Here is a 120553-nt window from a genome sequence, read left to right on the forward strand (position 1 = left end):
CTGGGGGGGGTGGCCATGGGGCTGTCCCGGGACAAACAAAAGGACATTCATGAAAACTACAGGACAGGATCCAACCTTGGTCTACATGCCCCTTCTCCCGGCTGCAGCCTGTTAACTGCCCTCCATGCCCAGTGACTCCCTCCCTGGGTCCTGGGACACCCCGGAGCCTGTCCCCTTACGATGTTCAGCTGTCAAGGGGGAGAGACGGGGGAGGAGGATGGGAGCCCTGGGGCTGAGTCCCTGAGCACAGGTTCTCGGGGCGATGCCAGACAGCGAGGGGCATGGCCGTCACCCCAGGAGAGCAGCCGGCAAAGGGTCTCAGCTGGTGCTCTGGGTGCACAGCTCCCCCCTCCCCCTTGGGTTGCCGGCAGGATGGGGGGCACAAGAGGGGCACAGCACTGGCATTTGGGTGCAGTAGGATGATGTCATGCTGTGGGGTGATGTCACTGGAACAAGTAGAGGCTTACTCAAGCGTGGCCTCGTTTTGTCCCAGCATGATGTCACATGGTGTTGTGATGTTATATCAGCACCCCAGGCTGAGGGCAGGTGGGCACCAGGCTGGGCAAAGCCAGGGCTGGACCCCAGCTTGGGTTGCCAACTTTCTGATTGCAGAAAACGGAAAAACCCTGGCCCTGCTCCAGAACTCCCACCCCTTCTTAGAGGCCCTGCCCCCCACCCCACCCCACCCCTCTCCTTCCATCACTTACTCTTCTCCACCCTTGCTCATGTTGCTGGCTGGGACAGCAGGGGGCAAGGACAGCGGGGCTGTCCGGGAGATATTGGGGGGGGGCGCGGCTGGCAGGAAGCTGGGTTGGTCGGGGAGGTTGGGGTGGAGGGCCGGTGGGAAGCAGGGCTGGTCGGGGGGGAGAGGTCGGGGGCAGCAGGGCTGGCTGGGGGAGATTGGGAGGAGGAAAACTGGCTGTCAGGAAGCAGGGCTGGTCGGCAGGGGTTGGGGGGATTGGGGCTGGCCGGGGGGGAGAGAATCGGCCGGCGGGGAGTGGGATACATGCAGGCACATGCAGATCCCAGGGCACTGCCCGTCCCATGCAGGGTCCCGGCAAAGCGCGAGCGAGTCCGGCTACGGCTCCACCACGCGCTTGACCAGCGCTCAGGAGCACGGACAGGGCTTCGCCTCCTCCCCAAGGCGTCACGCCTACGTCAGATGCAACCAGAGGCTCCCAGTGCCGATCGCACCCCCTCCCAGCCACTCCCCAGCCAGGCTCTGGCAAGCGCCCAGCTGGAAAACCAGAAAATACCAGACATTGCACATATCCGGTATTTTCTGAATTATTTTTACTGGACAGAGGACCCAAAAACTGGAGTGTCTGGTTGAATAGTGGACAGCTGGCAACCTCATCCCTAGGGGTCCAATGTGACCTTCCCAGCATGGTGGTCCAGGGCACACATCCGCGGTGACCTTCCCAATATGGAGACATAGCAACATCTTATGTGACCTTCTCAAAATGGCCGCGGTGGCCGGCTCTGTTTGACCTTCCCAATATGGCCGATATGTACGGGCTAACCATGTCTGCTCCCTCCGCATTACTCCGGCTGCCCAGCCTCTGACACTACTTATGACCTTTCCTACGTGGCCGTCGCTCCTCGTTCTCTGCGTCTCTTTCCTCATATTGCCTCTCTCCGAGACGCGCCAGTGAATGACCTTCCCAACATGGCGCCCGCAAGCTCCCCCGCGCGTTGAGCGTCCCGTCGCGCTACGATCGCTTGCGAAGGGAGGGGGGGCGAGGGGGCGTGTCGTCTTCCGCACATGCGCACAGGAGTCACCGGCCGCCATTTTGTTTGGCCGCCGCGGCTGGGGGCCGGGGAGGTTCGCTCAGTTCCGGGTTGGCGGAGGCAGGAGGCCCCGGCACGGAGCGAGCGGCGGCGGCGGCGGCGGCGGCTCCGGGTGAGGAGGGGCCCCTCCCCCGCCGCTGGGGCTGCGACGTGCCGGAGCCCAAAGGGCGCCTGGCGGCGCGCGGGCCGGAGAGATCCGGCGGGGGGAGGGGCGCTGGCCTGGGGGCTCTCGCAGCTCCGCTTCCCTGGGGGCCCCTCCCCCCGAGCCGGCCCTTCCTGTGAACGGCCCCGGCTCGGGGGGGCTCTTGAGCTCTGCCCCCCCCGTTCCCGGGCCACGGGCCCAGCGCCCCCGGGGTCCCTTTGCGGGGGGGGGCTGGTCCCTCTAGGCCCGCGGTGTCCTGGGACGGTGCCTCCTCCCAAAGCCCCTGAGACCCCCCCCGGGCCTGGCTGCCCTGAGACCCCCCCCCAGCCTGGCCGCCCTGAGACCCCCCCCCCCCAGCCTGGCTTCCCTGGCGCCCTGAGCGCATCCCCCCAGCCTGGCTGCCCTGAGCGCATCCCCCCAGCCTGGCTGCCCTGAGAGCATCCCCCCAGCCTGGCTGCCCTGAGAGCATCCCCCCAGCCTGGCTGCCCTGAGCGCATCCCCCCAGCCTGGCTGCCCTGAGCGCATCCCCCCAGCCTGGCTGCCCTGAGAGCATCCCCCCAGCCTGGCTGCCCTGAGAGCATCCCCCCAGCCTGGCTGCCCTGAGAGCATCCCCCCAGCCTGGCTGCCCTGAGAGCATCCCCCCAGCCTGGCTGCCCTGAGAGCATCCCTCCAGCCAGGCTTCCCTGGTGCCCTGAGAGCATCCCTCCAGCCAGGCTTCCCTGGTGCCCTGAGAGCATCCCCCCAGCCTGGCATCCCTGGCTGCCCTGAGAGCATCCCTCCAGCCAGGCTTCCCTGGCGCCCTGAGAGCATCCCCCCAGCCTGGCTGCCCTGAGAGCATCCCCCAAGCCTGGCCTCCCTGGCTGCCCTGAGAGCATCCCCCCAGCCTGGCCTCCCTGGCTGCCCTGAGAGCATCCCCCCAGCCTGGCTTCCCTGGCGCCCTGAGAGCATCCCCCCAGCCTGGCTTCCCTGGCGCCCTGAGAGCATCCCCCCAGCCATCTCCCACCCTGGACCTTCTGTGCCTGCAATGGGCCTGGCCCCTCGCCCAGGAATGATACGGACAGTGAGTCGGGGGGCACCGGATTTCCCTGCTCTTCATCCGCTCTCACAAGGCCCCCTGCCCAGCCTTTCATCTTTACCCAGGCCAGGTGTGCGTGCGGATGCGGAAGAATAGGTGGACACATCTCCAGGCTCACTTGCCTACCTGCCCTGGGTTTGTCTGTGCGGCTGGATTTTAAGGACTGGGCTTCGTGGGAACACCCCGGTGTCATCCCTAGCCTGGGAGCCAGTCCGGTTGCAGCCAGGGAGCGGTTGTGGTGCATGCCGGGCCTTCTCCCTTTTCTCACAAGCGTCAGCTCTTGGCTGCAGTTAGAGGCCAGGTAACGGCTGGGGGTGGACCGATATTATCTGATCCGATCTGGTAAATTGTGCATTGCTGTGGTTCTAACTGATCATGTGATAGCCTGGTCCCTGCAAGGAAATGCTCAGTATTGATCTTTAATGTATGCTCCCCCCCCCCCCCCAGCTTCCTGCTCTGTGAGCTCAGGGGCTCTGCGCCTCCATTGCCAATCAATGGGGTGTCCAGTGCAAAGTCCTTGTTTTAAGCCAACCAAATAGAAGGCAGCCGATTATTTGCCATTTTTCTTTCATGGCTTGTAAGAAGCAGTTGTCCGGCTGTGGGGTAAGCCCTGTCCTCTCCAGTATCCTTGCTCTGCAGAATTATTCCTGTCCTCTGTTCTGTTTTTCCCCGAGCAGAGACTGTGGCTCTTACCGGGCGTTTGTCCACCTGGTGTCTTGATGCCCCCAGATAATCTGCAGGGGTCCAAAACAGGAGGAGGGGCTATGAAAGGGCTGCAGGTTGGGGGCCGTGTTTGGGAAAAATCTCTCTCCCCGGCCTGAGGGTCTGCCAGGTGCTTTGGCTTTGAGCTTTCCCTTTTCACTGCATTTTGTTGGCATGCTCCTCTGTTGGCAGCTGATTGGTGGGCATGCTCTCCCTCACTTGGCACTGCAGGCTAGGTGTGAGAAGCAGCCGTGGTGGGGAGTGGTCAGGGCTGAATGGGGGGGGGGGATGCTGTCAGTTGGGGTGCGGAGCAATCAGTGTATTGCAGGCAGTGTGGCCTGGTGGGTAAAGCACTGGGCTGGGATTCAGGAGACGTGGTTCTACTCTGGCCTTCTGTGTGACAGAGGGCAAGTCCCTGCCTCTCTTTGGGCCTATTTCCCCCTCCAGGGAATGGGGCAACGATATCGCTGTGCTTCGTAGAGTGCTGGCGGGTGGGATAAGGTGGGATTCCTGGTGCTCCGGAGGCTGTAGTGAGTATGTTCCAAATTGCGGCTTGAGCTCGCTTCCAAACTGACGCATCTGGAGCGCCTCTCTCACAAATCCCTTTACTGTTGTTAAGCTGGGAATAATCCATCTCCGCCTCAGTAGCTGTGAGGAGCGGATTCCTTTCGGGAGAGACTACGGCCCCCTTTGCAGCTGTTCGGGAGCCTTGGCAAGCCCTTACTTCAGGGCTGCCCAATGGGACGGGATGGAAACAGATGTGAATCGCTTGTCATGATCAGCGGATAAATGGATGCACCATCCCTGGCACCTGGAGCGCCCTTCACAGGCATTGCCAACAGCGCCTTGCAGACAGCTGGCCTGTGCATGCAATAATTCCTTGCTGAAATGCAGGTGTTGGACATGGAGGGGGAGGAAGAGGCACCCTCCAGGCCAAGACCGAAACGGTCGCACGCAGCTGGCATGAGCGAGAATGGGGATGTTACAGCTTCCTCCCTGGATTGTCCAGGTGTGCTAGAATGGTGCTGAGATGAGGAAAGAAGCATCACAAGGGTGAGTCCCTGAAAGGAGCCACTGCGAGAGCAGATTGCATGGCCGTATGTGGCTGGGCATGTTTGGAAAGATGCTGGGAACCCCAACGGCTTTATCTGGGGCCCCTTGTTGAGCCGTCAGCCGTCTTGGCTCCTGCTTTGCCTGTGATGGGCTGCTCCTGATCGCTTTGATGTGGCCCAGGGCAGCCCTGCTAGAGAAGGCCATGGGTGCTCGGCAGAGGGGATTCCCCTTCCCGAGAGCGCCTTGGCTGCTGCTGGAGAAGCCATGGCAGGTTCAGTGGCAGGTGCGAATTTGTCCGGGAGGATTGAGTTGGGTGCTGTCAGAGGCAGGCCCGCCTGAAGAGTGTCGCCTGCAATAGCGTTGTGGTGCCGTGCCTTATTGTGCGTGTCACAGCGCTGTGCGCCTCTGCTCGCTCATGGAGAGTTTAACGGGAACACTGTTGTGACGGCTTGGAGCACTTAACGTTTAACCGGTTAATTAAACGGGATTTTACATCCCTACTGGGTGCGCCACTGAGCCTGCCAACTTGGCCTCAGGGCGCCCCACCCCTCTGTCCTGCTGAGCCAGAAGCTCTGGTCTCCCCCAGCCAAGGTACAGAGCTGGGGTAACAGCCCCCCAGAAGAGCAACACAGAACTCCACTATAAGGCTGTTTCAGCATCTGTGCTGCTCTGCTGGTGGGGAGGGGGCTGTTACCCCAACTCTGTGTTTGGACTGGGGGAGACCAGAGCTTCTGGCCCAGCAGGGTGGGGTGATGGGTGTGCCTGAGGGCAGGGCTCAGTGGCACGGCCAGCACACCAGGGAACAATCCCAAAGTGACCCCTGTGATCCAACCTGTCAATACCAGTCAGCTGGGCTTTTGCTGCCAACTATTGAATGACTTCATAGGAGTTCGCCTAATTCCTGCCGTGTGTGGAGTAGCTGGGGTGCTCCAGATGTGCTCAGCTGTATTGCCTCTCTGCTTCAGGGGGCTGATGGAGCCTGAACCCCTGTGGCAGTGAGCTGTGCCCTGGGCCAGGAGCAGCCGGACTGGTTGCTTCCTAAACAGAGTGTCGACACCAGGCTGGCTTGATTGACTGTCTTCCCCTGTCACTGGAGCTGTTTTACTTGTTCGCAACTTGGTGCTAAATCAAGGCCCTGCCTTACGTTGCAGACTGTCAAGTAATGCAGTGTGTGAATTTTGGAGCTCTCAGCAGTGTGCTGTCTCTGCTGCACTGGCTGCAGGGTATTGGAGCCTGCTCCGGAGTTCAGCTGTTACTCGCCATGTCTACACTGCAGCTGTTCTTGTGCAAAAATTTGCCAGGTGTCTACACTGCATGCTCATTCTTGCACAAGTAAATTTACAGTACAGTGTCGGAAAACAGGGCTTCTTCCGGAAGAATTATTCCTCTCCCCACGAGGAATAAGCCCTCTTGAACAAGAGCTCTTCCACAAGAAGGCAGTATAGACAGGCAACATGATTTTCTTGCGCAAGAAACCCCTATGGCTACAATGGCCATCAGAGCTTTCTTGCACAAGCGCAAGAGCGTCCATGGCAGTGTGGACGCGCTCTTGTGGAAGACCTTTTGCACAAGAACTCTTGCGCAAAACAGTTCTTCCGCAGTGTAGATGTAGCCACTGGGTTTTCTGTTCTAACTGGATTGGGTCTTTGTGCCTTGTCTTGGAAGTGACAGTCGGGAGGAGAGGTGAGGCTGCATGCTCCAGAGGAGGGCTCTCACTTCCTGGCGCTCTCTGCTTTCAAGCGGTTTTGTCAGGGCTTGGGGAAAATGGGCCGAAGTTCGATATCCCACAAAAGCAAACTCCTCTTCCCTCTCCTGACTTCCCAGCAGCAGTTCCTGCATCACTTCCCCCTCGCTGCTCCTGGGGCGCAGAAACAACGCTCCGGGGATGTCTATTCTACACAGCTTTTAGCCTCAAGGCTGTGGCGACACAACCCTGCCGCTACAAGTCAGCCGGTGTGAACGTTGTTGGCACGTTTGCTTACAACATACTTCTTCCTCCTACGGGGGCTGCTGCCGACAAAGCTGCTTTCACACTTCGCACACTTGTTGCGGCAAAACTTAGTCGTTCATGGCTGGGGGGCAGGGAGTGAGCGTTTCAGCACCCGTGAACGAGCAGAGTTTTGTTGATCGAGTGCAAGTGTAGCCATGCCCTTAGTATTGGAGCCTTTCACAGAAGTGAGTCCGTTGCCCTCCCTTTTCCATAAAGATCTTAGAGTGTAATTGAATAGTCGTATAACGTTAGCAGTTACATGACTATACAATAGTTCCCAGGGGCGGGGCCGGCAGCCCGTGCGCTCCCAATCCCACTTATGGGGAACCCCCTGGCACCCCACACTGTTGCCTCTCTATTAGAGGCAACCACGTGGGGTGGCAGGTGGGAGCCAGTCTGCGAAGGGAGCCAGTTTAAAAACCGGCTCCCCACGCATATTGGTTGCCTGTCGCTCCAGGCGGCTGTCTCTGATAGAGGCAGCAGGGCGGAAGGGTGGGAGAAAGGTGGCACCAGCTCCTGCCTGCCCGCCCCCCTACCCCGCCTTTCTAGGAGGCAGCCGGGGGAGGGGAGAGGTGGGTCCCCGGAGCCGGCACACACAAGGAGCCACTTAACAGCTGGCTCCCCGCCTGTATCAGCCTGCCCCCTCACCTGTGCTCTGCTGCCTCTCTATCAGATGTTCCCATCTTCCCCCCTCTTGCTGCCTCTGATTCAGTGACAGCAGGGGAGGACTGTGTGTATTCGACAGGCTTATCAGTTAATTGTGTAGTTGTCTACACACTGACATCCCTAGTTTCCAAATGGGGAAACTGAGGTACTTAGTGTGAGCCTGGGCAAGTCACAGACCCTGACAGTGGTGGAACCGGGCAGGTGATTTGGTCAGGATGAGTGAGAAGCTGCCGTTGTCCCTGATGAGCAGTGTTGCCATGTCACCTTGGATTAGCCCTGCTCCCGTTTCTCCAGAGTGATGCTCAGACACCAGAACAGCAGCAGCTCCCTGGGAAACGCTTCCAGCTCTGGGCAGCTGTTACATGTCTCGATGCACAAGGCAGAACAGGACTCGGCTCAGTCCCAAGTGCAGACTCTTGTGGCCAGAACGGACCCAGGGTGGCTCCCGGGTCCCCTGAGCGTCCGCGTGGGAAGCCCTCCAGCCGCATGCAGCTGCTCGACCGTAGTGTTGTGTAGATACTCGCGATAGTAACGGGAGGGGCTTTTTGGTCTCTGGAATAATCCACCTCTCTGAGATGTGGTAGCCAGGTTTCCACCTGGTGGTGTCCACACTGAGGTATCGGTGAGCTTAATGACGCCACAGAGAGTGTGACGTTTTCCACACCCCAGAGCAGTGTAGGGAAGCCAGCCTGCCTGTAGTGCAGGTCCCCTACCACCCTCCTCCAAGGGCTCGTGAGCAGAGCAGCACTCAAATGGAAGCCGTTGGGAGAATCAGCGGTTGGTGTAGCGTGACCCCTTTCCATCTGCACAGGAGTGAAAAAGGTGACTCTGAAACTCTAGGGCAGGGGGTGAACACTAGTCAACACTGGGTCTGTGTCCCTGGGGGTCGATCCAGTCCTGCCCAGCTTGGGTGGTGTGACGTCCTTGCTGAACGTGACCGGTGTGGAGGGTGCTCCTGCAGTGTGCGGTTACACCCAGTGCTTGTCTGTGCTTCCGCCCCAGAGATCCCTACCGAGGCTTGGGGTGTGGGTGCAGAGGAGCAAGGGCCCTTGGCCAGCCTGCCTTGGGTGAGGGTTTGAGATTCCAAGTCTGTCCTCCTTGCAGTGGCTTGGCTTTGTAACAGCTGGAATGACACGGAGGATCTGCGTGCGTGATGGGCATCTGCGGCTCCTATTGACTTCCGGGGGTGTGGGCCCTCTGAAAATCAGGGCAAAATTCTGTCCCGCCCACGCTCTAGGGACACACACCTTTACCTAGTTCCTAAAGCTCAAAGTGTAACCCTGTTAATTTAAATACCCCCCTTACCCAATTCCTAGGGCTCAGGGCGTAACTTCCTGCGGGGCTGCAGGATCTTTCACCTGTGCAAGAGCCTTACACAGTAATAGCCTTGCTGTATATACTAGCAAATACCAAGCAACCAGCATACACATGCTCGGCACACAGGGCCTCGCAAATTCCCCCTGCTGGCCAGGCCGGGGCAGTCTCTCTGGATTCTGGTTATTGCACCTCACGGTCATGCAGAAAACTCTTGGCAGCTCTGATTTCAGTCTGTCTTTGAGGTGAATTCTCCCAGGTCTTTCCTCCTCCTTTCTGGTCCTTTCTTTCTGATCTCCTTGGATCCCAGCTGATAGTGAAACGTGAGGCCTGCTTAGCTAAACCATAACCAGTTATTTTACTAAAATGTTACCAACCAATCTTAACCTATTGTAACATAATTCTCTACCCAGTTATAGCCCACCACTGTAATTGATTTACACCTAGAAAAATTAATTAGACAGCAGACAGAAACAATTAAAACCAGACAGATCATACAGACAAACGAGGACCGTGGGGACCATGATAACAGAATGAGGGTTTCACAGCCACAGCTATTGATAAAGACTTTTCTTGCCTGACTAAATCCTATTAAACAACGTTTTCTTTGCCCATCTTGAGATGTTTCTTTATCTGGAGACAGTGGGGGCCATTAGCTCAGGGTTTCCTTCTAAACAGCGTGGTGTGACACTGTTTTAATACAGTTTAGATGGAATGTTGGGTGTGTAACTCCCTGCTTTTCAGTTCACGGCTGCTGCTCTTCCAGTCGGGTTGCAAATGAAGTACTTCCAATGTGGAGAAAAAAGGCCTTATCTTTACATGGTATGGGCCTAAGTAGACACCTGAACTCTCCCCCCCCCCCCGCCCCCCAAGATTGAACAGCGTAGCCCTGGTCCTCTACCTTGAGAAACTGAACTTGGTCTTAGCAACTTCCGTTGGTGCTGTTAAAATCATGTTTTGCTGACACTGTGGTGCTAGACTCGAGTCTGGTGCCCTGCCATCCGGGGAAGATTTTCTCTCTGAAGAAGGAGTCTAAACTGCTCTAAAGGTTTAATAGAAATTTAACTCCTAGCGAGGAAAATATTTTTTCTTGCTTGCTTGCATGAAGAAACTATATGTCCAGTTACCAGCCTAGTGCAGGCTGGTACAAGTCATGAACAAAAAATTAATTGCTAGTCAGTAAGCAATAAATCATTCACCATTTTGGAACATTTTACAAATTAATTAAACAAGATAGTGGCTTAAAATGAACCTGCATAGTTATAGATAGCAGATCCTCCTAAGCAGCAAAGTGATGGACCAGATCTGGTGTAGAAATGCTACTGAGTTGTAAATCAACACGTGTTAATAGTTAGAACAGATCAGCCAATTAGGATGTACTTTTGTTTAGAAGAGAGCCAAAGTCCCAGTGGCAAAGACAAGTTAAACCTGTCTGAGACAAACTTAAACAATAACAAATGGTCTGGTAGCACTTTATAGACTAACAAAACATGTAGATGGGATCATGAGCTTTCATGGGCACAGCCAGTCTTCATAGTCTATAAAGTGCTACCAGACCATTTGTTATTTTTTAAGTTTATCCTGTACAGACTAACTTGGCTACCCCCTGAAGCCTGTCTGTGACAGGCAGGTTTTGCATTGAGTGATTGAAATCAGTAGAGCTCTGCGTGGATACAAAAGTTGTATCCACAGCGGCAAAAATGAGCTGCGGGTATCTGCCTCCATGTCCACGGATTTGCAGGGCTCTATACATCAGTCCACGGGGCTGGGTATTATCTCTAGGCCGGGAAGGGCTGAAGTGTCACTTTCACCCTGTGTTAACACAAGACCTTTCTTTACACTTACTCAGCCCTTGCAAAACGCTCGCCTCTGCAACTGCAGTTGTGGCCCTATGACCTGCTCCTTCAACTCTGTTAGCTTCACTTTGCCTGAGTAAAGGCTGCAAGATTGTCTTAATGTATTGGTCCCTTGTTATGCGCAAAGGCCTATGGCTAAGACAGATTATGAATAAAATGATTTGGGAGTCCATGTGGATTATCTGCCACAGGTGGCAGGCAGGTGCTTCCATATTGCGCCTTTCCTGGAGCGCATAGATAGTGGTGGGGATAACAAAATGCTCTGCAGGCTGGATTGCAGGGGATGGGGGGGCTTTGCTGTCGTGCCATAGGTATAGAATTGCACATTTGTGCCGTAGAGCAGCCATGTTGATCTTCCAGCATAAAACTGGGCCAAGCATAATGCTTCTGTGGCTTCAGAACTGACAAACCCTGAGCATTTGTGTGAATGGCTCCGTGCAACTCATAAGTGCTGAATCGATGAGCATCGCTCTTGCAAACCTGCTCCTAATTGCCTGCGGGCTGTGGAACTGGTTTAGAAGCAGCTGCGTTTGTAGCCATTTAGATTTAAGAAAACACACAGCCAACTGTTTCCTGCCTGCATCGCTTCTCTCTTGTGAGACCATCTCACCGGGTGGAATGCCATTAAACAGTTCCCATAATGTTACTGTTGTAGTTACACAAAATGAGTTGCGCTGCACGCCTGCTCCTTGCCCTGCGTCGTCTGGATTATAAACTGGTCCATCTCTGCTTGGCCCCTGCCTAGGAAAGCCCTACAGATATTGACTGTGTCCAGTATTGACAGGAGCCTGGTTTTGTGAGGTTGCATGAAAGGATGAGACCGAACTCTCCCCCTTGTGAAAGAGAAGGATGCGAGGGACTGTAGAGGCCAGCACTGCCTTCCAGCCGGTGAATCACTACTAGAAAGTGCAGGTACAGGGAGGCAGGCAAACCAGCATGTCCAGTCCCTTGTGGCCTATGGGATAAAAACCAAAGGCTAGCAAATGGAACGAGCTAAAGGCCAAGGAGCTCCCTGGAACAAGAAGGACTGTGAAGGGATCTTGAGACATGCTCCAGAGACAGCTCGTCCTTACTGGAGAAAGCTGGGTGGGAATGACTCAAACCAATGAGAATAGAACGCATGGGAATGAGGAAGAGCAGTCTACAAACCAGTGCACAAGTGTCTACACTGTGATGTCATAGCCTGCAGCAGGGTCAGCTGACGTGAACTGGCCTTGGTGTTCATTACAGTGTGGACATGTGCTGAGAGCGAGTGGCAGCAGCACTGGCTGGGACTGGCCATCATGGGGCCGAAGAAAAGATCACCAGCGAGGGGGCAGGAGGTGAAGTTCCCTGCAGCACCGTGCCCAGGCAGGAGGGGGATCCCTAGAGGAGATGATGTTCTCATACAGACCCGTAGCACCAGAGCTCTGGAAATCCGCGGGTATGTGCTTTATGTTCGTGAATGCAGCTGTGGCTGTCCGCTGCTCATTTTTGTGGCTACAGATACAAATTTTGTAGATAGAACCCTGTAAATTTGTAGGTATCCACCTTATATCTGCAGGTATCCACATCCACGTATGTGGATGAATCTGATATTCACGGATCACTTTTGCATATACGGATGCAGATACAGTTTTTGTCTCCACGTAGGGCTCTGCTTAGCACCTTTTGAAAATCCTGTCAGCCTAGCCAGTAGCATCTCTTGTTTCTGCATTGCTCAGTGCGGATTCTGATTTTATTTGACATTCTCTTTGCCTGGTAGATTCGCCTCTTGCACCTAACTTCTGCTCTGAAACAGTTTTCCTTTCCTGTACCACTAGATGGACTACACAATAGCTCTTTTCTCTTTCTGATTGTGAGAGTTTAATTTATTCAAAACGTACAAGTAACTATTAAAGCTCTTAGTGGCAGGGGAAGTTAGATCATCAGCATTTGCTAAAGAAATGTCACTTTTAATTGAATTATAAGCTACGAACTTGAATCAAACATAAGGCTCTGGGGTCCTTTTTCCTCTTGTAGCATATTGTTTGGTTGGCGGCGTGGGTGGTGCCATCAAATGCATCTCCCTTTCCCCTCCCCAGATGCCTTTATGGGGTCACACAGTCTAACCCTCAGCTCTCGATTCTGCCTCCATTTCCTGTTGTCAGTGAAACAATCAGGAGAGAATTTTTAAAAAATAAAATGTAGTTAAGAAAAGTCCTCTTGTTAGTTTCCGTCACATGCATTCCCATCCCTCTCTGTGCCTCAGGGGTTGTTCTGTGGGATGGGGGGAGGGAAATCCCTAAGCCTTTATGGGAGGGGTGTTTCCTGCCTTCGGGTTTGCTGTTTCCTTTGCTTCTGTTTGATATGATGACCGGATTCCTTGATCCTGCTGACATGTTTCCTTTGTGAAATGAAGAAAGTTAAGATTTCTGGAAAGCTGTTAACACACTGCTCAACTCGGCAGTCCTCCAGTGGGCCAAAGCTCCTGCTCAGGTGCAGAGTGGTTTTTAACAAACCTTGAACTAATAAATGCACCATCAGTGTGTCTGGGTTGTTAATAATTCATGGTGAGTGTCTGAGTCCTGTCGGGTTGAAGCAGGTATGTCTGCACTCAGAGATGGGGCCCACGTGTCTGAGAAGCTCTGAATTTTAAAGGATTTATGATCCATTTTTAAAAGCCCAGCTGACCCTATATTCTGAGACGTTGTGCAGAGTAAATGAATTATGTAGCAGCCATGGTGCTCTTCAGAAACAGAATTGGGAATGTTGAACTTCCAGATTGGGTCGGGGATCTGGAATACTTTGGGGAGGTGGAAGAAGGAAAGTATGGAAGTGGTTTAATCTTGTGAATGGTCCAAAAGCTACTGTAGCTATCTCCGGCAATCAGCCTGACATCAGAAGGGTTGGAAATTTCCACTCTGATCTGCAGTTCAAAGCCACTGCCCTCCCTGAGGATGAAATGTTTGCTTCATCTTAGTTTGCAAATGCAAACAAGCCGCAGAAGCATTGTAGCTATAACACGTGCATCTGGCCCAGTACCCAAATCCCTTTGAAAATGAGGAACTGTGCATAGGACACATGAAAGGCACTGCTGCATCTCCAGTGAACAGTCCTGAGTGGCTTATAAAGGATCAGTACTGAATTCTGTAGAAAACTAGTTATTTCTCTTTGCAGCACATCTGGATCCACAGATATCTGGAAAATGCAGGCTTCTTCCTGCATGGGTTTGAACTGCGCAGGTTCTCCAGGGCTAAGCACAGTTGATCACTAAAATCCTATGGGCTTTTGAAGTTTGGACTCGTTATTCTTCACAAGGGTGAGGGAAATGACTTGTTCTTTAGAAGTGCTTGCAAATAGACCACTTCTGATTTGGGTTTATTGGGCAGATGAATGAGTGTATCAGCTTTTCGGTGCGTTCTGACTGGCTACCATAAAGCATCTCTGTCAAAGGATGCCGGGTTGCTTTTGCCATCCGAAAAACACTTCCCCATTCTGAGCTCTTGATTTTGTAGGTGGCAGCTGAAGAAAATGGGAAGATGCTACTTTTGCTTGTATATATAAAAGACAAACACGGCACATTTGTCTTTTTCTCTGGCTTACCTGGAGAGCATGGCGGTATTCTGTGTTACAGTCTATTCGGTGCCTTTGCATGGTGTCCTGCTTTGGGGGTCTCAGTTGCTTCCACCACAAATCAGAGGCTGAACTGTATGAAACCCTTAACCAAGTTTTTTGTTTGGAAACTGATCTTCATGTTTAATAAAGAACACGGGAAAAGAAATGCTGGAAATCAGCTATCTAAACTACTTTGTGTTAGAAGGGTGCGTTTTCCATAAGGCATAGTCTTAACATTAAGGATCCGTAAGCATTGCTCTGAGAAATTCCGTTTTGTAACAGCTGTGTTGACTGTCTTCGTGAATGTAACACAAGATGTCTGCTTTTCGTATGACTCCAAGATCTACATTACTTCAGCATTCCTTCTTGGAGTTCTCTCCTTGTTGCTCTTGGCATAAAGTAACCATGCTCCAACAGGTGGTTTTTGAGCTCAGTTGAATTCAGTGGTTCTTAATTTTAAAATTGACCTTTGCCGAGGTGTTTGCGGTGGTGGTGTTGTAGCTGTGTTGGTTGCGGGATGTTAGAGACACTTTTCCCAGACCTGAGGAAAGAGCTGTGTAGCTTCAAAGCTTATGTCTTCCATCTGCAGAAGTTGGTCCAATAAAAGATGTTAATTCGCCTACCTTGCCAAGTAGTTAATTCATAATGTAGATTAGGCCACACTGTAAAATGAAGTAACTTGTCCGCTAGCAATTGAGCTTCCTTTTCTCCCCCAGTTGCTTTAGCTTCGACTCTCTGCCTTTTTTTTTTTTCTTCTAGCACAGAACCTTTATTTAAAAGTCTGTTTTTGTATCCTGGGGCTTCTGCTCTGGCATGTGCCGTGCAAAGCGTTCAGAGATTAAAGTGCATCTGTAAGAACTGTTTGTCACTCTTTCCCCACTCAGCCCCACAGTTGCTAGGTTAATTCTGCATCGGGATCTTTCCTCTGTTTCGATTGCACATCCCACTGGTGAAATTGAGTAATGATCTCAGAGGCACAATGAGATCCAAGGGGTCTGAGAGAGGATGTGGAGGCAAGAGTGCCCTCATTTTATCCTGGGCTTTGCCGGTGATGTGCTTTTGTGACCTTAAATCATACGCTGTGTTGCTGTGCAGTGATGGTAGCAGCTCTTTATCTAGGGTGCTGATTGCAGTAGTGTTGGCTGCTTCAGTCACATCTGAGCGCGGCTTGTGTTTGCAAGGCCATGCAGGATCGGTGTGTGTAATGTTCAGACTCTATGGGAAGTGTTGTGTTAGTCGAGAACTAGATAGCAACACCTTTCCTTGCATGTTCTACGCTGGTGATTCCATCAGGCTTGGTCATGCTTGTGGCAAGGTGCCGAACTCATTGGAGATCCATTCCATTGCTGATAAACTCCTCTCTAATGATCTGAATGTTCCTACAGGCCATGCATTGAGATGATGGGGTGCAGTCAGCCCCTCGTGGATTGGCTGTCTGAAAGAGGAGGTGGTGTGCTGAGATACTTCAGACTGAATCATAAATCTCTTTACCTGGTGCGTGTTTCTCAATTGCTACTATTGGCTAATTAGCCCCAAGCTATTTACGTCTTCTCCTCCAAGCTATGAAATCACAATCCTGGGCTTGTGACATCACACACACACAAAAGCATGAGTTCATTTCAGGAAGGAGTGGGAACAGAAGTGATGCTAAGGGAGCTTCTGTTTAGAGACATCGGCAGGAGTGAAGGCAGCACAGACAACCCCGGCCAAGTATGTTACATTATTTCTCCTGTCAAAGCTTGTTCTTGTTCAGATCTGCTCTTGTGTCTGGGTTCCTGTCTGAATGGATTTGATGTTTTACTCCAATCCCCTTGCCTCCTAGATTGTTGAGGACAAGGTGGGTGAGGTTAGGGTCTCTTACTGAGCCAACCTCTGTTGGTGAAAGAAACAAGCTTTTGAGCTTATTTAGGACTTTTCTTTGGGTCTTGGATTAGAGTCTGAAAAGTTCAGAGAGTGTAATAGCTCCGGCTGAGAGAGCGTTGCCTGAAAGGGCGTTAGAGTAGCTGAATTGTGGCACTCACTTGGTGTGCTGTGTTCAAACAAGAAATCTCAGTATTTAAAGAGACACTTCTATCTGCTTTTTTTGCATAGTAATGATTCAGTGACCACTTAGTATTGCTGTAAAAGAAAGACTTAGCGGAAAAGTATTTGTCTCGTCTCTTTATTTTTTATGCTTTTAACAGTGGCGGTAGGGTCAGTTTCACTCTTTCCCGTTTTCTGTGTGGATCTTTCACGCAGCCAGCACAGCATGAATGGGAGATCTTTTGAGAAGTGGTTGTAAAGCCACAAATATTGGCATGTGGGCTCTCGGGCAGGGAAAATCCTTTAAATTATGAACGCTGGTGTTTGAAATTGACTCTTTCAGTCTGTTGGGGCCACTTTAAAGGCAGGACGTGTAAATAGTCGGTCTAGAACCGCCCCGATTTGCTCTGATGGCTTGGAAGGGAAGGGGTATTGTGGGTATGACGGGATTCTGTGAATTAGTATGAAAAGAAATGAACACAGCTTAGCTATCAACACAAGACCTCATTTATTTAGACAGTACAGTTTGCCTGACTTGTAAATTGTACTGTAGCTCATCTCCTAGAAACAGCGCAGTCTTGTTACAAGTTTTCCTTGCAAGGTAGGAAGTTAGCAACAGATACTGCAAGGTTGGCCAAGGTTAATTTTCTGTGTTATGAAGTATGTGAACTCTTGTTGTGTCATGTAAATGCCTGTTAAACCCTTTGGTTCGCTTATGTTGGGATGTGGACCAGGGATCTGTGGTCTACATGCTTTCAAATGTAAATACAAAATATTGAATGACCGGGTATTAATACCAGACCTGTTTTTTATATTGGAGGCTCTCTGCCGATGAGTATTTTTGTGCTTTTCTGCGCTGGTTCTGCTGTGTAAAGTTTTCCTCCTCCCAATTTTTGGCTGGCGCACGGGTGACTCCCGGTTTGACAAGCGAGTCCTGGCATTTGTCACATTCCAATTCCATTAGCCGCCACTGTTGGAGTGTTTTAATTTTGTAATGTTATGTAGTCAGACTAATGGCTCTGGCAGGTATCGGTGTCTTGTAGTCACCTGGTGACTCACCATCTTGTGCCTTGATCTACTTCCTGAGGTAAATGTTTCATTGTAGGCGGTGGATGGTTTGTGCAGGCTGTGAAAAGCCAAGGTTATATAAAGGCCTAAGAGGTGCTGATTTGCATTGTGCTAGGCAAGCTAGCTCTGAAGACAGTGTGCCACTTAAGCATTGCTGTCAGCTGTTTTAAATGAGGAGATTGCTCTATGCACAGTTAGGCTGTGAAATACGCTCCCATTGGGCACTTTGGGATCATAACCTCGACACTACATCAGCTTTTCAGGCACTTGGCTGGCCCGTTGGGACCTGAGCCCTTCTGGAAATCTGGCATTAATGCTTGTCTCAGGGAGTGGCTCAGGAAGAAGAGATTTACCCGGCTGTGACCGAGGGGTGCGGACGCCAGGTCGCGTCCCTCTCCCGTGCTTCCAGATGACGATTTACACTGTAAAAGATGTTGATACGTGCGTGGCTTGCAGCTCCCAGCCGGGAATTCTGCAGCGTTCGCTCTTGATCAGTCCCGATGAGCTGTAGGTGTCCCAAGCCTGTTGCATCCCTGTGCGAGTTGCCTCCTGCTGAGGAGGAAGCCGTGTAGATGGCCTGGGAGGAGGATCAAGGCAGCTGGTTTTTTCCTTTCTGAATTGAGACGATCAGGTTAAAAATGAATTGAAGTCTGGTGCACTCGCCTGTTGATGCTTCCTGTCAGGGATGCGAGTGGTTAACCGGTAAACATCACCCTTAATAGGAGATGTTTACCACTTGCAGTTAACCAGTGGGGGGCTCCAGCCTGGGGTCCCTCCAGCCCCACTCCTCCCCCCCTTTAATCAGGAAGTAAGTGTTGATCCTTCTTTGCTAGGGACCTAAGAGCAGGCCCAGAGAGAGAGTCTGGGGGATACCCCGGATTCCTGCAGATGGCAGTTGCTTCTCCAGGAATCTTGGCACCGATCTCACATCTTACGCTGGCCAGGAGGAGGCGCTCGAAGCTCTCAGGTGTCGCTGTCCTGTGGCCAAGCCCTCGGAGAAGCGTCTGCTGGGCCAGAGCTGCAGGGGGACGTCGGTGTGGCACCGTGCCTTACAGCTCTGTGCTTGGCATCTGCCCGCGGGTCGGTCCCAGGGTGCCGCGTTGTCATGGCAGCTCAAGTGCGGGAGTGGGGTGCCCTGGAGTATGTGGCCCGCTTGTGCCAGTTGCCCTGGCTGGGCCCACCACTCCTGCTGCGGTGGTGCTGACAGGGCCTGGGGCCCCTAACTGGTTCTGTCTGAATTCCAGGTACATGAGGGATCAAACGCTCCACGGACACTACGCAGACTGAGCCGGCCAGGAGAAGGGGAAAGATGCCGATCCCTCCCCCCCCTCCACCGCCTCCCGGCCCCCCTCCACCACCAACTTTTAATCAGGTGAGCGCCCCCCCATCCTCCCTTCCCGGGGCTAGTTCTATTCTGCCTGACTCCTTCCTTTCTCCAAGGGCGATGGGGTCGCTCCCCTTTGGGCTCAGCCAATGCCCGTGTACCACGAATGATGCTCTGCAGAGGGATGTGTCAGTTAAGCGATGCCGGGGATGGCTCCCGGCCTGGTGATTCTGTCTGTCTGCCCACAACAGTGTCCTCTTGGGGCTCAGCAGGGCGGCCGGGTAGTGTGTGGGCATGGCCGGATTTCCCGATGTTCATTGGCAGAACTCCTGGAGCGAGGCGGGGCCCTGCGAGGGCGAGGAACATTTTGGGACCATGGGGGAGGAGACGAGGGATGAGAGGTGGCCAGTGGGCCAGCGGTTCCCTCGCCTGCCAGTTGGGAGTGGCCCTGCTTCTTCCAAAGCCAGGTGTAGCTGGGCAGCGGGTGATGTGTGAGCTGCTTCTGCAGGGCTGCTGCCTCTTTACTCCCCCTCTGGTCCCAAGTGGCCCCGAGGGAGAGCAGAGAATCTCGGGGTGGTTGAGAGGCCCCTGGCGGAAACAGGGACACTCTCGTGCCTGGGGTAAGGAGGAGGGCGACTGGAGCAACGTTCCTCTTGTGGGCTTTGGGGGGATGTGCCCGCTTGTGCCTGATGCTGAGCGGGAGGGCTTGAAGCAGGAAAGGACGGCGCAGCCCCTGGGGCTGCCATCCGGGCCGGAATGGGAGGCTCAGTCCGCCGTCGGGCTCCCGTCACTGACGCGCTTTCTCTCCGCAATGCTCCTCCCATCTCCAGGCCAACATTGAGCCCCCCAAGCTGAACCGAGACGAGCAGCGAGGCCGAGGCGCCCTGCTCCAAGACATCTGCAAAGGGACCAGACTGAAAAAGGTGACGCAGATCAATGACCGGAGCGCGCCCGTCCTGGAGAGTGAGTACGCCGGGGGGGTGGGCCCAACCGGCACTGGGGCTCCCTCCAGCTGCACTTCCAGCCCCTCCCTCAGGCGCTTCTCTGGGCTGCTGCTGGGAAGGGCGTGCGGTTGTGAAACTGCAGCCGCCTGGCCCAGTTGGTCTCCCCCCACCTCTTTGCTTAGAGGCTTTCGGCGCTTCCCAGCCTCTCGGAGCCCCCATTCTGTAAACACGCTCCTGAGCCCCGCCCCCGGCCCCGCCCCCTGGCTGGGGCCAAGCTGGTGCCCAGCTGTCGACGTGCCAGTGATCCGCAGCTCCGGGACAGCCCCGGGAGGGGTCCGTTTCTAAGAGGAGAGGCGGGGGAGTGTGCAGAGCTGCTAGGGGCCCTGCATGTCTGCCTGGTGCATCGTTGCTGGGGCCCGGCCCGTCTGGAGCTGGGATGCTCCACCTCAAAGCAGCAGGAAGAAGAGGGACCCCATGGGCAGGGGCTGCATTAGGGACTGAGCGTGGGCCCCTCTCATTTCAGAACCCAAGGGAGGTGGTGGCAGCAGCTCCGGTTCAGCAGCGATCCAGCCCAAAGGGGGCCTCTTTCAAGGGGGCGTCCCCAAGCTCAGACCCGTGGGAGGAAAGGAAAACTCAGGTACCCAGTCGGTAACGTGCTGGAGAGCGAAATGCAGCCGGCGCTGCTGGGGGGCCGGGGCGCGTCGCAGCACATTGCAATGCACCCATCCCTGCGTATGGGGCAACGTGGAGGCGTGGTTTGATGTGCTCCTTCCCAATGCCCCACCCTCACTAAACTCTGAGGCCTGACTGTTCTCAGAAGGGTTGGGGGGGTCTCTCACCATGGAGGAAGGGTTACTGGGCCTGGCCAGATGAACACAGGCCCGAGAGCCAAGCGCTTCGGGGTGTAACTCCCAGGTTTGACAGCCGTTCCGTCTGGGACTTTGGGCAAGCGATTGCTTGCCCTGTGCCTCCGTTTCCCCATCTGTCCCATGAAGGGCAGTGTGTCCCCTAGGCTGGGGTGAGGCTTGTCAGCATCCGTCGTGCCTCGGGAATGGCCGGAGGAGCACAAAGCATAAACAGGAGAACGTTACTTTGCCTTTCTTCGGTGTGTGCACTTGGCCTTCAGGACCCGCGAGGGGTAGTAAGTGCTGCCTGCACTTCCCGTTCTCCTGGGCCTGCTGCTGGCATGAGCTGAGCGCTAGCCCTGCCGTGCTGTGTCCCCTTCCCACCAAGTGGAGCCCGTGGATTTTTACTTAATTCCAGCCCTAGGCCAGGATGGGCCCCAGCTCGGACTCTTTCCCTCCTTTGGCAAGTAACCCAGCTTTCTGTCCGCTGCAGACAGCTCCTCCGGCAAGCAATCGCTGCAGGTGCCTGGCTCCCGATCTGCAGCCCCGAGGCCCCCGGTGCCCGTGAACAACAGCCGACCTCATGATGACTCCGACAACAACCGGGCTTCCCCTCCCGAGCTTCCCCGGATGCAGAGACCTTCCTTGCCTGACCTTTCCCGGCCCAACAGCACCAGCAGTACCGGCATGAAACACAGCTCGTCTGCCCCTCCGCCCCCGCCTCCAGGCCGCCGAGCCAACGCCCCTCCTGCACCCCCTGTGATGCATAGCAGCAAGGGGCCTTCCTACAACCGGGAGAAGCCGTTACCACCAACTCCAGGACAGCGGCTCCCCATGAGCCGGGATGGGCCCCCAGCACCACCCCCCATCAAGCCCCCCCCTTCCCCAGTGAATGTCCGAACAGGGTCCAGTTCTCAGAACCAGTCTCTAGCGCCCCCTCCGCCCCCCTACCGGCAGCCCCCAGGCGTCCACAATGGCCCTTGCAGCCCCACCAACGAGCTGGCGCCGGAGCTGCCTCAGAGACACAACTCTTTGCATAGGAAGACCCCAGGCCCTGTGAGGGGCCTGGCCCCTCCTCCACCCTCTTCAGCCTCCCCCTCGCTCCAGAGCAATCGGCCCCCTCCACCGGCCCGGGACCCTCCTAGCAGGGGAGCAGGTAAGAAGCCCTGCAACGCCCCCTGCTGAGCAGCCCTGGAGTTAGCGTGGGGAGAGGCTGCGGCTGGCTGCATCTCTGTGCGAGGCGAGAGGTGGGGGATGTGGAACCCAGCACCTGCTGCGGCTAAGGGGGGCGCTTGCTTGTCAGGCTCCGTGTGTCGGATCCCTGAGGGGGCCTGGCCTGCTCCCGGAACTTGTGGCTGGCGTGAGCACCCTCATTCGCAGGAGCTGCCTGGGAGAGAGTCAGAGCTTCAGGGGCTGACGTCAGCCTTTCGGACGGTGGCTTAAGGCAACTGCACTTCAGGCTGCTAGCGTCTGCCCCTGGCGCTCTTGACTTCCCCCTCCTGCTCAGCTCTGCAGCCGGAAAGCGCAGCCCTCCGACTTGATCGTCCTCTTCAGTGCGCCGTCCCAGGCTGCGCCACAAGGCTGCAGTTCCTCCTTGCCCAGTCACCAGCTCGGACCCCCTCGGTTGAGGCCCAGCTCCGGAGCTGGTGCATTATTCTGGGTAATTAACCTAATTACCCACGAGCTGCAAATGTGTCCCGGCAGGGCGATAAGCAGCAGAAAGGGTTCTAGTAGGTACTTAGCCAGTTCTCATCTGGCTGAATGGAGTCTCAGCTAGTGATGGGGAGGAGGCCGTTCAGAGCCTGACAGGTGACCTGCATGCTGGGATTTTGAGAGGGTGACCGCTGGGTTTGAACATGGACTCCCCCGCTGGCCGGAGGAGGGTTGGGCCTGGCGTGCTGGGTGCCCGCTGGAGAGCTGGCAGTGCCCTCTGAGCAGGCGAGGAAGCCAGTGCTGGGGGTGTTTCAGACGGCATGACGCACTAGAGCGCTGCCCACTCTGTGGCTGGACTAGCTGAGCCAGGGTTTGCGGGAAGCTGGGAGTGAGCGAGGGGCAGGATCGCTCCGTGGTGATGCTGTTCTGTTCATTCCCGCCGTGGCTGCTGCTGGGCCATCGGCCTGGCTGTTCCCGTGTCCTTATCTGGCCTGACCCCGGGGTTTCTATTGCAGCCCCCCCACCCCCACCCCCGCTGATTCGGAACGGTGGTCGAGACGCGCCCCCGCCCCCACCCCCATACAGAATGCACGGGTCATCGGAGCCGCTAAGTCGAGGGAAACCTCCGCCCCCCCCTACCAGGACGCCGGCTGGGCCGCCGCCTCCGCCTCCACCAGTGAGAAATGGGCACAGAGATTCCATCGCCACCGTGCGATCTTTCTTGGGTGAGTGGATGACGTGAGACCCCCCGAGAGAACCTGCCTCCAAACCGGCGTTGGCCTGCTTAGGCAAAGCAGGCCAGGTTCCAAACGGCCCCTACCCACGCTGCGTGTGCTGTTCTTGTAGGTCCTACCTAAACAATGTGTGAGCACCCCCTGCTGACTCTGCAGCAGTTCAACAATCATTTTGGCTGGGCACAGGGCAGTGCTGGCAGGTCGAGCCTTCCTGGCCTGTCTCCGGTGTAGGGATGTAACAGGAGTCAGTTAACGACAAGCAAAAGCTTATTGTCTAATGCTATAGAATATCTGCATTTCCCTCTCCCTGCCAGTACATTTGTTAGCAGGTTGGCCAGCAGCCTGGCCCAGTCCTGGCTTGCAACGGGTCTGGGACCTGCCCCTGCTGTGGCTCTGCGTTTCAAGTGTATTAAGAGCCGGGTGGGCAGGCAGCCCAGCTCAGTTCTGGCTTGCGCTGGGTCCGAGAGCTCAGACCCTCCCCTCCCCCCTGACGGGCCACTGCCACCCCGCATGGCTGCCTCTTTCTCAGAAGGAGCTGCATAAGGCGACAGACAGCTGGTCCACGAAGGGAGCTGATTTTTAAACTGGCTCCCCTTGCGGACCAGCTCCAGCCCCGGGGACTATAAAATAGTCGACTAACCGATACAATTTCATGAGGTTACTCGACTATTCAATTAACCGATGTTTGACATCCCTGCTCCAGTACAGTGCTGCCCAGAGAGACAGCAGCCCTGCTGTTAACCGTCAGGCGCTTTCTTCCCAAGGGTCTTCTTATGGGGCTGAACCCCCCCTCCCCCTGCTCTGGGGTGGGACCCTACTAGTTCTGCTCCTCCCTTAGGGTTCTGACCCCCCCAGGGCCTCCGGTCTCTAGCTGCAGGTGGTCTGGCTTCTGAGAGTTGTTCTGGTAGGATTCTTGCTCCGTTAGAGACAAGGGAGGGTAAAATGGATGAATTTTCGGGAGTGGCGGGAAGCCCTGTGTTCCCTAGATGTGATGTCTATGCTAGCTAGAGGGATGGGAAACCTTCAGGAATCCCCACTCCTGCAGGGCACTGGGCTTAGCTATTGAATGAAAACCTGCCAGCCTTAAGCGGTGCCAGGCAGGGACACGCGGGAGCGGGGCAAACTCCTCGTGCCTCACTCTGGTACCTGAGTAGACTGGATCGAGGTCGGAGTGGTCAGTTCCTGGATTCACCCCGGCTGATTGTCCTGGGTTCCGTTCCGAAAATCCAGCGAGCGGCTTTGCAGCTAGCTCGCTGAATGGAAGGGCCCCAGTCGCGTCCCAGCGGAAATTCAGCCCCGTGTAGGGACTCGTCTGCCTTCGTAGGCCCACGGCTAGTCACATGGCCCAGGGAGACGTGGGAAGTTACCGGTGAAGGGAAAAATTCTCTGGTCCATTTGTACTGTCTTGCTTTAGCCACTTCTGTTCAGCTGTGCTCCCCCCGCAAAGCCCGGGGTCTCCATCTCCAGCTGTGCGGGAGGGAGAGCTTCTCTGGGGCTGTCCCATAGCACTCCCACTTGCAGCCCGCGATGCAGAACTCAGGGGCCCATTGACCTTTTCCCCCCTCATGCTGCCATAGTTGATTCACCCTTTTCCCTCTTCTCAGATGACTTTGAGTCCAAATATTCCTTTCACCCCGTCGAAGACTTCCCCGCTCCAGAGGAGTATAAACACTTCCAGAGAATCTACCCCAGCAAAACGAACCGAGGTAGGTGACAGACTAGCCGATGCCGCTAAAATATCCGCGTCTGCTTGGTGGAGGACTCCCCGGCACCTGCCCCGCTAAACCGCCTGGCCGTATGGCCTCAGAGGGGAAGGGTAAAGCGCTGCTGAGCGTTGCTTCCCCCGCCTGGCCCTTGTCTTTCTATCAGCTCGGCTTCTCCCAGCCCAGGGGCAGGGTCTCTGCCCCTCCCCCTCCCCCCCATTCAAACCTGGGCTCTAAACCCAAAGGTGCCTCGATTTAAGCTCTTGGCTTGGGACCGTATTGTCCCTTCTACTCGCCCCCAGAGACCTGTCTCCATCAGTGTGGAGCTTCCAGGGCTCTGGCCTCCTGATCTCACCTGCTCCTGCAAAAGCCCGGGCTTCACGCTGGGCTCCTCCATTGCTCATTTGGGGCCAAGTGGCTCTTCGCATCCCCTGGGTGGTGGGACCTGGGTAGGCTCCGTGGAGCCGCCTGAGCAGTGCTGGGCCTGGGAGGAGCCCTAAGGGGCTTGTTCTGCTCCCTTGTGTGCCAGAGCTGGGGCAAAAGGGCCTTGGCGGGGGAGCCACAGGCCTGTGTCTGGCATTCTGCCCCGGGGGAAGGGGAGTGAACCTCCCCCACACAAGCAGCCCGAGACTCGGAGCTGGTGATCATTGAAGTCTGGAGCAGAAGTAGCTGCCTAAGACTAATTCCGGAGGCCCTTGGACTCTCCATACCAGGGGCTGTTGAAATATATTAGACTCTCCTGCCACCCCCCAAAAATAGCCTCATTCTCCAGCAGGTGCTGCTGTATCCTGCCCAGCCACTCCCCTGGCAGATGCTCCAAAGCGCAATCGGAGGCCAGTGCTTGGAGTGGTCATGGTGGCTCTGGGTTTGCCTGTGCGGCAGTGGCTGGGTCTGTGGTCGCTGGACACAGAGCTCAGGCTCCAGATGTGTCACACTTTGGGAATTCCCTGGGCACCTGGGGGGTGTGGCCTGGGAATGCACAGACCTGGCAGGCGTTGGTGGCTGGGGAACGAAACTCAATGCGGCGGCCCGTGAGGAGACCTCCTAGCTGGGTGATCTGGCCACAAAGCTCTCCTGAGCGGCCTGCTGCGTTAAACTAACCAGGCTTCCTTGCCTTGCAGCGACCCGGGGGGCCCCGCCGCTGCCTCCCATCCCCAGGTGAAGTCCAGCTGCACAGTCTGGTTGTTCCTTGGTGAGGAGATGGACCTTCTCTCCTTCCCTTGAATGGACTTTCCCCGGCCTCCCTGCCCCTAGGTACCTGCATGAGCCGCTCCCAGTGTTTTGTTTTGTTTTTTCCAACTGTTGCAAGGAACAAACAAACCCGGATGAATCCACTCGCACCTCCATCTATGCATTTCATACCTGGACACAGTGACTTGGCAGCAGGCACCTGGGTGAGTCCCTTCCTCCGCTGCTTAGCTGCAGATCCGCAGGCCGGGCCGGAAGGAGGCTTCCTGCTCCACTCTGAAGATCTGGGCAAAAAGACTCTTCTGGTCCATAAAGTTAATATAACGTAGGGCGACCTCTAAGTAAAGCAGACTAGCGTGTGACGGCTTTGGGGCCAGACCCCAGCGTGGTGCCCCATGCTAGGGCAGGGCGAGGGGGGTCAGAGCTGGAGAAAGAAGTGCAGGGAAAGGGGCAGGGTTTTAAATCGAAATGTCTTGAACACTATTGGCTGTGAACACGATACACTGATCAGGTCGGCTAACACGGCAGGGTGAGTAATGTTCTTTTCCCAAACACCCCCGGGGGTACAGCGAAGGGGACCATCCTGTCCCACAGGAACTCAGACCCCTGGGCAGAGCAAATCCTAGCCCAAGGTGTGCCGGAAGAGCCATTCCAGCAGGGATTGAACTGTGGCTGTAACGGGGAGGCTGCAGCAGCTGTGTGGGTGGGAGCTGAAAGTTTTCTTTGCAGTTCCAGGGCCGTGTTCTGCCTACGGTTGCTGTGCATGGCTGCACAGCTCTTCCTCAGTACATCATTGTAACAAATAGAGCGCTGCTAGCTCCCCCACCCCCCCAGCGGAGAATTTGACTAGACTAATCATTCCTGGATTTTTAACTTGGTCACAGCAGCTGCAAGTGTCTCCGGCTCACCCCCTGGTTAGGAGATGGATGGTAGCTAGTGGCCCATGGTGCGCCAGCTTGCCGTATTGGGAATGGTCAACTTAATCACGCTGATGGGATCCTGTGAAACACTGCCCCCCTCCCAGCGGGTGGCACAGCCCTTCCTGGCCTGCTGGGCGCTCTCGTTTTAATGCTAAATGACCAAATTCATAATTTTAACAGGAAGAAGATAATTGTTATAATGTTAATAAGCAAAAAAAATATGGACACCCTGGTAAATAGGTTTTAATCGGTGGGGGTGGAGGGAGATTGGGGTCCTCGTGTTCTGTGGGTTGTGTGGTTAGAGGGGATGTTTTCACACTATTTCTCACGAGGAGATTGCCTCGTTTGGCCAGACTAGCTAACGACTGTTCATCTTCCACGGAAGGATTTCTAATAATAATCATCCAGTATCTAGCTGCTGTTTTTGCCTTATACACTACTCTGTCCTGTTGGTACCAGATTGATGATTCTGTATATTGACTCTCTAACCTGGAGGGGGGTTACATTAATCATAGTTACTGATCTATTTTGTATGTTGTAAAAAGCTTGTAATATAGGATAAAGGTGGGCCTGTTGCAAGTATACTAAAATCCTCACCTTTAAACTGCTCTTTTTCTATGATGATGGAAATGTATCCTTTTTACGTTAGAACTAGGCAGCACTCATGTTGAGGACCGCTGCCCAGTTAAAGGAAATTTGGGGAAAGGGGTTGGGGTGTGTTTTTGTTTTGTGTTCTGGAGGGAAAAATATCTGCCCAGCTTAGCTGGCGGGAAGAGAAGTTAATGCACTGTGCATTTTTGTTTAAATTTTTTTTTTTAAAAGGAGGGAGAAAAAAAAAGCCTTTCCCTGTAACGTTTGCTCCCTGTAAGTCTTGTTTTGGAAGCAGAGGGGGTTCTTTTCAAGGGAAAAAATAAAAACCAATAAGCTTGAAATTGCATTTAAATAAAAACAATAAAGATGCCCCCGTCTGTTCAGATTGCTACTTCTGGGCCAAAGCACTTTGCTGTTAGGTGTTTCCGATGTTGCTGCGTGGCATTGTACTTCCATTGCTCCTCTGAGACCCGCCTGCGTTTCCTGCATCGCCCTGCTGTGCTGTCTGTCCATCTTGGCCCTTATCAGTCCATTTCTCCCCACTGACGGAACCAGCTTCGTAGCGGTTCGGGGAGTAGCTGACAGTTCTGCCCAACTGGTCTGTGACTCAGCCAAGGGTGCTGCTCATGGCAGCTCACTGGGAGCCCGGAAGGGAGGCATGGAATTGCTAGGGTGGAGGAGAGAGGCAGAAGGAAGTGCAGAGGATGTCGTCGTATGCCAACGTGATGCTTCCTCAACTAGCCTGACCCACTTCACACCAGAAAAGACTGTTGACAAGAATTGGACCAAAACTTTGCTTAGCATGACGTGGGGTTTGCTTGATTTTCCCGATCGCTTGAAATGGAGCCCTTGAGCCTGGGGGCTTCTCTAATAATAGACTGCAACAAAGAGGAGGGGAGTCTGCCCCTCAAGAGGTGCACGATCGCTTTGGATTCCCCAGCCAGCAAGACTGTGCTGTGTCCTCTTTGGCATCCGCTGGGAACAGAATTCCAAACAGTCCTGTTTCTTGGAGTCTTGCGCTGCCCCGGGAGCAGCTCCGAAGGGCTGCAGGAGGGAGGGGCTCGCTGAGGCTGCCGAAAGACACCCACCCGCTGGACGTAAACAAAAGGTAAAACTTTCTCCGTTCATGCTCACAGTGCCTTATCTGTGTCCAAAGCATTGCGGACTCCTCTCCATGTGTTTTGTGGAGTGAAGCAACTCGGCGTGCATCTTCCCACCTCTGCTGTTTGCTTTTCCTTCCATGGGCCTATTTCCAATCCCCACTTCTTCTTGACGGCAGCACCCTGAGCAGAAAGCTTCCAGTTTCTTGTCTCTTTCATTGCAGCCACTCCTCAGCATGGAAAAGCCCGAGTATCCGATGGCCCATTTGGAGAAATGCACCTGGCCTGACCTGTGGAGGCCGCATGGTTGCTGGATTTGTATAATTTATTGTGTGATTTGGGGTTGGTTTTTTTTTTCTGGTTACATTTTGCTTCAAGATTGTAGCCATCTCTCAAGGTGCGACTTCTCCCTGAGCGGATGAGCACTGTAGCTCGGACGTGGGCTGCCTCCTGTATGCTGCTTCCCGTCTCTCCTACATGCAATTCTTTAAAACCTCACTATTAAAACAGTAATCCCCGTGCTCTGCAGTGTGTTGGGTTCTTTCCGGGTGGTGCGTCTTGAGGGCCTGAGGATCCAGTGGCCAGGTTGTGAATCCCCCCTCTCCCAGCTGAAGTGAAACCTAGATGGAGCAATCACGTGCAGGCAGGTTTTCACCGGCCTGGGTTTTCACAGCCCACGGGGGGTGACCCAGACCTGCCTTTCCTGACATGCTCTGAGCCATTTCCTCATAGCGTGCTAAGAGCACCAAGCAGCGGCGAATATAGGGCAGGGCAAGCGGGGTGGCTGTCGCAGGCCCCGCACTTCAATAGGCCCCGTGCACGCACTCCTACCTGTCAGCTGTGGCCGTGGCGCATGCACGAAATTGTGCTGCCCTGGGCCCCGCAAAACTCTCATCTGCCCCTGGTGCCAAGTATCATGCCCTGTTCTGTGTGGCTCCTCAGCTGCCATCCTTACTTTCCCCCAGACAGGCAACAGTGACCTCTGACTTGGAGTGCCTGGGCTGAGGGGATTATTTTTCAGAGGTGCCGACTGTGATGGGGTGAGGTCACAGAAGACCCCGGTGGATTGTTCCCGGATGTGCTGATCATGCCACTACCGCCCGCCGCCTTGTTCTCCCCACCACCCTGTCCTGCTGGGGCAGATCCTCTGGTCTCCCCCAGACAAAGCACAGAGTTGGAGCTACTGCTCCCCTGAAGCGCAACACAGACGCTGGACCAGTTGAGCTCTGGGAGGATGCCATTCTAGGGCTAAGCACCCAGAAACCAACCCCCCAAAAGTGCTCAAATTCCCAAATAAATCCATCTTTCTCGTTCAGGCAGGCCCCCTTTATCAATGAAAGAGAGATGCATCCCTGGTTGCTCCCCCCCCCAGGTGGTAATTATTTATGCTGGGTTTGATAGTAAAACAAGTGCTTTTTATTAAGCACAATAGGGTTTAAGTGGTTGCAAGTAAAAACAGATCAAAGTTAGATACAAAATTGAAATGAAAACACAGAGCTCATTCTAACAGACTAAAACTTACTGCAACCATATTTTTACTTAAAGAGCTATTCTTGTTTTAGCCTTAATCTTCCGCTCAGAGACTCTTGTACCCTGATCCAGGTATCCAGCCCTCTTTTTGTGTATGCCACCATGCCAGCCAAAGCCCTGGTAACTTCCCCTTGCTTAAATAGTCTTTCCAATGGGGCTAGAATCCTTTGTTCTCTATTCCACCTTTCATGGAAAATTACCTGGTCAAAATGGAATCCCAGTGTCAGGTGATATGATCACGTCTTGTCTAATCACCTTTGGACTTACAGAACAACAAGGCTGTTTACAAGTTACAGTAAAACTCCAATAGTCCGGCATCCAATTGTACGGCACTCCTGATAGTCCGTCATCAAAATGGCAAGAGCCTAGTGAGTGAGCTTCGGCAAAAAACGAGTCACAAGGCAGTAGCGGCAGCAGCTGAACTGAGCAAAAAGGGTTAAAAAAACTAAAACATCACAGTATACTGTATACAGTATGTACAATAAAAAGGGTTAAGAACACTTTATATACAGTATATAATGTATACAGTGTATATATATAAAACCATCTTATAGTACCTCCTGATAGTCCGGCATATCCGATAATCCAGCACCACCTAGGTCCCAAAGGTTCTGGATTATCGGAAGTCTACTGTAAATTGATCACCCAGTTGTTAAGGCTTGGGGGTGGGGAGGACAGTAATAGCTCTCATTAGCACACTGGAAACTTTGAACAGTCCCATACTTCATATTTCTAACTTTACATACAAGACTGATATATGTACCAAAATAGGATATACAGATCCAGCAGCCTAACATTAAAATTGATAGGTTACGTGAGCTACATTGTCCAAAGCATCTCTTGAGTTGTGCATATTTGTATTCAGAAGCCAATTTCATAGAGCAGGAAGGGGAACCGTCATACTGAGTGTCCCGGCCCCGTGGATTTGGATGGGAAATGCAGCGGCTCAACCCTTCTGAAAATGGGGGTGCCTATAGATGTTTGAAAGGCTGCTTTAGAGTTTCTTGGTTTTCCCCATTTCTCTGCTGGGGGATTTCTCCCTTTGTTGGTATTCTGGGCCTGCGAGGTGCTGTGGGCTTCTCAGGTGGGAGGGAATGAGGGCAAAACCCGAGGCTGCAGCAGGCCTGAAGTTTGCAGTCAAGCTGCCTGCAAGGCAGAGAATGTCAAGAGCCTGCCATGTATGCAACAGAATGGACAGCTGACCTGCAACTGGCTGGTAGCCCTCATTTGTAAATGTTGTCCCTGTCTGGTTTTGCCCTGCATCGCTGTGGGAGCTCTGTTGTAGAACCCTCTAAGAGCTGAGCCCCATCCGAGGACTCCCAACTTGTACAGCTTCTGGGCCTAGTGGCTGAATGCATACAAATGCCACTTATTCTGCGGAGAGGAATTCTGACCCAGCGTGGCCCTGAACCTTGCTGGGTGGCAGCTCTGAGAGCTTGTGTCATAATCCTCCTAGAACTAGAGCTTCCTTAAGGGTAAAGAATGTGAGCGTGGCTGCTGCATCACAAGTATCATGGGGATGCAAGGAAGGCACATGTTCTGGGGGATGCTAATCATTAGAGCACTATCACTTCCTGCCCAGTTTGCTGTACTGCCTTTAGATTTTAATCACCTCATTTCTGTCCCTGATAGCACCTCTGCTTGTGGCTGGCTGCAGCCGGTTGGATTCTCCAGTGGTAGGTGGCTTTCTCAGGTGGGTGAGCAGCCCTGCCCTGTAGTAAGTATGGGACTCCCTTTCAATCCAGGAGACTTTGGGTCTCATCTCAGCTCTGGGACCTATGCAAGTCTCTGTCCCTGCCCGGCATCTGTTTAGATTGTAAACCCAGCTGGACAGGAACTGTTTCATGCATTGTGTTTTGTAAGGTACCTAGCACACTGAGCTGTGTTCTCAGTTGGCGCCTTGCTACTGTCGCTCCTAAGGGAAAGGTGTAATTTGTGCACTTATCAGTTCTCTTGATTTGTCTGGCCTGTCGTGCAAGGTAGAGGAGTGGAGGTGAGGAAAAGATAAAACTTTCTATTAATATTAACGCTTATCATGGGCAGCTTGCCCCACTTTGCACTTTAGCAGGATTCTTTAATAATACACCCAGGGCTGTTGCCACCCTGCCAGTCAGCCTTGGGAAGAGACTTTCTTTTTTTAGAAGGGGGGGGGGGGGGAGAGTAGCTAAAACACATGACAACAGCCCCTCTGTCCTGGACCAACATTCCTGGCTGCAGTGGTATAACCTCTCTGCCTAAGGGGTCTCAGCCATGAGGCTTCAGTCCTTGTCTTTGCTGTGATGTTGCCCCTGCTGGGCTCTCATGGCTAATCTAGTTAAAAGCAGGGACTGTCCGTTTTAGCAGCAGTGACTGCAAATGTTCTCTCACTCTAGTGGGGTTAGGTTGATGTGGTTTGTGGGGGAAAGCTGGGGTGCGTGCATTGCCCATGGTAGGCCCTGCTCTGTCTCTGAAGAGAAGAGCAGGACCAGTTCCAGTGGTAGCTGGAGAGTCAAGCCCCGTCTGTGCCTTGGTACCCTGCTACCTCCTCTGGGCCAGAGCTGCAGCAGCTGTGGCCCTTGGTGGGGGTCTCCACCCCCAGCCCTGCTGCAGGATGCGATATCACTGGCTGATGCACCTCCCATTGGGACACAGCAGACCGGTGGCGGGGGGGAGCTAATCAGGGACAGTTCGTACCTTCCCCCTCCCCTTAACAGAGGCCCCGAAGCTGCTGAGTGTCGCTCAAGGGCCCCCCTGCTCCATCCTTCCCCTCCAGCGCAGGACTAGGAGCTCCCGCCACTGGCTCGGGTCCCAACACGTGTCTTTCCACGGGGACTCCATCTCCCAGCATGCGCTACGCCCCATGAGCGCGCGACGCGGCCCCGGCCCTACCGCATGGGCTGCTGGGAGCCGTAGTCCTTTGCGGGGTCCTCAGTTTCCGAGTTGAGAACAGCTGCCGCCGCGGCGCCCCGTGCAGTGATTGGTTGCTGGGCCGCTCGGGCTTGGCGCGGAGCCACGCGATTGGCGGAGCCATCGGGCGGAGGAGCCAATGGGGGCGCGTGGGCGGGGCTGGTTCGGGCGGGTGGCGCGAAATGAGCGAGAGCGAGAGCGCTGCGGCTGAGAGCGCGGTGCGGGGTGAGAGGCGCTCGGTACGGGACGGGCTTGGGGTGCCTGGTTTCAGGGGTGTGGGTGGGGCTGGGTTTGGGGTGCCTGGTTTCAAGGGTGCGGATAGGGCTGGGTTTGGGGTGTGGTTGGGTTGGATTTGGGGTGCCTGGTTTCAAGGGTGCGGGTGGGGCTGGGTTTGGGGTGCCTGGTTTCAAGGGTGCGGATAGGGCTGGGTTTGGGGGTGTGGGTGGGTTGGGTTTGGGGTGCCTGGTTTCAAGGGTGCGGGTGGGGCTGGGTTTGGGGTGCCTGGTTTCAGGGGTGTGGATGGGGCTGGGTTTGGGGGTGCCGGTTTTGAGGGGCACAGGGCAGGGAGGCTAATCACGGGGAGCGCAGCTCTTGGCCAAGTCTCCCGGCTGCAGCCCGCTACTGTCCCAGGTGTGGGGGAGCAGTTACAGCGCCCGGGGAGGCTCGGGGCGTTCTTGTCTAGCTCCCCCCTTGCTGGCCCTGCATTGTGAAGGGGCCCAGAGCTCACCCTGGGGAAGTGATCATCCTGAAGCTGCGCACTTCTGCACCTGACTTGTGTCCGTCTCCAGAGGCATCTACGTGGCAGCCATGCCCAGCACCAGATCCCAGACCCAGGCTGCGATTGACTTCCCCCGGAGGAAACATCCCAGGACGCCTGGCGGACCCCCTGGGGATTGCAAAGATGCCCCATCGATCTCATCCCAGGAGAAGGTCCTGCCACTGAGCCCCCGCAAGCGCCTAGGTGAGATACTGCTGGGGTACTTACTCCTTCCCCCCCCCCCATCTCTGGTGGGACTGAACCCTAATAAGAGTTCAGGGTTCCTGGCTCCCAGCTCTACATTTGGCGCTCTCAGTTCCTACAGGCATTACCAGGCTGTGTTACCCCTGCACCTGCGACAGCAGGCCTTTCTTTTCCATCTGAAAAAAGGACGGATTGTGATTGCCAAATGCCTGAGAACTTGGTTCTTGGGTAGCAAATAGCTACCTGGGTAGTCAAGGGTGGACCCATGGGCTAGGCCCAGTTCTCTGGGGATAGAAATGTTACATCTCCTCCTGTCCAGAATCCAAAGACTTGTCAGCACTAGAAAGTTTTGCCCCTTTTACCTATGCCGGTATCGTTTCAGAGGGGTAGCCATGTGAGTCTGTAACTGGAAAAAAAAACAATGAATAGTTCTACAGCACCTTCGAGACTAACAAAAAACGTAGACGGGATCATGAGCTTTCGTGGGCACAACCCATTTCTTCACATGAATAGAGTTAAGGGATCCAAGGTACAAATAAATAGCAGACACAGAGGGGATGGGGAGGGAAAGAGATGAAAACAATGGGGGGGAAATATTGTCAATTAGAGTGTTGGTATATGTTGGTTTAACTGGAATGATGTAAGCCTTCTAATGTGGATGCAGCTATCCTGGTACAACTGCATCTTCACGTAGGCTGTAAGAGCTTAGACCTGTATAACTATGACTGTAAAATAGCAGTATCTTAACATAAGAACGGCCGTACTGGGTCAGACCAAAGGTCCATCTAGCCCAGTGTCCTGTCTGCTGACAGTGGCCAGCACCAGGTGCCCCAGAGAGGGTGGACCGAAGACAATGATCAAGCGATTTGTCTCCTGCCATCCCTCTCCAGCCTCTGACAAACAAAGGCCAAGGACACCATTTTATCCCCTAATAGCCTTCTTTAATGCATAATTGTGTTGAGGAAACTTTTATTTCCAGCTCCCTCTCTCCTCCACATCCCTAAAAGTCTGTCAGTTGGAAACTGAGTGTAAATAAGGCAGTCCTGACCTGAATTTCTAGACAGCCTGGACCAATGGTCCACTCCGCTCATCACTGAAATTTTCTCTCTAGACTCCTAAGATTATTTTAGTGGGCGGATTAGGGGAGTGGGAATAGAACCCACAGGTACGGAGGTGGGACCTAGTAGTTGCTGCAGGGCAAAGAGATCAGAGAAGGGGAAGAGGAGGCCGTTCAGTGATGATTGTGACAAGTCACTGAAAGTTTAGTCACCGAATAAATGCTGTTACACTTTTGATCTGTGTCAGAATCCTGCTGAAGTTGGTCCTAAATGGAAACTTCTGCCCAGGGATTGCAATGAAAGAGTTAACACCTCCGTTAGAGCCAGCAGGCTTCTGTTGAGCTCTGAACACTATGGGAGGTTCCCCCTTCCTGAGGTCAGTGCAGGATTGTTTTATTGTCTTGCTTAGTCTAGTATGAAGGACCCCAACCAACAGATGAAACTGCTCCCCCAGGGAGGCTGGCCCACGGGTGGATAGGTCTGTTACAGGGAGATTTTGCTAATATTGGGCCTAAATTTCCCCTTTGGCCCATTAGTTGTGCTTAGCATCCCTGGGTGCCATTCTAAAATTCTTCTTTAGGGTTGACATCCTAACCTGGCTTCCAAAGTGTACCCTGACTCTGGAATAGATAGTTGGTCCCTTGGCAAGGCATCCGGTGGCCATTCCTTCCTCCAACCATTCATCTGGCCACTGGTGCCCATTGAAATAGGCGCTTCTCTCTTCTGCAGGTGGTGACAACCTGTGCAACGTTCCACAGTCACTGCCCTGCTCCCCGACGAAACAGAGCAAGAAGGAGAACGAGCTCCCGTCTGCCTCTCACAGGGGGCGATGCTTGTTCTTCAGCGAGCGGCCAGCTGCAGGGTCTCCGGGCAAGAGGAACGATGTGGTGCCGTTCCCACTCCACAAGTGGCAGGAAACCCCAAGAAGTTCCGAGCGTTCTCGTCTCAGCAAGAAAACTGGGTGCATGCAGCTGTTCAAGCAGGAAGGTAGGTATTGATGCAATGTGTGGAGATGAACAGGACCCCAAGGCAGCTCCGCAGCCTTCCTCTGATACCTCTCCCTCTCTGGTATAGGCACTTGTTACCAGCAGGCAAAGAGCGTTCTGCACACGGCTGTCCCCGACCAGCTTCTTGCCCGGGAGAAGGAGGCGGACACCATCCGGCAGTTCCTGAAAAAGCACGTCTGTCAGGAGAAACCTGGCAGTCTTTACGTCTCTGGTGCTCCGGGCACTGGAAAAACTGCTTGTCTGAGCAGAATCCTGCAGGACCTCCAGGTATGGCTGTGCTTGGAGGTTCAGATGCCTGTCTCACATGCTCTGTCCCGGATGCCAACGTCTCTGCTCTAGCTACAGCAGGGACATGCCTTCCTGCTATAAGCCCAGTGTACCCCCTGCCTTTGACAACATCTGATCCCCCTGAAATCTTTCTTGGGTGATGTTCTGTGTGATGGATTTTCCTGGGAAGCTTGAGGTGGCTTGGTGTATGCAAGGAAGAGAGAAAATCCTGGGGTGACCTTGCTTCTTAGCCCCTCTGCTTTTCTGGCTCATCACAAACACTTTGGCCTTAACACTTCATGTTTGGTTTAATCTGCCATCTCCGCTCAGCATTAGCACCTCTGATTACTGCACTGCAGTTTGAGCATAGTCTAGCTCCACGTAGGTGCAGAACAATCTGTGAACGCTCATTCTGCTCCCTGTCCTGTGGTGGTTCGTCAGGTTCAGGCTGTTCTGTGCAGTGCCTGTGGAGGGGGAATAATGGGAGGGCGCCTGGTGGGGAGTCTAGAAGCATGTGAAGAACGGGGTTTGAGAGCATTTCCTCAAGAGGAGGGGAAGATGCCATTGTGAGAATCAGAGTAGGAGAATGTCTGCACTAGATACGCGTCAGCTGCGCCGCTGTGCATCGACTTTTCCTACAGCAGTGGAAAGCTTTTGTCCATTCACATCTCCGAGAGGCAGTGGCAAGGTTGAGGGAAGAATTTTTCCCTTGACCTAGGACTGTTCTACAGACTGCTTGGTGCTGTCTTGAATTTCTCCTACCAGAGTGTGGCTAGCTTGAACTGAAGCTGTGGTTGCCCTAGAGCTTAAAGCAGTGCTAGTGGAAATGCTCTCAGCTAATGGGGAGAGCTCTCTTGTCATCTTAATTACTCCCACCCTTGAGAGCCACGGTAGCTGTGTTGGTGAGAGAGGCTCTCTCGTCGACCTAGTGCTGCCCTCACTGGCGTTTGGGTCAGTGTGACTTACGTTGCTGTGGGGGAGGGGTTGGTGGCTCACACCCCTGAGTGATGTGACCTGTACGAGTCTAAGTTCTGGCGTGTGCGTAGCCTGAGGTTTAGGTGTAGCCTAGGCCTGAGGCTAAGGGACATAAGGGAGAGCAGAAAAGAGACAGATGCGACACCTTGCAAGTGAAGGAGGGAGGTATGAATTTGCTGTACTAATGCAGGGGTTCAGTAGGGGGGACTGGTACACTGGGAAAGGGAGATGGCTGCTAGGCCAGTCTCCGCTCTGGACAGCCTAGCAAAGCCTGGATCAGCTGTGTTGCATTGTCCTGTGCTCCAGAGCGCTGATCTGCGTAGCTCACCCGAGCCTTGCTCTGGTGCAGGAGAGGGGGTGCGGTGGGATCTGAGCTGTGGCTCGCTGGCTCTAACTCTCCCTGTTTTTCCTGTGTCAGAATGATCTCCCTGGCAGTAAAACCATTGTCCTGAACTGCATGTCCCTCAGCAGCTCTCAGGCCGTATTCCCAGCCATAGCGGAGCAGTTGGGCCAGCAGGGGGCATCCAAGGTAGCTGGGAGAGACTTGGTGAGGAAGCTGGAGAAGCAGCTGACGGCTGAGGAGACCCCCATGACGTGAGTACCTGCCCTGTGTGCCGGGGGCACTGAAATTCTCCCCAAGTGTTGAGTTGCTCAGTGCTTCGGGGCAGAGGCTGGGCCCAGGGAGTAGCTGTGTTTCCAGCCAGGAATCTCCTAGTAATTGCAGCGCGTTAACGGCCAGAAGGGGGAGCTAGTCTGTGCCTCTTCCCACCCAGGTGCTGAAGGCTTGATTTTTCCAGAGGCACAGAGCCCCCCCAGCTGCAGTGAAAATCTGGGTGCACTGTAGTTGCTTGGCACCTTGGGAAAAGCAGGCCCTGATGCCGTTACTAAGCACAGGCTGTGTCGGGAAGGGGTGAGACCCACCTCTGCTAGATACTGGCACAGACAGGGGAGTGCCCTGCCATGCCGGCTGATGAGCCCCCATGCCTGCAGGGCAAAGTCGGAGTACTGAGCGGGGCCCTTTTTCCTGCCTTTACGTAGCGTGCTGATGCTGGATGAGATGGACCAGCTGGACAGCAAAGGACAGGATGTGCTCTACACCGTGTTTGAGTGGCCCTGGCTTGCTGGCTCCAGGCTTATCCTCATCGGTGAGTCTCGATGTAGGGACCACGCTTTGGCCTGGAGCTGCTGAAATGCCCTGTGGCTGCTGTAGCTCCAGGGGAGCTCTATGAGTGGGTGGCATAGATCCACCCTCCCTCGGGGTGCCCTGGCGTTTTCCTCTTGGAGAAAGCAGGGGATGATTCTAAAGCTGTGTGCAGATGTGGTCTCCTCACCTCTAAAAAGATATTTTGGCCTTGGAAACGGTTCAGAAAAGGGCAACTAAAATGATGAGGGGTTTGGAACGGGTCCCATACAAGGAGAGGTTAAAGCGACTGGGACTTTTCAGTTTAGAAAAGAGGAGACTGAGGGGGGATATGATAGAGGTCTATAAAATCATGAGTGGCGTGGAGAGGGCCGATAAAGAAAAGTTATTTATTAGTTCCCATAATAGAAGAACTAGAGGACACCAAATGAAATTAATGGGTAGCAGGTTTAAAACTAATAAAAGAAAGTTCTTCACATAGCGTGTAGTCAACCTGTGGAACTCCTTGCCAGAGGAGGCGGTGAAGGCTAGGACTACAACAGAGTTTAAAGAGAAGCTAGATAATTTCATGGAGGTTAGGTCCATAAAAGGCTACTAGCCAGGGGATAAAATAGTGTCCTTGGCCTCTGTTTGTCAGAGGCTGGAGAGGGATGGCAGGAGACAAATCGCTTGATCGTTGTCTTCGGTCCACCCTCTCTGGGGCACCTGGTGCTGGCCACTGTCGGTAGACAGGCTACTGGGCTGGATGGACCTTTGGTCTGACCCAGTACAGCCGTTCTTATGTTCTTATGTAAAGCTGGCTTCTGCCCACAGAAATCAGCCCAGTTACTGCAGTGCACCTGTCACCTGCTGGGTGCCTTAAGAACTGCCCTTGCTTACGCCAGGTTGCATGATGGATGCGCTGCCCCCTCACCCTGCAGCGGAGCCTTGCACATGATGCTCTGACCTGGGCTTTGGAAGATCCCTCCCCTGCTTCCCGGTTAGCCCCGTCTGCCATTTTCAGCCTCAATGTGCTTTGCAGGAGTGGCCAACGCCCTGGACCTCACAGATCGGATCCTGGCCAGGCTACAGGCCCGACCCAAGTGCAAACCCCAGCTGCTAAACTTCCCGCCGTACACAAAGGAGCAGATTGCTGCCATCCTGCAAGAGCGGCTGAAGCAGGTGAGAAGCCAGGGGCCGAGTCCAAGGTCTCTGTGAGCCAGACAGCTGAGATCTGGAACCGCGCGAGCTTCTTTCTGGGGCTGTCTTGAAGAAACTTGATAGTTGCAGCAGGCTGATATTGCTTATTCACTGCTGCACAGCGCTTTTCTGCCATGGGCAAGATGGCTCTGCTCTGTCTGCCACGCCCCACTGAGCTGGTGGCAGAAGGAACTGCTGGTGACTTTCCACAAGCAGGTCAGCCAGCGGCCCTGGCTCCTGCCCTGTTGTGGCCACCCCATGGCCTTGGGAGGGAGCAAAGTCCAGGCTGTTGAGAATCCCATTTTCAGTGATAGAAATGTAGCCGTGTTAGTCTGGGGTAGTTGAAGCAAAATGCAGGACAATGTAGCACTTTAAAGACTAACAAGATGGTTTATTAGATGATGAGCTTTCGTGGGCCAGACCCACTTCCTCAGATGCCATTTTCAGTGGCATCCCTGTATCCTCCCAGACAGACTCTAGGGGGTGGAGGTGAGAACACACTGCACCATTCTCAGTTATGTGCTTTGCCTTCCCAAGACAGGTGGGAGAACTTCTCAGCTACAGTGGGGTGTGAGACAACCCACATGCATCCAGATGGGCTATTTTCTCTCTGAACCATCTGAGGCTTCTGCAGCGGAGACCTGCCCATAACTGCCCTGTGCTCCGTTTCCTCGGCAGGTGTCTGGCAACCAGGTCCTGGACAGCACTGCTATCCAGTTCTGTGCACGGAAAGTCTCTGCCGTTTCGGGAGACGCTCGCAAGGCCCTGGACGTATGCAGGTAAATGCTGCGGCCTCGCCCCGTCGCCTCCTGAGGCAGGCTTCTTACCCGATGTCATTGAAGCGAGCGTGACTTAAGGCTCCATTATGCCACTGCTTCCCCGGCCTCGGAAGGAAGGCTTGAATCGCTGCGGGAGCGCTGCCTCCTGACCACGTTAATGTCTGAGACGTTCGCAGTCCATTACCTATGGAGGGTGAAGCAACAGTGCTGCTGCCAGCCCTCCCTGCTGTGACTAGAGATTGGTTAATTACATTTATATTGCAGAAGGCCCCATTAGCAGCATTCAAGCAGGTTTCTTTATGAAGCTGAACCAGTTTCTTTCAGATTTTTTTTTTTTCTCCCCTTTCTTCTTTCCTGGGGCTGTCTTCCTCCTCCGGTTTCATTACAGGCGGAACTTTGCGTTTTGGGGACACTTCCTTTGCCGGAGTACGTCCCTTTCAGAAACGGGTGCTTGTCAAGCCCATGCTAGAGACTGTCCTGCTGGCTGGGGCGTCTGTGCTAGCACAGGGACACGTGCCATCCTGAGCTGGGAGTGTAACAGGAGCAGGGCCGGAGGCTGTATTCAGGAAGACACCAACCACCCATTTGGGCCCTGGAAGTTGGGCTGGGAAGGACTTAAGGAAAATGTGCCCTGGAAACATCTTGTGAATGCTGTAAAAGTCCGGCTGCTCCCCCTGCCCAGATCTGGACCTTCCCGTGCTATGCTAGGCACCCAGACGCCGCCACCTTTTGCCAGTCATGCAAGGTTCTCTTGCTTCCTGTTATGGCCCACTTCTTAACATCGAATGATTTCCTGATTGCTGCCTCGTCCATCAGTTACCCTGCAGCAACTAGGGGACTTCGTCTCATTAGGGCCATGTTTAGAGATGAAAACGAGCTCCTGTTAATGGGCTGTGTGCTGCTGTTTGCATCCCACCACTTCTGTACTCATGCTGGTTTAGCGCCGCTCCCTGGGCGCAGGGCTTATTACATACTGGCTGTGATACTGTCTGCCCAGGAGTTTGGGTCCAGCTTGGGGCAGGGATGCCTTAACAAGTGATCACAGCTGAAGGAGGGACACAGCAATCCCATATCTGTGTGAGCTAAACTGCTGCTCACAGGGAGCATCCCTGCATGGAGTCGAATGGTTCCTTAATAACAAGGCATCTGCTCTTCAGTGGGGCAGTCAGGGGGTCCAGGTGTGGGATGTGCCTAGGGGATAAGGACTTGACCTGAGTGCATGCAAACCCTTCATGTTCCAAGCTGCTGTGTTTTGGTGCAGCGGGCAAGGGCGCTGGTGTCAGGTCTGGGATGTTTAAGTGTTGGCAAGCCCCAGTCTAAAGTAACTTGCATAAATCTGTGTCCTAGGCGAGCCATTGAGATTGTGGAGTTGGACGTGAGAAGCCAGACTGTCCTCAAACCACTGCCTGGCTGTAAGTAGCTGCCGCCAGCCTGAGTCAGGAAGCTCTGCGCTCTTGGCTTTTATTTTTCTGTCAGTCTCCTCGACCTTAATTGTAGTCTTCCTTGCCAATGGCGTGTTTTGCGCATTACTGGAATGGAGCTCCCCAAGAGATTGCACAAATGCCTGGCACGCAAGGAGCCTTCCTTCCAGCTCTCTGGAAGCAGAAGCCCTGGATGTGAAGGTCACACCTGCTCTTGTCTCTGGGGCTGGCTTCCACTAGAATGCGAGCACTTACGAGTAGGTGCGAAATAGCAGCTTGCAAAAGGAGGAGGGGGGCGGAGTGGGCCGGAGTTCAGCTCAGGATAATTGCAAAGGAACCTTTCCAAGTGCAAGTTGTGCATGGGGGGAGGGGAGGGGTATTGGCATTAGCTTGTCCCTCCGCCTGTTCTCCAAAGGACTTCAGTCCTTCGATTCTTGGCTGCCACATGCAGGATGTGCTGTTCTTAGAGGCTAAAACAACCCCCGCTCTTGGGTCTTCGTCAGTATAGACAATATACCCCTCTCTCCTCCTGGTGCTTCAGACTATCATAAGATAAAGTCTGACTTAACAATCTGCTTTTCTTTGCAGCATTTTATGCCGCTGGCATTTTGCCTTGCACTGCCCTGACAGCGAAACTAGATGGATCAGTTTCACTTCCTGGTTCCCACGCACTGGCCAGGGCTGTAGGATTTGGGTTCCCAATGAGATGTGGGGCAGGAGGGATGGCTACATCCCACTCAAACCTGTGGTTCTGACAGCTCAGACTGGCTGCCTTTAGCCAGTAGCCAATACACTGTTTGCTGCCCTTTGTGTCATATGGTTTCCATATGGATCAACCCCCAGTTCCTCTGACTCCGCTTTGTCTGGCCTACAGGTAAATCACCCGCGACAGCTGCCTTGGTCTCCCCAGTTCCTAAGAAAGTGGAGCTCCTGCATATATCGCGGGTGATCTCAGAGGTGTATGGTGACAGGATGGCCCTGGGAAGCGGTGGAGCCAGTGACCAATTCCCTCTGCAACAGAAAATCCTGGTCTGCTCCCTGCTCCTGCTAGCCAGACAGCTGAAAGCCAAGGAGGTGACCCTGGGGAAGGTGAGTCCAGCTGTTGGCTTGTATGGCGCGACGGAAGCTGAGCTCTCTGCCTGTGCGCTTCCCTAATCCAGCAGCAGTAGGTTGGGGTCACGAATCCCTGTCCTTCCCCACCTCGCTGGGGGGGTGAAGTGGGCCAGTCTTGCCTGCTTTCTATCCACTCCGCAGGCAGATGCTTCGAGCAATGTTGACTCCCTCTAGAGGGGGAACTGGCTCGAACCGCAGGCCTGGAGATGTCAGTCCAGGGAGGGGAAGGATGCTGGAGGTTTGCTGGCACCTGTGCATAGCCCTCACCAGTGGCGTGTGGATAATGAGCGGTCCCTCTCTCCCTCCCAGCTGCACGAAGCCTACAGCAGAGTCTGCCGGCAGCAGCAGATGGCAGCAGTAGCCCAGTCCGAATGCCTCTCCCTTGCCACCCTCTTGGAATCCAGGGGCATCCTGACCCTGAAGAAGGCCAAGGAAGCCAGGCTCACAAAGGTATCCCCACAGCCCACACTGCTTTCTCCTCATGCACGGACTCCAAAAGGAGCTGAGGTGGGGGTGGCTGTGGCACGCTGCCTTGGAGAAGAGCACTGGAAAAGGCAGGGTTAGCTGGGGAGCCAGCAGGCTCAAGGAGAACCCGAAGGAGCTGTGGACAGCAGGGGAGGGCTGCCCTGACTTTTCCAGTGGGCTCCAGAACTAGAAGGGCTCCCCGTGCCAGTGGCTCTGTGGTTGGGACCTTTTTAATTCCTGGAGAATCTGACGCTGGCCACGCTCCATCTGCAGCCTGCCTCTGAAAGCACCAGTGCTTTGCTCCGGTAGCAAGCCAGGTGCCCCAGTACGTGAGGGGCGTGCAGGTGAACAGGTATTATTGGCCAGCCACATGGGTCGTTCCTAGGTCTTTGCTCCTGCGTCAGTGGACCCTGTAATATCCTGTGAGGGTTTCGGTGGCCTGGGCTGTGCTCATGGGCTACTCCTCACGTTGGGCTGGGCTGTGTCATAAGGGGCCTCGTGTCTCCTCCAGGTTTCACTGAAGATAGAGGAGAGGGATGTGGAACATGCCCTTAAGGACGGCGTCTTGGTTGGAAACATCCTGGCCGGGGGGCGGCTCTAGCCTCCTCTACCTGGATGCCTCTCTTCAAAAGGACGTGGCTGTCTCTGTAGCTCAGCGAAACAACGGCCTGGGCTCCGTTGTCCGCGGTAACCACCTTCGCTGAAGGTCACGCTGAGCCAGGCAGCGGAGCGTTGAAAAGGATGAATTTGATCTGCCCTCACGTCTCGGCATCTTCGAAAGCGGCCTCGTCTTTGTTTTTAGCTGTATATTTGTTTTTAAACGTGCCGCCGGCTGCGGTGGCTAACGCCCTGTGCCTGGGCCATAGCCCGCTTCACCCTCCTTGTGGTGGATTGCGAGTGGTTTGCGAACGGCTGCGGGCCCTATCCTGCTCTTCGTGCAGGGCTCCGGTCCTTCCTGGAGGCTGGCTGGCCGGCCTGCCCTCCTTTCCTCGCAACCTGCACGTACGCTGTCATGTTGCCGTTTTTAAACAGCTGGAGATCAAAGAGATGGTGCTCAGGCAGCAAGAGGCTGGAGAAACGAAACCATTAGCAGCATGAGCGGCTGCAGGAGGAAATGAGATGGCAGGCGCTGCACTCCCAGCCTGAGCGCCTTTGAAGTCTGGTTATTTCCGCGGAGCAGATGTCGCTCTTAGTGAGGCTTATTGTCTCTGGGGCTCGATCAGGGGTTCACATGAAGCCCTAAGATCTGTGTCTCTTACCTTGCAAGCAGTGGATCTATTTATTCCTATTTGTCGGTGGCATTCTGGAGGAGTTAGGCCTCCTCCGAAAGGCTGGGCTTCCTCTCCCCGTTCCTGCACGCTAGAACTGAACAGGACATCTGCCCTATGATGCCGCCTGGCCTGCGGTTCCTCACCTCCCTCTGCTTTGGGTTTCAATTGGATTCTACTCTTTGATTCTACCCTGCTTTTTATCCGGGAGGAGTAACCCTCTTGAGAGATGAGGATGCAGCTGCCCTTGAAGCAAGCTTCCTCCAGCAGGGGGCGCTCCTGTAGCACCGTGAACCCTGCGGCTCTTGCAGGGACCAAGTTTGCGGAAGTTGGAGGAAGCCGCCTTGCGTGTGTGAGGCCAGCCAGTGTGGGGATCCAGGGCCACCCCTTCTTCAATCTATTTTTAAATGAAAAAGTTGCCTTTCCGGGTTGAAAACGACTTGGGGGTCTGCACCAAGTGTGATCAGTTTTAATGACCCTTCTGTGAGAATGTAGCAAAGACTAAGATGTGGGCCAATGCAGTGAATGCTTGGCATCTGTTATGTCCTTAACTTCTCTCTCCTCCCATGGCTCCTAGGTTAGAGCTGCCCTTGGACGGCAGGAGGTCTGTTCCGAAAGGCAAGTGCAAGGACATACCTCCACTGCGAGGCAGACTCAGCTGTATTTACAGGTTGGGAACCTATGATGTAAATAGATATTAAAGTCCTCTCTCTCTCTGACGTGTGGTGCTCTCTGACCAGCTTGACAGGTCCTTCCGCCTATCTTCCCCTGCTGCAGAGACATGATTACATTCTCTGCAGCTCATGTAACAACGTTCAAATATCTAAAAGGTACTACAAGGGGTGGGCTTAAAATCGTGCAAGGGGGGTTGAGTTCGGACATTAGGAAGTTTTTCCTACCTGGCAGAGAGGTTAAGCCCTGGAATAAATTGCCTAGGGAGGTTATGGAATCTCCATCATTGATTTATAACGGCAGGTTGTCACAAGCCAGGGGGTGAACTCGGATTCTCCACACCCACCACCGAGAGGGGTGAGCTCCTGCCCCTTGCGTGGCCAATGCGGCATGTGGAATAATCTCTAAATAACGTCTCTAAAGCCTGCTATCTGTGCAGCTGCACAAGCAACCCAGCTTCCTGGCTATGGGAACTCATCTCGCCACGTGCTACAGCGCATGCGTGGCACGGCTGACTTAGTCTAGGCATTAGCCTTCGCTGTCCCAGGTGAACGCAGAGAGGGCAGGGGCCCAGAAGTTGAGTAAATGCAGGAGCCCTGTTCACCTGGCTCTGCTGTACTCCCCGCTCAGATTGCTGGGGGGGAGGGGCATACAGACAGCTACTTTCTCTTGTGGGGCTGGGCCCACCTAGCTGTCACCCCTGTGCACAAAGCCAGTGGTCAAAGAGTTAACGGGCTGCTGGGGAAGATGAGCTGTGACCTAATACGAGGCAGGCTCAAGAACAGATGGGAGCCTTGATTTAAATTCCATTTTGCTGGCTGCTGAACCCTTGAGAGAGTTGTTCCTCCAGCTACCGCCCGGGCTGGGTCCAGTGCCAGCCGGGCTGAACTATTAGCACATTTTCCAAGATGCTAGCAGGGAGAAGGGGTCAGCCAGAGCCTCTATCACGGATACAGCCTTGTGGGCTGCTATTTCCTTGCCCTCCACAGCGCCCAGGGCTGCTTTGCTGCGCTGGCAAGCTGAAAGCAGATTTATTTTTAACCACCCCTGCTGCAGCCTCCCAGTAGGATCAGAGACTCACTCCGCATCCTCTGCTGTCACGGCTGGTTGCTACCCAGGGCTAGAGAAGGCTCCAGCGCGCTTTCCCCTAGCGGGAAGGGTGCTTGCGGGACTCTGGGGCATGACTGCTCTCAGAAGAGGCAACAGCGCCTTACCACCTCCGATAGTTCCTGTCAGGCTGCACAGGGGGTGGTGCCCAGGTGCCATCAGATCTGTGTTGGCCTCATGGAGGGAATGGGGCCAGGATCAAACCCTTTGCATGGCGATTAAAGCCCAGTGTGATCTGGCCTTCAACAGGCAGGCTGCGATCCCCTTGAGCAAGGACTTTGCTGCTGTTATGCTTCAAGGCTAGAGCTAGGCTCTTCCAGAGCAGGCCTGCACCTGTCAGCTGCCCCTGGGAGCAAGACGCCACGCCTCCACTACCACCAACACAGCTGCCTCTTTGCTTGCTCGCTCTCCCCAGGGAAGGGCAGAGGCCTGGCACTCATAGGGGCTGGCCCCACAGTCCAGGGGCCAGGCTGCAAGGCCCTGTGCTGGGTTTGAAGCTACTCAGGGGAAAGGAACTGGGAGGCAGAGACTGTCTGGGGAGGAATACGGGGCTGCTCACCTGCTGCTTGCCCCCTGCCTTGGGCTGGCAAAGTGCAGAGGCAGGAATCCAGACTGGATCTAGGGCCCAGCCTCAGTCATGCCTCTCAGCAGGCCCTGCTGCTGCCTGTCTGGGTGCAAAGTGGTCCCAGCCATTTGAATCAATTGTCCTCAGGGGGCTCACATCCCTCTGCCAGCCAGAATCTGAGCTGTCCTGCTATGTGGCTGTGACGGTGCGCTGGGGTCCCCGTCTCCTGCACCCCCAAATGGCACGAACAGACTCCCCCAGCCAGTAGAATGGAGGTAGTTTATTGCTTCTCCAGGATATAGCACAGCACAGATGTCATCTGGTTACAGGAACTGGGGCTAAGAGGCCTCAGTGCCCCCCCCTTGAGATGGGGGAGTCCCAGCCCCCTCCCCAGCTCCTTCTCCCCTGCTTTCCAGACCTCTCGTCCAGCCCTGCCCCCAGCCAGGGCAGCCTTCCCCCTTCCTTTGTTTCTCCCCATGGGGGGGGGCTGGTCAGACCAGTTTGGAGCCACCTTTGCATAATGACTCCCCCCTTCCCTGCTGGGTCTTGCTACAGACAGCAGAGGTCGCCCCAGCAAGTTACCCCCACTACCTCACAGTGGCATAGCCCCTGTACTGCCGCTGGCTCGTGGAGAGGGGAGGCTCTGGCTGGGCAGGGCAGTGTGGGTTGGCCCTGCCACAGGAGGGATGCTCTAGAAAAGCAGCGAGTCTGGCCCTGTGGTTGGACTTGGTCCCGCCTTGGCCTGGAGCACAGAGCTGCTGGCCCCTTTTCTCCCAGACAATGGCTGGCTGTAGGCAAAGGCCAGATCTGCGGTGCCTACGCAGGGCCCTGGGCCTAGCTTCACACAGCAGCGGGCTGCGCCCTGGCACTAGACCTCCCTTTGTGTTTTACAGGCGCTAATTGGGTCTGAATCAGGCGAGGCTGCTTTGATCTCTCAGCCATTTCCCACAAAACCCTCATCAGCGATTTCTAATGAGGGGGCCCCACCATCTCCTCTAGGCCTCTTCCACCCCCCATCCCTGCTTGTTAGGCACCGGCCCTGCTTGGCAATGCCGCTGGGGGACAGGCACTCCAGCGTGACACCAGGCTGGGTGCCAGGGAGTGTCGAGGGGTGCCCCCTTCCGGCCTGGCCGCAGAGCACCCCTCTCCAGTGGGACTAGAACCCAGGCCCCTCGCAGGGTGCGGGCACAGCCTGTGCTACCTGCTGCCCTTTGGCCAGGGTTGGAATCCTGCTAACAATGCCCCTGAACCGGTTCAACCTGTCCGGTTGCGTCTGGAGAGTCCCAGGAGTCAGGGTGTTACTGCTGAGGCCTGGGGCCCAGTCCCATTTGGGTCATGACACTCTGAGTCCCACGCACCCTTCCTGCCCGCCTGGCGGCCGCACGCTGACTCTGTTCCGCCCCAGAGGTGGCTGCAGTACAGCAGCTGGCCCAAGATCCTTGTGCTTAGGGTGGAGCTGTGCAGCTTAGCAGCCTGGGCACCGGGAGCTGGCCTGCAGCAGTTTGCGGGATCGGTGGCGTGGTTGGCAGCGCGCTTTGGGCAGCGGAAGGAGCGAGAACCGCCCCCCCTCCCAGTGATGCCTTTGTCTGAGCAGGGCCACGGCCCCAAGCCGGGATGCGTGGCCTGCAGCTCCAGGGGATTCTCACCACCCTTTGGGCTGTCCTGTCCTTTCCGGCGGGTTTGATTCCTGGCAGCAGCATCCGCGGTGCTCCAGGACAATCGCCGGGCCAGTGAAGTGAGGGAAAGCACCGGGCCCCAGCCCAAGGGGAGGCCTTTGCTCCGTCCCTCCCAAGCACCTTGCCGCGCAGGGTCCAGGGTGGGGCGGCCGGGGGCTGGCTCGGAGCAGAAGCGTTTTAGGGAAACTTCCCTGCGAGTAGTTGTGGCATGAAACCCGCTGAAGGGCCAGTAAAACCCACCTCCCCCCTGCCCCCCCACACTTGGGGCAGCCAGCTTGGGAACATGCTGGGCCCCCAGGAGCCACCGCACGGGCGGAGAGGGGGCGGGAACGGGCTGGAAACAGGGGAAGAAGGGGGGGGGGTTGGTTTGGCTTCTTTAGCACCCAAAAGGCCCCGAGCCGGGTGGGGCCCAGGACTGCACGGGAGCCCCCCCCCCCCCCCCCGGTCCGCATGCACCGAGCGCGCTTGGCCGCAAGGCCCCCGCTGTGCTAGGGCGGCGCGGAGCCGGGCGGGCGCTAGGACCGGGCGCGGCCGGGCTCCTGTTGCAGCTGCAGACGGTGCTCACCCTCCCCCGGCAGCAGGGGAATCCTGGCTGCCGCTTTGCAGGGCTTCCCCCGGCCCCCGGCCCGGCCCCGCGCTCCGCCAGGTAAGAGCGGCCCCTGCCCCCTCCCGTGCAAATGCGCCACCAGATCCGCGCGGGCGGGGCGCCCTGCTGCGCCCCCCGGGGCACCCCCAGCCTGGCCGCGCTGGGGCAGCTGCTGCGGCGCCCCTGAGCCGTGCACGGGGGGGTTCGGACAGTGCCCCCCCAGGCTGGGTTTGTCCCTGGGGGGGCCTTGTCCCTGCCCCCCCCCCCCCCGGCGCGGTGCAGACTCCCTGGCGTGCAGCGAGTTGCAAAGTGCAGCCGCGGGGAAGGGGAAGTGGGCGAGGCTGGGGCGAGCCGGCGGCCGGGCTGGGAGGCGGCCCTGGCTCCCCGTGGGGAAGGGCTTCGGGGGGGAGCGGACCCGCCGAGGGCCCGGGCAGAGCGGGGCCTGGCTGCCGAGCCGGAGCACGAGCTGCTGGGAACTTTCCCCAAGTCCTGGGTCTCTCCAGGCCTGTGCCCAGCCCTGCGTGGGGCTGCGGGGGAGACATGAAAGGCAGGGACAGAGCCCTGGAGCCGAGGGATGTTAGTCACAGCTGGATCTGCCCCCCCCCCGGCCCCCCCCCATGCCCTGTCTGGGCAGCTGAGCTTCCTGCTCCGAGCTGAGCCCAGCGCTGGGGCCACTTGCATCAGTCTCGCCAATGCGTGTAAAGACCCGCCTGCCCCCACTCCCAGAGGTGGCTGCATTTCGGCCAGTGACTCCTTGTGTGAGCTGGGGGAGGGGGGTTTCTCTCTGTGCCTCAGTTTCCCCAGTTTAATGGAGGATGTTTGCTGCAAAATCTGGAAGGCTTGACCTGGGAAGTGGGTAGTTCTACGGGGGGGGGGGGGGGAATTTTCCCATTCGTTCAAAGAGCCCAAATAGGTTTTTCTGGGCAAGAAAAGGGATCAAACCCGCCTGGAAGAAAACTGCCCCGATCTGTGTGCCAAGGCCTCAGTGCGCTGCCCCCGGCCGGGGAGCCAGGCCGGCCCCGATCCTGCCGGGGTGGTGCCCGCGCAGGCCTGGTGTGCAGCAGGGAGCAGCTCCGTGCCTTGCTCGCTGTCGGGTGTTGTGGAATCCAGCGCTGGGCCGGGAAGCTGGCAGATTCCGATGGCGGCGGCCGGGCTCTGACCATGGAGCAAGTAGAAGGGGGCTGGTGAGACGCGGCCAGGGCCAGTTTTCGGGGTCCCCGGCACAGACGCCCAGCGGGGGGGAGTCGGGCCGCAGGCTCTGGTCTGTGTCAGAGGACGTCTGGCCAGGGAACGAGACTGACTGACTGTTTGCTAGTTGCATGGCTGCTGCTCCCAGGGCTGGGGGTCTGCTTGTGGCCCAAGCCCTTGGCAAGGGGCGGATGAGTTTGTCCCCTGCCAGGTTTTACAAAGGGAGGGGGCATTGCTTCTGTGTTCCGCATGGGGAAACTGAGGCAGGGGGCAGCGTGGACTTGCCTCAGATTACGCAGCCAGTCCCTGAAGGGACTGGAAACAGCCCAGGAGTCCTGACTCCAGTTGCATCCTGTCCAGCAGCCACCGGTGTGTTTCTCTGGCCCATGTCTACCCGCCGCAGCCCCCCGGCCTGCCGACAGGACTGGGGATCCGCTAGCACCTGCTCTGAAGGGATCTGTGCCCTGGGCGCCCTGCCAGGAGTTACCAGCTGCTGTGCGCGCACCTGGGGCTGGGTCTCAGAGAGGCCTGGGCTGGGCTGGGCAGCCAGCTGAGGCAGGTGGGGGGCTGTGCCCGGAGGTGGGGGGGCTGGGTGCCTGCTGCCATCTCTGCCCTGTGATGCCCACCTGAGGACAGACTTCTCACGCCCCAGGGACCAGGCCTCGGGTCGGGGTGCAGCACTGGGTGCGGCTGGGGAGCACCTGGAGGTCCCCCCCATTTGGTGGGGGGAGGTTGCTGTGCTTGACGTGCAGCCTCCCAGCTCCCTGGCTGTCAGTTGTGGGATCTCCCCCCCCCCCCCCCGCTCCCGTGTAATTATCTCGCGGCTCCGCAGGCTGCCGAGCGAATGTAGGTCATGCAGATGGGTGAGTCCTGCATTTCCATCAATTAGAGCGTGCAGGGGGACGGGGAGGCGTGCCACAGCCGCCCGGTGCGCCGAGGGGGGCTCAGGGCTGGCACCGGCCAATGCTTCTCGCCCACCCAAGGCTCCGACCCCATCTCTCCCTCCTGCGGCAGGGCTGGCTGGCTGGGGAGCCTGGGGGTAGCACGCAATGCGGGGGACCCCACCCAGCCATCTGGGGGCTAGCACCCTCCATGGGCTGACAGGACTGGGGTGGGGGTGCTGGCCACAGCTCAACAGCCCCCTCCTGGCTGGGCTAAGTACGAAGGGGGGGTTTGATCAGTTTTCGGGGTGGGGCAGGAGCATCTTCTGCCAAGACTTTAATTTGATCAGAGCTGGGAATGAGGATGCCAGCCAGTTTCAGGGGAGGAGGGCAGTGGGGGTCTAGTGGTTAGAGGGGGCTGGGAGCCAGGACTCTTCAGCCAGTGGCTCCTTGTGTGAGCTGGGGGTTCTCTTTTTGCCCCTTTCTGTGCCTCAGTTTCCCCAGCTGTTTAATGGGCAATTGGGAGAACGGCTTTGAGATCCTTGGCGAGGCTGCTAGAGGGAGTGCCATCTGTCTGGCAGGGTCGATCTGCCTGGCTGCCACCCCTCCCCATAGCAGCATAGGGGCCTGGTCTGGAAGCACAAACCTGCCAACAGCCTGCAAGGGGGGTCTCCTGAAAGTGCCCCCTGGCTCTGTCCCAGCATACCCAGTCCTGGTGCCCCTCGGTCCCGACCTGCAACCCCTGCTTCTCTTTCTTCCCCCTCAACCCTCTGGTACGATCTGCAGCAGTCAGGGTGGGGGCAGGAGGACTCGATTAGATTTGTGGGGGCTGGGGGGTGGGGCCTGTTAAAGCGGGGGGTGGGAGCTGGGAGTCAGGATGCCTGGGTTCTATTCCCAGCTCTGCCCTGGACTCGCTGCATGGTGCTGGGCGAATCGCTGTTCTGTGCCTCAGTTTCCCCACATGTAAGGAGGGAAATAACCTTGCTGTCATGGGGGTGGAGGCTTTGCTGTGGTTCCCCCATTGGCCGTGTCCCCACAGCACAGAGAAATGAGGTTACCTCCCCCCCGCCTGTCCTCCCTCCCAAAGCTGGGCCAGCCCCTGCCGAGCTGCCTCTCTTCTCAGGGAGAGGGGGTGCCCCCCCCCGACCCCACAGTGAGTCTCCCAGGCCCATTGCCCCTGAGCACGTCCTCCCCCACCCCCGTTCTCATTTCTCGTTCTCTGGCTGCACGGCCCATCGGGCGCCCGAGGGAGCTAATCGGATCTGACAGCTGAGAAATACCACGTTGGCTTTCAGGCCGAGAGTCGGGGAAGAGGGGGGTGCCAGCCGATCTTAAAGGGGCAGACAGGGTACATCTGGCTGCTGCTCACAGTAAAACCCTCCCCCTGCATCGGGGTGTGCTGAGGTAGGCAGGCGTTCGGAGCTGAGCACAGCAAGGCCTCTGCCATTCCTGCTGTCCAGCAGCAAGGAGTTCCACAGGCCACAGTGAGGCCCCATCCCTGTGGGGGCCCTGCACTAGGCTGGTAGCACTACGGTCCCAGAGTCCTATGGGAGGAGGCACCAATCCAAGGGAAATGGGTATTAGCTGCTCTGCCCAGCACCAGCGCCACTTCCCTGGCGCCTGTCTCACCCCCGAGCAGCAGGGAGTAGAATCCAGGAGTCTGAGCTACTCTGAGGTGCCCAAACCTGCCTGCTCTGCTCCCCAGGGGCCCTGCCAGGGGCCAGGTTTGGCAGGGGGTCGGGAGTGAGGGGTGCCGGCAGAGCTGGGGGGCAGGGCTGGGCTGGCGGGGGCTGCAGGTCGGGAGTGAGGGGCCCTGGCAGGGCTGGGGGGCAGGGCTGGGCTGGCAGGGAAAGAGGGTTGGGAGTGAGGGGCACTGGCAGAGCTGGGGGGCAGAGCTGGGCTGGCAGGGGCTGCAGGTCGGGAGTGAGGGGCACTGGCAGAGCTGGGGGGCAGGGCTGGGCTGGCAGGGGCTGCAGGTTGGGAGTGAGGGGCACTGGCAGGGCTGGGGGGCAGGGCTGGGCTGGCAGGGGAAGAGGGTTGGGAGTGAGGGGCACTGGCAGAGCTGGGGGGCAGGGCTGGGCTGGCAGGGGAAGAGGGTTGGGAGTGAGGGGCACTGGCAGAGCTGGGGGGCAGGGCTGGGGGGCAGGGGCTGCAGGTCGGGAGTGAGGGGCACTGGCAGAGCTGGGGGGCAGGGCTGGGCTGGCAGGGGCTGCAGGTCGGGAGTGAGGGGCCCTGGCAGAGCTGGGGGGGGGCAGGGCTGGGGGGCAGGTGCTGCAGGTCGGGAGTGAGGGGCACTGGCAGAGCTGGGGGGCAGGGCTGGGCTGGCAGGGGCTGCAGGTCGGGAGTGAGGGGCCCTGGCAGAGCTGGGGGGCAGGGCTGGGCTGGTGGGGGCTGCAGGTCGGGAGTGAGGGGCCCTGGCAGAGCTGGGGGGGCAGGGCTGGGCTGGCAGGGGCTGCAGGTCGGGAGTGAGGGGCCCTGGCAGGGCTGGGGGGCAGGGCTGGGCTGGCGGGGGCTGCAGGTCGGGAGTGAGGGGCCCTGGCAGGGCTGGGGGGCAGGGCTGGGCTGGCGGGGGCTGCAGGTCGGGAGTGAGGGGCACTGGCAGAGCTGGGGGGGGATTAAATAACTTTGCCATTTATCCAGCTGGCCACTAGGTGTCGCCGCTGCTCGGCGCTGAGGGGCCCTATGTTGAGGGTGGGGGGTTACTGGGGGGCTCCAGGGCTCTGAGCTAGTTTCCCCCCCACCCCATGGGCCGCTGGCACCGTCAGCCAGGAGCTGGGAGCTGGGACAGGCCCTGCCCTTGGCCACCGACCTTTCCCCAAGTTGGCTGGGAGCGTGTGTGTGTGGTGGGGGGGGGTCCCCAGCTCTGGCCTCCCACGCCTGGCACCTGGCCAGGGCATGAACCAGCAACTGGCGGGGCCTTGGGCGCTGGCCCAGAGTGCGAAGCTCCCCAGGGCAGGGGAGGGGAGGACCCCCAGCCCCCCCCATCACTGAGTTTCTCTGAGACCAGCCTTGGTGTGAACCAGCCAGTGCCCCTGGGGGGGGGAGGAGCTGGGAGCCAGGCCTGTGGCAGGGAGCTGGGTCCGTGGGTCCCTGCGCCCAGACTCCCTGAGTCACCCACCAAGCGTGAACACCCCCCACTCCCGCCCCGCAGCCCCCCCACTCTGCCGGTGCCCCCCGCTCCCGCCCTGCAGCCCTCCCGCCCTGCTGGTGCCCCCCGCTCCCGCCCCGCAGCCCCCCCACTCTGCCAGTGCCCCCCACTCCCGCCCCGCAGCCCCCCCGCCCTGCCGGTGCCCCCCGCTCCCGCCCCGCAGCCCCCCCACTCTGCCGGTGCCCCCCGCTCCCGCCCTGCAGCCCTCCCGCCCTGCTGGTGCCCTCCGCTCCCGCCCCGCAGCCCTCCCGCCCCGCAGCCCCCCCTCCCGCCCTGCTGGTGCCCCCCACTCCCGCCCCGCAGCCCCCCCGCCCTGCCGGTGCCCCCCCCTCCCGCCCCGCCCTGCCGGTGTCCCCCGCTCCCGCCCCGCAGCCCCCCTGCCCTGCCGGTGCCCCCCGCTCCCGCCCTGCAGCCCCCCCGCCCTGCCGGTGCCCCCCGCGCCCTCCCCACAGCCTCTGCCCCCCTGCCTTGTCCCCCCAGCCCTGCCCCCCAGCCCTGCCGGTGCCCCCTCGCTCCCGCCCCGCAGCCCCCCCAGCCCTGCCCCCCTGCCCTGCCGGTGCCCCTCACTCCCAGCCTGCTTCCCGCACAGGCTGGCTGGGCAATACTCCAGCCTGCAGGCGGCTGCGGTTGGCTGGGGGCAGAGGGAGCTGCGCCTTGGTGGGGTGGGGAGGTTAGGGAGGTGCCTGGCCTTTCCCGGTGCTGCCCAGCCCTGGAGTGGTGCCAGGCGGGGGCTGGTTAACTGGGCAGCTGCCTGTTCTGTTTGTTCCCTCTGGGGCACCTGGCAGTGGCCGGAGGCCGGACGTGGGGCCAGATGGACCTTGGGCCTGATCCAGCTCGGCTGTTCTGATGTGCTGGCTCCCGCCAGGGGCTGCTCTCAGCACCCTGTTTTACTGGTGGGGAAACTGAGGCAGGCAGCGAGGGCAGGTCAGGCCTCCACATCGCAGAGCTAGGGGGACTGAACCCAGGTGTCCGAGCTCCTCAGCCCTTGCCCCCCTCGTCTCTCCCATCCCTGGTGCCCACAGGGTCCCTGCTTTACCCCCCCCCCCACGCCCCATGTGCTGGCTGAGAGCAGGAGTTAAGCAGATAATGCGCCAGGGCTATTTATAGCCGTGCATTCCCTGGCATGTGTGGACGTGCAGAGCGCCGGAAAGGGGAGAGCGGGGGGGCTGGTTCAGCCGAGGCCGCTGGTCTGTGCCGCAGCCGGGCCTGGCTGTGAGGGGCCGAGCTCAGTGGGGGGGTGGGTGGCAGGCAGCTTTGAGGGAGAGGGGAGCGGGAGAAGCCAAGGGTAGCCCCAAGCTCTGCCCCTCCCCTGCCCAGGGGGCTCTCTGGGCTCAGCTCCCCCAGATGCTGCCCCTGGAGGCTGGGACGGGGCTGGGGAGACTTTGGAGCAGCCTCATCCCATGGGGGGCGGCTGGCGTCCTTGGGGGGGCCCAGGGAGCCCCGGCCCCGAGACGTCCCCGGTGCTGAGCGCAGGTGGGCTAAGCTGTCCCCGGGGTGTCCTGCAGCCTCCCCCCACCCCCGGGCCCCGCTCTGACTCAGCCCCAGCATCGCCCTGGCTCCGGCAGCGAACACGGGCCCAGTGACGCCAACAGGAAGGAAAAGGCAGTCAGGTTCTGCCAACCGCAGTGACGCGGGTGGGGGGAGCCCGCTGCACACTCCCCCCCACAGCTGCCAGGAAAGGGAAGCCCTCTAGGCTGGATCAGGGAGCTGCTCGGATTGGGGGACCCCCCTCCTGCAGGGGGCCCCCCAGTTCCGCTCCCCCCTTTGCAGAGGTGACCCCAAGTCTCCTGCAGGCTCCACCTGGCCGGAGGGTTTGTTTATTGTAGGGTTGCTGGCCCAGGGAGGTTCTGGCATGTGACTGGTGCCAAGCAGAGGTGAGACCTGGCCCTGCTGGCTGCCGGGGCTCCTGGGTTCATGCTGCAGGAGCTTGAGGGGCCGCTGCAGTGAGCTGCCCCCCGTGCCTGCCCCCCAAGTTACAGCCCCCCCAGCCTTGCCCAGCAGGAGCCCCCCAGGCATTGTGGGTAAGGCAGCCACCGGCACTAAAAGCAGATTTGGGAAACCTGCCTTGCTCGTTCCTCCCAGGTTAATTTCCAGACCCATGGGGGGGAGGGCCCTGCCCCCCCGCTCTGCCGAGGCCTGGCTGGGAGCGGGACCTGCTGCCCTGGCTCCATGGGGGGTGGAGGCGCAGGCTCGGGGAGCAGCCAATCACGGCAGTGCGGCCCCCTGGCAGAGCCCCCCAGCGAGCGCTCAGCAGCAGCACCCCGACCGCGGCCCCCGGTGTCCTGCCCCCGTCCCTGGCCAGCTGCTCCCAGGTGCCCGCGCCGCCTGCCCTTTGCCTGATCTGATCGGGGCTGACGTGGGCAGGGGGCCCCCGGCCACGTGCACTTGTCAGGCCGCCCGATAAAGGTCACGGGGGGGAGGCTCTTTGCTGCTTCGGGCCCCACAGCTCGATGAGCCAGGCCCCCCTCGAATGGCTGGGCAGGCGCGGCATCACCTGGTAGCCAAGGGGTGAAACCGCTGGAGGAGCCCAGCCTAGGAAGGGGGGATGGGGCAGGACACCGGGGTTCTCACCCCAGCTCTGTCTGCTCCGGGCTCCCAGCTCCAAGGAGGGGCTCCACCCCAGCCTGCCCAGCACTGACATGCGGCCACCTCTGGGGGGGCCAGCGGGAGGGAAGGAGCCGCCCAGCCCCCCACCTGCAGAGGGCTCCCAGCAGCCCAGGGCCGCCTGGGGGTGTCGCCTGTGTCCAGCTCTGGCTTCTGGGGACTTGGAAATGGGGACCCCTGGATGGCATGTCCCGCCCCACCCATCTCGCTGGGGGCAGGTGCTGGCGGACCCACGGGGAGAGCCCCTGCTGCTGGCGGAAAGGCACGGGAGGAGGCCTGGTGTTGCATGGCAGGGAGCAGGCAGGCCCCTAGCATTGGCATGGCTGGGTGGGGACCCTGTGCACTGCTTGAGGTGGGGGAGGGGCCGTGGCTCACTGGGGGGGGCGTCCCTCAGAGCCCAGTGTCACTGTCCCAGGTCCATACCTCGCTCCCCAAGGCCTTGGTCCCCGATGGGGGGAGTCGTGCCCAGGGGGGTGGCACCAGGGAGCCATGTGTGCGCTGGGCCACAGGAATAGAGTATGGATGGGGGACTGGCACCAAGAGCTGGATGGATTATAGGAGGGGACACCGGGGAGGAGGCTGGCACTAGGGGTTGGTCAGGCTACAGGAAGGAGCACCAGGCTGGCAGTGGGGCTGTTCGGGCTGTGGGAGGGGGCGCCGGGCTGGCGCCGGGCCGGTCGGGCTGCGGGAGGGGGCGCCGGGCTGGCGCCGGGCCGGTCGGGCCGCGGGAGGGGGTGCCGGGCTGGCACCGGGCCGGTCGGGCCGCGGGAGGGGGCGCCGGGCTGGCACCGGGCTGGCACCGGGCCGGTCGGGCCGCGGGAGGGGGCGCCGGGCTGGCACCGGGCCGGTCGGGCCGCGGGAGGGGGCGCCGGGCTGGCACCGGGCCGGTCGGGCCGCGGGAGGGGGCGCCGGGCTGGCCCCGGGCCGGTCGGGCCGCGGGAGGGGGCGCCGGGCTGGCCCCGGGCCGGTCGGGCCGCGGGAGGGGGCGCCGGGCTGGCCCCGGGCCGGTCGGGCCGCGGGAGGGGGCGCCGGGCTGGCCCCGGGCCGGTCGGGCCGCGGGAGGCAGGTTTGTCATGTCCACAGCCCTTCAGCTTCCACTTTCTGCCGCAGTGGATGAAAAATCGATGGCGCAAATTGATTCACTCGTGGCGGCGCCGGAGCCTCCTGCTGGAGCCGTTAATCACCGGCCCGGGGGGGGGGGGCTTCCCACACTGCTGGGTCCCCCGGGGGCGAGCGAATGTACTGGGAGACTGTTCCTCTGGCCCTGCCGCTGGGGGCTGCTTCCCCGCAGTGGGGGGGGGGGGGGCCCAGCCTCGGCAACAGCTCCCAGCCCCTGGGGGAGGCTGCTGCAGGCAGAGCCCCAGGCCGGCCCCCCCAGGGACAGACAGAGCCTGGGGCTGGGCCCATGGGCTGTGGGTCAGGAGTGAAGGGCACCCAGCCCCGAGCAGGGTGTGACCTGCCAAGTGGGGGGGGGCGGAGGCAGCAGGGCAGGCCCCCCCCAGAAGGGCGGGCGGTGCTAAGCCAGCAGACATGTCTGTGACTGTGCACACGCGTGTGCATGGACGGGTGCTGGTGTGTGTTCACCGGTGTGTACGTTGCTGCGTGGGGGGGTGCGTGCAAGGCTTTGTGTGCACACGCCTGGGACTGCTCGCACACGCGTGTGTACGCACGGGCGGCTGGGCGGCGCGGCACCTTCCTCCCCGTTGAGTTTCTCCAGGCTGCTGTCCGTGTCATGGGACCGTCCCCTCCACCGCCAGTCTCTCCGCGCCTTCCCCTGCCTGCTGCTGCGCTGGGGGCTCCGGCACCCCGGCCCCCGCCCTGGCGCAGCCTGTCCTCCTTTGCCCTCGCCTTACATAAGCCCACACGTGGCCCGCCACGGCCGCCTCCCCGCGCAGGGCCATCACCGGCTGCACCCAGATTTCATCTGACAGGGAGCGTTTTCCACACGGCTGGGCTTCTGCCGGGAACCGGAGCCGCGGGAGCCGGGGCGGGGGGACCCCGCGTGACCCTGGCGAGCGTGGCCCCGGCCAGCCTGTGTGGAGGGAGCGTGGGTGGGCACCGCCACGGGAGCGGGGGGAGGGAGGCGACGGCGCTTCGGGGAGCATCACGGAGCTGGCGGGGGAGCCCAGGGGCTGCGGGCGTTGCCAATCTCCCGGCTCGTTTCTTTCCAAGGGAGGCGTTGAGAGCAGCCGCTGCCCAGACGGGAGCTGGGTCTATCCGGAGCTCCGTGCCCAGGGCCCCGCCAGCTTTGTCTGAACGGAGCCAGGCTGGGTTTGGGGATCCTTCCTACCCTGAGAAATGGCAGCTGCCCACCCCGGGAGCCCCAGCAGATGGGAAGTGCATGGCCAGTGGGATGACGGCGGGTGGGGCGGGGTGTTCACTTTGCTGCAACTGGCACCGTTGGCATCTGATGCCTTCTTCCTGGCTGCACCCGGGCCCTTCAACTGGTCTGGGCCCCTCACCCCCAATCTGGGCCCTGCTGGGGCCCCTCACTCCCGGCCCACAGCCCCCTGCTGTCCAGCCCTGGGCTCCCCCCTCCAGCCTTGCTGCTGTCCCTCAGTCCTGCGCCTGCCCTGAGGCCCCCGGGGCAGCTTGCGGTGCAGGGGGCTGGCGGAGGCAGCTGTGTGCCGGGTCCCAGGACATGCCCCCCCATGGGCGGAGGGGGCAGGGAGGCGGGATGCCCGGCCTGGCTTGGGCTGGCCCCGGCCCGGCATGTTCGCGCCTGGTCCCGCTGCAGCTGCCTGTGGATCCGTCCCAGCTGGCGGAGACGCCTTTGGCCTCCAGATGGAGCCAGGCCCAGGCGTGGGCGAGTCCAGGCCAAACCCACTGGGCTGGAGCCAGGTGAGTCCCTGTGCCCACTGCTGGCCCTGGCTGGCCTCCCTGGCAGGCTCTGTGCCCGCCCCATGCCACATGGCTGGCGCCCCTGGGCTTCGCCGCTGGGGAGGCGTGGGGGGCGCCTGCCCACAGCCTCGTCCAGGAGCCAACCCCCAGCACCGGGCCTGCCCGGGGTCCGTGTGGCACGTGGCCTGGATTCCCCGGGGTGGGCGAGGGGCAGGCCCGGCTCTCCCAGGCCAGGTCTGCCCTGAGAGCGGTGTAGGATGGGGGAGCGGGGGCTGGCTCAGGAGCTGCCTCACATCTGGCAGTGATCTGGGACATTCCTGCAGTCTGAGCACATGCGGGTGCGCAGTGTGGGGGCAGCTCGCTGCACAGGGCGGGAAGGGGGGGGCCTTGCCTAGACAATAGGGATCCCCCCGCTGTCTCCCCACCCCCGCCTTGTGAGCCCAGGTGTGTGGGGGGGCGCTGGTAGTGGGAAGAGCCCCATGGGCCCCTTGCGCCTTGGCTCCTCATGCTCTGGCCTGCACCGATGCGGACTCCATCCCCTGCCGTGGGGAAACTGAGGCAGGGAGAGCCGGGTGCCCAAAGGCAAGCAGGGAGTCAGGGTGCTACTCCACCTTGTGTCCACGAGTGTGCGGCAGCGCCGGGGCCACGCTCCACGCAGCCTGGCACACTTGTCCCATGCCGCATTGCCCGGCACCGTGCCCCCAGGGAGCCTCCCCCACAGCAGGAGCCGTGACCCAGGGACTCTGGCGCTCACAGACCGGGTTGGCCCTGCTGGCCTGGGGAGCCCGGCGGGACATGGCAGGGGCCCTTATGCATGGGCATGAGCCCAGGGGTGGGCGTGCACACGCGTGTGCATGCGTTTGCGTGTGAGCAGGCACACCTAGACACACACACACACGTGCACGTGCATAGTTTTATTTCTGGGGCTGCTGGTGCCTTTTTCATCTCAGTTGGAGTAAGCCACCTCCCCCGAGGCGCCACCTTTTCTTGCCGTCTCGCTGGCCAGGCAGGGTGGGGGATTGAACTGTTAGAGAAAACACTAGGCAGGCCCCCGGGTTCTGCTGCAAGCCTGTCCTCGCTGGCTCTGCGCTGTGCCTCAGTTTCCCCACTCTGTGTAAAGGCTACTGCGATCCCGGCCTGCAGGGCATGGGGTGTTGCTGATGTCTCCGCGACATGCTGGGGTTCAGGGTCCCTGAGGGGGCAGGGGGGAGCATCAGCAGCTGTTGCTGGTTGTGTGGCCTCATACCTGAATGGCCGGGTTCGAGTTCCGATGGCCTTAGGTGTGAGTGGGAGGCCTGGAAAGGGTGGGGAGGTTGCCGGGGGGTGGGCAGAGGCTGGGGCCAGGGCCCGGCTCCAGGCTGCCAGATGCCTGGACCCCTTGGGCAGGTTGAAAGGTTTCATCTGAAGGAATTGATCAATCTGTCACTAGCCCTGCCCGGGAGGGGGACGGGCGGGTTGAGTGAGCTAGCTGGGCGCCGGCCCCAGTGCATCCGGAGTAGTCGAGGGCGGACAGCAAGTTCCCAGAGCCCCCCGGCAAGGCCAGGCCAGTGTCTCTGGGGGCCGTGGGCGGGGGAGGTGGAGTGCAAACCGTCCCGGAGACTCCCCCTGGATGCTCAGCAACCCGGGGGGGAGGGAGGAAGAGATATTGGTTGGATGCGGAGCCGGCACCCGAATGGGGCACGGGGCCTGCAGCCCTCACTCCCAGGAGTGGGCCTGTGAGCGAAGGCCGTAAGATCACGCCCTGGTGCTGTCTGCGCACCCCTGGCTGCTCTGGGGAGGTGGGCCTGGGGCAGAGGGAGGGAGGTTGTTGCTGGCAGCTGGGTCCCAGTCTTGGTGAGACCAGGGACCTCTCCCTGCCCCGTGAGCGGCACCGTAGTGCGCAGAACTGCCATGTCCCCTCCTTCCCCTGGCTCGGTAGGAAGGTCGCCCCCCCATGTCCCATGCTGCGGGTGTGTCCCGAAGGTAGAGCCCCCACTGCAGCTCTTTTCATGTCGTGTGCATGTGTGTGTGTAGGGCGAATGGGGGGGGTGTCCATCGTAAATCTGGGAAATGCAGCTACCTCTGGGGTGGAATGTGGCTGCTGCATAACAGCCGTGTGGTGCTGGCTTCAGGCCTAGCGGGAGGCAGCAGAACCGGCCAGGGGAGTTGAGGGAGAGGACTGGTCTGAGCCAGGGCCAACGCCCTGACTCGTGCACGGGGCCGGGGAGCTGCCGTGGTGTCGCACGGCTGGGCCTTTGCTATTAGGGCTCATCTGATGAGATCAGTGGCCTGGCCCCCCTGCACCGGGCAATTTCCAAACCCAGGCAGGCTTCTTTGGCCTTTGCCCCCCAAGTGGGACAAGCGAGAGGTGGGGCAGCCATAAGCCGGGGAGCTGAGCTTCGCCCCTGCAGTATCTGGGCATGTTACAATTGTCCTGTCCCCCTCACCTCTGGCCTGGGGGGCTCCCAGCACAGTGGCAGCCCATAAATCAGGGCCTGCTCCTCGAAGCCCTCCTCCTCCCCTGCTCAGAAGCGTTTTCAATCCCTCGCCAGCCATTAACATCCGAGACCAACAGTGCGCCTGATGCTCCACCCCAGGGGGCGCAGCTGGCCCTTGGCAGCCCTGGGACAGGGTGGGGGGGCTCCCCGACAGAGCAGCTGGCTCTGGAGCCAGCCTGGCAGGAGGCTCTTTGCAGCCCAGACCCACCCCCTCCCGTGTCTCTTTGCAGTAGGTCTGGGCCCAGCTGCCTGCATTCTTGTCTTCTTTCCCCTTTCCTAGTGAAACCGAATTCCCAAGACATGGGGCGTCAGACTGAGTGAGCCCCCGGTCCTGGAGTGGGGTCCGACAGCAGGCAGGAGTGTGCTGCAGGCCGAGAGAGACTGCTCGGTGTGGTGCGTCTCGCTCAGCTCCATCCCGGCTGTGGGTCTTTGCTGGGAGCTGTGTGTGGCGAGTGAGGCCCAGGCCGTGCAAAACGGTGGCAGGGTCAGGGCCAGGGGCAGTAACCAGACTGGATGCTTTGTGATCACTTGCCCAACTCCTCCGCTGGCTGGTTACTGAGCGTTCGGGCACCCGGCTCGGAAAATCCCAGCACAACGAATTGTACAAAATTGCCCTTTGGCTGAGAAGGACCCGCCTGTCTGTCCTTCTGTCTGCCTGTCTGTCCGTCCTTCTGTCTGCCTGTCTGTCTTTCTTTCTGGCCATTGATCATCTACTTGTTTGCCTGGCTGTCTGATTCCCTACACACCATAGGATTTTCTCTGGGATTTCCTGCTGTCGTCGCTGCTCAGGCTTCTCCCAAACTAGCGGCTGCTGGCTCCCGCCCACAACCCCCCCAAGGGGAAACTGAGGCAGGGGACGAGACTTGCCCATGGGCACGCAGCGCATCAGAGGCGGAGCTGAGGGTGGACCCCAGGAGTCCTGCTTGCCTGCCCCGCCCCCTCCAGCCCCCTGGCCTGGCCCCACCCCACACCAGGCGGGCGCCCTGTCTCTTTAAGAGTCTCCCCCCCCCCATACACACACACACACACACACACGCTCCCAGCGCTGGATACTTCAAAGGGCTACTCTAGCGCCTTCGCCCCGCCTCCCAGCGCGCCATTGGCCGGCTGGGGCCAGGGGGCGTGGCCCGCCCACCGCCCTCCCCCGCCCCGTGTAAAGTTTCCCAGAGCACATGACCGGCCATGGCCGCCGCCGCCGAGCGCTGAGCGCGCGCCTGGCCCCGCGCAACGTTCCATCGCCCCGGGCCCAGGTACCGCGCGGGGGGCTGCGCGGGGCGGGGCGGGGCGAGCAGGGGGCCCCGTGGGGCGGGGCGGGGCAGGGGGCGAAGGGGGCTCGTGGGGTTGTGCCAGGCTGGGGGTGCGGGGCAGGAGTGGAGGGTGCTGGGGTGCCCCCCCCGCCGGCAGTGCCCGTTGCAAGCCCACGGCTCTCGTGCACCCCGGGGGAGCCTGTGTCGGGGTGCGGGGTCCCCCCCGGCCCTGGGGGGTGCGGGGTCCCCCCCGGCCTTGGGGGGTGCGGCTCAGGAGGCCGCCCCCGCCCTGGGGGACACTTGGGTGTCGGTGCTCTGGGCTGGAACAGCTGTGCGGGCCGCTGGGGGGCCGAGCCTGGTCCGGACCCAGCTGTCACCGGGTCCGCCCCGGGGCAGCTTCCCGGCCCGGCTGCGTTGCGCGGGGAGCCCCTGCTGCCTACGCCCCGCTCGGCCGGCGTCATCCCCACGAGAGGACCGGATCTTTTCCGGGGAATCCCCGGGGCTCCCGGCCGGGCGCGGCCAGCGCCTTCGCACGCCACCTCGGCTCCTTGCCCGGCTGGCGCTTCCCCCGCTGGGCTTCGCTGCGCCGGGCGGGGGCCGCCTGTCTTGGAAAGTTTCGAAAGACGCTCGGTTCGTGTGTCACTGTGCCCGGCCCGGGGCGTCTGCAGGGCGGGGAGCCGGGGCCCCTGGCCCGCTCCCCTCCCGCCACCCACGGGGGTCCTGCCCACGGGGCTGGCGAAGGTGGGTGGGGTCTGTCTGGGGGTGTGGGTCTGGACTGGGAGGTGCGGGGAACAGGGCTGCAGGAAGATCTCTACTGTGGCCAGTCCCCAGAGCGCCCTGTGGGACGCTGCCTGTGGCTTGGCTGTCGCTGTCCCACGGTTGTGCGGTGACACCCGTTTGGCTGTGCTCTGGCGGGCGTGGGTGACGTGCTCGGAGCTGCCCAGCTGTGTGGAGATCTCAGCTGAGACTGGGGGGCCCGTGCTGGGTGCCCCGTTTAGCTTGACCCTCGCCGTGAGCCTCTGCGGGATGCGCTCAGAGCTGCGTGGCTTAGACCAGTTTGAAAGCCCTTGGCAGTGGGATGAGCTGGTCTGGACCCTCCCGGCCTCTACCCGCCGAGTCTCTGCTCCCCAGCCTGACACCGGCGAGCTGATAACTACGTTCCCGCTGGTGGGCGGCGCGGTGCCTGTGCCCGGCTACTGCAGTCTGGGGGGTGGCGGTTCCTTGGCACGGCTCGCGGCTGACCCAGTGTGGAGGAGGTGACCCTCGGAGGAGGAAGTCCTCTCTCAGCAGACACCACTCGCTGATGCAACTTCACGCCCGACACCCTCCCCCAGTTCCCACGCACAGTGTGGGGGTGTTAAACGGAGGGGGGGTGTCTGGTCAGTGTTGGGGTTGGGGGGAGTCCTTCTTAGCCCTTCTTAGCAGGGTCCTGACCAGCCTGGCATGTTGCTGAGAACAGCAGATGGGTCCCAGCAGTGCCTGGAGGCGTGAGCGGGGGGCTGTCCCAGTCAATCCTGGGACCTGCGGACGGCCACAGTTCGTCTTGCACAGAGCACCGGACTCCCTGGCCTGACCCTGCGTGCCGCTCCTCAAGCTGCAGGGACGAATGGATCTGAGTGGGCATCCCGCACGTGAGACCTCTCCTTGGACAAGGATCTCAATGAGCTTTCCACCAAGCCCAGTATGAGCTCTGCTGTATTGAGGGGAAACTGAGGCGGCGGGGGGGGGGGGAGGGAATTCCCTTAAGTCCCACAAGTCCCACGGTGCTGGAAATAGAACCAGGAGTCCTGGCCACTAGGCCGTGGTCCTTCCCATGGATTCCTTCCCATGTGGGGGGTGCTGCTGTCCTTCCGTTGGACTGTGTGGGAGAGTGGCTGGTATTTCTTGGACTCCTGGTGCGAGGGAGCAGAGCCCCCCCTCTGCCCTGTCTCTGTGTGTTCTCTATGAGCCCACAATGCCCAGGCGCTGGTGAGTTGCAGGTCTTGGCTCCTAGGTTTGCATTGTGGCCCAGCGGGCTGGTCCGCGACACCGCTGTGGCTCAGATTAATAAATCATCCGCCTCTGGGTGGATGCTTTTGCGGTGCCTCAGGGTGGGGCTGAACGCGTTGGGATTGCCCCAGTATGTAATCGACACTGAAGCAGTTAATGTCCACGTCAGTGTCGTCACTAGGGGTACGTCTAGATTAGGCTACCAGACATAGGAAAATGAAGCGGCGATTTAAATAATCGCGGCTTCATTTACATTTACATGGCTGCCGCGCTGAGCCGACAAACAGCTGATCAGCTGTTTGTCGGCTCAGCGCGATAGTCTGGACGCGCGGGTGTCGACATCAAAGGTATTTGTTGACCACCCAGGAAAACCTCATCCCAGGAGGCATAGCTGGGTGGTCGACAAATACCTTTGATGTCGACACCCGCGCGTCCAGACTATCGCGCTGAGCCGACAAACAGCTGATCAGCTGTTTGTCGGCACAGCGCGGCAGCCATGTAAATGTAAATGAAGCCGCGATCGTTTAAATCGCCGCTTCATTTTCCTATGTCTGGTAGCCTAATCTACATGCCTCTGGCGACAGAGGCATGTAGTCTAGACGTACCCTAAGTTCCAGAGTCAACGGCCAGCGAGGCCCAAGAGAGGCGTGGGCCTCAGAGCAGTTGGCAGACGTTAGTCCCCCAGGCACCAGCTAGCCCATGTTCTGCTCATTGTCTGTCCCTGGCTCCTGGCCAGCTGCTGCCTGGCAGGACTCTCCCGTGCAGGGCGATCCTGGAGCTGGGAATGGCACAGTGCCTCGTTCCTGACTCTGGCTCTGTGGGGCCGCCCCTCCTGCTAGCCGCCCTTCCTGCGCCTGGTACTCGCCCTCCCTGGAGGGACGTCTGGGCAAATGGCGGTCTGGCCTCTTTCCTCTGTACGCGGGAGGGCATGTCCGTGTGCTGCTGGCGCTGTGTTCTGCCCCAGAAGTGGTTGTGCTCCGGGTGGAGGTGGGGAGAGGAGGACTCCCCTCTGGGTGGGGGTGGAGGAGGCGAGAGAGGTGTAATTGCAGTTCATTTGGGGCTGGAGAGAGAACCCTACTTGTCCCAGCCCAGCTGGCTCTGCTGTGGGTACCCCTGTGGGCTGGGGCAGAAGTGGCGAGGCTGGGCATGGTGCGTGTGGAGTCCTCGGGTCTGGTTTCTCAGCAGCGGTTTCATGGGGAAGATGGTGAGCTGCTAGGGGAACTGGCTGGCCCCTCCTGCCTGCCGAGTCCTGACGCCCCCCCAGTGCCCCACTGGGATGCCTTAGCCCCAGGGGGTTGAGCGTGAGGGGCACCAGCTGTGATTGAGTAACCGTGGGGCTGCTGACAGTTTCTGTGGCTACCTGTGGGGTGTGTCTGGATAAGCTCACGGTTGGGGGCTACCTGTTCACACGGCTACACTCGGGTGCGGGGCCTGGCCAGCGCAGGGGCCAAGCCCCTCTTACTAGGCCACGGGGTGCACCCGGTTCCACCTGCCAACGAAGTGACCCCCACATAGCCCTCCGGGGGGGATAGTACTAGCCTGGGTTAGGACTGGAGACCTGTGGATTCCTATGGGGGCCGGTTGGCGCGGGTAGGGGAGGTCCCTCCCCGTGCCCTCTGCCTTGCAGGGGGGGCTGTTCTAGGAGGACCCCTCTGAAAGCGGCTGGTGAGTGCCCCCTCCCCACTTGTGGCTGGTTGTCCCAGGTTTGCTGGCGGGCGCCTGGGGGAGGGGGCGCGCTTCTTACCATGCCAGGACCTGCTGTGGCACCTTCCCCGTCCAAGGTCCTGGCTGGTGGCGATGGGGGGGGGGGGCAGGGGCGGATCGGGACCAGCGTCCCTCCCACACCCTGGGCCTGGCACGTGTGCTGCTGCAGGCGGAAATGAAACCCTGTGGCAGTCCTGGCTTGTGCCCGGTGGGTGCCAGCAGGAAGCATCTTGGTGTCGGAGCGTGGGGGGGGGCATCTTTCACCTCTGTCCGGCAAAGAGCCTGTGGCCTCTGTCTCCTCTTTCCTGGGAACTGGGGCCCTTTTGGCCGGGTTGGGGCCTCAGTTTCCCTCCGCACCGGAGCTGGCTCCTCGCGGCTCAGGGAGCCGGGGGTGGTGGCATGCTGGGGAGAAGGGTTTTCTTGGCAAAACACCCCCTGTGTGTGAGTCGGACGGGGAGCCTCAGCCAGCGCCCTGTGGGCGACGCCACCCCTGCCTGGCACCCGGCTCGCGCGGCGGCGTGGGCAGCTCTAGGTGTGTGTCTGTCTGCGAGGGGCCGTCCGGCAGCGTCCATCTGTGCAGGTTCCACAGGCTCTGGCTGCGTGCCTTGATGAACCAGCCTGTAAGCCCGCTCCCCCATGTCGCAGGGTCGGGACCCTGCTGCCCTGGGACCGGGTGGCATCGGGGGTGAGTGGGCGCTGGGATGGGGGCGAGAAGACTGCTGTCTTTGGGGGTGCTGGCCCCCTGTGCTGTGCACGGGCAGTGACCGGGGCTTGGTTCAAACTCGCGCCGTTAATCCCTCGCTTGGAGAGGATTTCAGAGATAAGGCCGTTAAGCCCCCTCAGAGCTGGGGCTCCTGCCCCTCCACCATGTGCCCAAACCTTTGGGGTGAGCACCCTGCCCTCTCTCATAGGAGCGGCTCCTCCCCACTCTACAGAGGGGTGAGTGGGGCAGCGGAGAGCCATTAGGTGGCCATTTGGGAAAGATTCCAGTGCCACCCAGCTGATTAGCACCGTGCCCACAGCCGCAGCCTGTGTGTCTGTTGGTGGTGCGCATGCCTCCGTGCACATAACAAAACTTATTCTGCACCTGGATGGGAAACGTTAGAGGGAACCAGCCCTCAGTGGCAGAGGTGAGAATGGGGTCCCTCTTGCCTGGCGTGCGCTGTCCTGTCTGCGGCAGCAGCTGGCTTTGCGGGGCTGGTGTGCCCTGCCCACGGCGGGCTCTGCCCCACACCTGGCAGGCCTAGGGCTGGCCACAGCTGTTGGTTCCTGGAATCTGCCTTCTTCCTCAGCGGGGCCAGGCCTCTCCAGTCCCACCGAGCTCTAGTACTGGGGAGTTCCACGGGATAACCTGGTAGCCTGTCGGTTTCATGAGTGTCCCGTTCCCCGGAGCGGCGGTGCCCGTGCGTCCCCCGACCGTCTGGGGGCTCCGCCTGCTCCTCCATGTTCTCCCCTCGGCCCTGGGGCTCTGTTTGGCGCCGGCGCCGGGCTGGCGAGCCGATGCCCAGGTCAGGACTGGCCAGGGTCCCCAGCCCTGGACGGGGCCCGGCTGGAGCCGTGTGGTGCTGCCTTCCCCTGGGCTGCAATGCTGGCGTCTCCAGACCCCGGCTGGCTCGGTTCCACGCTATTTATAACCAGGAGGCGGCTCAGTTGCTATGTTGCTGTTCTCTTCCCATCTGCCCCCCCTGCCGCCGCCCTCTCAGCCAACAGGTCAGGGGCCCTGCCGCATTCTCCCCGCTCCCTTTCCGGCCTGACTGCCATCCCTGGGCAAGGGCAGGTGGGCAGCTAGGACTCCCAGGGTTCCCTCCTGGCTCTGGGGAAGTGGGGACTAGTGGGTAGAGCGGAGGCCTCTGGGGTCCTCTCCTGGCTCTGGGGCTGGGGGAATGGGGACTAGTGGGTAGAGCACAGAGCATTGCCAAGTCCCTTTCCATGCTCACGTGTTGTGGGGTTTGCCGAAGGCTTTGAGTGGAGGTGCGGGGCATTTTGGTGCCAGGCCGTGCCTGAGATGCTTGCTGCTGACCCTGAGCTGGGCGTCTCCTCCCGTAACTCTCTGCCCGTGCAGAGCAGGGGTGGCTACACCCCCTTGGGTTGGCCAAGATGCTCTGCCCAGACCTGTCCGCCTGTGTGGACTGGCTAGCAGCGGGCACGGTGCCCCGCCTCTGCCCAGCCGACTGGCGTTGCCCTGGGAGGAGGTGTGGCTGCCCCAGGAGAGGGCTGAAGTCCTGACGCTGCCCAGCCGCTGCGCCTGCCCCGGGGTGGGAGCCCGCTGATGATGACAAATGTGCTGATTAAAGAAAATGGGTTAATCTCTCCCGCGGCAGGAGGTACTTAGTGCGGGGGTGGGGGAATAAATAAACATGGTTTAACCCCTTGCGTGGAGCTGGGCTGGGACAGGGGAGCACCAGGCTTGGCCGCAGGCGGGCTGGGTCACTCGGGGCAAGTCACTGACTTGTTCCGTGCCTCAGTTCCCCCCCCCCTCCCGTTTGCAATGGGCTCCTGGCTGGGGAGCTCTCTGGCTCGAGGCTCTTGCAGGGGCTGGCGTGACAGGTGCTGGGTTAGCAGACCCAGGCAGGCCTGGTAGCCCCCGGAGCCGATAGGTGGCTGTGGCTGTGGCTGGATTGGTTTGCTCTGTTGATGCTCAGCTGTGGCCCCTGCCCTGTCCCTCCCGGACAGCTGGCTCCTGTTAGGGCTGGGCAGGCGAGGCCGGGGCTGCGTCCGCATCCGAGAATCCCGACTCCCACCTCACTTGGCCCCTACCCCTCACCGTGCCTTGGCCCCCAGTGCCACAGGGCTGGGACGGGCGCTGCCCGGCTGGCTGAATGGGGAGGGGGCTGTGTGTCCGGTGTCTGTGGCGGGGACAGTAGCTTTCAGGGCTGTGCTTTTGCCATCTGCCAGCCAGCCTGGTGTGGGTGCCCTCATGTGGGTGCTGGGGGAGGGAGGCATTTGAGAGACGGAGCCTGGGCCGGCTGTTGGTGGGGAGATGAGGGCACAATGTGGGGAAACTTGGGTGGGTGCTGGGGGGGTCTGTTCCCAGCTCTGCCTCGCCCTCCCCTTGGGACCAGCGGCTGCCCCCAAGTGTCTACAGCCACGTGGGTGCGTGAGGGGCGTGGTTGGGCGGGGGGGGACTCACGACTCCTGCCCCCCCGCGGGCTGCGGGTCTCTGACACGGTCATCAAGGCGGAACCAGGCCTACGGGGGCGCTTGCTGGGGGAGGGGGAGGGTGGTGCAGGCCGAGAGGCAGAGGGTGGGCACATGGGCCAAACCCACCCTGGGTGGCCCGGCCTCCAGGCACCATGCCCCAGGAAGGGGCCCTGGCCGGGTTTTTAGGGGAGGGGCCGTTTCCATGTTAAAATGGCACCTCGGGAGTCTGGGCTGGTGATACCAAAGGCTGGGTGAGGGCTGGTCTCGCCCCCCCCCCAGCTCTCTGGTGCCCCTCGCTCCCGACCCGCAGCCCCCTGCTCTCCCCAGGGCCTGCAGCCAAGGCCGGAGCTCCGCTGTTTGCAGCCTGGCTAGCTCCGGCTGGGCCCCCGCACCGCTGAGCGCGTTTAATCCCTACCAGCGGCTGTAGCGGGGGGTGGGGGCAGCACCTGTTGCTGGAGAAGAATGGGGCGCAGGGCGGGGGTGGGGGGAGGGAGAGGCGCGTTCCTGGCGGTAACCGGAGCCGGGGACAGGTGGAATTTCATTTTGCAGTTTCTACCCCAGCCGGCGGGGGGGGAGGGGAGCCCTGGGTCCACGCCCGGCAGCTCCGGCCTGCGGGAGCCCGTGGGGGAAGGGAGCAGCCCCCGCAGCCCAGTCGCTGCCCGCCCGCCGGACCCCGCACTCCTCCAGTGGGCGATGCCCCGCCCTGCCGGCAGCTGCCGGGGGATCAGCGTCTGCTGGCGTTGGGGGCAGGCGGCTGGATTCCGGTCCTGGCAGTGCCGTGGGGGCGGGGCTGCGGCGTCTAGCGCCGGGCACTTTCTGGGGCCCATCCCGCCCGCCCTCCCCCACTGGGTACTAGGGGCCGGGCCGCCAGCGTGATTCATCCCCGTCGGACGTCAGAGATGTGTGGGTGACTCAGAGCCTGGAGGCTGCTCTGGGTACTGCCCCCCCCCCCCATAGGCAGGATGTGCCCCCTGGCAGCCTCCAGCCTGGCGCGCGGCTCCGGGTGCGACGGCCCCCAGGACTGGATGGCTCCCAGCTGCTGCTGTGAGCCCAGGTCGGCGGGTGCCCGTGCTCGGCCGGCCCTGGCTGGCGGCCCCTCCCCGTGCGTGAGAGGCTGGCACAGCCGCCTTGCCACCAGCAGGAGGAAGCCGCAGGCAACGACCGCACCTCAGATTCGCGGGGTGCTTCCTGTGCTGGGGGGGGTCCCATGGCAACAGAGCGGTGAACAGCTGGGCCGGGGGGGGGGCCCAAGCGCTTCCTTGGCTCCATGCCCTGAGGTGCCCAGCCCCGGTGCCCAGCGGCTGCTTTCGTTGCTCTGCCTCTGCCGCGGGGGCCGAGCCGAGAGCAGCAAAGGGGAAGCTGCGGTCGCAGGCGTGACGGGAAGTGCATGGTCAGGGCTTCGCCCGTGGCCCCAGAGCCTCCAGGATTCGCAGCTGCCGCCCCGGTCGCCGAGCGCGGGCCTGGCCCGGTGCATGAACGCACCCCACCCTGGCTCCAGGTTAGGCCCGCGGGGCGGGGGGTATGGCTTCCCGTCACATGGGGCTGCCTTCCTGCTGGGCGGCGGGTGCCCGCCGGGCGTGTCTCGCATCCGGCTGACGGTCCCTTCTGCCAGCGTGGAGCACGCTCCATCCGTGCCCGGGCAGGGTGCGGGTGCAGCAGTGACAGGCAGACTGTGGTCTCCATCCCGGGGCGGTCGCGTGGGTGCCCGCGAGGGGGTCTCAGATCTGAGACTTGGCCTGGGGGTAGGACACCAGGCTGCAAGCCAGGACTCTGGCTTTCTTCCCGTCTCGCATTCAGGGCTGTGACCTGGGGTCCCCCCTCAGTGACTCCGGTGCCAGGCAGGTCGACGTCCCTGCAAGGTCCTGCCCCACCCCTGAACATCTGGGCCAGTGGTGTGCAGGGTTGGCATGTTCTGTGCCTCTCCATGGGGCAGAGGGCGGGGCTGCAGTGGTCAGGCTTGGGGTATTTCTGACCCCAGATCTCAAGAGCGACGAGGGGGTGTCGGGCACTTGCTGTGCCCATCCAGGCTGCGGGGATGTTGTTGGGATGGGCGGTGCGGGCACTGGGGGGTTGCTCTGGGGTATCTGGGTTCTGCACCCTCCTGGGGCCATAAAACTCCCTTAAGCCGTGCCAGCTGGGTGGAGTCGAGCTGAGTTGATCGGCCCTGGGCAGCCTGCAGCGAAGGGTTAACGTCCCTGCCAGGAGATCTGTGGCCCTCCCTCTTTGCTCTTGCTCAGTTTTTGGCCTCCGCTTCCTGTGGCAGGGAGTTCCGGGAATCCGTGTCCCTCTGTGTGCAGGTGCCAGGTGCGGGGACTTCCCTCCTTGGGGAGTGGGTGAGGTGTGTGTGTGGGGGGGTCCCACCTGCAAATCTGGCTCTACCTTCCTGCTCATGCAGTGATGCCACAGTCCTGCCTGGCCCTGCCCCGCCCCAGTGGGGAGTCTGGGGGGGAGCTAGGGGCAGCTGGAGACATGGGTACATGATCCCAGTGCCTTCTGCACTGTGCAAACGGAACCTCTTCCCCAGTTGGCGCCGAGCAGCACGTGGGTGGGAGGGGGAGGGGGTTGTTACAAACTCCTCTAGAAACAGAATCCCCCCTTGGCCTGGACCCGACTGCCCCTCTCCCCTCCAGCATCTGCTCACCATTGGGGGCCAGAGGAGCCACTGGCTTGTCCTGTCTGAAAGCCGCCCTCCTCTCCCCCCTCCCTGCCCCGGGGTGTCCCCCTGGCTCCCAGCCTGGCAGATGCCCCTCCCCACAGCCCTCTGCTGCAGCAGCCTGGCTCGGGCGCCAGGGTCTCTCCGTTCCTGTGGGCACAGATCTCTCCCTGGCTGCCCCCGTCTGTCCTGCCAGGACCAGAGGCAGGAAGCTGGGGCCAGGCCGCTGCGGGGGTGGGGCGTGCGTGTATGCATGCCCCTTGGTGCGGGGGTGCCCTCCTGCCACGCCCCGAGCCTGCCTCTGCAGCACCTCGGGAGCAGAGACCGAGGGGCCTGGGCTGGGGGGTTTCTCAGGCCTGGGACTTGGCTGCAGCTCCTGGCACCCGGCTCTGGATTCCAGGAAGCAGTTGGTTCCAGCCAGGCCCTGCTGTGGGACTGGAGCAAAAGTCTCCGGCCCGCTCCAGCGGGGGACAGACTAGCCCCCCCACCCCAGCCCAGAACAGCTGCAAGCTCCCCGCCCCCAGCCCATGGCTCTCAGGGAGCATGGTCCAGTGGTCGCAGCAGGGAGCTGGCCCAGGCATTGGTTGTAGGGAGCCAGGACTCCTGGGGTCTGTCACTGACATGCTGGGCAACTGGCTGGCTGGAGCCTGGGGGGGGCCTTGGCAGGCCCTGTGCAGAGGGCGTGAGCCGCGTGGAGGGGCCGGGCTGTGGCTGAGCCTGGCACGGTGCCCAGCAGTACTTGGCACCAGAAAATATAAACAGCCCCACCCCTGCCCAGCCCTGTGCGCCGGGGGGCCTCGGAAACGCCAGCAGCCGAGTGCCCAGGACCTGGGCAAAGAGATGCATGAGCTGCCAGGCCTGCCCCGCGGAACTCTGTGCCCACCGTGGGGCAGCGGGTCACAGCTGGGGGACTCGGGGGCAGAATTCCCTGTCAGCCGGGGGCTCGTGCAGCCGCCCAGGAGAGTTAGCAGGGGTCTGTTCCTGCCGGGTGCGCGTCCCCTGGGTGCACACAGACAAGTGTGTTGTGCACGTGGAGGGAAGCGACGAGGAGGGCTCAGGGCTGGGGGCGCCCACAAGAAGGGCCTGTGCCCTGCTGCCTGCACCCTCCCCATGGGCGCAGGCGTGAGGTTGGCGCTGAGATGGGGCAGCTGGTGCCAGCCAGCCCGAGGCTGGGGCTGGGCCGCAGGTCTGTGCGTGGGGCCCCTCCCTGCTCAATCAGGCTGGCAGCGCTGGGCGTTTGTCCCTTGGCACCGGGACCAAAGGGCTCCGGGGACTGGAGGTGGGGCAGGCTGGCAGCCAGCAGCAGACCCAGGTGTTTTGGTTCCATCCCTCCCCCCGTGCCTCTGTTCAGCGCTGGCTGGGGCAGCCTGGCCTGTGGGCACTGACCAGCCTTGGGGGGGGGAAACCTATCTCTTCCCTACCTCCTTGTGCCCACATTCTGCCACCAGGGATCCCCCCCCAATCCTCCTGGCACCCCAGTTCCAGCTCCTGGGCCAGGCCAGTCCTGGGGTACCCGTGTTCCCATCTGGAGATACGGATAGTTCTTGTTCACCTGGTGCTTTGCCGCAGGGAAACTGAGGCACGGGGACGGGATGGGCTGGCCCTGGGAGCCAGGGCTGGAAGCTAGGTGTCCTGTGGCTGCCCCTGGGCACTGCGTCCGGCTGGGGTCCTGCAGCTCCTGAGCCCTTGCCCGGGGTGTCTGGTACCCCGTTGCTAACCAGCCCCCTTTTGTCCCGGCTTCCCTTGCAGCTGCAGCACCGAGGCGAGCGAGGAGCCGCTGAGAGGACGCCACACGCCTGCAGTGGACCCTGTCTGCCGGCGCCAGCAGCCGCGGAGCCCCCGTGGAAGGGGTGCGGAGGTCTGCCCTGGTTCCTGGGCCCCGGTGGGCACTGATCTAGCCCCGGGAGGCAGCAAGGCCCTGTCCCCGGGCTGGCCCCATGGCGCGGCTGCTCGTGCTGTGAGCCACCGCAGGGGCCCACATGTGACTCCCCCCAGGACTGTGCACCCGCAGCGTCGGAGGGACCCCGCGCCATGGCCAGCAACAGTAGCTCCTGCCCCACGCCGGGAGGCGGGCACCTCAACGGGTACCCGGTGCCCCACTACGCCTTCTTCTTCCCGCACATGATTGGGGGCCTCTCGCCACCGGGCGCGCTGGGGGGCATGCAGCACCAGCTGCCTGTGAGTGGATACAGCACCCCCTCGCCAGCCAGTGAGTACCATGCCCGCGGTATGCCCTGTCCTTCCACCCTGTCTAGGACCCTGTAGTGAGCAGCCCGGGTGGGTCAACGCCGGGCACAGCTGCCCTGAGGCGCTTGAAGCTGCCAGCGTGTTGATGCTCGTTTGCAAAAGCCAGCCCTGCATAACCCCATGGGACCTTGGGGCTGCAGAGGGCAGTGCTGTGGGGCACCGGCTGGAGGGAGGTCGGCCAGCCCTGCATAACCCCATGGGACCTTGGGGCTGCAGAGGGCAGTGCTGTGGGGCACCGGCTGGAGGGAGGTCGGCCAGCCCTGCATAACCCCATGGGACCTTGGGGCTGCAGAGGGCAGTGCTTTGGGGCACCGGCTGGAGGGAGGTCGGCCAGCCCTGCATAACCCCATGGGACCTTGGGGCTGCAGAGGGCAGTGCTGTGGGGCACCGGCTGGAGGGAGGTCGGATGCTTGGGAGCCAGGACTCCTGGGTTCTGTTCCCAGCTCTGGGAGGGGTGGTCAGAGCAGGGGTGGTGGGCTCTGCTGGCCACATGCCATGTGTCGAGGGCACGTTCCTGCCCCGCCCCCCCCGTGCCTCAGTTTCCCCATTTGCCGATGGGTGTGGAGCTGGCTTGGGAGCTGCCGGGAGGAGGGGCTGTGGGACTTGCTGTCCCCTTGTTCTGGCCCCTTTGAGGGAGGGGAAGTCGCTGCCTTCAGCACCAGGAAGTGCTGCTTGGCCTGGCTCCAGCAGGAGCTGGGGACCAGCTTGTTTATACCCCAGGCTCCTCCCCTTCCCCCGCCGTCCCTCCCCCCCCTTCCAGCCCTTGAAGGGTTAAAGGGGACAGTGGGGTTACCCCCAGCTGTGATGTCAGGTCCCTGCCAGCCAATCGGGGCTCAGAGCAGTGTAGTAGGAAAGGACAAGCACAGGATCTCTGCAGGCATCCTGGTGCCCCATGGCTGGTGATTGGCTGGGTGGTGCTGCCCCCTCCCCCCATCTGGGGAGGAGCTGGGGGCCAGCTACCTGCCCCAGCCACTCCAGGGCTGTGGGTGCTGGTGGGGGGGAGGGGGACCTTTGGGGAGGTGGGGGAGTGTCTGGCTCCTCATGGTCCATTGCTGCCCAAACCCTGCCCCCATTATTCCCTCCTGTCCCCTATGGGCCCTGAATCCAAGCCCAGCTCCAGTCTGCCCCCCACCCCCTTCCTGGGTGGCACGGGGGGCACGGCCCAGAGCCTGCTGAGAAGTGGGGCGATACCAGCGGTGGGGGGGGAGCCGGTTACCCCCACTTGCTCTTGCGGCATTTCATGCACCTCCCTTTGGAGCAGTTGGTACTGGCCACGGTTACAGACAGGGCCTGGGGAGGGGGAGTCTAGATCTCTGGGGTGGGGAGGGCCTGGGTTGGCTTCATGGAACCAGGGCACAGGAGGGGGTCAGGGGTGGCCCTGGGTCGGCTCCGTGGGGCTGGGGCGCTTGGTTTGGTCTCTGCTAAGGGCTGGGGCGGGGGGCCAGGACCACGTGACTCAGCAGCCCAGGACTGGGCCTGCCTGGGGAGGGTTTATAAACAGCCTGGGCGGCAGGAACCAAAGGACCAACAAACCTCTCCTCTTCCTGCGCATGCTGCCCGGGGGCTGGCTCCCAGCCTAGGCCCAGACGAGGGACTGGCAGGTCCCGTGGGAGTCCTCGCCCTGGCTGGCTGTGGCTTGCAAGGTGGGGAAACCGAGGCACGGGAAGTAGGAAAGGACTCGCACAGGATCTCTGCAGGCATCCCGGTGCCCCATGGCCGGTGTGCACCTTCCATGACTTGCTCCTGCAGGAGGCTGGGCCAAGGAGCTGCTGGTCTGTGCGCAGGCTGCTCGTGGGTTTGGCATGTGCCTGGCGTGGGCACTGCTTTGGTCATTCGCATCCATGCCCACCCCCAGAAGGAGCGGGGCTGGGACCCCACGTGAGAGCTGGGCCCTACCCTGGAATATTCCTGGCCTGAGCGGACGCCAGCTGGAAGGGGAAACTGAGGCCCAGCTGTCTTACCCGGCGGGGCTGTGGTGGAACGAAGACCTGGATGGCTGGAATCTGGCTGGATCCTGGGTCCAGCCCGGGGTGGGTGCAGCATGGCTGGGGACCCTGGGGGGAGGAGCGCTGTGCCAGGCTCTAGCCGGGCCTTGTGGGTGCTCTCTGCTTGTGGGCAGTGGTGGCAGGGAACAGGGGTGTTAATTGGAGCCGCTTGCTGCGAGTCGATAATTGCCGTGTTTATGCCTCTGCGCCCGTCAGCCGCCCAGCTGGCTCTGGTTAGAGGGAATCTTGCTTGAATTAGCGCCGGCCGGGCCGTCAGCCCAGCTGGCACGTTGGAGGTGGGTGCTGGTGTTGGGGGGGCAGGTGTCTGACAGATCTCCCCCTCCCCCCGCCATCTCCCTCTTTTTGGGGCCTGTTCCCCACTCAGCCCTGCCTCGGTTTCCGAATCCAGCGTGTGAGCAGCTGCAAAGGAGGCCTGCTCATCTCTGACCCCCCGGGCCCTGCTTCTTTGGGGGGGGGGGCAGATCCTGGGGATCACTGCAGAGCCCCCAGGGGAGCCTGGGGGGAGGGGATACCAGGAGGCTTGCTGGGGCCAAAAGCTACAGCCCCGGGCACCCCACCAGCTGTGTCACTACTCACTCCCGACCCACAGCCCCTGCCAGCCCAGCCCTGGGCACCCCCTAGCTCTGTCAATACCCCTCCCTCTCGACCCCCAGCCCAGTTGATTGTGTTTTAAAAACAAAACTAAAACTGCCCCCCCCCTTTTCGAGGCTCGGGCGGGCCGGGGACCCTGCAACTTACCGGGGTGGGTGGGTGGGTGGGTGGGTGGGTGTGTGTGTCCCCGTCCGAGTGGCTTGGTGGGTCGGGGAAAGGAGGCAAAATTGCGGCGCCCCTGGCCTGGCCGGGTTATTAATGGGCCTTTGTTCTGCCCTCGCCCCTTGCGGCGGCTCCCGGCCCCAGCCACAGATCAGGGAAAGTGACAAATCGTGTCGGCCCCTCAGCTGCGACTGAGATTTACTCCTGACAGCCTCGTTCATCACCCGGCCCCGGAGAATCACAAACACCCGCCGCGGGGCCGGCTGGGATCGGCGTGGGGCCTTCCCCACCAACTGCGGGGGCCTGCGCCCCAATGGGAGAGCGGCTGGCACCTGGGCTGGGGGGGGGGGGGGGAAGGGGAGAGGATTGGGAGGCAGAACTCCTGGATCCTGTTTCCTTGTGAAGTTCCGCGGCCCTGCTCTGTGCCTCAGTTTCCCCCCGTGAAGCAGGAGTTGTGCTGGGGCCCCTGCGTCCTATTGTGCTTTGTGCAGGGCAGCATCCGGGGGGGGGGGGGGGGTAGTGGACACATGTACAGGCAGGTGGTGACCCACCCCCTCCTAGCCACGTGTTTGGCAGGCGCTTTGTGGCTATGAATGCAGAACCTTGCCGGGCAGGCCAGGGCTGAGGGGGGCTCCCATGGGGCTTGCACCTGGACACCCCGGCCATGGGGGCTGGGGCTACCCCCGAAGCCTGGGGACGGAGAGGCTGTTGGAAGGTGCAAAGGGGACTCCGGGGGCTTGCCTGGCAGGCCCGGCTGGCAGCGTGGGGGCCTGTAGGGCAGGTGAGTGGCTCTCAGTGTATCACCCTCAGCCCTGTCTCGCTCCCCCCGTGGGCCCTGCACTATTAATGTGCCGCTGAAAGGGATGCCTGAATATTTAATGCGGTCGCTTTAAACGGGCCCCCTGGGGCTGCGGTGTGTGCCCCATGCAGGCCTGGCACCGGCTGGCTCTAGGGCACCAGGGAATGCGGCTGCCTCGGTGGCACCCCATTCCTGTGGGGGATCTCGGGGCGACTGCCTCTCCCCGGCTCAGCCAAGCGGGACGTGTCCGTGTGCCCCAAGTGGGCTCATGGGGGTTGCCCTGTTGGAAAAGCCCAAACGTTTGCTCCCTGGGGCTTTGGGCTTTCCCTGAGACTTTGCCAGGTCCTGGGTCTTTAGCATCTGGGGCAGGCTCCTGGGACGGGCAGGACCGTCTGTGAGGCAGGCTGGACACGGTGGGCTCTTGTGGTTTTGTAGAGGCTGGGAGATGGGACCCTGTGACCCGGGCCAAGTCCCTTCCAAGCTCTGTGCCTCAGTTTCCCTCCAATGGACTGAGAGTGCTTGCGGTCGGGAGGCACGCAGTGTCTGGGCAGTGCCCCGGGGGCCCAGCTCCGGGCTGGCTATGGGCGGCACCCAGCACCACACACCTGGGGGAGGAAACGCTTGGTGAGGAAGCGTGGTGGGGAGGGAGGATCCCTGTTTAGGTAGGACCTACGCTGCTTGGTGGGCAGCGCGTACACTGCCCAGCGCATGCCCATGTGTGGCACCCGGGTGGGAACCCAGGAGTCCTGTCTTCCCTTCCTGGGCCGGGACCCCCCCCCCCCCCCCCCCGCCAGATCTGGGGCATCACGCCAGCTTCCTAGGGCCCAGCCACTGCTGTCTTCCCCTGAGCTGGGGGCCGGGGCAGGGTGATGGGGGGGATTTAAGCAGCCCTCCCTTTCTGACCCCCGCCCCTTGCTCCAAAGCTCACTGCGCCAGATGTGCTGCAGCTGCTGCTGACTTGGCAGCCGCCGGGTTTGTTCTGTCCTTGGGCTGGTGACAGCTGCCCCACCCCCACCCTCATTCTGTAGCTTCCCTGAGCCGGGACCCCCGCGTCCCTCCTGCCTGGGAGCCTGGCCCCCGCTGGACTGGGCACCTCAGGGGGCAGAGCCCCCGAGCCGAGCCGGGGCCCTTGTGCAGCGGTGGCCCCACGGGGCCAGACGCTGCGCAGACACGGTCTCCCGGCCCGGCTCAGGCCGCTGGGGTATCGATATCCGTGGGATGGTGTCTCTGAACCTTTCTGCGTCGGGGGGAGCTGCTGGCATCGGATCCGGCCTGGGGGGTCGCAGGGCCTTTGTCCCCCAGCTGAGTGACGGGGCAGGAAATCGGATTCTGGCCGTATCGCTTCCCGCCAGCGCCCCAGGCGGGAGGGGGTGGGGAGTGGCTGCTTGCCGGCCTGGCCCAGGGGAGGGGAGGCTACAAGCAGTGGTTTGTAACCCCTCCGTGGGCCCCCCCGGGGGTCCTGCCTGGCCCCTGCATCTGGCTGGGTGGGAAAGGTACTGAAGTCCCCCAGTCTGTCCCTGGGGGCTAGCTACCAGCCCCCGCCCAGCCTCTCCTCGACCCTTGGGGGTATTCGGCACACACCAGGGCAGAGACTTGCCCAAGGTCATGGGCAGAGGGTGGCAGAGCCGGGAGTAGAACCCAGGGGGTCCTGCCCCTGCCCCTGCTCTGGCAGTGAGGGAGTAGAGGCAGTAGGCCTGTGCCTGCCTGGCCCAGCCCCCCCCCCCCCACACACACACACGCAGATGGGGCAGTTTGAGCTGAGTCCTCGGCCAGCATGAGACCATCATGTTGCTCGCCCTGCAGGGGCCTGGATAAAGAAAATCCAGGGGGCTGCAGTGAGTGGGGCAGGGGGCACAGTGGGGAGGGGGAGGCCATGCTGTAGAGTGCTTAGTAAGGAAGTGCCATGCTGCAGGGGGTCAGGGAAGGGGGTGCTGGGCCAGGGGGTGCCATACTGCAAGGGTGGGCCGAGGGCTCACAGGTGGGGATTGGGGAGAGGGTGCCATACCATGGGGGTGCCATGCTGGAGGAGGGGTACTGGGGGGGGGGGCTGCAAAGCGTCAGAGGTGCCCAGTCTCCCTTCCTCCAGGCCCTGCCGCTCTGGGAAAGTCCTGCCCGGGCTGCTCCCAGGCCAGGGCGTTGGCAGGTTCCTGTGACGTGGTTTCTGGGATTTCGTAAGTGGCCCCCAGAAAAGGGGAACCGCGCCTGCCTTGCACAGTGCTAGGCCCTGCCCCTGCCCTGCTGGTGCCCAGCCAAGAGCTCCCTTTCCCAGGAGCTGGACTTGGGGCTCTGCTACCCACCCAAGAGGGGGCCCTTCTCTCCCCCCCCCCCCCCGATTGCTGCAAGAGCTTGCAGCGCTGAGGGTTTCTGGGGAAGGGGTGGGGTCAGTGCATTCCTGGCAGCTGGGCAGGGCTGTTGGCGAGGGTGGAGCTGTGCTGCGGATGCCCTGGGAGGGATGTGAGCACTTTGCCCTGGCCAGCAGAGAGATGGGAGACTTGCAGCTCCCTGGGCAGCTGGTCGTGCCAAGGGTAGGGAAACTGAGGTACCGGGCCGTGAGGTGATGCATCTGAGACTGTGGAGGGTGGCCGAGCTGGAGCACAACCTTCCCTGCTAGCCCCTCACAGCCCCCCCCCCCCCCCCATACTGGGCTGGGGGATTTCTTTTTCCTAATGCGAGCTGACAGCCAGACGAAAATGTTCCCTGACCTTTGGGCTAGTGGTATGTGTGTGGGGGTGAGGCTTGGATGCCCCCCACGTTCTTGCCTTGGGCAGGAGCTGGAGACCTTTCACTGCTTGATGGTCCCAGCCAGCCCCACCTGTCTCCTCTCCCTTTAACACTCTGATTCCTCCTCCCCCACCCTGGCTCCACACCAGCCTCTGTTGTCCTCACCATGCCCACGAGTGACCTGGCACGTGTCCACTGCATTCAGCAGTGTGAGCCAAAATCTTCACCCTGGGCAGCAGCTGTGCACTCCCCTCCCACCCAATGTATCCCTCTAATTGTTTCCATCCGCGTGTGGATTACATTTTATATCCATCGAGGCATGTGCGGATGCGCACCACCAGTCGAAACACATGCTGCTGGCTATGGGCATTCTGCTAATCTGCTGGGCGGCCGCCCCTGCTCCCACCCCTGGCTCTGGGGCAGCCTGCTTCCTCGGGAGGCGCTTGGGCCCTAGTTGGAGGGGCTGTTGTGGCTGGTTTTGGCCCTGCCCCGGCTGTGGTGCGATCCGCTGGCCAGGCCCTGTGGGGCCAGCTGGAGGGGGTTAAATGTCCACTAAGAGGGCTCCGGGTGGATACTCCCTGCCTCTTCGGCTTCAGGGCACCATTCCATTCCCCTCGCCCTGGATGCCAGCAATGCCCTGGTGTGGTCACAGGCACCGTGGAGCTCCATGCCCAGCGCTGCTGCCCCATAGTTTGCTCCTTATGGCTCTACCACCACCAGTGCTCCTGGCAAAGCCCTGGGTGGGCTGGCTGCAAAGACTACAGCTCCCAGCATGCACTGGGCCAGGATGCTAGGGGAGGGGAGGGTTATGGAGTGCTGCATTCTGGGAACTGTAGTCCACCCCAAATACCCCTTCCCCCCCCCATTAGGTGGCTCTTAGCAGAGTCACTTTTCATATCCCCTCTGTTTAAAGGGCAGGTGCTAGTTGTTTGGCCCCTGCTGCTCCCTGGGGGGTGGCTGCCTCCTTTGCCGGTACCAGGGAGTGCCAGCTTCCCGCTGTGCACCACGTATGGGGGCTGGGCTGGCGCAGCTGCGCCCTGCCACGGGGAAACTGAGGCGTGCGGCTGTGACTGGTGGCCGAGGTGCTGCCATGGCACTCGGAGGCTGTGCCTTGGTGCTCGTGGCAGCCAGGCCTAGGGGGCAGGTGTGGAGCCTGGGTTCTGTTCCAGGCTCTGTCACTGACCTGTCGGGTGACCTTGGGCCAGTTGTGTCCCTGCTCCGTGCCTCAGTTTCCCTTCCCCACGTGTACATGGCTGTGATGAGAGATGCCCCACTGAGTGTGGTGATTTTTGGGAGGAGGCAGGTGGGGTGTCACCTTAGGCCCTCATGTTTGTGGGGAGGGGGGTGTTGGGAGCCCCGTGTGTTGGTGTAGCGCAGGGGTGGGGCCACTGACCCACAGAAATATCAGTCGGGGGCTGCACACAAGTGAGACGCTCCTGAGTGGGGGAGAGACCCTGCACACCAGAGCCTGCAGTGGGACCCCCACGGGCAGGCCGGCCCAACAGCCATTGGGTCCCCTTCCCTGAGGGAACCTCTCAGGCCCGTGTCGCCATGGGAACAGCCCAGGTGCCGGCCTGGCAGGTCAGCACCTCTGCACACGTTAGCGTGGACGCTGCGGGCGATGCTCCCCTCCGAGCCCGGCCCGGCCGTGCAGCAGGACCTGCGTCTCCCTGGCACGGGCAGCGCCTGGCACAGCGGGGCCCAGAGCTCAGGGCCCTGCTGGTGCTACTGTAACTCCGGCAGCTGTTAATCATTTCGGGGCGGGGGGGGGGGAAACCAGGCCGTGCCCGCCAGGACTCCCTTTGGCTCTCCTTTCTCCCCGCGTGCCCCCTTCGCGGGGGCAGGGAGATTAACGAGCGCCCGGCTGCACTGCCGGCGGATGGGAAAGCCCATTAAGGAGGCTGCTTCTCCATCATCCTGTCACGGGCGGGTTTGGGGAGAGCCTGGAATGTGCCTCTGGAAAAGGCCTGCCCAGCGGGATAAATGATCCCCTTGGGGGGAGGGGGAACGAACGCAGCGCCAGAGAAAGGAGGGAGGTGAATAGCGCAGGACAAAGGCCCTGCCGGCCATGAGGGGAAGGGGACAGGGCATTCCCCTGGGGTTCGATAGCCTCCAAGCCAGCCTCTTGGGGAATTGAGGGGTGGGCGGTTACACACCAAACCCCTCTGCCTTTCCTGGGATTTGCTGGCACTGCCCCCTTCTCCCGGGGCATCCCCTGGGCTCTCAGGGCAGGCACCAAACACCAACCTTGCTTGGCCACCTCCATTAACTGGGGTCGCTCTCGGCAGCCATCTCTCCAAAGGCTGCAGGAGCATGTTCGACCCAGTGGGTGCTGCTGGGGTGGGGTCTTGTCTCCCGTGCTCGTTACAGCTAAGGGGAGGGGGGCGCTGAGGAACTGGCTGAGCGGCAAGCCAGTGTGAACCTCGGCCAGTAGCCCTGCCTGTGGGAGAAACTGTCCGTCTGGCTGCTAGAGCCCCACAGATCTGCAGCTGTCTGCTTTATAGCCGCGTGCGCGGATGTCAGAGTGGCTCTCCGCGGCTCGTTTTCGCGGAGACGGATTTTCGCCTCCACCTGGCACCAGGGGCTGGGCGCTCCCTTGAAATTGGAAGAATTGCTTCTTGGGCAGCTCCCACCACTGTGGTGGGACTGGAAAGGGGCAACTGGAAACCAGGGATCCAGGACTCTGAATCCAGCATGGTTCCTGGCAAGTCTCCGTCCCTGTTCCCGTACTTCCATGCGTGGCTGGATTCTGCAAAGCCCTCGGCCTGCAGATGCTGATGTCTTCGGGGCTGCCCCTCTGTGATCCCTCAGGGCTCAGTGCTTTGGAGACGCTGTTCCTGGAGAGCACCTGCTTGTGGTACCCGGTACAACAGCAGAAAAGGGATCCAGAGAGTGAAATGGGCCCACGCAGCATGAAAGCGCCCAGCCCCAGGAAGGTCACACGGGAACGGTTTTCCCAGCTGGCCAAAACTCTCAATTTTCTGAACGATTTTTCTGTCCCAGATCAGGGCAAACGTAGGAAGTCTCAGAAATGTTTTGAACTGAAAATCGGCAGCAAATCTGTGCTTTGGGCGGCTAGCAGTGGTTGGCTGTGATGAGCCGGCCTGGGGTTAATGATTTTGCTGTAACTGGCTAATTGATTGAGCCGAAAGACGGTTTCAGGCAGCACAGCGGGAACTTTGTCTTCAGACATTTCAAAACTTTTTCCCAGAGAATTTTCTACTGGAAAGGCATCGAAGCCAACCTGGGGCAGATGCAAATCAGGCTGATTTTCCCCCACTTTTGCCATCCAATCAGGGAATGGAAACACCCCCACCTGACGTTAGGCACCAATCGTGTGTTGTGTCGACTGCCCAGACAGATGGCAATACTTTTGAAAGAGGTGGCTGGGTGTTGTGCGGGGAGGAAAGTTTCTGCCCCGCTCTTCCCTCTGCCCCCAGGGCTGGAGATGCCCAGAACCTCTGGGTACCAGTATGGGTGGAGCTGCTCTTTGGAGATGTTGGCCTTGGTCCATTGGTTGTGGGTTCCAGGAGGGGACTGAACGGATTATGGGTGTAGGTGGCCGTTCCAGGCCCATGCAGGATCCGGGGCTCCCTGGCCGTTTGCACTGGAACAGCTCCTGCCGTGGGGCAGTTCGCAAGGCCCAGCTGGCCTCAGAGGAGCGCAGGTTTTTTCCTTAGAGGCAGCAGGAGAGGGGGGCCTGGCGGGTTATTCCATTATCCTGTCTCTCCTTCCCCAGCCCAACCCCCTTCTGCTCAGCTGGCCTTTGCATGACTAACAGTCTGGGGAGAACCAGAGAAATGTTTTCTCACCATGTTTCACACGTCCAGGGTCAGGATCCAGGAGGCTGCTGGCAGTGTTATTTTGGGAAGAGGCGTGAGCACGGGTGCGGGTGTGCACACGCGGCCGGCTGGGGGAGTGCTCCCAGGTGAAGCGCATTATGGCAAGCGCCCAGTTCCTGCGGACTCCAGGCTCTGCCAGGCGGCGCTCCCAGCAGATGCAGGGTAGCACCGGGAGCAGCTGGGACGTGGCGCCCCGCGCTTAGAGGCGTTTGCATGGCACGTGCGAGCAGGTTTTTGCATCGCGGAGCTGGTGTGTGATTAGCAAATTGCATGTTTGGGGTGGATCTGGTTGGGCTCTGCGGGTTTGCCTCATTCCCAGTTCTTGTGTTTCCCTTGTTTGCAGCCGGGTGGCTGGGGAAGCCCAGCTAATCCTGGGGCCCTTTGTCGGCCCAGGGCCTGGCTGTGCAATGTGATTAAGAAGTCAGCCCTGCGGCCGGCCTGGCTCTGTGTGGTTGTGGTGAGAGAGGGGGCGGACCTGCGGGCTGCGTTCTGAGCCGTGACTGCTCAATTTGTCGCCACAAGGCAGGTCTGGAGTGGCCCTTCCGGGTCCGGCTCCGGGCTCCTGCAGCAGCCAGGGAGGGGGAAGAGGGTGGCTGCCTAACCCAAATTGACGTTCTACTCCCAGCCAGAAACCTCGGCGCCGGATTCTGCCCCGTGCTCAGGCTGAGCCAGCCCTGTGGTCCGTGCGTGGGCTTGGCTGCGGTTCCTGGCGCGTTGGCACAAGCGGCGGGGCAGGGCCCACGAGGGAGGCCTCGTCTGACCCTGCTTGGCAGGCTGCCCGCGCTCCAGGGGGAAATTGGTGACGGAATAAACAAGGGGCCCAAGATTTTCCCGGGCGGTTGGCGGGGGGGGGGGGGGGGGCAGAATGGGAGCTCGGCTGCAGGGTTTCCAGCGCCTGGCGCAGGGCCAAGCACCTGCCCTGTGAAAACTCAGCTCCTGCTGCCTCCAGTTGGGCTGCTAAAAATCATCAGTTTCTACAGCCCCCCCCCTCCCCCTCTCTATTTGAGAGCTGCTCCTGCAGTGTTGTGGGGCTTGAGGGAGGCAAGTTAAAAAGCTGGATGGATGCAAGAGGGAGCCTTGAGCCCTGGGTGTGAGGGGCCAGACCTGGGGGTTTTTCTCTGCTTCAGGCAGCCTACAGGCTGGTCAGGCCTAGGCTCCCCCAGGGTGGAGGCGGGGGAAGGCATGGGGTTTGCTGGGCCCTGGGTTGAGCTGGCCAGTCACTCCCAGTTGCTCAATTCAGTTTGGCTTTTGTGATGAAATCTGTAACATGATTTAATTTTTTTTTCCTGTTGTTGGCGGGAGGGCGGGGGGGGGGGGGGGATAAGGGAAGGAATCCAGAACCCGGGGGCCGAAAAGAGCAGCGGCTGAGCGCCTGTGAGGAGGGGAGGGGTGTGTGTGAGCATGTAAGTGTGTTTGTGTCTATGCATGTGTGTGTGCAAGCATGAGTGTTTGCAAGGGTGTATATGTAGGTGTGTAACGGTGCATATCTGAGTGTGTAACTGAGGAGGGGTGAGGTTGTATATGCGTGTGGAGATGTCTGTAATGGTGTGTGTGTGTGTGTGTGTATATGCTTGTGTGTGTCTGCATGGGTTGTGTTTGTGTGTGTAAGTATGGTTGTGAGGGGTGTGTGCGGGTGTGTATATATGTGTATAACTGGGTGCATGTATGTGTGAGGAGGGGTGAGGTTGTGTGTGTGTAAGGCAGTGCATGTCTCCCCGCCCCCCTCCCCATGGTACAGCTTTCCTGCCACAGGCCGGCCTCCTTGGCTCTGCCCCGGCGGGCCTGAAGCCGCACGCTGCCAGCCCCCGTAGATGAGCGCAAGCAGACATTTGTCATGTTCGCTGCAGGAAGTTGGAAGAGCGCTGGGCTTTTGTTCAGAAACCTGCTGGCTAAGCAAAGCCTTTGACTTTCTATTATTATTTAAACAGGCGCTGCTCCCTCCCTCCCTCTCCCAGGCATACACAGGCCTCCAGGTTTGGCGGGGGCCGATTTCACAAGGCAGGCCTGCTCAACCCAAGTGTTCGCTTTGGAGGCCCGCGGAAGGGGGGTGCAGGGGAGGCCCGGCCCTGTCGCATGCCGATAAGCCGAAGGGAACGCAGAGGAAGGGGACCTGGTTTCTTTCACTCAGCTGGTGGGAGCCTGCAGGAGACCCCTGGGCCTTGGCGCGGGTGTTAAAAACCCCAGGGCTCCTCCGGTTGCGCTGAGAGGGGAAACGAACCAGGAGGTCTGGCAGGGAGGCAGGATTGGGGGGAGGGGGGGCTGGCACTGAGTCAGGTCGTGCCTCTCTGACCTCTAGGACCCCCCATGGATCGCTTCTGGGGTGGTGCATTGTTTGTTACGGGGAGTGGGGCGGAAAGGCACAGGGCATTACCCCCCCCCCGCCCCAAACCACAATAAAACCCCCAGTCAGGCTGTATCTCTCCTCTGAATTTCCGCAGGCCCCCTGCTCCGTGCAAGGAGATTGGGGGTGGGGTTTATTGCACCCCATGGCAGCAGGATCGCAGCTTTTAGGGCTGGGGGGAGGAACTAAAACTGCTTTCACGCACCTCGCGCATCCAGCGAGACCGTGACAAAGCCTGGGGGACTCCGAACAGACGTGCGAGACGCTGGCTCCGCTCAGATCCCCTAGGAGCAACCCCCTCCCCCAGATGGGGGGGGTGATTTCTGAGCGGGGAAGTGGCTGGGCTGCCTCGCCTCAGGCACCTGAGGGCTGATCCAGCCCAGCAGTTGTGCTCAAGAGATATAAAAACATTCGGGGAGGGGAGGGGAGAGGCAGAATCCGGCTCTTCTGCACACCCCCATAGCTCTCTGTCCCTTTCCCGGGACCCGCTTTTCCCAAGCCTCAAAGTCCAGAGAGAAGCAGCAGCTGGGGTGAGCACTGTGTCAAGTCTCTTCCCCTCTTTGTGACTCAGTTTCCCCTACTGCCCTTTGTCTCTTGATGGCGCCTCTCTGGAAGCAGGGGCTGTGTCTGTCCCACTGGTGGGGCTCTCTGAGGGGCTCCACATGCTGGACTCTGCATCCCCTGCTCCAACCTGGGGGAGTGATTCAGCCGGGGCTGAGAAAGGACCTGTCCCGAAGTGCCTGTGAGCATTTCCCTGTCCCTTGTGCCTGGTGCCACGGCGCGTCGGCAGTGCCCCTGCCAGCTGGCTGCGTTCTGCAGCAAGGGAGCAAGATCCAGGGGTGCACTGCAAATGGAGAAGAGGGGACAGAGCAGGTTGTAGCTGGCAAAGGGCCTCGCCATTTGCATTTCTGTTGTTCACTCAATCTGGGGCCAGGATGGTTGGGTGCACGAGGGAAAGGGGGGGAGCCAGGACTCCTGGGTTCTCCTCTCTGGCCTGGCTGTGGGGATCCTGTCGCTTCCCCGCACTGCTCTAGGGCCGCTCTGCCCTGATGCAGCCGCTCCGTGCCGAGGGGCGAACCGTTGGTCCCACTCCCCGGGAGGTGGCGGCAGCACCGCAGGGTAGGTGGGTGTAACGGCGTCGCTTGGGCGTGGACGTGTCCAGAGGGAGCGGGCGCTGATACCCACGTAGGCACTGGTTCCTCTTTGGCAAAGATGGGGCTGGTGTCACTGCCCCTCCCATAGGTGGTGGTGGGGAATCCAGTGCAGTGCTCTGCAGGGTGTGCTCCGTCCTGTGTGTATGCAGCAGGGAGCTAGCCAGCCAGAATCAAGTAGGGGCAGGATCTGTGTATTTCTATAGATGGCCTGTGTATTTCTATAGATTTCTGTCCACCTAGGGAACTAGCCCCCTTTGCTGCCGCATTAGAACGGGACCCAGAGTAAGTGCTCAAAGTCCCCTGCCTGTTCCCTTGCCTGTAAGCTCCTGGAGGCAGGAACTTGTTTGGGGGTGTTTGTTCAGTCTGGCACCCCAGGCCTGGACCATGGTGTGCATGTGTGCGCTTGGTGCTATCCTAATGCAAATCAGCCGGGATGGCTGAGCTTCGGCGTGTCCATGGACCATGTGAACTGGGACCAGCCTGCGCTGGAGCCTCTGCTGCTGCTGCCTAGTTAGACCCTGTATCTACAGATGCAAATTGTGTGTGTGTGTCATTAATGCATGATTGACATGCCGGGACTCCAGGTAGTGGGGAGGCAGAATGTCGTTCAGTTGCTAGTCCAGGATTGGGGCTGACCTTCTGTGCCTCAGTTTCCCTTCTGTCCAGTGGGGCCCTACAGCCCTGCCGTGCCAGCTGCTGAGGATAAACACAGGAGGGGAAGTTGTGTGAGCTTTGCTGATCAGTGTGCGGGTTGGAGCTAGGTTGTGTTGTGTTGCAAGCAGTGGGAGTGATGGAACCCTGCTGGGGGAGAGGGGGGTGATGGCTGTGATCTTGCAAACTCTTGCACCTGGGTCTGGACTGTGAGCTCTTAGGAAGCTCTGGGGGTGAGGGTGTGCAGAGTCAGGGTCTGTGTGCATGTGTAATAGCAATGTCAGTGTAATGCATTTACAACAGCAGTGTGCGTGCACACATCTGTGCATGCACGTAAAGTGTGTGCATGCAGATCTGGGTGTGTGTGTCTTAACTGCGGTGTGCACGTCTGTGCACCTCTACAACACTGGTGCGTGTGCGTGCCGGTCTCTGCATGTCTAAGTATCACCAATGCTAAATGCTGGTCTCTGTGGCTGTGTCTAGATTGGCATGATTTTCCGCCATTTTCGTGATCGGGGCTTTTTTGCAGAAAACAAATCTGAGCTGTCTACACTGGCCCTTTTGCGCAAAAGCTTTGCACAAAAGGGACTTTTTGCCTGAACGGGAGCAGCATAGTATTTCCGCAAGAAGCACTGATTTCTTACAGTAGGAAGTCAGTGCTTTTGCGGAAATTCAAGCGGCCAGTGTAGACAGCTGGCAAGTTTTTCTAGAAAAGTGGCTGGTTTTCCAGAAAAACTGGCCAGTCTAGAAGCAGCCTGTGTGTGTGACACTGGTAACACTGTGTGGGCACAGGGGTGTGTGTGTAACACTAAAGGCACGCACAGGGGTGTGTGGAACACTGGTGTGTGTGCGGAACACTAGGGGCACGCACAGGGGGGGTGTAACACGGGGCACGCACAGGGGTGTGTGTAACACTGGGGTGTGCGTGTAACACTAGGGGCACGTGCAGGGGTGTGTGACACTGGAGTGTGTGTGTAACAGGAGGGGCCCGCGCAGGGGTGTGTGGAACACTGATGTATGTGTGTGGAACACTATTGTGCGCGCACGTGTCTGTAACATTAGGGGCACGTGCAGGGGTGTGTAGCACACTGGTGTGTGTGTGTGTGTGTGTAACACTAGTGTGTGTGTGACACTGGTGTGTGTGTATAACACTAGGGGCACGTGCAGGGGTGTGTGACACTGGGGTGTGGGTGTGTAACACTGATGTATGTGTGTGTAACACTATTGTGTGCGCACGCGTGTGTAACATTAGGGGCACGTGCAGGGGTGTGTAGCACACTGGTGTGTGTGTAACACTGGTGTGTGTGTGTGTGTGTGTGTGTAACACTAGGGGCACACACGGGTGTGTGGAACACTGGTGCTACGCGCGCCGTGCACACCCGTTCCTGGCTCCGGGCGGGGGGCGGCGCTGGCTGGCGCCGGGCCCGGCCGCTACCCGGGGCTTTGCCCGCTCTCCGGCGCTGGCGGCGGGGTCAGCCGGAGTTCAGCCGCATGCCATTAGGCAAATGAGCCGGGCGCTGGCGCGCCGGAAAAGGCCCTTCCGGGCCGGGCCGGGCGGGGGGAGCCGGGGGGTCCCGGGCGGCCCCGCGCAGGCAGCCAAGGGGTTAAGGCCGCTGGGAGGCGCCGCGTGGCAGGAGGGATTTTCAGCGGCGGCGGCCGCGCAGAGCCGAGCGGAGCGCGCCGGCCGCAGCCCGGCGCTCCGGGGGCGCAGCGAGCCGAGCCCGGCCGCTGCCTGCTCCGCCCGGGAGGCCGGGCCGGGACCTGCGGCGCTCGGCGGCGTCGGGAGGCGGCTGCGCCCCCGGGGCGCACGGAGCGATGGGCCCCTAGGCGGGGAAGGGGCCGCTGCGCCCGCGCCGGGGGGCCGGAGGAGGAGGAGGTTCCCCAGCGCCCCTCGCCGTGGATTTGGGGCGGGGCTGCCGGAGCCCCCGTCGGAGGCTGCAGGGCCCCCCCCCCTCCCCGATGGCCCCCGCGTGGGAGCTGAGCGCCGGGCCCGCTGCGTCTTGAGGGGCTGGAGCCGGCGCCAAGATGTACGAGAGCGTGGACGTGGCGGGGCTCAACCCCAGCCCCTTCCTCATGATGGATCTGTACAGCCAGAGCCGGGCCTGCCTGCTCCAGGACAAAGGGATCGGCCCCCCCGCGCCCTACGGGGCCCCGCTGCGGAGCCAGCACTGGACTAGCTCCAGCCACTGTAGGTACCGGCCCCGAGCGGGTGGGGGGCGCCTGCCAGCCCCCTTGTGTCCTGGTCCGGGGGTCCCCTGCTCTGCCTCGGGAAGGGGGGGCAGGGCGCTGGCGGGGGAGCCTTAGGGGGTCAGAGCTCCCTGGCTGGGAGCAGCCTCCTGGTAATGCCGGGGCTGGGCACAGTCCCCCTTCCCCCTTCACGCCCTGGGTCGCCATAAGCAACCCTTGGCCTCGTTCATTTCTGCCTCTGCTCTGGGCTTTCTGGGAAAAGCTGCCCCCTGGCCCGTGGGGGAGGGGGGATTTACTGCCCCACTTTAGCTCTCTGACCAAATCCAATTCTCTAAATAGCCCGCGGGGGCTTTATACCGGGGCTGTGGGGCGGGGAGCTGGGGGGAGGGGATTGTTTCCTGGAAAGCTCCCCAAACCCCATGGATATCTCAGGCCGGGCGCCCCGGAGCCGAGCTCCCTCCCCTTCCGCCCCAGTTGCGTCTCTGTAGCCTTTCCCCATCCATCGCGCCAGTGCTGGGGTGCCAAGGCGCCTCTGCCCCGTCCTAGGGCTGGGGGAGTAGAGGCCAAAACTTCTGGGTGCCTAGGGCCACTCGCCCTGCCATAGAAGGGGAGCAGCAGCGTGGGACAGCCTGGGTGTCAGGGGCCGCGTTGCTCTCCGAGAGCTCCCTGTGGCCAGCCGGCCGAGGCAGTTGGCGTTTTCCCAGCGCCAGGCAGGGTGAGTGGGAGGCTAGGAATGGGGTGTGGGGCAGGGGGTGGTGGTGAAATGTAGAGCGTTGCATTGGGAAGGGCCCTGGAAGTGGGGCAGAGTGGAGAGGGAGTGGGCAGCGCCTCTTAGAAATGGGCTCCCCCCCTCCCAAAGGCAGCTAGGAGAGAAAAACAAACCGGGAAGAAGGGGGGGGATGCGCACCCCTCCCCTTGTGTGGGGAGGGGGCCCTGTGGGTCTGGCCAGGGAGGGGTTGGCCTCAAACCTAACTGAGGTGTGTGGGGAGCAGAGAGGCAGGGGGCTGGGTTCTGGGCCTGGCCCCACGAAGCCAGCAGCGTCGCCTGCCCGGAGCTGGGAGCAGACCCTTCCGGAGGCCCAGGGAGCCCCTCTGGCGGGGCGAGGCGAGAGGCCATGGCGGGGAGAGTCCGGCAGCAGTCGGAACGATTTTCCCCCCCTTAACCGCCCTGCAGGCGGGGTGCAGCAGCTGCTCTGTCTCTCCTCCTGAGGGACCCTGGGACCGGCCCAGCCCTGTCCTGCCTCCCCTGGGGCCCTGGCTCCTAGGGCGCGCCCTGCCCTACCTGCTCTTCTGCTCCGGTGCCGGGCTGGGGGAAAGTCCTCGCCCGGTGTGCAGCTTTCCAGGACTTTCACCCTCCCTAACGCAGTGCCACCCCCACTTGGATCCCAGGGGCCTCGTCCATGCCTCTTGCCTCTCTCCTTCCCCAAGCGCACCCAGGGGCCTCCCTTGCCTCCTGGTGCCTTGAGCTGGAGGGATCGGCATGGGGCAGGGATGGGGGGGGGGGCTGGGTAGTCTGCCACCCTGGGTTGGTACCCTCAGACGGCTGGAGCAGAAACACATCCCAGCCCCTGCTAGGTTCACCTTCCTGTGCCTCCCCTGCCATGCCCAGCCTGCCTCCCCTGTCCCCAGCCTTCCCCTAAGGCTGCCTCGCCCTGCCCTCCCCCACCCCCCAGGCCCAATCTGCAGAGAACAAAGTCCCTTTTTGCCATTGTCTCTGGGGCCCTTTGACCTTTTGCTCTTATCAGGGAGTCCACAGGACCCTCCTCGCAGGCCTTTGTCAGCCGAGAGGGGTGGGGAACTCCTCAGGCAGCTTGTTGGTTTTTTGGCTTAAAGCTTGGGAAAGGTTTGTGTGAAAGGTTTGTGTGCGGAGGGCAGAGGGGGGCTGCCCTTTGCCCCCCCCCCAGGTGTTGCAAAAGGCTTGAGCCTGGAGGGCCCAGGCAGCTCTGTCCCCCCAGAGCCTGGGTCCCAGGGGGAGTATTTTCCTGGTGCAGGAGATAGGATGTGGGTATGGCAGGGTGTGTTGGCGCAGGTCGCCCCAGGTCGTGCGGCTGCCTCCCTGGCACTGGGAGCTCTGCCCCGGGGCCCCCCAGAGTTGGTGCTGCCCATGGCCTGGTCTGGGCCAGGCGTGCGGGGACTCCTTGGCGTTGGGAACCAGGAATGGGATACGCTCTGCTGGTCCTGCTGCCAGTAGGCTGAGCTGGGGAGGCAGGAGGCTGCTGGCACCTGGGGAGGTGCTGGAGGGCTGGGCTGTCGGAGTGGGGAGGGGGTTCTGTCTGCGTCTGTCCAGGTGCGAGGAAGGAGCCTGGGGCCCGCATGCTGGCCAGGTGCGGAGTAGCCTGGTCCACAGGGTCCCTTCCTGAGGCTGCACTGAGCCGTGGGCGTTGGGCTCGCTCCTTGGCACTGGCTGCCGGCCCCTGGCTGCCTGGCTTGAGGGCCCTGGGTACCCGGCTGAGCAGTTCTGGCAGCTCCTAGGTTTTCTTGTTGGTGCAGCTCCAGAGTCCCCACCCAGCCCCAGAGGCTGACCAGCCCTATGCGGGGCAGAGGGGACATCAGTCTCTCAGCCCCGTGGGGCCAGAAGCTGACTGATTTCCAAGCCAGACTGGGGCACAAGTCATGGGCCGTGGGGCCCGTTCCTGGGGGGCCACGGAGATGGAAGGGACCCCTGCGGGGGCCCTGCTGTGATTCCTGCGGCTGATTAGTCACTGGGTAGCGCTGGTTCATGGAACCCAAAGGCTTGGCTCAGCGCCGGTTCCCACGATTTATTATTGGGTTTAATTACTGGGCGAAAACCTTCCTGGGGGGGAGGGGGAAGGGTTGAAAATTGTCAGAGGAGCCCTTGCAAGGGGCTTTCCATGAAAAATTCTGGCTTGCTGCTTAGCAGGGTAGGCTAATTATAGTTGTGTAAACACCTCCAGTAGTGGTGAGAATGGAAACGTGTTAATTGGGGAAAGTGGAGGACTTCTGGCTTCTTGCCCCGTTTGAGGGGGGGAAACTTCTCCCCGCTGGCATGAAGGGAACCCACTGGCTGCCCGGCATGGCTAATGATGCTGTTACAGCCAGCTTGCACCGTAAACCCCTGCTCCCCCAGTCAGTCTCTTCTCCAGGGGGCCAGGAGCTCCCCATAACCGATGGCTGTCCCCCAATTCGAGAGGTCTGCACTCCACCCCCCTGGCTTCTCTCTGGCTTGGGAGCCGCAGCTCCTAGCGCCGTAGGTCGGACCTGGCATCTGTCTTGATTTGGGGGTGTTGCCCTGCCTACCCCCCACTCTCCCTGACCCCATCCTGTCTGGAGCCTGGGGGTGAGCTGTGGGACATGTCCGGCTGACCCGCTGGGGCGGGGAAAGCGGGACCCGGGTGGGATGGATCCAACATGGTGCGTCTAAGCACGTGTGTGCGTGCGCGGGGTGGGGGGGCGTTACCCGATGGAGGGTGAATCCGTGCGATCTGCCTTCGTGTGCTCGTCCTGCCTGGGGGACACCGGGGGTGGAGCCTGTAAGGTGCTGGTGATGCCTCTAGGGCGAGGGGGTGTCCTAGCTGGTATCTGGCCCAGGCTGATGCACCTGCTGGGGGGGGGGGGGGGGGAAGTGTCTGAATCCTGGTGCTGGGGGGGTGCTCAGCTATTTGCTAGCACTGGGATGTGCCTCCTGCCGGCTATGCCGGGCGCTGCCCTGGCGGGAGTTCTGGGGGCTCCTGCCCTCTCAGCTGGGCCAGAGCATGGCTCCGTGCAGCCCTGGGGATGGGTGCCCGTGGCAGGCAGTGTGGGCTAGTGAGTAGAGCTCTGGGGTGGGCCAGCTGGCCTTGGCCCCTGCCTTGGCCACTGACCTGAGTGACCAAGGCCTGGTCACTCCCGTGGGTGAGGGGCTCTCTGGGAGGAAGTGCTTGGTGGGGATACTCTGCTGCTCTCTAGCCAGGCAGCTGGGGCTCCCTCCCGTTGGGGGGGGTGTGGCTAGCAAGGGAGGGGGGGTCAGCCATCCAGAACCAGAGAGCATGTGCCCCATCTGCAAGGAGCCTCCCTGGACCGAGTGTACCAAGCCAGGAAGGGAACCCAGGAGTCCTCCGCCCCCCCCCCCCCCCCGGCCGACCCTCACTGCCCAGGGTGCTGCCCCCTGCTCTCCCTCATTGCTCCAGCTGAGCCCTGGCACAGGCGGGGGGCCAGTGGAGGCATCATGGCGGGAGGCTGGGCAGGGGCGCCGCGCTCTGGGCAGCGTGGTGAGCGGGCGCGGGGACGGCCCCGCAGTCTCCTCGCATTAGCCGTGCTCCGTCGCCCCCCCCTCCCCGGCTGGCTCTGCCGCAGCCAGCCCCGGCGCTGCGGCACTCGGGCAGCGCCAGGCAGGCAGACGGGACACGGGCAGATGGGGTCGGGGGCACCGGGTGAGTTCAGACTTTGCCCCCCCCCCGCGGGCGGGGCACCCCGAGGGCCTTGGGCAGCCCGCAGCGCCCCCTGGCAGGGGGTGTGGGCCGTGGGGCCTGAGGCTCTTTGGGCCTCCGGCTGTTCTCTTCCCCACTCCACGATTCAGGGCAGGAGAGTGCTGGTCCAGCCTGTCCGCCCATGGCCAGGGCTGGAGGGGGGTAGGGATGGGACTTCTCCTGGCCTCCCTTAGTCATGGGGTTTGTGGCTGTCCTGGGTCATATGGGGGGGGGGCTCCAAGACAGATGGCACCTTGCACCCTCCTTGGTGTGTGGGGGGGCTCTCACCTGGGGATTTCCCCTAATGTGGGGTCAGTGCAGGACTTTGGCAGAACCTGTCTCTTGCTTTGTGTGTGTGTGTGGGGGGGGGGGGGCAGGAGCCAGGACTCCTGGGTTCTCCCCAGCTGAGGGAGGGGAGTGAGGTCTAATGATTAGAGCTGGGGAGGACTGAGAACCAGGACTTGTGGGTTCTCTCCCGAGCTCCCTGGGCAAGGCTGTGTGCTCCCCCCCCCCGCGCCTGGGAGCCTGGTTTCCCACGCCCTGCGTGCTGGTGTTGGCCTGGCCTGGTGGAGCTGGGCCCTGGCGCTGCCTGGGGGCTGGGCAGCCGGGGATGTCTGGGGCGTGTCCCACTGGATTTCCTGCGCAGCGACTCAGGAAAGCCAAGCCCATGTGGAGTGAAACCGGAGCCAGGGCCGAGGGAGGAAGGGAGGGGGTGGCTTGAAATCCTGTTTGCCAGGGAAGCTCTGCTCAGCCTCCGCATCTGGCTCGCAGCTGGGTCCTGCTGCTTCCCCTCTTGGCCAGGGAGCAGGGCCTAGTGCTTAGAGCAGGGTGATGAGAGCCACGACTCCTGGGTTCTAGTCGCTTGCTGGCTCCCTCCTGGCATCTTTAACTGTCCCCTCCTGCACCACCTCCCCCGCCCCCCGACTCCAGCTGACTCTACTTCCCACGCCAGCCCCTCCCTCCCAGAACAGCTGCTCCTGCGCCCGCCCAGGGTGCGTCAGGGAGAGGAGCTGCAGCGCACGGCGCCTGCTTGCCGATGCCAGCCCTGGCCTCCCCTGCCCACTGCTCTTGCCGGGAGAGGCCCGGGCTCCCCTCTGCTCGGAGCTTGGGCCCAGCTGCCCGGCTGGCCGCTCTCCGGAGATCAGGCAGGGATGCCCCTGCCTTGCGCGGCGAGGTCTCCGAGCCGGGCAGGTGTCAGCGTCGCCCTCCCGAGGCCGCGGGGGACATGGCCCCGCGCCCCCCAGGAAGCGGGGATGCAGTACGGATGCAGTTCGGCGTTCCATTGAACTGGTGAAATGGGATTTTACATCCCTAGGCAGCAGCGGGCCGCCGGTGCCCCCCGCGTGGCCAAGGGCAGAGCGGTGGAACCCCCCGTCAGGCACCAAAGTCTCCTGCCCCAGTGGCACGTGGGTGAAACCGGCCCCATGCTCTGAGTGGAGCCCACCATCAGGTGTGAGCCCGGGGCGTGGAGGGAGCCTGCATGGCCAGGTGGGGGATGGGTTGAAATCCAGGCTCTTGGGCACAGATTGTGTCTCTTAACAGCCCCCTCTCCCCTGCTGCCCTCCCCCCTGCGGAGTGCGGGCTGGGGCGGGGAGCCTGGGGCGGCTGTGAGCAGGATGCCGAGGGAGGAGGCGGCTGCTCTGGGCTGCAGTGAGCTCTGGGGGTCTGTTTTATTGGGGGGGAGGGGGCCATATTCGCCTGCTGACCCCGTGCTCCATGCAGGGGAGGGGGGGCAGCTCCCTGCTCTGCCCCAGCTGTGCGCCATGCTCAGGCTGCCAGGGCCCCTGTGGGGCTGTGCAGAGGGTGCATGTGCTGGGGGGAGGGGGGGAGTGCAGGTGTGCGCCCAGGGGCCATGAGTATGTGCGGGGGGGTCTGGGGCACAGAGGCAGGGAGAGCCTGCCGGAGGGAGCAGGTTCAGCTCCCAGGTTGGTAGCGCTGGGCCCAGGCAGGGCCACCCGTGCCTCCAGCATCTTCTACCCCAGGGCGCGGTGCCCTCCCCCGCCCTGGCACCCTTCCTCCCCTCTGCCACCCATGAGCAGCTGGGGCATCGGACCCTTAAACACCTCCCTGCCCCCCACCGCCTGGGCACAGAGCTGCACCCACGTCGCCCCACGATGCCCCTGCTGAGGCCAGGTCGCCCCAGCCTCTGGGGTGGAGCCGGCTGGGCCCCAGCCCCCTTCCTGCCCCCCGCCACCCTGTTTGAGTTCCTGGGTTCCAGGCAGGGCCCATGGGGCCTGGTCTGCAGCCGCCCCGGCCTTCCTGCCGCCCATCTCCTGCCTTCCTGGAGTGCGGTTGCCCGATGCTGGTCTCCCCCTGGAGCACCTGCCCATGCTGGGGTCCTGGGCGCCCCCCGTGCCATGGGGCTGGGGGGGAAACCTGTGGGGCAGTTTGTGGTAGCTCCGGGCGGCCGGGGACAGGAGCCTGTGTCCTGCCAAGCCCAGCCCAGCCCCCAGCGTTCTCCACCCCCCCTCCCCCGAGCAGTGGGGGCCGGTTCTCCCCTGCCCGCATGGAGGGCTCCTTCCTGTGGGGAATCCCTGGCCCGGGTGGATTGAAGCCCCTGCTTGGGGGGCAGCTGCCATTGGGGAGAAGGGGCGACCCAGCCCGGCTGCAGCACGGTCCTGGGGTGCCCTGCGTGTGTAGCCAGCTGCCCAAGCAGAGGGGAGTCTTGACCCCGGCAGGCGCTGGGGGTCTGGTGCCCGCTGCTCTGGCTCCCCACCCCCGGGGGTGCCCCGCAGGACTCGGAGCTGGACTGGGCCCAGAGGGGTCTCACGGGGAGTTGGGGGCAGTTTTCAGGGCCTGTCCTGGCCTCAGCTCTCCTTTCCCCACCGTAACCCACGCGGGGGCAGCGGAGTCGCTCCGGATGGACACCCGCAGGAGCAGGTCCCGGGGCTGTTCTGGGTGGGGTGGGGCCGGGGGCTCGGGGCTCCTGGGGTCTGCTGTCTCTGGGCAGTGGAGTGGGGCTGGAGCAGCCATGGGTGACTGGGAGCTGGCCCTCTAGGCACTGCCCCTGGCTTGCTGTGACCTGGGCCCAAGCGTGTCCCCACCCCGTGCCTCAGTTTCCCCTTCTCTCACGGGGTTCCCCCCCACCCTGCCAGTGGGGCTGTGGACTGCAGGAGTGGGTTTCCCTGTGAGGGGCTGGGCTTGGACACAAAGCACCGAGTCTGCCCAGCACCCACACTCCAGCCCCGAATGCACTGGCAGCTTGCCCTGCCGCTCCCCCACATACAGGGGACCCCCCCGGCCAGAGGCCCCGGGCCCCCCACGCCAGGCACGCGAGGAATGGCTGGGAGAGCCGCCGGGGCAGGATCCTCCAGTGGCCCCTCGGCCTGGCCTGGGCTGGGCTCTCTATTGTCAAGACTGTGGGTCTTGGCAGAAGCTAACCTGACAATGGCCCCTTTGTGCTGCCGCTGGCGCCTTTGTCACCTGCCCTTTGGCGTCTCCCCACAGCCCCCTGCTCCCCTCCCCCGCAGCCCCCTTCCCCATTGCTCCCTGCCCCCCACAGCCCCTCCCCCACAACCCCCTTCCCCATTGCTCCCTGCCCTCCACAGCCCCTCCTCCCCATTCCCCTCCCCCGCAGCCCCCTTCCCCATTGCTCCCTGCCCCCCACAGCCCCTCCTCCCCATTCCCCTCCCCCGCAGCCCCCTTCCCCATTGCTCCTTGCCCCCCACAGCCCTCCTCCCCCTTCCTTTATTCCCCTCCCTTGCAGCGCCTTGTTCCCCTTCACCTATTCCCCTCCCCCACAACCCCCTGCCCTCCACTGCTCCCTTCCCCCGCAGCCCCCTGCTCCCCTTCACCCATTCCTCTCTCCTGCAGCCCCCTGCCCCCCACTGCTCCATTCCCCTCCCCAGCTGCCCCCCCACTGCTCCTGTCCCCCCATCTCCCCTCCTCCTGCTCGCTTGTCCGGCCCCTCCCTACTGTCTTCCTGCTTTGTCCAACTTGTGAGCTTCTGGTTGGGGTTTTACACCCCTCAGCACTTGAAAATCGGGGGGAGGCTGCTCTTCCTGCAAAGCAGTGTGGGAGGCGGAGGGCTCGCGGCCCGAGGGTGACTGGCCCAAGGCAGGGTGTGCACAGGGCCTGGTGGGACCCCTGACAGCGATCTGGACCCTTTCACTTTCCTCCTCCTCCCCCCCCCCGGCCCAGGGCTCTGTGACCTTTCCCTGCCACGTAGGCGCCGTTCTCTTTGTACAGAGGGAAACTGAGGCACAACGTTGGAGCTTATCCAGGCTGCCGGTCCCTGTTCCACCCGCTAGGCTCCGCTTCCTCCCAGCAACAAGAATAGAAGCTAGAAACCTGGACCCCGGTTTCCCTCCCTCACCAGGGCCAGAACAGAGCCCCGAATCCCAGCGCCGTGGTGCCTCTCCCTGAGCGTGGCGGGCTCCCAGCTGGCAGCAGAGGAAGCCCTGGGCTGAGATGCCTGCCTGCCCCACAGGAGGGGGTCTGGCCACGCTCTCCCTGGCCTAGGGCGGCCCCTCGCCCTGGGGCAACCCAAGGAGTGCTGGCTGCCAGCCCCACCCCTCTGACCTGTGAGTGCTGGCTACTCCGTGACCTGCTTATGCCCCGGGGTGTCTGGGACAGCGGCGGGGGGGGGGGGGTGTTCCTCCCTCTGCCAGGGGGCTGTTGTGGCCTGGCGCTGCCCTTTGGCTGCTAGTGAGGCTGTGCCCCACAGCTCTTGGTATGAGCCCGGCCCCCTGGGGGCCTGATTGCCCTGGCTCTGCGGGGCTCTGAGCTCCCTGTCCCGTCAGTGCAGCTGGGAAGCCCCAGGCCCACCGGGGACCCCCATCCAGCTTCTGACGCTGGGTCTGCCCGGCTGTGCTGAGCTAGCTGGCAGGACAGGGTCCCCGTTTGCCCGCTGCGCCCGCGCTGAGCTGCTGGGTCCCCTCGCCCAGGGGCATGTTGCAGAGCAATTAGCACAGCCTCCTTCGTTATCACCCGCAGGGGCCTTCGACTGGAACAGATCCCCCATTGTTACCCGTGGCTTCCCCTTTGTCTGTGGCCAAGAGGCTCCGAGCCTGGGGAGGGGGCTGGCATGTTCCCCGGGGATCAGCGATGGGGGGGGGGCACTCAGCAGCCCGCGGGGAGCAGGTCTGGCTCCATGCAACTCCCTGCCTGGTATTCAGGCCCCCCCGGCCCCTCTCAGCAAGAAAAAAACCTAGGAGTCCTAGTGCCCAGATCCTTGCTCTAAGCACTAGCCCCACTTCCCCCTCCCCCAAGCTGGTAGAACCCAGGAACCCTGGCTCCCAGCCCCCCACTCTTATCACTAGCTCCCTCTCTTTTCCCTGCTGAGTAGGGGCTGAGGGGAGAAGCCCTGCCCACCCCCCGGGCCATCTGATGAACTGTCAGCACCCGGAGGTGCTTTCCCTGTGCCCAGACCCCCCCTGCCCCTCCCGGTGCTGTTTGCTGTCTGGCCTGCGCGTGCAGGGCCCCCTTGTTCCCTGCACACCTGGGGGGGGAGCAGGGTGTTAACCCCGAGGGGCCCAGCCCTTCACATCCTGTTTGACTGGTTCTCTTGGTTCCCACCGTCTGCAAACATCCTGAGCTGCTGGCGCGGCTGCGTTAACTCCTTCCTGGCCCGGTGCCTGGGGGGAGCAGGCGGGAGGGGTATTGCTAGCACCCCCTGGGAAAAAGCGCTGCAGAGTGCTGGCGGGCACTGTGCGCACCGCTGCCCTCTACAGGCTGGAATCGGACTTGCCCCGCCGTGGGTCATAAGCACTGTACTGCCGCCAGCGGGGAGAGCATGGGGGCCGGCCCACTTGCCCAGCCAGCACCGAGCCAGGGCCTGGTCTGAGTTACTCGGTTATGTCTTTGGGGTAGGCTGGCCTGTGGCAGGTGTGTGTGTGTGGGGGGGTTGTTTTTGTGGCTCTCTGACAGGTGAAAGAGCAAAGACCGGGACAGGTAGGACTATAGGGGGGAGGGGTTTGAGGCTGGGTTGAGGGAGGCTGTCATGAGGTGGGGGGAGGGGGCGAGGCTGCCACAACAGCCTCATGAGGTGGGGGGAGGGGCTGGAGACAGACATGTGGGGGAGGCGCTGGTTCTGCCCCAGCCGTTCGGTGAGGGGCCAGAAATACGGGTGCTGCCCAGGAAGGGCTGGGGTGCCGGGTGGCAGCAGCAGGTAGAGAGCTGGGCCCAAGGGAGCCGGGTGCACCATGGGGAGGACTTCACTTGCAGGGCAGTTGGTTTCTGGTTTGACCCCCTTGCTGGCCACTATGCTCCTGGGCCTCAGTTTCCTCCTCCAGCCTCTCTGTGTGCGCGCGTGGGGCGTGTGCATGTGTCCCCCCATGTGCGGGGCGTGTGCATGTGTTCCCCCATGTGCGGGGCGTGTGCATGTGTTCCCCCATGTGCGGGGCGTGTGCATGTGTCCCCCCATGTGCGGGGCGTGTGCCGGTGTGTCTGTCCGTGCAGGGGGCTCCCTTTGTGCCGGCGCTGACCCTCTGCCAGGCAACTGGTGCTCTTGGCTCAGTGACGGGGGCCTCTCCCGGGGAGAGGGGCAGGTCGGGCCATTTCTATTTGTTTTTAAATGTCTAGTTCAAAATCCCCCCCCCCCCCGACGAACCCCTTCATCTCCCATTCATGGAGTCTCCGCTCCCTGTGGAGCGCAGCGGTGCGAGGGGGCTGGCGAAGCCCCCGGTGGCGGGAGCTGGCTCCGAGGGCCGGCTGGGGGAGTGGGCAGCGCCGGTCCTTCGAGAGGCTGCCGATGCTGGGCTGCGTCTGACTCAATTCCTCGGCTCCTTCCTATGGCCTGGAAACGTCAATTCGCATCTGCCAGGCTAGGAACCCGCCTTCCCTGCACCTGGCTCCGAAGCCACCCAGGCTCGGTGGAGGGAGGGGGCCAGAAACATCCCCATCTGCCCCAGGAACGGTCGGTGGCTGCGGGCCCATGCTGCCGGGAGAGGCAGGCATGCTGGGGAACCGGCCAGGTCAGGGGCCTGGGCCTGGCATGTGGGTAACCCGGAGCCCTGGACGCTGCTGTACCGGCTGCTCCTTTCTACCCGTCGGTCGCTGGCACGGAGGGGGGCTGCCGGGGCTTTGGGGCCACGTGTCCCTGAGGCTGGCGTCTCTCGTGGTGCTGTAGTGACGAGAAGTCCTGTGGCGCCTTATAGACTAACAGAATGAGTGGAGCATGAGCTTTCGTGGGCAGAAACCCACTTCCTCAGATGCACGTCGTGGAAATTCCAGAGGCAGGTGTAAATAAATATCCAGGCATAAGAAGAGTTCCAGTCAAGAGTCGGGCTAGAGATAACGGGGCCATTCAGTCAGGCAGGATGAGGCCCACTTCCAGCAGCCGATGTGGAGGTGTGAACACCAAGAGAGGAGAAACTGCGTTTGTAGCTGGCCAGCCATTCACAGTCTGTTTTACCCGCAGCTGATGGTGTCGAATTTGCAGATGAACTGTCGCTCTTCGGTTTCCCTTTGAAGTCTGGTCTTGAAGTTTTTTTGGTGCAGGGTGGCTACCTTATCACCATTCCTGATATCCTGGTGCTTTCACCCCCTGGTGCCAGGCCTCGGGGCTGGGTGCCAGGCACCCCTGGGGCAGTGGCATGGGCTAGTTCAGCCGGGAGATAAACCAGCCGCTGTGCCAGCCACGTGTGCCGGAGCATCTCCATGGCCCACCCTAGCTGTGCTGCGGGGCACCCCACTGAGGTCTGGACTGCTATGTGGGGTGACGCGGGGCGGTGGCGAGCACGTGGGGGGTGCAGGCGCCCATCTGGGGGCCGTGGCCTCACTGTGCCATGACAGGCAGGGGAGCTGGGGTGCTCCCGGCACATCTGGGGCCTTCCCCCGGCTCTCGCAGAACGGAGGGGGGCTGGCAGCGTCACGTCCCAGGCTGCATTGGCTTTTCATCCCCACGTGAGCTGCACCGGGCCCTGGACTGGGGGGCAGCCATGTCCTTCATTCTGCAAAGCCCCTGGCGCTGCCCACGTTCCCCCACACAGGCACGCGCTGGGGCGCCCTCCCCCCCTGCCAGGGACAGACTGGCTGCTCTGCAGGTGGCATAGACCCTGGTGTCTCCCTTCTGCATGCAGCACAGCCCCAGGAGGGGGTCAGAGCAGACTTGGGCTCGCCCACCCCTGCCTGTGGCTTTGCCCTGCCCCCCAATCTCCTAGTGCAGTTCCCCCCTTGCCGTCTCCCCTCCCCCCGGTGCCCTGCTGCACGCAGGGCGCCCATGTGGGGGCAGAGTCCTCTGGGCGCTTATGGGCGGGGGACGGGCCCCTCCGCAGGCAGCGACTGGACCCCTGACCTTGCGCCCTCTTCTCCCCCAGCCATCGAGACGCAGAGCACCAGCTCCGAGGAGATCGTCCCCAGCCCCCCGTCGCCGCCCCCGCTGCCCCGGATCTACAAGCCCTGCTTCGTGTGCCAGGACAAGTCCTCGGGCTACCACTATGGGGTGAGCGCCTGCGAGGGCTGCAAGGTGAGTGCGGGCTGGCGGGGGCAGGACGGGGGGTTCTGGGAGGCCAAGGTGGCCCCGATTCTGGTTCAGACCAGGGGACGAGGAGGCCTGGGCTCTGGTCATCCCCCCCCCATCCCCGCCGTGGGCCGCTTCGCCTCACCGCAGCAGGTAACGGAGCCCGGGGGCTCCCTATTTTGCGCTCAGCTCCTCTGCGCGCTTTCACTGGGCCCTCAAAGCTTCCATTGCCCTGCCTGTAAAACAGGGTACCCCTTCTTAGCCCGGCTGATCAGCAGAGCGCCCACTGCTAGGCTGCAAGTTCCTCCTGGTGGTGCACATTCGCTCATGCTTCGGTGCACGAAAAAAAAATATTCTGCACATGGGTGGAAAGGATTCGAGGGAACATTGCTTCTCACTCTCTCCCGGCGCAGCCAGGCAGCAGCCTCCAAGCCGGGTGTTTTGCTGACAGCTCAGCTGGAGTGCCACCTAAATCACCCCTTGGACAAGGGGAAACTGAGGCACGGGGCGACCTGCCTTCGCTTCCCAAGGTTTGCCAGGGGGTCTGCGCTAGGAATAGAACCCCGGAGTCCTGGCTTCTTGTACTAACCACAAAGACATCCCCCCCCTTACAGCCCCACAGTGGGGCTGGGCTAGATGGATTCAGTCCCCCTGCTTGCCTGGGTGCCATGTAGCCGCACTGCCCCAGTCCGTGCAACTCAGGGCCTTGGGGGGAGCACAGGGCTGGGAAGAGCACCCCCTGCTCCAGCTTCGCGGATCAGCGAGCAGTGTGGAGCTTAGCCCGGCTCTGCGGGGGATTAGCGCTAAATAGTGCAGCAGCTGCTGGCTCTGGCTGTGTCCCAGCGCCAAGGTTCAGCCGGCGTCACCGCCTCTGCGTAGGGGTCAGGATGAAGGGCACGGGTTTGCGCGCGTGTCGGTGTCGCGCACCCGGCCCCTGCCAGCTCCCGCTCTCGTGTGCCCTCAAGTGCAGCTGGCTAGCCCTCCGCCGGCGTGTCCCAGTGTGTCGCCGGCGTGGGCTGCACGGGGGGCCGGTGCTGTCTGGCCCCGGGGCGCTGTGCGCGTGGGAGCCGGGAGCTAATCCCTCGGCGCGGATGTGCGGGGCTCCGTGCTCAGCTGCTCTGCATCCTTCAGCACTTCTGATTTACATTCCAGCAGCGGCTGGGCCGGGGCCAGCCCGGGGGCGGGGGAGGAGCGTCTGGCTGCAGCGTCACACATGTCTCCTGGCTCCAGCGCCCACAGCCAAGCTCTCGGCTGGGCTCCCATTTCTGGGCCCGTCCCACTAGCCCAGCTCTCCAATTCGCTCCTGGGGAGGCAGGGGCCTTGCGGCCGAAGCATAAGGCTGGGGGAGGGGGAAGGGATCAGTTCCCAGCTCTGCAACAGATGCTCTGCGCCTCAGTTTCCCCAATCTATGGAAAGCTGGTGATTTTGTGTGTGGGGTGCTTCTGCTCTTCATAGCAAGCCCTGATCTCGGTCGGGGTCTGGGCAGCGCCCGGCAGGACGGGGCCCTGATCTCAGTCGGGGTCTGGGCAGCGCCCGGCAGGACGGGGCCCTGATCTCGGTCGGGGTCTGGGCAGCGCCCGGCAGGACGGGGCCCTGATCTCGGTCGGGGTCTGGGCAGCGCCCGGCAGGACGGGGCCCTGATCTCGGTCGGGGTCTGGGCAGCGCCCGGCAGGACGGGGCCCTGATCTCGGTCGGGGTCTGGGCAGCGCCCGGCAGGACGGGGCCCTGATCTCGGTCGGGGTCTGGGCAGCGCCCGGCAGGACGGGGCCCTGTTCTCGGTCGGGGTCTGGGCAGCGCCCGGCAGGATGGGGCCCTGATCTCGGTCGGGGTCTGGGCAGCGCCTGGCAGGATGGGGCCCTGATCTCGGTCGGGGTCTGGGCAGCGCCCGGCAGGACGGGGCCCTGATCTCGGTCGGGGTCTGGGCAGCGCCCGGCAGGACGGGGCCCTGATCTCGGTCGGGGTCTGGGCAGCGCCCGGCAGGACGGGGCCCTGATCTCGGTCGGGGTCTGGGCAGCGCCCGGCAGGACGGGGCCCTGATCTCGGTCGGGGTCTGGGCAGCGCCCGGCAGGACGGGGCCCTGATCTCGGTCGGGGTCTGGGCAGCGCCCGGCAGGACGGGGCCCTGATCTCGGTCGGGGTCTGGGCAGCGCCCGGCAGGACGGGGCCCTGATCTCGGTCGGGGTCTGGGCAGCGCCCGGCAGGACGGGGCCCTGATCTCGGTCGGGGTCTGGGCAGCGCCCGGCAGGACGGGGCCCTGTTCTCCGTCGGGGTCTGGGCAGCGCTCGGCAGGATGGGGCCCTGATCTCCGTCGGGGTCTGGGCAGCGCCCGGCAGGATGGGGCCCTGATCTCCGTCGGGGTCTGGGCAGCGCCCGGCAGGATGGGGCCCTGATCTCCGTCGGGGTCTGGGCAGCGCCCGGCAGGACGGGGCCCTGATCTCGGTCGGGGTCTGGGCAGCGCCCGGCAGGACGGGGCCCTGATCTCGGTCGGGGTCTGGGCAGCGCCCGGCAGGACGGGGCCCTGATCTCGGTCGGGGTCTGGGCAGCGCCCGGCAGGACGGGGCCCTGATCTCGGTCGGGGTCTGGGCAGCGCCCGGCAGGACGGGGCCCTGATCTCGGTCGGGGTCTGGGCAGCGCCCGGCAGGACCAGCAGGGGGAGCGGACGGGAGGCAGGGAAGGGAAATTCCTTCACCGTTTTAATTCGAGCTGGAGCCTGTTCCAGCCCCGCCCCCCCACTGCACTGGAATCCCGGAGCCGGGCTCTGCTGCCCCTCCCGAGGGCTCCAGCTGCAGCCCTCCCCCCCAGGTGCTATTGTAGCCCGGTGGCGCCCCACAGTTCAGCCCAGCCCACGGGGGCCCATGTGGCCCCATTGGAGCTGCTGGGCTGCCCCCCTCGCTCACTGGGGCTGTGACCCGGCTCTTCCAGGGCTTCTTCCGCCGGAGCATCCAGAAGAACATGGTGTACACCTGCCACCGCGACAAGAACTGCATCATCAACAAGGTGACGCGCAACCGGTGCCAGTACTGCCGCCTCCAGAAGTGCTTCGAAGTGGGCATGTCCAAGGAGTGTAAGTGCCCGCGGCGCCCCCGTCTGCCCGGCCCGGCTCCCTGCCCCCGGACGGCTCAGGCCTGGTTCCCTGCTCCCATCTTCCTCCCCCGGCTCCCTGCCCCCGGGCCTGTCTGCCCAGGCCTGGCTCCTGCCCCCGGGCCCGGCTCCCTGCTCCCCCTGGGTCCGTCGGGCCCAGCCATGGCTCCCTGTTCTTCACGGCCTGTCTGCCCCACGCCTGACTCCCTGTGGGCCCATCATCTCAGGGGTCTGGCTGGGGGGCACAGCACTGGGGGCTGGCTAAGGAGCTTGGCACTGGGGGGCCGGGTGGGGGAGGGATGTTGCCTCTGGATGCTTTGCTGAGCCCGGAGTCAGGAGACATGGAAAAAAGCCGATTCCCTGGATTGGATGTGGGTCTGAAATCCCAGCCCCTCTCCGGGGGGGGGGGGGGGGGGGGGGGGGGGGGGGCTTCTGGCTGCATTGGCAAGGGAGGCACTGAGCTGCGCTTGCAGGGGGTACCGGTCATGTGCTCCCCTCCCCCAAGAGTCAAGGCACAAGAGGGGGGCACCAGTCCGCCCTCCCCCCACCCAGAGTCAAGGCACAGGAGGGGGGGTTTCCAGTCAGGCTAAGCAGCTGGGCCCCCCCCTTCCTGTGGGATCCAGGCCGTTGCCCTGGCAACCCGTGATTGATGATGTCAGAGATAAATGACGCTGACAAGGGCCTCCTGGCGTCTGCATGCCAGTTGTCATGGCGCCCGCCTGTAAACCCGCCCGCTTGCGGCTGCCTGCCCGGGGGTGGGTCGCTCTGCAGAGACCAACGGGGGCGCAGCTGCCTGGCCCAGCCCCCCCGCCCCTCCCCGCGAGCCCAGCCCCGTGTGCCCCGAGCCGGCGCAGCGGGTGCGTGGGAGGTGGCGCAGCCTGTGCCCAGGGGCTGGCGAGGGCATCGTGCCAGGCCGACATGGGGGGGCCGCCTGGCCTGTGTGTGTAGGGAGGGGGGGCCCCTTTTGGCTGGGAGCGGTCCAGGTTTCCCCCTCTCCCGCTGGCTGGGGTGGAGCAGGACTGCCCCCCAGTGCATGATGAGAGCCAGCCGTGGCCAAAGGGAGGTCTCTGTGGGTTGGGTCTTGAGGCTGCGGGGGCCAGCTGTGGAGCTGGGGGGCCCTTCCCAGCCTGCCCCATCCCGGGGCTATAGCCGCTGGCTGCGGTGGGTGTCCTGGAGCCAGGGCAGGGGATTAGCAGAGGCCCCGGTGCGGCTGGCTCTGGGCCGTGCCCTGGAGCCGGTGCTGGGCGGATGATGAACGCCGTGTCATGGCGGCAATTTTCCCTTCCCGAATTGTCCCGGCATTTCTCTCCTCTCCACGTGATTGGATTTGCCGAGCGGACGTGAGTGATTCCCCGAGCCCCACTCCCCTCCCCCCAGCGGGCGGCCCTGAGCGATCGGCTGTCCCCGGCATCGGCGGCTGATGGCCCCGGCGCGTTTTAGAGTCGTGTGCACCGCGGCTGTTGGCTCCACTCGCCCCCAGCCCCACCCTCGGGGCTGCTCACCCCCCCCCCCACCTCCACACACACACTTTGCCCCTCCCCCTGCTTCTGCCTTGGGGGGCTGCTCACCCCACCCCCGATATTGCCCCAGCCTCCTGCCCGTCCTTCGGGGCTGCTGGCCCTGCCATCATTTTCTCCCTCAGGGCTATTTGCATCACCCCACCCCCCCGTATTGCCTCACCCCCAGCTCCCCAACACGCCCCGCCCCCTCCAGTGGCAGACTCCTTGTCCCTTGCTCCCCGTCCCCTGGGAGATGGGCTGTTCTGTGCAGGGCAGGGACACGCTGCGTTCGGGCGCCCGCCACGGGGCATCTGCCACTCGCTGCGTAGGGCTGGTCACGGCCTGGGTCTGGGCAGCCTGGTGTATCCCCGAGCCCGGGCACCAGGTTGTGCCGGGCCTGGCCAGCAGGGGGCAGTGTCTGGTTCTTGGGCAGCCCAGGGAGCATGGGATGGGGATACCAGGGGGCAGGGCTGGGGATACACAACAGGGCCCCCTCCCGGCTGGCTCTGGGCACCCGCCTGGCACAACGGGGCCCCGCTCCTGGCCAGGTCTGCAGACTTACGGGAGCATTTATTGGTCCTTTCCGTGGCTGGCCACCATGTACAACCCCCTTGCTAGGCCCAGCGAGGGCTCGGTCTCTAGGGCGTATTTGGGGTCCCCGTTCCGTGCCAGCGCGGGGATTCCCCGTCCCAGAATGTAGGAGACGGATGCTGAGCTGGGGCCAGGCAGGGCGCGTGGGGCTGAGCTGAGGTTGAGCTGATAACCATGTCACCGCACTCCCCATCTCCAAGCTGGCTTCTCTCCCTGCCCTGCCCCCGTGCTAAGGGCTGTGGGTCCTGATGCGCCCAAGGGCTGCGTCTGGTGCCCAGTACAGTCTGTGATGGCTGAGCGGTCAGAGCCAGGGCGTACCCGAGGGGCGACCCCACCTGTCCTTAGAAGGGGGGGTGCACTGAGAGGCATCGGGGCCGGCCTGCTCACCTGTCTGCCCGCTCCCCGCCCCCAGCTGTCCGGAACGACAGGAACAAGAAGAAGAAGGAGGCGCCGAAGCAGGAGTGTTCGGAGAGCTACATCCTCACGCCCGAGGTGGAGGATCTCATTGAGAAGGTGCGCAAGGCCCACCAGGAGACCTTCCCCGCCCTGTGCCAACTGGGCAAATACACTACGGTGAGTGCTCCGGCCTGTCCCGGCCCCTGGGAAGCGCTGGCACTGGGCACCGGCATGGCACCCACTGGGCTGCGGGTCGGGAGTGAGGGACAGAGACAGCTTGGGGATTGGCAGGGCCAGGGGAAGGGGGCTGGAGCTCCAGGGTGGGCAGGCTGCTTCTTGGCTCCTGTGCTGGCCTAGCGGTGAGCACGCTGTTTCCCCGCCCCCCCCAACATCCTTGAGGGTCCCACTTGCTCCTTCTTGGCAGGGGCTGTTCCCAGCCTGCTGCTGCCTTGTCCTCAGCTCTGGGAGGGGAGTGTAGCGTAATGGTCAGAGCAGGGGGCTGAGAGCTAGGACTCCTGTGTCCCTTGGACATCTTGCTTCCCTGTCCTGTACCTCAGTTTCCCCAGCGGTACAGTGCCCCCCCTCCCTCGTTAATTACCGGTAGGCATGGGCAGAGCGCCATTCGTGCCAGGCCGGGGGTGGGCCCCGCTGTGGGGCTGACTCCCTCCCGCTCACTGGGGCTGGCGCATCCCTGCAGAACAACAGCTCGGAGCAGCGGGTCTCGCTGGACATCGACCTGTGGGACAAGTTCAGCGAACTCTCCACCAAGTGTATCATCAAGACGGTGGAATTCGCCAAGCAGCTGCCTGGCTTCACCACGCTCACCATCGCCGACCAGATCACCCTGCTCAAAGCCGCCTGCCTCGACATCCTGGTGAGCCCCCCCCGCACCCCTGAGCCTGGGCACTGGGCTGGGCCGTGCCTGGCCAGCAGGGGGCAGTGTCCTTGGGCGGACCAGGGAGCTTGAGGTGGGGGGTGCCAGGGCCGGGGCTGCACTCAGACTGGCTCTGCCCGCTAGATCCTGCGGATCTGCACGCGCTACACGCCGGAGCAGGACACCATGACCTTCTCGGACGGCTTGACCCTCAACCGCACCCAGATGCACAACGCCGGGTTCGGGCCGCTCACCGACCTGGTCTTCGCCTTCGCCAACCAGCTGCTGCCGTTGGAGATGGACGATGCGGAGACCGGGCTGCTCAGCGCCATCTGCCTCATCTGCGGGGGTGAGAACCGGGGGGTGGGGGACTGGCAAGGGCCACCGTGCTGGGCACACGATGGGGGGGGACGAAGGTGCTGGGGGAGAGTGGGTTGAAGGGGTTAAAGTCTCCTATCCCTGTAATAGTTATTTGCAAACTCTGCCGTGTCCCGACGTGACCCCCCCCCCAATAATACAGCGGGGTGGGGGGGAAAGGGGGCTGATAGCCCCTCTCCGCTGTGGCTAGGCAGGGGAGCCTCGAGCCCTGCCCGACAGCGCCCCCTGGTGGGGAGCTGGGCGCTAGACTGGCTTTATGACTGGGAAGGGAGGGGGACACACTCAGCCCTTTGCGGCGGCTGGGGAGGGGCTCAGCCCCAGCGCTGACCCGCTCCCGCCCCCAGACCGCCAGGACCTGGAGCAGGCCGACAAGGTGGACAAGCTGCAGGAGCCGCTGCTGGAGGCGTTGAAGATCTACGTGAGGAAGAGGCGGCCGAACAAGCCCCACATGTTCCCGAAGATGCTGATGAAGATCACGGACCTACGCAGCATCAGCGCCAAGGGTGAGGGCCCGGCTGGGGGTGGGGCAGAGGGGGGAGAGGCTGGGGGGCCAGGGACTGGGGGTGGCCTTCTCCCTCCCTGCAGGCAGTGGAGTTTGGCCAGGGAGGGGCAGGTTTCTCCCCCCAGGCATGTGTGATGCTGGGGTGCAGGCTGAGCACACAGAGGTGACTCCAAGCAGCTCCCCCAGTGCACCCTGCACCCCCAAGGCGGACACCTGGTACCCCAGATTCTGTCCGGGTTCCTGGAAGGGGCCCAGTTCCGTCTCCTGTGGCGGGTCAGGCGGGGGTCCTGCATGAGCTCCCCGCCCCGGCTCGTGCTGCTCGTCTCCCTGCTGAGCTGTCCCCCCTCTGCCTGCAGGTGCCGAGCGGGTGATCACGCTGAAGATGGAGATCCCCGGCTCCATGCCGCCCCTCATCCAGGAGATGCTGGAGAACTCAGAGGGCATGGACACGCTGGGCGGGCAGCCAGGTGCCTCCCGCCTGAGCAGCCTGGCGCCGCCCCCTGGCAGCTGCAGCCCCAGCCTCTCGCCAAGCTCCAACAGAAGCAGCCCGGCCACCCATTCGCCATGATGCCGCCACCGGCGCCGGCGTCGGGATGCCGCTGCTAGTCTTTGCTGCCAGGCCCGAGGGCCGCATGGCGAGCCACGGAGGAGGGGGAGGAGGTGACGCCGCTGCGTGCCGCCCCCCCCTCCGCGCCCCGGCCCCTAGCCCGTTCCTGTCCGTACCAGCACACGCTGTGGCCGTGGCTTCCCCGTTGACTTGTGACGGACTCTGCTGTGGTCAGAACTGGATCCCGTGGGCCGTGCCGGGGGCCACAGGCTCCGCGGGGGGCGCTGAGCCCGCGCTGACATCAGCTGGGGCCGGTTTATGGACCCGCCTCCCCTCCCAGCCGGTGATGTTTGTACCCAGGTTGGAGCAAACCAGCGCCCAGCTCTCCCCCACGCTCACCCCCCCAGCGCGCTGTCGCAGGGGTCCGGCCCACGGCTGGGGGCGCCCCGCACCGATGTGAAGATGAAGTGTCTTTTGGTTGAGTTGCATTTCAAGTGTTTCCGGGGGGTTGGGGGGGAAGAGGGTCGGTTTGGGTAACGTTTGTTGTTTTTTAAAAATTTTCATGAGCAAAATCGATCAGCTGATAGTGGCCGTCACGCACCCCCTAGGACACCCCCGCCCCCCCCCTCCACACACACACACACGCCTGTCGTCACCAGCAAAACGAACAAAAATCCAATTCGCTTTTCAGGTAAAACCAGAAACACCCACCAGGAACCTGAGGCCGAGTCATTGCAAAGCCAGATTATATATCTATAAATAGCTATAAATATCTATAAATACCTTTGAAAAACTTTGTAAAAGTCGGGAGGGGTTTTTAGAGACGTGCTGCGGTTGGCGGGGGGGAGGGTCACGGTTCTGGATGTGAAGAGGGGTGGGGGTGGGGCTCCACACAATTTATTATTATTAAATTTTTTGTTGTTGTTGAGATTTTGACTTTGGAATCTCTGGGGAGAAGCTGAAAGAGGAAGAAAAACAAACCAAAGGAGAGTCCCCCCCATTCCAGCCTAGGCTACCCCCCCATGGTCCCCCCTCCCCCCATGTACGCAAGAGGTTTTTGTTTTCTGAGATCCACACCCCCCTGACAGGACACACCACGGGGCGGTAGAGGGCTGTTTGATTTGAAGCACGTTTCTTAGAGGAGGGGAACCAGCGCCCCCCCCCCCAAATCTGCTGGGGGCACATGAAGGCTACCCATGGACATGTTGCAGGGCCTGGGGGGTTCTGCATGAGGGATTGGGGGGAGGGCTGCTCCTCATACACCTGCCAAGCAGGGGGGGGGCAGAGCTGAGCCTGGCATTGGCAAAACTGTCCTGTTAGCCCCCCACAGGGGGTCCCCCACACGTGTGGACGTGCCTAGTGCCCTGGCCGCCCCCGGCCCTGCCCCACATGATCCAGCCGGGCCCCTGGGGAGAAGATGCTGCTGCCATCTCCGTCCCTGCCCCGTGAGGGAGGCCAGGCTGCGGGGACGAAGGGCAGTAGTTCTACCTGCTGCTGCCCCCTTCCCACCTCCGCTGGCCTGGGCACAGGGCTTAGTCTGTTAGATGCTGGTGGCCAGAGGAGGCCTGTCCCTGGTGATTCTCCCTCCCGCCCCACACACCACGTGCCCTGTGACTGCCATGCAGGGGGGTGGGAGGAGCTCTGGCAGCAGTGGGGGGGGCCTGTGGAGAGGGAGGGGCACTGGCAGCAGTGGGGGGTGGGGAGGGGCACTGGCAGCAGTGGGAGTGGGGGATGTAGGTGTGGGCAGAGGGAGGGGCACTGGCAGCAGTGGGGGAGGTAGGGGCGGGCAGGGGGCTGTGGAGAGGGAGGGGCACTGGCAGCAGTGGGGGGTGGGGAGGGGCACTGGCAGCAGTGGGGGAGGTAGGGGCGGGCAGGGGGCTGTGGAGAGGGGGCTCTGGCAGCAGTGGGGGTGGGAGAAGTAGGGGTGGGGACGGGGCTGTGGAGAGGGAGGGATGGTGGCAGTGCGGGGGCGGGGGCAGTTCATGGCACTCGCACATTAACTCTGTGGCAGCCTGGGGAGAGGGCCACTGTCCCAGAGCGCATTTGCACTGGGGGGGGGGTCTGCCCACAGGGTGGGGGATGTGTTTCCATAGCACTACCCCCCACCCTCACAAAGCTGGGGTCCTGCCAGCCTGGGCAGATGGGCCCACTTGGGGTGCTCCACCCCCACCTCCCTCCCCTAGCCCAGCTGGGCTCCCTGCACAGCTGAGCCAGTAGCAGGTGGGGCTGGAAGCAGAGCAGGACAGACTGAGACCCTGGTTTGTAAGGGATGGGGTGGGGGTCACCCGGAGAGCAGGGAAGTAGCTGTGGTCCTCAGCTGAGACATGGGGGGGAGGGATCCACAAGTCAGTGGGTGTTTGTGGCCCGCTCACCAGACCCTGCTGGGAAAGTGACTGGCGAGCGTCCCACATGGGGGAGGGCCAGGTGTGTGCACAGGGAGATCCAGCACCGGCAGAGACCGGCCGGGCAGAACCTGCTCCCGGTGCTGGGTTCTCCTGGGCCTGCTGTTCTAGGCGCTGGGCACTAGGGGGTGGTGATGCTGCAATTCACCCCTCCCCCCAGCAATCTGGTTGTCCCCTCCTGCTTCTGGGCAGCCTGGTTTCCCCCCCTCCCCCTCTCCCCGACATATGAATGCACCTGCAGCTTTACAGCTGGGGAAACTGAGGTATAGCATGGTGCCCCCCCCCCCCCCACGCTGCGCCCTGGACAGAACCCCAGAGTCCTGCTTGGGCACTGGGCTGGCCATGAGAGGGTTAATGGGGGAGGGGGCTCTGATGCAGGATCTAGGGGGTGGGCTTGGTGTGTTTCTTTTCCACTAACCTCTGGGCGCGGCCCTACCCTCCCACAACAGGAAACAGGCGACAGGGGAACATGGCCCCCAGCCAGCCCCTGGCTCCTGCCCCCTGCCCCCTGCATGGCAGCACAACAGCCACATGTGCCCTGCCCCACTGCGCTGCCCCAGGCAGCAGATCAAAGCACCGAGTGATTAATGGGAACCCCAGCACATGCCCTACCAGTGCCCCTCACACCCGACCTGCAACCCTGCCTCCCCCAGCTCAGCCAGTGCCCGAGCCTCTGCTATCCCAGCCCTGGGCTCCCCCCACCCCCCGCGTTTTGCTGATGCCCCTCACGCCTGACCTGCAGCCCCCCCAGCCCTGCCCCCACCGCTCTGCTGGTGACGGTACCGACCTTGCTCACAAAGAACCAGTTTGCCTCTTTTTTTTAATTAAAAAGTTTCCTTATGCTCAAAAAAGTATCAAAAGTGGGTGGACGGCGAGGCCGTTTCACCCGGTCCCAGAGCCCCCCCATCCCCACTTCCCGGCTTCGCTATCCGTCTTGTCCCCTGGCTGAGCAGCAGGCAGAGGGGCGGGGTCTGTTGGGCCTCCATTTGGAAGCCTCCACCAGCCGGCATGAGCCCCCAGCTCTCCCACGTGCCAGCCACTGCTAACCCCTGGGCAACACTGTCACTCCCTGTAGCAGCCGCGACGAGACCCAGGTCAGTCCCCTGCAGCGCGCGACAGGCAGGCAGCTTGCCGCAAGGCTGTAGAGGGCAGACACGGACCCCAGGCCCGTGGGGCACAGCCGGCCGGTTGCTGGGGGCACGTGAAGCTGCAGCAGCCCCGTCCCCGAGGGCTGAGAACAGCCCATTCAGGCCGCTGGTGTCACCGCAGCCCTGCTGAGCGGAGGGCCTGGCGACGGGCATCAATGGAGCTGGGCCGCAGCCCCTGCCTAGACCATCAAATCGGTCCTGGCTGCGGCGCGGGCGGCCTTGCTGCTCTCGGAGGGGGCTGGGGGCTGGAACGGGGCCGAGGGGCCGTAGTGGTTGGGGACGCCGCAGGCTGCCCCCTTGGCGCCCCTCTCTCCCGGGGGGGGCAGGAAGTGCTGGCACTGCTCGTGGGCCTGGTTGGACCAGTTCTCCTGCTGCTCGTAGGATGCGGCGGGGACGGCCGGGGGCTCGGCAGCGGCCCGGCTCTGGCACCGGGCCTTGGCCAGCAGGTGGGCCAGCTCCACCAGGCTGAGCAGCATGGAGACCACGCCCACCGTGAAGTAGAAGTAGATGAAGATGGTTTTCTCGGTGGGCCGGGACACGAAGCAATCCACCTGGTGGGGGCAGGGCGGGCGCACGCAGACGAAGTGCGGCTCCACCCGGAAGCCGTAGAGCAGCCACTGGCCCACCAGGAAGCCAGTCTCGGCCAGGATGCGCATGGCCACGTTGGCCAGGTAGAAGCTGCGGACGTGGTGGCTGCGCTGGCTGGGCTGCAGCCGGGGCGGGGGCACGGGGCCGGGGCCGCCGCCCTCGGCCCCCTCCAGCTTGGCGCCCTGGTGCATGGCGTAGATGACGAAGAGCAGGGCCGGGGCGGAGAGCACCACGATGTGGAAGACCCAGAAGCGGTAGTGGGAGATGGGGAAGGCCTTGTCGTAGCAGACCTGCTTGCAGCCCGGCTGCAGCGTGTTACAGGCGAACTCCTCCTGCTCGTCTTCGAAGACGTCGCTGCCCACCGTGGCCAGGATGAGGATGCGGAAGATCAGCATCACCACCAGCCAGAACCGGCCCACCATGGGCGAGTGCTCCTGCACCGCATCCAGCAGGGAGCTCAGGAAACTCCACTCGCCCATGGCTAGGGCCAGGGTGGGGGCCGCGCTGTGGGAACAGCACCCGTTAGAGCTGGGGCCGGCTGCCCACTGCCTCCCCCCCCACACACTGCTCCTCACTGCCCACTGGATTCGGCGGCACCAGCCCGAGATGCCCCCAGCTGGACGCGGAGCCGGTGCCCTGGATGCAAGGGGGCAGGACGGAGGCTGAGCCAGCCACACCTTAGAGCTGCTCCCAGCTGCCCACTGCCCACCCTCCCGCCTTCCGCTCCTCTCTGCCCACTGGAGCCAAGATCCGGTGGCACCAGCCCGAGATGCCCCCAGCTGGCCGTGGAGCCGGTGCCCTGGCCGTGGAGCCGGTGCCCTGGCCGCGAGGGTGCAGGACAGGGAGGCCGAGCTGGGCCCACCTCTGTGCTGCTGACTCCCGGGCCGCGCTGGATGACACTCTGGGCACAGGGTGAGGAGCTGCCGGGGCCTCTACAGCGGCAGGGATGGGCAGGAAGGACTCTCGGGGCCAACCCCCGCCCCACCTGTGGGTCAGGGCTCTGCTCCCTCCTGCGATGCCACCCCCGCCCCAACTTCAGCCAAGTTCCACCTCCCCCGCCACTCGCCACCCGCCCGGGCACCTGGGCACCGGCCTGGCCAAGGACACAGGGGCTGCTCTGCTTGGCCTCGCAGGGCTGGTGCCGGGGGGCTCCCCCACACTGAGAGCCAAGGGGCTGGAGGCGGAGCAGACCCCCGGCCTGGGGAGCCCCGTTCCTGCCAGCTCAGGCCTGGCCCCGGCGCCCCCCAGGGCCTGGCAGGGGGGCCAGCGGGACCCCATGGCCCGGCCCGGCCCAGCTGTGCCTAACGCCGGGGGCAGCGAGGCTGGAGCCCCCCTCCCCCCCGTGCGCATCCTTGCAGCCCCGGGGAGCCCGGGGAGAGCTGCCCCCCAGCTGGGCTTTGGGGGTCACGGGGGGGATTCACACGTGTCCCGAGTGGTGCCAGCCTGGGACAGCGGCAGCCCCCCCCCCCCCAGCCTGGGGCAGGACTCGCCCCCCACCCGCCAGGGCTGCATGTGGGGACGGACTCGGGGTCTGGCCCAGGGGGGGCCCAGCCTCCCCTCCCCCAGCCCCCCAGCGCGGGCGGTACCTGCAGGCAGGGGCTGGTGGCGGGGCCGCGTCCCGAACCCCGCTCGGCGCAGGCTGCCCCGGGCTCTCGCATTGTCCGGACTCGGGACTCTCCCAGCAGCTCCGCCTGGAGCCTCTTAAAGGCACAGCGCAGCCCCGCCGGGCAGCCCCCTCCCCCTCCGCCGTGGGGTGCCCCACAGCCTCTGTGCCCGCCGCCTGCGAGCCCCTCCCCCCGGTGGCTGGGGGTGGGGGGACGGCCAGGGGGCACCCCCAGGGCACAGGCCCATGGCGGGGGAGGGGGGGACAGACTGCCCCCCATACTGTGTAGGGCTGTGCCCAAGGGCCCCGGCAGGCAGGCAGGGGATGGGGGCCCATGGGGGAAGCTGGTGAGCAAGAGGGGAACGGGGGCTGCCCTGCGACGGGCATGAGGGGCACAGAGTCACCTCCAGTGCCCCGTCTCCCGCACCCAGAACCCCTGAGTAGCCCCCCAAAGTCCCAATCCCCAGACAAGTCCCCCCCACCATATTTCCCAGAACCTCTGCCCTGCCCCATGCCCACTACCCAGAATCCCCCGGGCCCTGCACCCCCTTCCCGGCCAGGCTACCCCCCCCCCCCCCCCCCCGCATCCCTGCACTAACCTTGCAGGCCCAGCTTCTGAAGACAGGCTGCGGGCGGGGCGACAGGATGCGCTGGGTCCCAGGGCCGGCGTCCTGCTGGCGCTGGAAAGCCCCTGCCCCATGGGAGAGCTGCACCCGGCTGCGTCCTGAGCCCCCAGCCCATGACCCGTCCTGGACTCGCGCCCAGCCCTGCAGTTCCGCCCTGGAGTTTCGGCTGGTTTCGTTTTCCTCCCAGGCAGGAGCAGCTGGGGCCTGGCAGGACTCGCGGGGGGTGCGGATGGGGGGGATAGACGGCCTGGAGCATTGGGCCCAAACCGCGGCCTGCCCATGTGGGCACCGTGCCCGGAGCCGCGCGGTCAGATCACAGGGCCGGGGAGCCACGGTAAAGCCTGTGCCCCCGTCCCACAGGCTGCTCCCCCTCCCATGGGGCCCTGCCCTCAGGAGCAGCTGGTCCTTTGCAGCCACCCCATGGGGCCCCGGGCCATGCCCCCACATGGCGGCTGTGGCCAGAGGACCCCAGTGATTCCTGGGCTAGTGGGCAGGCTGGCAGCTGCAGGGGAGTGGGCTGGGCAGCCAGAACACACAGACTCCCCAGCCCTGCCTCCACAGCCCAGCTGGGATCACTGGCTTGGCAGGCCAGGGGCGCCCAGCCTCCCAGCAAGCAGGGACAATCGCCAAGCCCGGTCCCTGGCACGTGCAGGGGCTGGCAATTCCCTGCCCTGAGCATTGGCCCGGTTGCTGGTCCAACCCGCCCACCATGCGACTGTGGCTGGGGGTTACCCCAGAGTGCAGCCTAGAACGCTCCTGCAGGGCAGGGCCCGAATGCCCCAGTCTGAGGCCTTGCCACCCCCGTAGTGCCCACAGCCAGCTCAGCTGGAACCGAGCTCCAAGGCCAGACCTGTGTCCCAGCCCCATGCCTGGGGGAGGCCAACCATCACACAGGGAACCCCCCCCCCAACACCTTTGCCCTCGGTGCCTGACACTGGTCTCACCCTGGCGCCCGGCCCTGTGCTGCCTCCCCACTGGCCGACAGGTTCTGTGCCCACTTCCTCCTGGCGGGGAGCCCCAGGGTTGCAGCTTCCTTTCATGAGCACCCAGGTACCCCATCCCCTGGTCAGCGTCCCCCTCACGCAGCCAGCCCTGCAGTCTTGCCTCCCTAGCGTGGTCAGAGCCTGGGTGGGGGACAGGCGGAGAGCCAGTTCTTGTTCCAGCTTGGGGTGCAGGATGGGGGCTAATGAGCCAAAGTGGGGACAAGGCTGGGCCAGGACTCCTGAGTTCTATGCCAGACACTGCCACTCACTGGCCGTGGGAGCCTGGGCAGGCTGTGTCGCCAGCTCCGTGCCTCAGTTTCCCCCGTGTAAAACGGGGATTGCTGAGCCAGGGGGTGGGGGTGAGGAAATGGTGAACAATTCTGCACCTTGCAGTAACTCTGGCATGGGGCCAGGCTGTGGTCGCCCCCTCCCCCGCCCCTCACTAATTCAGACGCCCTGAAAAGGCTGCCCACAAAGCAGCCAGAGGCCGGGGCTCAGAGCTGCCACCAGAGGAGCTGGTCTATGAGGGCGAGCGTGCTCATGGGGATCCCCTGCAGGGCCTGCTGGGCAGGGGGCTTCAGGGCTCTGGCCCCCCTGCGAGGCGGCATGCCGGCACTGCCTTGCCAACGTCAGGTTTGGGGTGCCCCTGGCACCGGGCAGCAGACAGGCCAGTGAAGCCTCGGGGGCAGGCAGTGGGCACCGAAGCAAGGCCAGGAGACGCTGTGCAGCCCAAGGGCCCCTGCGACACACACGGCCCGGGAGCCACACGGGTGCCTGGCCAACGCCTTGGCTGGAGGATGTGGGGCCCCCCGGGGCTGGCATGGGGGTGGCGACTGAGGCCAGGGCACCTCTCTGGGTGAGTCCAGCCTAGTGGGGCCTGTGCGAGGGAGGGCTCTGTGGGCGTCCCGGTCCAGGCCAGCTGCTGGGCCGTGCTCCGCGGTGGGCTGATTTCCCAGAAGGCTTCCCCTGCGGCCCCTGTTGTTTGTGCCGCGTTCGCCACTAAACAGGAAATACTCCTAATGCCTGATTATGCGGCCGCAGGA

At 61.8% G+C, this 120553-nt stretch overlaps 4 protein-coding genes across 12 annotated transcripts; 3 read left to right on the forward strand and 1 right to left on the reverse strand.

Annotated features, from left to right (window-relative positions):
- The first annotated feature begins 1744 nt into the window (after window positions 1-1744).
- WIPF2 (WAS/WASL interacting protein family member 2) lies at window positions 1745-28778 on the forward strand. 3 transcript variants are annotated; one of them, XM_075911542.2, is made up of 9 exons: window positions 1783-1903; window positions 11820-12012; window positions 18500-18627; window positions 19410-19542; window positions 20047-20160; window positions 20862-21524; window positions 22537-22746; window positions 24360-24461; window positions 25580-28778. In XM_075911542.2, exons 3-9 carry the CDS (start codon window positions 18565-18567, stop codon window positions 25618-25620), a joined length of 1326 nt encoding a protein of 441 aa, XP_075767657.2. In that variant the 5' UTR covers window positions 1783-1903; window positions 11820-12012; window positions 18500-18564; the 3' UTR covers window positions 25621-28778. The 3 variants fall into 3 exon arrangements, with proteins under 3 accessions (XP_075767656.2, XP_075767657.2, XP_075767658.2); XM_075911541.2 differs by lacking the exon at window positions 11820-12012 and having other exon boundaries at window positions 1745-1903; XM_075911543.2 differs by lacking the exons at window positions 1783-1903; window positions 11820-12012 and adding an exon at window positions 2896-3309.
- Window positions 28779-32492: 3714 nt separating this feature from the next.
- Window positions 32493-45026, forward strand: CDC6 (cell division cycle 6). Of its 2 annotated transcripts, none has more exons than XM_075911540.2 (12): window positions 32493-32912; window positions 33462-33634; window positions 35422-35679; window positions 35767-35966; window positions 37360-37535; window positions 37980-38086; window positions 39104-39243; window positions 39940-40040; window positions 41388-41452; window positions 42336-42550; window positions 42884-43024; window positions 43551-45026. In XM_075911540.2, the coding sequence occupies exons 2-12, from the start codon at window positions 33481-33483 to the stop codon at window positions 43638-43640; spliced, it is 1647 nt and encodes a 548-aa protein (XP_075767655.2). In that variant the 5' UTR covers window positions 32493-32912; window positions 33462-33480; the 3' UTR covers window positions 43641-45026. The 2 variants fall into 2 exon arrangements, with proteins under 2 accessions (XP_075767655.2, XP_075767654.2); XM_075911539.2 differs by having other exon boundaries at window positions 32494-32898.
- Window positions 45027-48872: 3846 nt separating this feature from the next.
- On the forward strand, window positions 48873-113579 carry RARA (retinoic acid receptor alpha). Of its 5 annotated transcripts, none has more exons than XM_075911574.2 (9): window positions 48873-48973; window positions 74536-74995; window positions 104151-104299; window positions 107215-107356; window positions 109876-110036; window positions 110557-110733; window positions 110878-111082; window positions 111456-111614; window positions 111970-113579. In XM_075911574.2, exons 2-9 carry the CDS (start codon window positions 74818-74820, stop codon window positions 112179-112181), a joined length of 1383 nt encoding a protein of 460 aa, XP_075767689.1. In that variant the 5' UTR covers window positions 48873-48973; window positions 74536-74817; the 3' UTR covers window positions 112182-113579. The 5 variants fall into 5 exon arrangements, with proteins under 5 accessions (XP_075767689.1, XP_075767688.1, XP_075767690.1 ...); XM_075911573.2 differs by lacking the exon at window positions 48873-48973 and adding an exon at window positions 63181-63302; XM_075911575.2 differs by lacking the exon at window positions 48873-48973 and adding an exon at window positions 71611-71631.
- Window positions 113580-115365: 1786 nt separating this feature from the next.
- Window positions 115366-118677, reverse strand: GJD3 (gap junction protein delta 3). 2 transcript variants are annotated; one of them, XM_075911364.2, is made up of 2 exons: window positions 118501-118677; window positions 115366-116802 (listed from the first exon to the last, which is right to left on the reverse strand). In XM_075911364.2, exons 1-2 carry the CDS (start codon window positions 118599-118601, stop codon window positions 115890-115892), a joined length of 1014 nt encoding a protein of 337 aa, XP_075767479.2. In that variant the 5' UTR covers window positions 118602-118677; the 3' UTR covers window positions 115366-115889. The 2 variants fall into 2 exon arrangements, with proteins under 2 accessions (XP_075767479.2, XP_089630181.1); XM_089774055.1 differs by lacking the exon at window positions 118501-118677 and adding an exon at window positions 117885-118040.
- Between the last annotated feature and the right edge of the window lie 1876 nt (window positions 118678-120553).

This window comes from Pelodiscus sinensis, chromosome 29 (genome assembly GCF_052426305.1).
Source record: "Pelodiscus sinensis isolate ZL-2025 chromosome 29, ASM5242630v1, whole genome shotgun sequence".
In the NCBI taxonomy this organism is placed as follows: domain Eukaryota; kingdom Metazoa; phylum Chordata; order Testudines; family Trionychidae; genus Pelodiscus; species Pelodiscus sinensis.

What these genes read in the sequence shown, in the direction of transcription:
- WIPF2 (XM_075911541.2), top strand. Translation starts at nt 18,565, where the DNA reads ATGCCGATCCCTCCCCCCCCTCCACCGCCTCCCGGCCCCCCTCCACCA. An exon ending in CACCACCAACTTTTAATCAG is followed by an intron (nt 18,628 to 19,409) that starts GTGAGCGCCCCC and finishes TCCCATCTCCAG; the next exon opens with GCCAACATTGAGCCCCCCAA. An exon ending in GGGAGGAAAGGAAAACTCAG is followed by an intron (nt 20,161 to 20,861) that starts GTACCCAGTCGG and finishes TGTCCGCTGCAG; the next exon opens with ACAGCTCCTCCGGCAAGCAA.
- CDC6 (XM_075911540.2), top strand. Translation starts at nt 33,481, where the DNA reads ATGCCCAGCACCAGATCCCAGACCCAGGCTGCGATTGACTTCCCCCGG. An exon ending in GAATCCTGCAGGACCTCCAG is followed by an intron (nt 35,967 to 37,359) that starts GTATGGCTGTGC and finishes TTCCTGTGTCAG; the next exon opens with AATGATCTCCCTGGCAGTAA. An exon ending in AAGGCCCTGGACGTATGCAG is followed by an intron (nt 40,041 to 41,387) that starts GTAAATGCTGCG and finishes TCTGTGTCCTAG; the next exon opens with GCGAGCCATTGAGATTGTGG.
- RARA (XM_075911574.2), top strand. Translation starts at nt 74,818, where the DNA reads ATGGCCAGCAACAGTAGCTCCTGCCCCACGCCGGGAGGCGGGCACCTC. An exon ending in CATCTGCCTCATCTGCGGGG is followed by an intron (nt 111,083 to 111,455) that starts GTGAGAACCGGG and finishes TCCCGCCCCCAG; the next exon opens with ACCGCCAGGACCTGGAGCAG. An exon ending in ACGCAGCATCAGCGCCAAGG is followed by an intron (nt 111,615 to 111,969) that starts GTGAGGGCCCGG and finishes CTCTGCCTGCAG; the next exon opens with GTGCCGAGCGGGTGATCACG.
- GJD3 (XM_075911364.2), bottom strand. Translation starts at nt 118,601, where the DNA reads ATGGGGCAGGGGCTTTCCAGCGCCAGCAGGACGCCGGCCCTGGGACCC. An exon ending in TCAGAAGCTGGGCCTGCAAG is followed by an intron (nt 116,803 to 118,500) that starts GTTAGTGCAGGG and finishes CTGTTCCCACAG; the next exon opens with CGCGGCCCCCACCCTGGCCC.